The sequence below is a fragment of the Perca fluviatilis genome, chromosome 11 (genome assembly GCF_010015445.1).
Source record: "Perca fluviatilis chromosome 11, GENO_Pfluv_1.0, whole genome shotgun sequence".
Classification (NCBI taxonomy): domain Eukaryota; kingdom Metazoa; phylum Chordata; class Actinopteri; order Perciformes; family Percidae; genus Perca; species Perca fluviatilis.
This window is the reverse complement of record NC_053122.1, coordinates 18,146,898-18,288,311: the sequence shown is the minus strand read 5'-3', so window position 1 is coordinate 18,288,311 and position 141,414 is coordinate 18,146,898. Positions and strand designations below refer to the sequence as shown.

The window sequence follows — 141,414 nt, the reverse complement described above, 5'->3', positions numbered from 1 at the left end:
GCTGCTGCTGCCCAAAGATGAGGGGAAGTTGTCCATGGAAAAGGTATAAAAAGAAGAGTGACCATTTTGCCATGGCAATAAAACTAGACAAAAAAAATCCCTTCTGTAAGTCAAAGATAAATCAGAGACATGAATTGCGCTCACAGATGTTGCTTTGTGGAAAGTGGATGAAAAGCAGGAGTGCGCTCTCAGTTCCAGCTCTTACACAGAACAACATATCAGTTCTCAGGGGGACTGACAATTGGAGAGGAGAGGAGGGCTGGAGCTTTTTTTTCTGCTCATTTATCGAATTCAGCCCAGTTTCTTCAAACTTTCTAGCAAGAAAATGTAACCCATGCATCGCCGTGGCTGTTACACAAGACTTACACAAGGACGTTTGCTTAGTAAACTTTACGCACAGGTGTTAACTGAAGTCATCTACATTTTACCGTCCAGCCTGGTTATCAAGAACCAGTCCACAGAGTAGGGAAAAAACACAAGTTGTCTGTTTTTGATTTCACTTACACATCAGTTACTCCTCAAAAAATATTAATAACATATAGGTAGATAATTGTTGTATTAAAATGTCTTTAGAAAACTAAAACAAATAATATGAATATTTAGTTTCCATGTCATTCAAGTGCCACTCACGACCAGTTTATCAATAGTTTTTAACCAAATCTACAAACATTGTGCAACAACTTTGGAGAAGCTGCACGACATGGCTTCTGGCCTCATGCAGAACTAAACCTCCACCACACGGCGGCAGGATGCATCTACATGTGTCACCAGGTGACCATCCTGCACACACTGATGCTCTGAGAAACCTGATCTGCCTGAGACAAGCTGCAGCAGGTCCATAAAACTAATTGTTGATCATAACGTTCCTGAATTTCTTTTGGAATTTGAGCATATGCTGTTTTGTTTCGAAAGAGTTCAAACACTACTATATTATCAGCTTAATAAATACTTTGGCTACATTTCATATTAGCAAATACCATGATTAAGCCATGTTGTTATTATAATAATAATAATAATAATAATAATAATAATAAAAAAATAATTCAACCAAATATGCAAACAATTATTTCCTATGGAAGCAGTTAAACTTACACATGTATTTTACATCCTTAAGATCCTTTATTATTATTATTATTATTATTATTATTATTATTATTATTATTTATTTATTTATTTTTTAAATTTTGAGCAAGAAGTAGTCAGATCCTTTACTTAATACCACAGTCATGCATTTAAAATCTTACTTAATACCACAGTCATGCATTTAAAATCTTACTTAAGTAAAAGTGCATTAGATTCAAAATATACTTAACATACTAAAAGTAAACATACTCATTATGCAGTATGGCTCATTTCAGGAAAAAACATTATATTACTGAATTATAATTATTGATGCATTAATGTGTAAACATCACTTTAATGTTTCAGATAGTAAAGGAACTTATTCCGATTTCAATTACTTTACTGCAAGGCATCTTAATCTGTAATTATATATCATCATTTCTTAGTTGAAATATATTTTGAATTAATAATCTGATTCTGTAAAGTTTGTTTGTTTGTGTGTGTTTATTTATTGAGGAAGGGGCAATGCATATCAATACACATGTGAATGTCCAACATGTGAATGTGCCAGATTTAGCCATACAGACTAGTTTTCATCTGCAGTCTCACCCTGGCAGATTGATGGCATAACAACATACAAGAGTGCATAAACACATACGCATAGATACATAAACACATAAAAGCACATAACACAGATCCATAAGAACACAAACACATAAGCACAGACAAAATCACATAAGTAACTAATAACTAATTTTATCAAATACACATAGTGGAGTAGAAGGATAGAGCGGCATGACATGAAAATACCCAAGTAATGTACATGTACCTCATGTGTTAAAAAGGGAAGGGGCCCACTGAGGCTGCATATGTGTGGAGCCATTGAGTACTAAAATGAATGACGTTGCCTATGTTACTTTGTTGCCCATTGTGGCTTTAACATATAACTAAAGATTAATATTAACACCACTGTGTATTCTGTTCAGGTTGGGGACTTAGGTTGTTTGATACCCACTATGAGTCAGGCAGAGCTCAGTAGGCCTATGTTTCACCTCTTACATGAAGTGCCGTGGTGTGCATTTCCTCAGCCAAATAGGGCATCAGGATGGTGAGCCTATTCTAGTCAAAAGATATTCTTAGTCAAAGAAACCTTCCCCCTCGTCCGAAGTACAGCTCCGCCCCGCTCTCTGCTGCTGTCCAGATTTATAAGAGCCACAGATCCTCAGCACTGGTTTGGCACAAGACTTCCCGAGCAGGACATGTAAGCCACAATATTTGGCCAGTAAGTATAAACGTTGAATTTAGTCTTTCTTGTATGTCTGACCTGAAAGTAAACAAATCACAACAAATGTTGCCACAAAAACTAATCTTTACTGTAAACTAGGAGTGCTTGTAAATAAAATAAAGTTTCTGGTTGTTTTCATGGTACACCTACAGCAGCAGCAGCAGCTCTTTCCCCGAGTGAAAGACTAATTCTTTTACGCTTTGAATATATCTTATCCCATGAATCTAGGTATCCAGGGCTGCTCACAGCTTTGCTTCTTGTGAGATTTAACGAAGATGATGGTCTTAAAATGGTTTTACCACAAGAAAACTTCCCCACAAGGAATACACCTGTTGTCTTCCCCTGAGGCCTCACACTGCCAGTCTGAGGAGTTTACAACTAAATGATATATCCAGAGGGTTTACCACAGATCATGGGGAGACAATGCAGGTGAGATGCTGACAAAATGTGTGAGAAAAAAATTGAAAATGATTAAACTCTGTTGTCCCATTATGTGGACATTTAGTTCCTCCTGAAAGCAATAATTCTATGGAGCGATTCCTATAAAACTGAATAGATTCTACAGTGTAACCTGAGTTAAAATAGAAGTGTCTAATAAACGATGAATCGTATGTTATTTGACGACTGTAGGAGTGCAGATCATCAGGTTTCTTGTAACACGTGTTGCTTATCGTTGATTAACCTTTGCCAAAACCAGCGTGGTCAGCTCTCCTCACGTTTCAGCTTTGAGCATCGCGCTGCTGTATCTATCTTCACGTTTTAGTTGATCTACACTGAGAGCACTTATTATGTGAGCTATTAAAAACTGTCTAACCATTTGACCCTTAACCCAGACTCAAATGTTAATACCTTTTGATGTTAAGGGGTTATCTTGGCCTTAAAGCTTTGCTGGGTGTGACTGCTGGCTACTTCTGTTTGAACACTTTTTGAATATATGTTTCTTCGACCAAAGATCTCCACAGTCACAGAAAGGAAGACAAACATAAAGGATCAGGGCAACAAGAGTAATTTAATGTTTTTTTCTTTCTTTCTTGGAACTGGATAAGAATCTTATTTTAGGATTGAACAGCAAAATATAGCTGGAACAAGATAAACCTATATGTAGGCATTGGTTGCATATATTTCCTGACCCAATCTAAATCATAAGTAATTTGTGTATTTGTTTTTTTAGTATGGATTTTTTGACTAAACTTAATTATTTACGTTATTTATCAGAGACAGCACACATTATTAAAACCAATGTGATGTAAATGAGTCACATTTATCCAAAAGGCTGCTTTTTATTTACAGAAACCTAATGACAACATAGATCAGTGTTGCACATATAATTAGAAGTTTAAAAACTAGTGGTAGTTCTTAATGCTTATTATATGTGATATTTAGTTTAGTTTTATGTTTGTGAATGGTTACATGGGTTACCTGCTTCTTTCTTCAAATATGTTTTACAAATATTTCAATTAAAGAGGATATACAACACAGGAAAAAAAAGAACACCTTTAGGAACCGTTGCAACCTTAACAAAGCTAATTCTGGTAACAAAAAAAAAACAAGCAAATAAAAATGGTGGAAAAACAACAAGAACAAGATGACTTCTATTGATGTTTAATGTTGAGACTGCAGATAAAAGTAAATGTCTATCTCTTAGCAAAAAAAATCCCTCTCAAGATGCAGGGTGTTGGGACCTTCTTCTTCTTCTTACAGTGAATAAGAATATGTTTCCTGTATCTCTATTTAGTGTTCATAAACAGTGTACTCATATTTAATAAAAGGTTAATAACACACTATAATGTGGTTGTCAGCACATCTAAGTGTCCTGTGGGCACCCGTAAGTGGAGGCTGCTATAATAGTGTAAACAGAATGACGAAATAGTTAAACACTGACGTAAAATACAAAATATGTCTTAATAGGAGAAATTAGGATTTTTGACAAATACTGTACATTAATAAGCAGTTAAAATGTCTGTACTGTGTCATATGTGTCTTCACATTGATATTGTATTGCATTATAAACAAAAGCAAACAAACAAACAAACAAACAAACAAACAAATCAATAAATAAGCGTTAAAATGCCCTTAACTACATAATAGTGTTTATAATTTTTTTTTAAATGTTAATATACAGCTTATAAATGCTAAATAGGGGGACTTCAGTTGTTCACATATGTTTAGTCACGGCGAGGTCATTTCTTCACTGGCAAAACCACAACTGTTCACATGCATCAGGGGTCCTCACTTATTCACACAATGGGTCTGCACAGCATGTGACAGCCGCTCATCTCGTGTCTCTGCCTCTCCACCTAAATATGGACGCCCTGGCTGTTCTTTCAGGGTTGCCATGGCGGTGGGTGACGTGGGAGCACAAGGTTCTCACCTTACCCACCCGGTGGTGGCGCGTAGGGCCTGGCCCCTGAGTCAGATCAGGCGGTGGAGCGTCGAGTGGATGTGTGGCAATCAGCAATTGGCTGAACACTCAGTAAATATATTCCCCTGACAGCCCAGACTCCTAAATATAAACTGACAGACCAGCTACACTCTGCTCCAGACCAACTGTTGGCATGTAAAGACCTCCAGAAACGTATCACAAGACCCTACCCCCCCCCCAACACACCCTCTGTGGCTCTACCAGAGAAATGTACAGTGTGCATGAACAGAAGGAAAGATTCCGAAAAGCCTATATGACACTAAAGATTTAATAAATGCTTGGACTATAAATCCTTTGAATTGTTAATCATCGCTGCCGGTCAGACACAAGTCATTTGTTTTATGGTTCATGCTGTGTAGTCAGGTGCAGATAGGACTGACAACCCTCAAGGTGACTGTATAATTCAATGGCTTTTGACATTGAAATATCAATGAAAGTGAAAATGTACTGCTCCCCCTCATTTCTGTGCAGACAGTATCAGCTGAGGGTAAAGCCATGTGGGTGCCCTTTGAAAGGACGTTTGATCTTTTGGAGAAGTGGTAAAGCACTTTCAATCCATGTCTATAATGTTGATGCCAGTAATTGAAAAAAATATTGTTTACTAAGTGGTCGTCAAGACAGAGATATTGCTCATTTGTTCTGCAAAGCCATAGGCTAGAATATATAAAGTATGTTTTAATGTTATTGGGTGTGTTTTCAGCACAGCAAGGGAGCATAATAGGCCTTCAACCACTATGTGGCTAACTCTTAATGGATACAAGTGAAAAGAGAATTTCCCCAACAAAGTTTACAGAAATAGAACGCAGATATTTTTATTTAGTGCTTTGGAGGTGGACGTTGTGTCCTGATAAGTGTTCCCCATCAGTTGACAATGACCTTTTTTAACTTAGCTTATTCATTATTACACGCAATGCTTTATTGGAAAGATGACAGCTGGAATAGAATTAGGGATGTTGGGGTTATATGGCAGGTGCCCTGGGCACTCTGGAGATAATTAATCTTTATGTTAATTTTAGGTCAAGGTAATTATGTGTCATTTTCATATATATATATATATATATATATATATATATATATATATATATATATATATATATATATATATTAGTATAATATGTACGTTCAAAGTTATAGATGTAATGTTAAAGAGCCCTCATACATGGGTAGGGTTTGGCATTACAAACCATTTCCAGCCACTTACAGTAAGTGGAAGATTAAAACATGGGCCAGTAAAACACACAAATTCATACAATATAGGCACAGTTGCCTCCCTCAGGGTGTGTTGACACACATGCTCATTATGTTATTTGTATAATTTATATATCCTGTTTAAAATTACAGTTAAGTGGTGATTAAATCAAATCACCTTTATTTATTCTTCTTTCTTTTTCCTTCCTGTAAACTGCAACAGTTTATCTATTGTCTTTTAGGGGACAACATTCTCTAGGATTCAGTTTGCAGGCCACTTTTATTGAGTCTGTAAATCTAATGTAGGTGATAAGGAGTCTCATTTAAGAGCTGCAGGATGTTATCAGTTATCCTCAAACGTACTTAAATGTGCTGAGAAACGTGAGGTTTGTGATTCTGAACAGGACCTTAATGGGAGTTACATTGGTGTGTGTGCGTGTGCGTGTGTGTGTGCGTGTGTGTGTGTGTGTGTGTGTGTGTGTGTGTGTGTGCGTGTGCGTGTGTGTGTGTTAAATGAAAAACAGGAAACACAAATTGGATTCAGTCATTTCATTTAGTTGCGAGACACAGCTCCTTCCTCCCAGTGGGGATTTTATACAAGATCAGAGTTGAGATCTGTCCCTGATGGGACACTGGGCAATCCAGAGGTATCTTATCTTTAAAAAAAAGTTACACAGGACTATACAAAACACAGCACTTCTGCCATTAGTTCCTAATAAGGATTAACTATTTACAAATCAGGCTAGAAGTACAGAAGTGGTGTTACACATTTACTCAAAATAATATTTACAAGTCTATACACGAATCCACTGTTATCCCCTTCCTGCTGTAGAGAGAGAAAGGAGAGAAGTTACTCACACTGCCACTGTCACAGTCAGTGAAAATCTATAGGATGATATATATTACATTTTTTATGTACCTATAAGTTGTTCAGCAGGGAGTTCTGAACACTTTCATACACTTTGTTGTAGATATTTTCCTTTGATGTCATCCCATCAAGGTACTCTGTAGAGAAAAACACATATCAGAGGTGATGCCAACAGTTAGCAGTTAAATCTTTATTTTCAAAGGAGAGATTGAAATATTTAGCTTTTATTTTGTTGTTAGCGATGTGGAAAGGGAGACAGAGCAATTTGGGCACATGAAGGGTCATTTATATTTATTTCAGATGGGAAGAATTAGCTCAACATACCTATTTTGGCACAGTTGTTCTCCATCTCTTTCCTGTGTTTCAAGTACATGGGCCAGACATGGCCGTCGAACAGGCCAGGGGGGTCAGGGAGTGTGTATGTCCTTGTACTGTAGAAACATAACCAATCAAGTCATTTTATAGCCTGTCATTTGTCCAACACTTCAGTGGAATCACTGTGAGAGCTTGTTACCTTCTCCTCCTTTTGCACTCCTCATAAGGAATTGAAATGTAGAAACATTTGTCATAGATGTCAATTAGAGGCCTGCAGAGGGGGATCAAGGATCAGATTAGTGAAAAGCTTTAGAGGTCAAGAGGTCTATAGGTTATATTTGAGAGCATATGTAGGAAAAACGTTTAACATGGCCAGCGACTGACTTGTAATTGTAGATGAGGAACCCCTCCACAACGAGAATATGGATCCCCTCCTCCGAGTCGCATTCCTCAGCTTCAGGTGACAGGCTCACTCCGTGTGAGCGGGCAAACTTGATCGGGTTCTCCTGCCAGCCTTTCACAGTGTTGACCATAGCCTCCATGTCCATGGCGCTGATCACTGATACAGAACAAGGAGAGGGGAGAGAAGAGCAGGCTTCATCACACATTCAACGAACAGTCCTTACCATTAGTCAAAGTTAATGAATGTTTGTAGCATTTACAGAATAGATGACAGAATATCACAAAGTTTAGGTTTGATTGGTTACCAAACTACGGAAATGTGCAGGAAAGAAAAAGTACATTACTGCATGGTTTTCCTACGCAAAATCCATTCTTACCATCCCACTGTCTAAAGCCGTCCTTCCCGACTTCTATTTGATCGGGTTTCTGAAATAACAGTCACCAATAAAACATTGCTGCAACCTAGTAACCAGTCGGAGCTGATCACACCTGGACAGGACAGGCCAAGGACTCGTCTCCACCAAAAGTAGCGCATGGTGACATTTTTTGGTGCGGTTTTTAATGTTGCGCTTGCGAAATATCAGTTTCAATACCTTAGGACAAAGCTTTCTCTAAATAACTTCTTTTAAAATGTTTTAAATGCAGGAAGGTCGTAATACCTGCTGTTATATCACTTTGATGAAAGTGTTTTTAAAGATGGAAGCTAGCTTGTTTAGCAAACTGTCTCAGACTATCTGCAGGCTCTTGCGATTTCGGAAATTGCGTTTTCGATTTTTCGCAGTTGTGCGGCCCTCGAAGACACCCTCGATGTATTGCTATAGCATTATAACATGAGATATATCTGGACAAATGACATCAAGTCACTTTGATTTTAAAAACAATTTGTGATCAGTTGTCAATCAACCTTTACGGGCCCAGAATGCAGCACAAAATGATGGTGGTGGTGGTGGGAGAGATACAATCTTCTGGCTTCTTTTGGGCCAAATGAGGTTAATAATTAAGCAAAAGGTTGGTTGCAGAATGTGCAACATGATTGGACAAAGTCTGATTTTAAGTGGGGACGCTCAGCCCTTTGATTGGCTGTCCAGGAGGCAATCAGCCAGATGAATTACTAGGCTACTGTGATGACAGCACATCTGCAGGTCAGACTGGCGGTTTAATTGTGAGCACAAAATGTCAAAACAGTTACAATAACTCAACATTAATACAATAAAATAATTACTGCAGCTTTAAACTGAACATATAGTGACTTAAATTTGAAAATAATTGTGACTTTAATTCAGCTTACCCTAAAAAAGTCATCCTGATGCACCACACAACAGTTGGGTAATGTCTTTAGCAGTCTATTTGTCAAAGTGGTCTTCCCACCGTTGGTCACTCTGAAATTAAGATGAATTTCATTCCACAGATGTGAGTTACATTTTAAGTTTCATCAAAAGACAAGCAGAAGTAGGTAAATAAATTAAATGACACTTACCCTCCAATGCCAATGATGAACTTCATTTTCTACGATTTGTGTATCGGTCACCTATGGAATTCAGTAAATAAAAGAAGGGAACCCACCCAAAGCAAACAGTCTATAAAAGGCTTCTTGAAAAAAGCTTTTCCTTCTCTTCTGCCACAGACGTTCCCTCCTTTTACTACTTCATTGATAGACAATCTCCTTGTGAGACATATAAAGGATTTTGATGCAGCGTCACAGCCTCTCAAACCAATCGGCCTCCTTTTCCCTTAGCCAATAGGCCGTCACTTTACAACCGCACCACACAGAACCAATGGGAGGAGGACTTCGGAGCCTCACAGTTGCATGAAAGTAGATCCCAAATGTTAAACCTGCTGTCAGGGTCAGTGAACACTGGTCAACCAAATGCAGGACAAATCTCCATACCCAACAGATAGAAGGTAAAAAAATAATAAAGAAATGGTGATGGGGGCAAAGCTGTGAAACACAAAATGAAATCTCTCTTTGTAAAGAGTCACAGTCACATGTGGAGTCTTAGACAGAAAGCTACTGTAGACTGGTGATGCTGATATTTTAGAGCTTGTATCTTTATTCTTAATTTGAGATTAATTTGATTTGAAGAACTTTTTAGAAATTGTACAAATCTTAAATTGTTAGTAAGACATGTGTGCAGATGTATCATAAGAGTTTGTGTCTTAGAAAAGGCAATGCGTGGAGAGGAGGCAAGGGCTGCAAATTGCACACTCATTGACCTTTACTGTAATACATGACAAAGTATGAAAGTTACAACCTCTTACTGAAACATGTCTATCACAATTAAGAGAGAAACCTCATTATTTGGGATTTTTAGAGGAAAAGTTTTCCATTCTTAGACAGATCAGGGAGGGTGAAAACCAGAAGCCCTATATTTAGTCGGCTGTGTGTCTGCCTGTTGCGTCGCGCATATTTGTGATGCAACCAACTAAACTACATGGCCACCAGCCATATGCACACAGGGTCTCGAGTCACGGCTATAGGTCTGATAACGGATCTACTGTATGTCTTTGAACTTAAGCTTATCAGTCCTGTTTTTCACACACTTCCAGATGTGTGCAGTCTAACCTTGTGTTTATTATGTTCCTGCAGTATTTTGAACAAATCTTTTGAATCTATCTCTGTAATTTTAAGTGGGGAAGAGGTGGAGTCCCAGCTATATCAGAGCACATGGTCATGTTGAGGGCTTCATGTTTCACTGCGATGACTATCCCAATGCAGAAGAGATGCCTGTTGACACCTTGTGATAATATTTCTTTTACCTCTTCTATCAAAGTTATTGGCAGCTTTGACATGTTGAAGCAGTCTGTTAGTTAACAGAAATTGCTGCATTCTGGGTAAGAATGTAGGGTTTACAAAGCTGTCCCATATAGGCTCATACATTCTGTTGGGCACTAAGCCACAACATGGTCAAAACCATGTGAAGCATGTGGTGTACATACTTTTTCCTTCTTAGACTCAGACGACAGACAAACCTGATATCCCCTATTCAATTTATAACATCTTTTTAGGATTATGTCAAATTACCAACATTTTCAGGTTTAAAGGAATAGTTTGACGGTTTTGGGAAATACACTTGCAGATACTTAGATGAGAAGATCCATACCACCCTCAGACATGAAAGTGGTATGGATCTTCTCATGTAACTTTCAACAAGTAAGCAAATATGCCTAATACTTTCTTGTTTCATGCTGAAATATTTATTTTATATTACTATAGTCTAAGAGATAGAGAAGAAGCATTGTCATTTTACTGGACTAAGGTCTCTTTTTCACATCTGAAACAAAGATTTGTTAATTGTTTACATGACTGAATTTGCATAATAGACTATAAAAGTCAATGGTAAAAAGGTAAAGGAACATGCAGGACAAATTACAGTTTATTATGGGTTATGTAATGTGCTACCCTGTGATCACAGTATCCTAACATGTAAAAATGAAGGAGGGTAACCTCAGGAGAATTATGTCCAAATGACCCCTATAAAGAACAACAGTCAGGTGACGCAAAGAACATTGACACACTCATAAATCATAATTATGCCCCTTAATAACTCATCAGTAACTGCCTGTAAAAAACATTCTGGACCAAACTGGAATATATTTAGTGGCAATAAAAAAGATGAACCTATGAGCTGTAATGTTCATCTGTTCTGTATCAGAAGTCAAGGTTGGATACCAAAGTGACAAAGGCTTGCTTTAGTTCATTCATTTATTTTTTTTACAAACAATAAATGGCACAATTTCATAAATAACACTTTTAGCAATTCATGTCTTTCTCTTTAAATATATTTAATTTAATTTGTAACAATATATGTTTTCCATCTTGTAAAGTACCTTTTAAAACATGATGGCAAATGACAAAAACAAATGAGACAGAAGGATATAAACAAGCATGCCAACTGCATATCAACTCTGGAAAACTTAAAGCCTGTAACACATGTTTGCATCATACTGTAGGTCTAAACAGAACAATATCATTGCACATTATTTTTCAGTAAACGACCATTAAACCAAACAATACCCATGCCACTCATATCAAAAACCATATATCTGTGCAAACACCTCTCTCAAAAATATCTATACAAGTATGTACACGTTGAAATGGACAATATTCCCGACTTTTTGGAAGATGCTTGAGTGTTCATTCAAGTCCTTAATTTTTAATTTATGAAGCTGAAGTCATGCTGTAGATAAAGCTCAACTTGACATGCAGGGAACAAATGCGTTTTGATTTAGCTATATCTTGTAATACTTTGGCTTAAATTAACTTTTAGTTAGAAGCAAGCATGTCACTGAAAATAATGTTTTAGAGAAATGATTGTCTTGCAGCTAATGGATCCAGTCAGGTGATTTAATCCTGTGCAACAAGCGTGTGATGGTGGTCTCAGCTGGCTCTCGTTTTAATGAATGAATGTCCCCCATTGGTTCTTCCATTTTAAGCTCTGTAATGCAAATAAAGATAGTTTCAGATAGATTATCTTTCTTTCTCCATCACCTTTATCCTGACAGTCTGAAATATATCAACTGACTTTATTTTATCTCCACAAATACATTTCATATATAATCCTTAAATTTGGCAGTGTGTCAGTAAGCATGCACTACATCTAAACTAAATCTAATTGCAAACATTGCCTATTTATTTTCCCCTGCGTTATCCCTTGGCATTTGGTTAGGGGATGGTGCCTGTGTCCATTCCTGGGATGCCAGCCAGTCCTACAGCTGATAGCTCTTTTGATATATGAAGTATGAGAGGAACGGTCAGCAGGACAGCAGTTTCTCAAATAACCCTGCCACCCAACCTAAGCTACTGCGGTGGGAATTTCCCCCAATTTCAGGAGAGGCTGTGTGACGCGGATAATTTTCCCAGACCTCGGTCGTACAACCCATTAAAAATAGAATTGATCGGTTGTATGCAGGCAGGCTTAAAGATATTAGCAGCTGTGCTTTATGTAACACAGGGTCTGAAAGAAATATGAGGTTTGATGATCAGAGAGTCTGAATTTTAGGAACTGAAACATGACTTGGCAAAAGAGAAAGTTGTGTGGAATGAGCTGGACTGATCGACAGTAATCATACAGCTCTATATTTTGTGCTTCAGCCTTTAGTTCAGTGCTCACAGAGAAGGACTAACACGATTAATCAATTATCCAAAAAGTTGTCAATTAATCTACTTTTAATCATTGCAGGGTCTGTTAGTGATGGAAAAAGTAAATGAGATGTACATCTTTTTAAGACAAGATTTGAGTAACTGAGATCTGAGTAATCTTTTTCTGTCTGCTTGTGGTCTCACTTAACTCCGTATGGTTCTGTAAACTGGATCTTGAACTGAGAGCTGACCCTTTAGACCTTTGGTCAGTGAGTCAACACTCCAGACTGGCCATCGTCCAGCATTTAGGTGATTTATTGTATCGTGTCTCTCCTGCGCACATAAGCATGTGTGTGTGTGGGGAGACATGAACATTTCCCTGTATGTCAAAGATTAGTTACAGTGGTCTGACATTACAAACCAGCCTGGGGTAAGTTGGTTGGAAAGGCAGTTATGTCAATGACAGCCCTTACATTAATGTCAGATGTCACAACCTACCTCTGCTATCATCGACTTTGACCTGGAAATGACAGATTAAAGTTAAGCCATAAGTAAATATAAATATTTAGCTTGGTCATCTAGCCCATATTGTGCTTTCTGTTGCCAAAACCTATGTGACTGCACAAGTTGCTCACACTTAATTTAAAGAGAAGAAACGCACACGATTGGTTTTCTATTTAGCCTTTTACATGACTTTTTTTGACAAGTTTACATGACAAGTTTTCTTATTTCAGTTTCTTATCTGACTAAATGAAATGAAGTGTATGTAAGTGAGAGTGAAAATGTTTCAGACTCCTAGCATTCTCCTACCAGTTTTGAATAAAATAATTAAAATGTCTGAACATTTTTCATGTTGTAGTGCTGAAGTAGATAAAAACAAATAATCAAAAACTACTGGACTGCATGCATTGCAAAAGGAGGTCACCTTTCTTTAGGCAGTGTTGAGTTAGGCTGCTCTTCCTCAAGTCTGTAAGTAAGACAGGCAAATATTAAGAATGCTACTTAGATGCAGGAAAAAGAGCAGGCATTAAAACTCTTTTTAACATAAAATCACATGCATATCTATTGCTCACCTTTCCCTTTGTACTTGTATCTTCTCGTCGTCATACCTTTAACAAATGAGAAAAGAGATGTTGGACTAAAACTTTTGAATTCCAAGGTACAGCCACCTACAGTTTGATGAAAAAAACAATATGAATACCAATATGAGTTTTTACTTTTCAAAAATCCCGGTCTATTCCCAATTGTATGCTGTATAGAACGTGGCTGTCATGGCTTCTTTTAGTATAAGGTTTCAGATACATGGTGTTTGCCACAAAAGACAGAATGTCTACAGAGTGAATGCTGAAGTAGACTAGGTCTCTTTTTTCTGATTGCTAGTGTATTACACACTATCTTGGTTGTCTACTATTTCAGATGTTGAAGTGTAGTAAAATAAAAAGTGACAACTATATATTTAAATAAATTATACAAACTAAATATTAATGAATAAACACAGCTTGGCTCAGATTTAGTTCTATCACCGAACTGTGAGCATTCACCTCAAAATGTTATTACTGTAAGCATGCAATAAATAACAAAAGCAGTGATAGACATGTTTAGTGTCTCAACACTGACCCCTGGTGGCTCGGAGAACTTACTGCAACACACACTCGGGGATCTGCACGTGCTCCATGGGGATGATCTGGCTGAGCTCCTTCAGGGTGTGAACATAACGAATCTTGTCCATGAACTTCACGCTGAAGAAAGCATCAACACCATGCAATTATCACAAATGATCCAGTCTGAACACCTAATATCTGTATCGTGTCATCAAGGCCAGGCCTTGTAGCACAGCTCTTTATGTTTTGTGATGCAACTGGATTATTATGTCACAACTTTGTAATTTATCTTCTTTCTGTTTCTTGGATTTGTTTAGAGAAGAGCCAATATATAACTCGAAGGATAGACTGATGGACTACAAACCACACTAAATGTATCCTCACCTAATGAAAGGTCTTGAGATGGCCAGGACGGTCCGGATGAACCACGTTGGGTGAGCGATGATGAGACATTTTAGATTCTTCCTCAGTCTACAGGAGACATTCAATTGTTTGTGATGCTTTCCTCCTTCTAATAATAATTTCATTCATAATAAATTCGAATTGCATCATCATTTATCCTTAGCATCGACAATATTAGTTATATATTCTTAACAATATTCTCATTTCCATGACATTTTCCATAAACTGCTGTGATATTCTGTCTTACTTCCTGTCAATCATCTGGTAACATCTCTTCAGCCAGCTGATGCCGGGCATCTTCCTACGAGGAGTTGCTCCGTTCATGTAAACAATCATGTAATCTTCGGCCACCAGCAGCTCCAGGCTGCTCACAACATACCTGAGGACAGAGCAAACAAGCTCAGATCTGACTCGGAGGGTAGGTACAGTAACATAGAAGATGAAAACACTTTACTTGAAAGAATTCCTAGATATGTACTTCACAAAGTAAAATTCTTAATGCCAGTGAGTGTTGGTAAAGTTATTCAACCTTTGTTTCTAGCATTTAATGTAAATAATAATTTCAGATATGATTAGTCATGCATATATTTACTAAAAACATTTTCTCCAGTCATTTCCTTTGATCAATTATACAGTGAAAAATAATAACAAAGGTAGAAGAATAATGTTATAAAAGGGTCATAATACAGCACGCTACTGTAAAAGAGTCCATTAAGGGCCAGAATGGATCTTACAGAAAGAGATTCTCCATGATGTACGTGTAGTCCTCACAGCCGCTGTCAGGAAGGTAGCAGGCGGCAAACACGATAATGGCATTCAGACCCTCTCCATAATAACCTGAAAGAGGAGAGAGACACATTCAGTATGACGACAGCTGCATTGGCAGTGTTGTGACACTGACTGCATTATCACGGTCTGAAAAAATATGAAAACCGAGAAAAAAAGCTATCCGAAAGATCTTGTAGTTAGTCTTTTTTTCCTTGTTTGTTGTTTCTTGTCCCAGGGACATTAAATGCACAAAGATTGTTTATTATTATTTTGACCACTCCATTAATATCAATGAGGGTAGACAAAATAATAGAAACCCCTGTTAGTGTAATTCAATTCAGTTCAACAGCACCACAAACTACATCCTTTAAAATGATCCTAAAGTAGATTATTCATGAAGGTAAGATTTATTGCAACACTGTTGTATTAGACTGTCTTAGTTTAGGCCTAGTGTGCCTAATAAACTGCCAACCAAGTGTATGTCTCTATACAACTCTTTTTGTTGGACTTTGACTATAGTTACATGCACAGCAGTTCTATTTGGTCGGTCTTTGTTTGAGTGCAATGTTTCTTTCTTTCAACTAGGTTCATAATATTTGCATCAAAAACTATCATCAACTTTGATCTTAAACTGTCGTGTTAGAACTGGTCTTTCAAACCCAATGTTGGATGAACACACACTCACACACACACGCACACGCACGCACGCACGCACGCACACAAACACACACACACACACACACACACACACACACACACACACAAGCCCACACACATAGACACAAAGTAAACGCTCTTTCACTAACCTCCATGTGTGACCACCCTCAGGTATGGTCTGATGACCTGCATGTCAATCCGCTGCTCCTGGTCTCCGATGATCACTGTTCGCCATAGACGACCGGATGAGTCTCTCTCCTCTTCCCTTTCACCTGGAAGACGCTTGGCAGTGGCCACAGGAGTGTCATCTAGACACAAGGTGACACAAAGATGGTCAGATTGTTTAATCTTCCTCTTCCTAAAATTCACTTTGACTATGACTCTTGATAGTGGTATTGTTGTACTGTATCAGTGATGAAAATATTTTTTTTTAAGAATGAAAAACATTCAGTTGCTATAGACAGAATTTGGGGAGTTAAGAAAGTCAGCATTTACTCTCTAGCCATGCAATGATAACTGCATTAAGGGTTTGTTTTCATTTTTGCTGTATTTAACAGTTGGCTGCTAATTTGTGACTGGCCTGCCAAAAGGAGACAGCACCTGAGGCAGGACTCAGACCGAGGACACAGCAGGTAGCATGATTTGCTTCTCAAATGAATTCCAACACGCATCCCTTGACCTAAAAAAATGGTGCCATCTTTATATTGATCATCTAAAACCATCATCTGACCTTCCCACTCCAGCTCGTTGCCATTGTTGATGAACTCCAGCGAGTCTGTCTCATCAGGAGTCTCGATGTCATCTACGTCGATGTCCAGGTCGTCGGGCGTTTCCAGAAACTCATCAGAGAGCACCGACCCCTCGCTCTGATCCAGGGAGAGGTTCATGTCGGGGGCGACCAGAGTGCGACGCTTACGCTGGGCCATGGACACGCCCACATTCAGAGTGGTGGGAGGATCTGGACAGGCAGGCCAACAAAGTTCAGATACAGTATATCATAAAAGAATATAGTTAATGATGTGAATTTAATCCACTTACTGGTTCTGTGGTCAGTGAGGCCACATGAAGAATCAACATCTCCATCCTCTGGCAGTGGCCTGCAGAGAAAGACATAAAAATACAGAAATAAATACAATGGCATGGAAACAGCATAAATAAAACATAAAATGACATATATAGGAATTGTAGTTGGCCTATTATTTTTCTGCTACCAAGTTAATGATTGTGTTGAATAAGCTTTAACATTTAACAATACATTGCAATGATAAAAAAAACAAAAACTAAATGAAATGATGAAATAAACTATGAGCAGTCGTTCCTAGCATTTTCACTCGTAGTCTTTTGTTTTTGGAGTGGCCCTATTGTTATTTAACCACATTGTGTCCTTGGAAACAATATGTGTTGTTTGAGAAAGCAACACCAGTAATAATCACCAACTCCTCTCTGACATTATAATAAGACAGCTAAACCCTCAGCGCTGGGGCACACACACATACACACACACACACACACACACACACACGCACGCACCCACGCACCCACGCACGTACGTACGCATGAATAGACAAAGACGCCCTACAACCACAAGTACAGGCAAGCTGATGCAGCTGTAGGGATAATTGCTATTATTATGTAGCTTTAGGTAAGTTAAAGACAGCACCAACAGATACAGAACAATGGAGAAAAAAAAAATCAACATTGCAAAATCCTTCTACAACGTTCCTTTATAGGACTCATGTTTAAACTGTCGACATTGCCTTAGCCAACTGAGCTACAAGGATACCATTGATATATTACTATATATTACAAATACCTGCAGCAGATAGATATCAAACATGGACGATACTATGTAAAAAACTGTGTATAAATATGTTGTGAATACGGTGGATGTCCTTGAATAATAAAGTTTCCTCTGCTGTAGAAATGTTTCTTGCCAGTAGTTGGTCGACTATTTTTCCATTGCTGGACACCCTGATGTGTTTGACTTTTTTTCTCATTGCTAGCTGTGATTTTGTTCACTGAAATGATACAACATAATCACGTAACACATAACGACTACATCAAGGAAAGAACACACCTGCTGCCTTTCAGCATTTAAACAGCTCACACACACCGACACACACACCGACACACTGACACACACACACACACACACACACACACACACACACACACACACACACACACACACACACACACACACACACACACACACACACACACACACACACACACACACACACACACACACACACACACACACACACACACACACACACACACACACACACACACACACACACAGGAATACCTGGGGAAGTCTTCATCCTGCCACTCGTCCTTAACCTCCATGCTGTCCATGCGTAAAGTGGCCTCTGCTGTACCCATCCTCTGCCAGGGAGGACGGGCTTCAGCTCTCTGTGGTTGAAAAATTCAACAATGAATTGTTTTAAAGCATTGTTATGACAGAGAACTTGCAGCTGTCTTAAAGGGGCGCTTCATGATTTCATTAGGATTATCTGATTTTGGCTTGAGAATTATAATTGAGATAAACTTACAACAGATAGCCAGCGTTACAAACTGAAGGTGTGGCGTTTTAAAAAAGTGGGTGTTTACCAGGCAGGGAAGATGTAACGAAAGACACTATCCTGTTGCATTATGGGAAATGTAGGTACACTGTTTTGGAGCTTAAACCATACTAGGAACGAAACATTAGGATATCTCAGCCTCTTTTGCTTCAATTTTGACCATTCCTTTTTAAATTTGTCTCTCAATTTAAATAACCTTATGGAAGCAATGTACTTAATTGCTGGAGTACCCCTTAAATAGGCCAAGGAAAAGACAACTTAACCACAGTATATAGCTTTAAGGAGCTGTAATTAAGTGGTCTGGAGAGCAGCTAGAAAACAAAACATGGGTGTAATGAAGAATCCAACCAACAATCTTAAATATATAAATTAATACAAAGTTGTCAAAACTAAGTAACAGTTTCCCTACATCCCTAGGGAAGGAGACAAAAATATGGCTCATACAGCCCCCAGGGCAATACAAGCAAATCATGCGTGCCGCCAAAAAGCAGATAGTGATCTTAACTTCCATATTTTACATAACCAAATCAGAAAAGTCTCCATCCAACGCTGCATGTCCTTTTCTTGCTATGCAATGTAAAGCTTTACTGTGCCTAATGTTATGTTGGTTGTTGTAGGCTGTCATTCAAGGATCAGTAATGCACAGAGTGAACGTCATGTGTGAGTATTGTGTCAGAAATGTGCGTATGGGGGAGGAGTGTCCTTCCTACATTTCTGTCCCAGCCAGAGTTCATGCAGCAGACGTTACCACAGTCCATTTGCCCACTGGGATGGCACTGATGTGCTGTAGTGAGATATGTCAGAGCCTATGCTGAAAAAACCCACAAATGTGGTCTAAAAGGCACAGGCCCTCAGGCTACATGCTGATGGAGCTGCTGTGTTGTGATTGGACTCTAAACGATCGAGGAGAATGGTTAAGTGTTTACACTGTATTATCCCGTAAGAAAATTGAAGTGTTTGATATGAGCTTAGTAGGGAACTCCTTAAACGTCACTTTAATAAAGTTCCTTGTGGCCAAATCACACTTTGATTCCCTTTCCTCTGTTCTAACACTCTAATCTTTTGAAAAAAGCTTTGTGAAACAGATTGATCATTTCCCTGCTATATTAAGAATAAAAGAGGAGGGTGACTAGCTGAGAATAAAGTAGAAAATTCACACAGAAACCTCAGCTCAGTGTGTGTGGTGTGGTTTGTTGTCTGTGCAGATGTCTCTTGCCAAGGCTCAGCTGCTCATGCAGTCAACTGCTGATTGATGCACACAAAGTAATGTTGCAGTAGCACGTGTTTGGTCGGGATTTGAGTCCAGATGGCAGAGCAGCCTTCATTACCCAAACAATATCTCGTAAGCTATTCTCTGCATTGTGTCTATCAAACCAAATACCTAATAATCTGTCTCAGAGGTGGAAAGCAAATAAATAAAAATGCTCAAGATACATTTTAACCTTACTTCTTTTTTTACACTTTAACTAAATATCACATCAATAGAGCCACTGATGATAAAAGGCAAGGCAATACATCATGATCGAGTACAGCTTTCCTCAACTTGGTTGATTGCAATTTACAGGAAAAGCCCTGGATATTTGAATTCAAATCTTAAGTATTTCTTCTTAACATTAAATATGTATAACTAAATAAGTAGCAATCAAAGTTACAACATATTTAGATATAATTTAAACAGAGTTTAACACTTGAAAACTCAGCTAATCCTCTTTATCAGAACTGAAAGGCTGTGATTTGATTAAATCCTGATCGGTACACAAAAGTAAGTGACCACCTTTTCCAAATGAGCCCTGTCCACTTCAAGACAACGAGAAGAGCATGGACAAACACAAATATCTAATGTCAAATAACAAAAACATTTTGCAGAAAATACATGTTCATTTAGGTTACATAAAGACGCTGATTGAGAATTGACATTTTTAAGGCCTGAAAATGTGTGAAGAGAAAAGCTATCTTGTCACGACTGCCATCCTTTTCTTATCTGACAAATGAAATCAGACACTGTCTCAGTAATTTGAATCACAAACAGTAGCAGAATTAAAAACATTAAATACCATGTAATTGATTGAGAATCTGCCCCACTGAAGAAAAGCACTTTATCCAGCCAAAACCAGAAAAATGATGGCTCATGTAAAGGAAGGGTACTCACATACTGTGATTAGGATGACTTCCTCTTCGCCGTTTTGAAAGCTTCCCGGTTTTGCTTTCAGTTTCTCTTCTTAAATTTCTTCCTCCTCCTTAAATCTGCCTGAGCAGAGTGAGGGTCCTCTTTGTTTACATCTGCAAGTGGGACACTCGAGTGCTCAGGATCTGGGCTGCTGGATGATTCTTGCTGTTTACTGATGCTTCTAATGGAGGCTCAGAGAGAAAATGTGTCATCCTGTAGAGAGAACGGTTAGGAGAGTCAGGGTGATCACACAGCAAACACGATCCTGCTCTCATCTTTTCAGTCTCTTCTGCTTGCCAGATCCTGTGCTGCTTTTTGGTAAAAAGATAATCCTTGCCCTGCGCTTTTAGCTTGTCTCATGATGATCACGCTCTATCTCTCTTCCTCCCATTTACTTCTGCTCATCTCTGCTGAATCCCCCTCTACCCTCCTCCTCCCTCTACCAACACTAATGCTCCCACCCCAGGCTCTAATCCTGATGTGATGATGTCACCCGTATGTGCTATTGTGGTTATGTAATCACACCTGCCTACTGTACCTTCTCTTTGATTCTCTTAGGCTGCTGGGAGTCAGGATCCGCTGTTTTCCTTCTCCTTGCATTCAGTCCATTTTGCATCCATAATTTAACGTGTTTTGATCCTGCTGCAAGCTGGAAAAGATGGATGTTTCTACTTCACCGCTGTTCCCTGGCAACAGCATCTTCCTCCATCACACACACATATACAGTACATACAGTCTCTCACTTTCTTGCCTTTTCTCACCATCTCTTTTAACCTCTCTCACTCTTGATTAAAACCCCTCCTCCAAATGAATTCCCTTCCTTTTCTCTTGCTCCCTAGCTGTGATGCTCACACCCCCTCCCTCCGTCCCTTTCTGTCCTCACAGCTGCACTGAGCTCTGGGCGATGTCAGTGACACAGAGTGGCTTCTCTCTGGCATGGCACTCATCGCCCAGTGGGGGCAGCCACAGTTTCCTATTCTTCTCCTGCCATTGGCTGCTTGGCAGAAAAATGCATTTTGGGTGCGCTTACAGTATTCTATTAATAACGCTACTTTGCACAGCACTGAAACACTGCAACATGCCCATACTTGTGACTAAAGCATTTGTTTTTCCACAAATCAGGTAATGTTGAGAGATCCCGAAAGGTAGCTTCAGGTGTTTAAGAACATACCTTCTTGCCTAGCTTTAATTGTGGCTTACTGTATCTTGTTTTGAGAAATATCTAAAGATGTTTGAGTGTTTTTTTTTATTGTCAATAAGATGAAATTACAATGTTCTGTTGTATTTTCCTTAATAAACTGCACACTCCTGTAGCTTTTTGCAGAGAAAAAAAAAATCATGTTTCAGTTCTAGGCTCACAGTGTATTGTGTTTACTTTCACAGAGTGCTAAACAGTTCTATATGTATTCATATTCATCACCCATGTGTAACTGGGTCACTGGTGGTAGAGTGTTCCCTATGAAAGACATATCTACAATACAACAAGGAAGGAAATAGTGTGCTGGTCTAATCACATTTAAAGATTAGTGATAGTGATAGAATGATTGTATAGGGTATTTCACACTGTTCTTTAAGGTCTCCTAATAGGGTATGTAACATTGGTTGGGCTGAAAATTGCCCAAATGCTATTTTATGGGCCCATAACTACCCTGTGAATATGGCCCTATTTGTAACAAGAGCTTTTCTTCCAAATATGGTATGCTCATGAATATTTAGATGAGCTGCACACTGATTGGTTTGAGCAAATTTGGTAAGACGTGTCGGATTTCAGGAGGTCTGACGAGACAGCGGCAGCCTGCTGCACTCCATACCCAGGAGAAAGTCACCGTTTCTGGGTTAGCTACTGGACAACCGGGGCTCGGGGCTCTGCAGCGCTGTCCGGCTGTTGGCATAACTATAATATATTTACAGTTTGAATTTCGTCACGGCACTTATATAACAGCTACCCTAAGGTCTTACACAGCTAACGCTTGTGTCCGATTTAAATTTAATGCATTTTTGTGAATAGGAGGGGTTTCGTTAGCTGCTAGTGTCCATTCAATCCTATGGGTAGCTAAAGATCGAGGCAGGCTAGCTAGCTAGCTACACTTTCGGCATAAGTATAATATATTTACAGTTTGAATTTCATCACGTCACTTATATAACAGCTATCAAAAGGTCTTACAAAGCTAACGCTTGTGTCAGATTTAAATTTAATGCATTTTTGTGAATAGGAGGGGTTTCGTTAGCTGCTACTGTCCATTCAATCCTATGGGTAGCTAAAGATCGAGGCTAGCTAGCTAGCTACACTTTCAGCATAACTATAATATATTTGCAGTTGGAATTTTGCCAAGCCACTAATATAACATCTACCCTAAGGTCTTACAAATATTTCATATTTCACCTCTTTAGTTGATTTCTCGCATAAAAAAGTCTCAGAAGTGAATTTAGTAATTAAATAGCGGACCTCTGGAGATCTGCGTGACCTAGCTAGATTCAGAAGACTAAGCTGACCTCAGGTCAGTGGTGTAGCCTATGCAAATGTTGGGGCGTGACAAAGACTGCAGACTTTGTTGAGATTCGCCCGTTTTCAGCATCAGTTTCAAATTGTGAGATTTGCAGAGGAAAGGGTGTCAATGGGATTTTGAGGTTCTATGTATGTCCTATTTACCCTCCAAACTGTCGTTTTTCAACTATGACAGGGTAAAATCGGTTTTGCATTCTATCACCCCTTTAAGATACATGGGTTGGACTGACTTCTTGATAACATGTACATGTACAGTAAAGCCTGTGTTACATTTTGTAAAATATAACACCCTTAGCACCCTAACTTATGTGTATTATCTGTTTCTATAAAGTCCAGTATACTATTCAACATCAATCTAATTTTTCACAATCCACAAAGTACACTTTGCTGTTCTTCAAGAAAGGAATTCTATCAGTGGGAAATAATGGCAACCAAAGGTTTTATCATGAAATATAAGCATTATGGGGCCAAAATCAGACTAAAAACAAACCCAAGACAACAGCAGTTACAGTATACAGGCACAAACTGACTAATTTATTATAACATGTATACTCTCTGTCAAATCCTAAAGTTTAACATGTTACATCAAACATACTGTATATAGAACACCACTATTTCATGCATCAAGCTGAAACTACAAAGCTGCAGGGAGTGTGATGTTAATTCCTCCTGTTCCTCAAGTGCTGAGGGTTATGTCTCCAAAACGATTCACTCTTCCTAATATGAGCAGAAGCAGGGACAACTAATTCACAGAGGAGAAGACCTGCCCCTTTCTAATGTCTATTCAACTAACATCTGCAAGTCACAGTGTTTCTTTGACTGTTTCATTTTGAAGAGCTAAAATGTGTTCCTGGGGATAACTGTCCATATTGCAAGCTAAATTATTATCAACTACTACTGTATACTGGGTAGTAAAATGCACCTTGTCAATTTAACCAAGACAAAAAAGTATTTTGTTATCATTCTACAATAACATAGAAGATGGTGCAAAGCCTCATGGTACTCAGAACTGGGAGCTTTCTTCCAACAAGCTTTTTTCTGCAGGGCTGCAGCGCTGCAGCTCATGTCTGGAGAGATGCTGCACTACACTCACACCGATACAGTCACCCAGCACATTGGTGGCAGTCCGTAGCCGATCCCTATCAACAAACAAGAAGATCTGAGGTTATACTAGGAACTTGTCAGTGTTACTACACTTACTACTTACACAACTATACACACAAAAGTTAACAATGTTAAAGGCAAAATCAATAACATTATACCCTGGATTAATCATCGGAAATGTTCTCATAGTTTTTTTAGTTAATGGTTCAGTGTGTAGGATTTAGTGGCATCTAGCTGTGAGGTTGCAGATTGTAACCAACTGAAACTTCTCATGTGTGCTAAGCATAGACTGTATGGTGCCAAGTATGTAGGAGAACTATGGTGGCCAGCGCGAAAACACGAACGGCCCTCTCTAGAGCCATTGTTTGAATTGTCTGTTCACATGGCAGAATCGGTGGAAGAGGACCCACTCCATATGTTAATATAAACGGCTCATTCTAAGGTAACGAAAACACAACAATTCTTATTTTCAGGTGATTAAATACTAATGAAAACATAATTAATAATATTTTTTATTTCTGCCAATAGATCACTCAAATCCTACACAATAGACTTTTAAAACAGAAAGGAACAAAAAATGCAGTTTCTAAACTTTGGGAACTTTTCTACTTGTAAAGACCCTCATTGATATAATGTAATCACAATCACTAACCTCTTATTCTAACCGTTCATCACATACCTATCCCCAACCTTAACCTTAAGGGTTAAGGTTGAAGATGATAGAATGATTATACAGGGTATTTCACACTGTTCCTTAAGGTCTCCTAATAGGGTATGTAACATTGGTTGGGCTGAAAATGGCCCGGGTGCTGCTCTATGGGCCCTAATGCAACCCTGTGAAAAAACCCTGAATGAAACAAGAGGATTTCTCCCTTATATGGTCTGCTCATGAATATTTAGATGATCTGCGCACTGATTGGTTGGTTGAAGCGTGCGCGCACACACACACACACAAACACACACACACACACACAGCCCCTCCCCTCCATGCACACCACGTCACACACACTGCACAGAAATGTTATACATTGTTCGTCTGCTATTTCATTACTAAATTCACTTCTGAGACTTTTTTATGCGAGAAATCAACTATGTAGAGCTCAAATATATGTCAGATGTAGTTGATTTCTCGCATAAAAAAGTCTCAGAAGTGAATTTAGTAATGAAATAGCAAACGAACAATGTATAAAATTTCGGAGATCTGCACGACCTCATATTCAGAAGACCAGCTGGCCTCAGATCAGTGGTATGTATGTAAATGTTGGGGCATGACAAAGGTACAGACTAGAGCCAAATAAGGTACAGCCACCGAGTTGACGTCAACTTTTAGCTTTGTTGAGATTCGCCCGTTTTCAGCAGCAGTTTCAAATTGTGAGATTTGCATAGGAAAGGGGTTTCAATGGGACTCTGAGGTTCTATGTATGCCTATTTTACCCACCGAACATCATAATTCAACTATGACAAGGTAAACTATATTTTGCATTCTATCACAACATTAAACTCAAAAACCTCGAACAGACCTTTAAAGAAATAGATCAAATGATCAAAAGTTCTAAAAATGTTCCCACTCTCAAGATCTGAAACTAATGTTAGTTGCATGTGCACTTACAGTATCCAATCAACTATCATGAGCAGTGATATGTCTTCAGTGGGCAGTCCAACTGATTCCAACACAATTACCATGGATACCATGCCGGCCTGTGGGATGCCTGCTGCACCAGTGCTTGCAGCTGTGACAATCAAACTGAACAGCAGAAACAGGGATGGTTATGTAATGTAATCCTTGTTAGTGTATAATAAAACAGGCACAATCCATTAACAGTGCTCTTAGGTTTAAGACTCATGTTTGTGGATCCACACACCGAAAGTTATCATTTTTGTTTAAAGATATAGTGAGTAGTTTCTGTCACCCCCATGAGGAATTCTAAGTAATGACAACAAAACTCGATAGGTCCACATGACACAAGCCTTCCATGATTGCGCGCTGTGAAGAAACCCTCTCAACTCTATGGGAAATAGTCAGATGTAAAAACTAAATAGGATATAGTCCGATATAACTTCTTCTTCTTCTGAACGTCTTCAGTAACTAATGTAAATTAGTTAATGGATTAATTGAAACAAGTATTTGACCAGTCTGAGCTTAATGTGTGTTGAGCTTACCTAAGGACGATGATTTGACCCAGGTTAAAATCCATATTATTAACCTGGGCAATGAATAACGCAGCTACAGCTTCATAGAGTGCTGCACCATCCATGTTCATTGTGGCCCCAATAGGGAGCATGAAGCGTGTCACTCGTTTGTCCATGTTGTGATTTTCCTCCATACAGTAAAATGTCACAGGTAAGGTTGCAGAACTGTGTACGAACCCATATATTATATGAAGGAAGCTGCCATTCCACTGTTGTTCATGCATCTGTCATGTGTTATGTTCAATATCAAGACTCTGGCTCACCTGGATGAAGTACCAAAGGCAGTGGTGAGAGCCTGGAGTAGACCAACCATAAACATAAAGGGATTCTTACGTGTGACCATGAAATAGATGAGGGGAAGGGTGAGGAGGCTGTGGATTAGGAGGCCAGTAATCACAGTGAGAGTATACATGGCAACTTCATGACCTATCTCTCCAGTGTCTGTCATCTTCACAATCTGTCCTGCCAGCAGGAAGAAGATTCCTACTGGGGAATACCTGTGATATAGAGGTGAGACACAGCAGAGGAGAGGCAATTAAGAGAAGTTCAATGTTGGAGTCATTTGAATATGTTTTCACAAGATTTCATAGCTAACGTGATAGAGCACACAAGTTCACACAGATGATCACCTAGGCAGTAAATCACAAGCAATCAACCTCAGGCATGTAACAAACACACGGACAATTAATTGTTTATCCCGTGCCAAAAACTTATCACAAAAACAAATAAAACACAGCATTTAATCAGCACTATAATTAAGAGTAAGCACTAGAGATGACCACTGCTAAGCCCTAGTCTTTGGAGAGGCATCAGCGTACAATTGATAGCTCATACAGATCAATTAATTGCATTAATAATTAATAACAAGTAAACACATGGACAAGTCATCTTCATGCTATGCTCCTGTGCTTACCATATGACTATGTTGACCAGATGCATAATGGCTTTACTCAGGCAGTCAAATAAATCCCTCAGAGGTTTTCCCTCAGTGTCCATACTGCCCAAGATGAGGCCAAAGGCAACAGAGAAGCCCAATAGACCCAAAATATTGAATCCGTCTAAGGTGCCTGGCAGTGGTACTGTGTCATCTATAGGGATCCCAGGAAATATCTTTAAGACTAGGTGGTGTAGTAACAATAAGGCAGGCAGATTACATATTAAAGCAGCATAAGGGACACTGGGTTAGAAAAACATTTATTTCCAATCACAGAATTAGAACAAAAAAGGAATCTTACTTTTTTTACTGGTCTCTGTCATATTGATGACACCAAGACTCTTTCCTGTAGAAACACTCCTGGAATAAAGTGTTTTATACTAGATAAAAAGTATAAGAAAATGTTTTGGTAAGTATGAAACAGTGACAGTCTGATATAGAACAAATAATAGCCATTGCAGATCTTACCTTTCTGAAACAAGCTTCCACCAAATTTGAGGGAATCATGTTTCTATAAACCAAAAACATTAATTAGGTGTTTTAACTGCCAATTGTTTAATTGCGACGCATTACATTGTTTTCTGAAATTTACATTAAAAATGTTGTTGAGTTTCCTAGGAAGATACACACCTGATTAGATCTAGAAAGGAATCCACAGGCTGCGCAGCGTCTGCATTACCACTAGAGGACACTGAGGCTGCCTTGGAGGATTTCCCTGGTTGGATCATAACAGCTAAGGCAATGCCAGTGAATGCAGCAATAAGCGTGGTGACCATGTAATAGCTGAAGGCCCTTAGTCCAATTTTCCCATAAGCCTTCCTGTCCACAGATGACATTCCTGAAATAAAAATATGTGGCTGTAATTTATAATATATAACATGTAAAATAATATTACATATATTAATGGGACAATTTAAATACAAATATCTTGTACGTATGTACAGTTAAGAAATCATTGAGGCCCCACATACAGTATTTAAGAAAACATTAAAACATCTTGAATGATACTCAACTTGAACAGGGGAGGCCACAATATCAAACTAAAACTAAGGAGAAAAGCTAAATGTTAAAAAAAACACTGAAAATGTTAATGTGAACTAAACCTTATCTACTATGCAAACTCAAGATAAGATATATTTCAGGGTTGGTTACGTAAAAATAAATGAGCTGAAGTAGAGAATCATGTCAGGTGTTGAAAGCATTTTATACACTAGATATCCTTTCTGGGCGAACTAAACATAATTTTAGAACATCTCAGACTCAGTTTGTGAGCCCCAGGTCAACAAACAGACTGTGCTCCACTTTCATTTATCTTAAGTCTAAGTTACACTTGCACAGCCACTAGTGTGGCTATTGATGGCGTGTATCTACTGTGGATTATTATTACCAGGAAGCTATTACCATGAGTAAAGTCGGTCAAACCATTTCTTTACTGATCGATTAAAAAATCGTGCCTGAATATCCAGTTTGATCTAACCTGAAATCACACTGGAAACAAAGAGAGGAAGCACCAACATCTGCAGCATTCTCATCAACAGCTCTCCAGGAAAGGTTAAATATTTTACATCCCTGGCTGACATATTAACAAGTCGTAGAGCAAAGCCCAGGCCAATCCCTTGAAGAAACATTAAACACAAGTCAGCAAGCTGTCAAAGGATGAATTCAAAATACCAAATGCAGAAGAGCCAATACACAGAGCAGTGCTTGATAGGTAACATACGACAAGAAAGATTTCCCCAAGGGGACAAAAAAGTATAATTGTATTGAATATAATATTACAAAGCAAGTAAGCATCAGGTTGCAATTTGTCTTCACAATGGTAGATTAAAAGACAATTTTCAGGTTTTGTGGGAGAATAAATGACAGTGTTTGAAAACCACTTACCTAATGCAACAGCGACCATTGTAAGAACAACAAAAGCATTTCTCTTGAGAAAAGCCATAATAATAGATCCATTGTGGGATGAAGATACATGACCTGAGGGCTTCTTACATTTGCAGTATGCTTGGGTTTCCTGGGGTTCTGTAACCTCTACTGAGTCCAACTCAGACAGGTCATCAGGGCTTGGCAGCATCTCTTTCCTTATTAGTCCCTACAACCAGTATAGACTGAAAAAAAGCGCAGATCTCTTACTAGCATTAATAGAACAAGGACCATCTAGACATTAATCCTAATTAAGTTTGGCAAAAGACATACAAACTAGAATATACAACATGAAAGCAGAGTCATATTGTAAACATCAATAACATTACATAACAACCTGTCTATGGAAGTAACAAGCAAGTATTATGACAAGTAAATTCAAAAATCCTCACATTGTTCTCAGTGTCGTGGAACTGATGGAAAAACGATCACCTTTAAAATGCTATTCCGTGAACAGTCTTAACACATGAAGCCCAGTCACCACAGTAGTAGTGGATTAACAAATTTGTCAACACAATGACTCTACTACATCAATCATCAGCTTTGTGTCTGCACCTTTCCCTCAAGTCATATGCCAATGGTTAATGTTCAATTTAGAATAGACAGCAACTACAAAATGTATAATACCTGGAAGTATAGTAGTTTAATGGGCTATGATTTGATTTATTTTATAGCACATAAAAAACACTAACACTAATAAAAAAATATAAATAAAACAGAATATGCAAGGTAGGCCAAAAGCCTAAAAGCTTCATCACAGGTCTCTCCCAGTTTTGATTAAGACATTCAAATACAATTTTTAAATACAAATAATTACTGTAGTTTCAAAACATAAATTCATTATCCTGTAACAAAGGTATCATACAGATAACAAAAGTAATCTGAAACTGAATAATCATAATAGAATAATATTTTTTAAACACTGACAGGGACTGTCTGTGAGCTAATAAACATTGTTCCACATTATGGGTCCTATATATTTTACAGAAAACTGACTGTGGCGAGTTTTACCACGGGGAATGTGTATTCATTGTTATCACGGGGTGATGTATTCGTATTGTAATACGTATGTGAAATAGTCATATACAGTATGTAGTGTAGTTTCTGTGAAATCCATGCATTTGACTAATATCATGATTTTAGCACATATAAAATAAAGATTTACATCTTAGTTTGCATATTCATTTGAACAACAGCTGCATTCTCCTGAGCTTGTTTTAATAAAATTGTCAGTCAGCAATCAAAACCAGTGGACAGGATATAACGTTTGATTGGCTAAAGTGCACCAATCACAAAGTACCATTCCACTGCTTTGAAACCACTTAAGGTTAAGAGGAGAACTAGTTTACTGTACAAATACATCTTCTAAAGTAATTTTCACAGGCACTAATCATCACTTGTTGTAGGAAACACTGCAAACTGAAAATTACTTTTTACAAGTGAGACAAATAGGAAGTGAGAGGCACAAAGAGATTCAAAAAGGTAAAAAATCAGCCACTGCAGAAATTTTATTTTTATGCAAATCTACTCTGTTAAAAAGAAACCAATAGCTACACCTCCTGAACCAGCCTGCAATCATCTACCTTTCATGGGCCTGCAAAATAGAACACAACTGTCTCTATTACTCTATACAGGACCACAATGCAACTCCATGTGAATACAGTAGTCTCCCTCTCTCCACATCCACATAGACAAATCACATGTAGACTTGAATGGTGGTTGTCAAAAGTCGGTATTATATGCTACATCGGATGGATCTCCAGATCTTTGAGAAGGGGGGACAGTGTGACACAGATTTATGTAGGCACAATTTGGCAAAATGTTTTTTTGTGCTTTTGTGGTAAGCTTAACTGTTATTAAGTCTCAGGTGTGTATGAGTCTGAAGTCACTCAACCAGCCAGATATCAGATCTGGAATTACCGTTTTACAACAACCTCCCAAAGTTGGACAATTTGGCCTTAATCCGAAGGAATATTTAAAACAGATCTTCTGTAATTAGATGATCTTAAATCCTATGAGCCTGACTTCCAGAGCCTTATTAGTTCTTTGTTAGGTACAGAAGTTTTAGGTCACAGAGGTGTTAAGTCCAAAGCGCCCCTAAAATACTAAGTCTTTGGAGGACAATATATGGCAGCAGTAGTGGACAGTACAGATGATCAGGGAGATATTAAGTATCTTACAGCTTCTTGAATCCCCTTAAATCAAAAATCAACTAGCAACAGAGGCCCTGTTAGGACATGCCAATAATCCACAAAATATCCTATAACTAGTGTGAACTGTGCTTCATGTGTGACTGTTAATTATTATACTGAGATGGACATTATCAAATGTCAATGAATTCCCAAAGGTTTGGTCATATCTATTAAACTATATAGTTTTTGAACATAACAGTAACATATTGGTGTTTAGTAATATAATGGAGGTAGTCTGAGATGCTTTCAATATTAAAATGTTCAATAATGAGAATTTATTTTCGGTATTTAGTTATTGTGATGCTTTCTTGGCCAACTAGTAATTTCGGATTTTAAAATGTAGGTTTTTTTATGGTACTTCTGCTGAAATTTGAACTTTTAATATTAACAAATAAAGACATAAGATTAAAAATTTATTTTATTTGCTCAATGAATAGCACATCCTGGACTAATTATCATATTTGCAGGTTAATACCCCTTCTTATGTTCTTACTGCTCTTATATTCTTCCAATTTTTCAGATGATACATAAAGTTAGAAACTAGCTGGTGACCATATAATCAGGAATCTAAAATTCTAGATATTTCTTAGGAATCAGTGAAAATCAAAACAGATCTTGTGTCCACGTAACAGTATTATATAATTACTAATTACGGAACATTTGTATTTCCTTGCAGCAACGTGAACTGTAAAGTCTGTTTAAGTAACTTATAGATAAATCTGTAGTTACTATTGTTTCTACACAATTTAAAACTGTGTGATATTATTGCATTGATAAATCTGTACTTGCTTTAATCTGTGTTTATTACGACTAACCCCATTCTACTTAAGTAATTAGTACTGGCTAGTGTGGTGGACAGCAGTGGCCTACATCCTGAGGGTTTATCCTAATGTTTCTTGTTGAGAAGGTAAAGACTCTCAAATGTCTGCAGTCTTCCGAATATGAGCTAGGCTCTGAAGCGGTTTTACTCCAGCCAAAAGTTATTGATACAGTCTAATCATCTTGACACACAATAGCCAAGATTTCATTTTAGCAAGTTTGAACAGCAAGCAGCTCTTGTTGATAATTTGTTGTTGTTATAAGATTGGATTTTAGTGTTACACTTCTCCTTTCACTAGCCCTCGGCGTCTCTTTCCCCTTTCTTTGTAGGACTGAATAACATCTATTTAAACTGAGCAACTGTGTTCGTCGTGAATCAAATATTGGGGGACAAGTTGAAGAGTTTCACTGGAGGAGGTAATACAGTAAATACGACAGTAAAGCAGGAGCAGAAGAAAAGGAAACGAGTGCAAACGCATTTCCAGGGAGAAAAGTGTGTAAGCAGAGATGTTTATGTTATTTCTTCATAGCAAGACTGACTACAGTGCTAAAGAACATTGATGACTAGTGTAAAACAACAGGTAAACTGTGCTTTTTATATCGTACATACCAAGGATCTTAAATAACATATTAAAATGCCTAAATGTTTTAGTGTGTGTCACTGGACGCACTTTGCACAATAGATAACACAGCTGTATTATTTATGACAAAAGTAAGCATAATTATCGCAAGATTGTATCATACTGAATTGGTGAATAGAGTGGAAAACGCTGTAAAGAGAAAATATGACCTACATATCCATTAAGTGGGGATTAGCAGGTGTGATTAGTACTACTTAAAGTAGGCTCCCACTTCATGTTTGTCTCAGAGACACAGACACCAAAATAGACAAACAAAACAAAAAGCCTCCCTTCAGATAAAAAGGGAATAAAACAGTATTGGTATACAGCATTTTTACTCTAAATATTTGCATTTGAATGTGGATCAAGTAAACTCAATGACAGAGTGCTATTGTAATGTGGATCATGTTGGTAGCACACAAAGAAACAGGTGGGTTTGCATTTTAGACAGAAGCTGCCATTGATGTTGAGTTTACAGTCATTAACAAAAGAATTTGAGAAAACAATTCATGTCCATTTATATCAGCATATTATCAGAGATTTCTAAGTTATCATCACATTTGATATCTGGACAGTAACATATTGCTTTCAGCATGGACCAACAATTGCTAATATGATATATGTACCAAATAGGAGGAAAAAAGATAGGTCTTTTAAATTGCCACCTGCAGAAGGTGTAGCTTACTGAAATAGATGAAAGATTAGTTTAGATAGGGTAGGTTAGACACACCTTTCAATATAATGCATTAGCCACTAACTGCAGCCTTAAAAAGCCCACAGAGTTGACTCAACACATCTCTGGCACAATGTCAACAAAAGCTGACCATAATAAGTCTCACAAAGGTAGGTTCAATTACAAGGCTGATGTATGGGATGGTATTAGACTGTACAGGTGAACCTAATAAACAACAGTGTAGACTACATGACTGGTGGTTTCCTGACTCTGCATATTCAAATCCAATGAACAGTCATGAGTGATACTCAAGTTTATAATTAACTCTCAAATGACACACTACAAAGATTTGGTTTGGTCGTGCTTTTGGTCTCAAGCTGATATGAACTTGATCTTGAGTTTGACTTGACTGTGCACAGTCTTTGACTTATTTTGGACTCAGCTTAGGCCATTACTATGACTATGAATATTTTCCCAATTTATTTGTTACAATGGATGGATGGAGGTTTAGATAGAGTACCAGTCATATTTTTTGCAATCTTACATATTACAAACACCCCTGAAGGGATATGTTTGCCACAAATTACCATAAATAAAAAAAGTATTCTCAGTGTTTATTAGTCAATTTAGTGGACAAAACACCACTGTAATTGATAAAATAATATATGAATTTTCCTTATGCACAAATACTTGTGAATTCTATTACTGTAAACACAGGTCATATACAATAAATTACAATGCATTGTGTGATAATGATACAATGGCTAATCAGATACCAACACCATTTGGAATAAACACAAAAGATGAAGTGGATTTTAGTTTATTGTGTGTGGGTGTGGCTTAGGCAGTTTAAAGTTGCTTGCCTGTGTAGCTATGTGTGATGCATGTGTGACATCAACGGATGTGAGCAAGGCTTACAAGGTAGCTTTGGGTAGGGGTTTATTTCCTTGGGACTCAAATTAGCCAGAAAAGCAGATTAGGCTCTGTGTTTAATAAATCATCAGGGCTCGGTTTTCCTGAAGGTCAACATACAAAAGCATTTCAGAAAACACTTCAACATTTCAGAAAACACTTCAACATTTCAGAAAAGAAAACAATATTTCAGAAAACATTTCAGAAAACACCAACATTTGGACAGCACTTTGCTGTTTTGTTTTCTGAAATGTTTTGTTTTCTGAAATGTTGAAATGTTTTCTGAAATGTTGAATTGTTTTCTGAAATGTTAAAATATTTTCTGAAATGCTTTCGTGTTTTGACCTTCAGGGCCACCGTAAAGAAGCCACGGTTCAGCACATCTCTTAGCCAGTGTGCTTTAAAACAGTAATTATTTAATCACCTAAAAATCTCAGGTAATGCTGATGTGTTAGTTATCTCTAATTAAGTAAAAAGGCAAATTGTAATGAAATTAAGTTCTCATTGTCCAATTGAAAGTGTGGCAGCCTGATAAGACATGTCAGTTATTTCTTTAAATTCAGGTGGCATAGGGTGTTCATTATTCATTAAAAAATTGTATTTTAAGATTATTCAAGCTATTTTCTAAATCTAGCTAGAGTGTAAAGTTAAAAAAAGAGTCTGCTTCTTTAATATTTTAAAAGTTTTACATCCCATTTTTGATTTTTTTCTAGAACTAAATTAAATAGACATGTCAGAACTAGGGGTTGGCTGTTAAAACAACAAATTACTTGATTAAGCTATTAAGGATAAGCTACAAATCCTGATTGTGTTTTATCTACGTAAGAGACAGTATCTATATGTCTGTGGTTGAGTTACAGTTTGAGTAAATCTGAAGATCATCTTCGTGTATAGACAAGCGGCAGTGTAAGGGAATTAGGTGAAGGAGTGCAGCCCTGGCCAAGACATCAAGTAACCGTGGGTCTGTGCCAAGCTGCAGCTCTTGAAGCTAATCTTATTAAAAGAGGGTCAGGCCCTGAGCAGACCACCCTTAAATATAGACACGGTTTAAAAGTATCAATATGGATACTGTCCTTTAGTACTTATGACAACATTACTGCAGGTACACATAGTTTTAAGTGGGCTTACAACACAAATGGCACTAGTTCAGTTTTTCAAGGACAGTTAAATCTGGATTGAGGAGAGAAATAAGTAAGTCTTTTCTGCTTTAATGAAGTTAGCTTAATCTCACTTTTTTTTTAATTAAAGTGCCCATATTATGAAAAAAACACTTTTTCTGGGATTTGGGGTGTTCTTTTGTGTCTCTGGTGCTTCCACACACATACAAACTTTGAAAAAAATCCATCCATGCTGTTTTGAGTGAGATACAGGTTTCTGAATGTGTCCTGCTTTCAGTCTCCTAGTGAGCTGTTCAAAATCGGCCTCGGACTGTGACGTCACAGTCCGAAATGAGCTGGCTAACCACAACCGTTAGCTCGTAGCGTTAGCGTTAGCCGGCTAATGCTAGCGCTAGCCGGCTAACGCTAGCATGCTACGTCGTTCTCAATAGCAAAGCACTGCTACAACACACACAAGTTCACCATAATCTACAAAAGAACTACTTACATGTGCGCCCTCATTTAGAAGTCTCCCAGCTAATCCTGCCTTGTAACTGACCAAAGTTGGAGAAACAGCCTTTCTTTTACTGTCTCTAGAGTTAGCTAGCTGACATGCTCTACATCTGAGCTACTGCGCATGTGCGAGTGCAATCAAAGATAGTACAGAAGAAGAAGATGAAAAGAGGTCTCACTCTGTAGCTAAAACAGAAACCAGGTGAAAAGAGGATCTGCAGCAGTGAGAGAGAGCTGTGCAGTACAACAACAATATGGTGTTTTTTGAAAATTAAACCATGTAAACCTATTCTGGTAAAACCTTAAAATACAGTTATGAACCTGAAATAGAGCATAATATGGGCGCTTTAAAACAACTGTCTGGTATTCTGGGGAAAAAACGGATACAGCGACGGAGCCCATGCAAAATAGATAGCGGAGCAGGTGAAAGGAGAGGGACAAAAGGCAGCAATGTACATCTGGTGAGTCAGCCTAAACATAGTCTGGAGCAACGGAAGAACATTTCTAGGATAATTGCCTGACAACACACGCCAGATGTCCCTCACCTTCCGCTCTGTGTGTTCGATTCTCAAACTCCGTTCCCTTCAGAAAAAAACACACTTCAAACTAGCAACCTACACGCTATAAATGGCAAGTTTTAAAGGTCCCATGGCATGAAAATTTCACTTCATGAGGTTTTTTAACATTAATATGCGTTCCCCCAGCCTGCCTATGGTCCCCAATTGGCTTGAAATGGTGATAGGTGTAAACCGAGCCCTGGGTATCCTGCTCTGCCTTTGAGAAAATGAAAGCTCAGATGAGCCGTTCTGGAATCTTTCTTGTTATGAGGTCATAACAAGCAAGGTTACCTCCCCTTTCTCTGCTTTGCCCGCCCAGAGAATTTGACCAACCCATGAGAGAGAGAGACATCATGGCTTTCAAACGAGAAAAGTGGCAGTTGGTCAAGGCCACACCCCCACCCTCCACCTTGCCCCACCCTCTCTCCTCCTCAATAGCTACAGACACAAAAATGGCACATACTAAGGAAAGCTCATTGTAGGACTGGCTCTAGTGGCTGTAATTCTGCACCAAGGCTGAATTTCGGGAAAGAGACTTCAGATATAGTATTAGGGGACCACTAAGGTCTATATAAAAGCATCCAAAGAGCACCATGTCATGGGACCTTTAAAGAAAAGTCTGATCAAGCAATGAGACAGGCCTGCTTGGTTCTTTCAGGGAATGATGAAAAGATGAAAGATTTACAAAGAATATGTTTGCTATCTAACTGGGACATTTTGGGCCGATCGGTGGGGATTGCTATGGATGTACACACAGCAATACACTGGTTACGAGCAAATAACATTTAACCATGGCAATTTAAATAGTTTACGTAACTGTATTGTTTGAACAGTTAACATAATTTAATATTAAATGTGACATTTTCTTTTGCAGGGTGCAAATATTTCACCAAATCAAGTTCCTTCCCGATATATTTGAAATATCGGAATCAAATATATCGGGTGAGACCACATTCTCAACGATCCACAAGAGGTCATAGTAAAGTAGATGAGGACCAGTACAGTATACAGCTTTCTTAACCAAATCAAAACAGTGCAATGTGAGAAGGTGATTAGGTTAATAAGATAATGTTTCATTGCATGATCTCATGGACTCTGATCAGGCATTCCTGGTGTGAATTGTTGTCCCCTGCTAACAACATTACTGCAATATGGTAATGCTAAGACACCAAAGCTGTACTTAAAGCCACCTGCTTCTTCATCTGCCCTTTAATTTTTTAATACTCTGTCCTTATGCTAGGTCACATTGTTTGGGCTTAGGCGTCTTGGACTCAGGACAGAGCACACAGAGATACTGTATGGTACACATTCAAATGTACAATAAAGGGATCATCAAGATAAAAATAACCATTCACATTTTAATTTATCTTGTATTGATTGATATTAAATATAACATTTTACTAATGAATGGTACTTTGCAGTAATTTTAAGTAGCATTTTTGTTCCTATTTCTTATCCAAATATATATACAGTATATATGTGTGTATGTATGTATGTATATATATATATATATATATATATATATATATATATATATATATATATATATATATATATATATACATACACATACACATATACACACACACACAGTTTTTATTGAAATTTTAGCTTTTCAAGTCCAATGAATAGCTTGACATGGTACAAGGGTAAGTGGTGAACTGCCTGAGGTAAAAAAAAAAAAAAAGTAAGGTTACCCAAAACTGAAAAAATAATGTTCATTTTAGTATTTTACAAAAAGGTCTTTTTCATGGAACAAGAAATGGGTTAACAACGTAAAGCTGTTCTGCAGCAATGGAGGTTGATCAAGCTTTGATAGTTGGTGCTACCAATTCCCACAGGTGTTCCAACTTGTCTGGATTACTTACAACCCCCTCGGTTTGTATAAAAGTATTTTTGGAACACACTGTGGTACCATACCCTCGTGAGCATTATTTGAACAGTATTGTACTGCAGAAAGTAGTGTGTTGCTATAAAGTGCACGGGAAAAAAAGGCAATTAACAATGGAAGAGAGACAGACCATCATAACACTTAAGAATGTTGGTCTTTCCTACAGAGAAATTGCGAAGAAAGTCAAGGTGTCAGTGAGTACAGTATTCTTCACCATCAGAAGGCACTTAGAAACTGGGGGAAACTGACAGGAAGAGGTCTGGCAGACCCAAAGCCACAACCGAATCAGAAGACAAGTTTCTGAGAGTCAACATGCTTGCGTGATAGGCGGCTCACAGGACAACAGCTTCAAGCAAAGCTTAATAGTGGTCGTAATAAGCAAGTCTCAGTTTCAACTGTAAAGAGAAGACTTCGAGCTGCAGGTTTGATAGGTCGAGTTGCAGCAAGAAAGCCATTGCTAAGATGTCAGAATAAGAAAAAGAGGCGCCCGGGGCGAAAAAGTCCGTCAATGGACTACTGAAGACTGGAAGAAGGTGCTATGGACTGATGAATCAAAATTTGAACTCTTCGGTTCATCACGCAGGAATTTTGTACGCCGTCGAGTAGGCAAAAGGATGGTTCCTCAGTGTGTGACATCAACTGTCAAACATGGAGGAGGAAGTGTGATGGTCTGGGGCTGTTTTGCTGGATCCAGGGTCGGTGATTTGTACAGAGTGAAAGGCACCCTGAACTAAAACGGCTACCACAGCATTTTGCAGCGCCATGCAGTACCCTCTGGTATGCGCCTAGTTGGTCTGGGGTTCATCCTACAGAAAGATAATGACCCAAAACATAAGTCCAAGCTATGCCAGAACTACCTTAGCAAAAAAGAACAAGATGGCAAGCTTAAAAACATGGAGTGGCCAGCACAGTCACCAGACTTAAACCCCATTGAGCTGGTTTGGGATGAACTGGACAGAAAAGTGAAAGCAAAGCAACCTACAAGTGCCACACATTTATGGGAACTTCTGCAACAGAGTTGGGAAGAACTTTCTGAAGAATATTTGATTTCCATTGTAGAAAGAATGCCACGAGTGTGTTCAGCTGTTATATCTGCCAAAGGGGGCTACTTTGATGAGTCAAAAATTTTGAATACATTTTGGTTCATAAATTGATTCCATGATTTCTTTTTTAACTTAAATTGTTCATTTGTTCTATTCTTTCATTTCAGAGTACAATAAGACATTTAACTGCATGAATTTCAATAAAAACCTGGAAAAATTGGGGTGTTCTAAAACGTTTGACCGGTAGTGTATATAGTGACTACACTGCACAATTGGCTTCATAGTTTCTGCCATTGATTGTCTGATATATGCTGTAGTGTGTGTGTTCTGCAGGACTTAGCATGACAGGAACTTTGCTACAAGAAAGGCTGAGAGGGCTAATCTAAGAGTGGCACTGAGAGATAAACATTGGCTTCCAGATGTAAGGAGCCGTTCTGGTCACTACAATCTATCTACATATTTGTTGACACTCAATTCTACCACCATTTGTTTGTACTAAAATGATTAATCTTATCCCAACATGCTGCAATAATAATATTGTGCTCCTTTCATTATTGTATGAGACATTTTGTTTTTGTAAAAATGTCTTTTTCATGGGCGACATGTTGACATAGTAATTTTCAGGTTAGAACTGATTCACTTTGTTGACAGTATGACTATTTGTGAAAGCTGCATCTGTCAAAATATTAAATACCCAGTCTTTGAAGTACTCAGAAGTGATATTTTTGAGACATTTGATCAACAGCTTAATGCTTAAACGGTAAAAGAGGGCTTAAGATTTTAAGTGAGGGAAGCATTAATCAGTTCAAGGAAGGTCCGAATCTGGATGATTGGAGGTAGGATTACAGTAACTCCTTTGACTGTTATTACAGACCAAAAGATTATAAGATAAAGTACCTAAATGTTACAATTATGTATTTTCCCATAAACTAACTTTATCTGTATCAGTTAAAATAGCAAATAATAGGCTAGAGGCTAGTAAATGGCTAGTAATAGGACAAAAGCATTGGACTAAAAATAGGCAAATCCAGGAATTTACTGTACATCCATCAAGGATGCACTTCAACTACAGCCTGCTTCTCCCTGGATGCATATATGTGAACCTTGGTTTGGCAGGGATTTTAATTTTCTTGTACCTAGATAAACAACATAGATCAAATAGAACATATTACAGTATTGTTCGATTTGTTTCAACATTTCACCGTGACATTTGCCTGCCCCCTCTGTTACTTGACAGTCAGATTAGATTACTTGGTCTTGTTGAAAAAAATGTAAGCAACTATTTTTTTTACTTGTATAGCCATGTAAAATATCCTGTAACAGCATTTCAGAATTCTTAACAAAATTAACTTTTCAATTCCATTCTGGCAGTGAATAAAGGCTTGAAGTCCTTTAAAAGTAAATAAAAGATTATTTTACTGAAGGGCTAACACAAAATGATCATGAACCAGCATGTCTACGACTGTACAAGACGTGACAGAGTCAGCATTTACTTTACTTTTAGGCTCAAACTGATCACATGACCATGTCTCTCAGCTTTTTACCCTCCCTTTCCAACATCTCCCTCTCATCCCTCTGCTGCTCACCATCCCCCTTTTCCCCTGTAAGCTGACACAGCGCCTTGAAACATTAGCCGCTTTCTTGCTAATAGGCTCTCAAGGGCTTAAATTGTCATCTGATAAAACTAAAGAGCTTGATAGCTATGCTGCACCCTCTTAGCCAATTTGTACTCAATTAGGATAATAGGGAAACAAGCAAATGGGAACAGCTTTAATATATTAATGTGATAAAATGATTAGCAATTTTCCTCTCCTACGACTTGGGTGGTATTAGGAGCATCTTTCAAGTCTCATATAAATATTAGCCATTAATGAATTGGGCCAAGCAGTAAAGGAGATCATACGTAGCTATAATTATCTGTCCACAGTAGCATAGCATGTACAAACGTCCAAATACAAATGTAAGAGCAGACAGGTGTAATTAATAACTAATTTGTTATAGGCTGATTTTCATGTAGGTGTGTAATTTCAAGGCCCATGCATTATACATAATGGCGTACTCAAACATTTTTTTCCTGCTATGACATAACATAAAAAAAAGAATGGTCAAAAGCAAAACAGATGAGGCTGAGGCCCAGATTTCCAGAACTGAAAATAGCAGATGATCTTTTTATATTAATTATTACCTACTGATAAGATTGTTAATATTCAATTGTGGTCTACAAAATGAATGTGTTACCTCAAACGTTTCTCACAGGGAGCAAAATTAATTAAGTGTGTACTAAAACAACAGTGAAACAATGAACAACAATGAATCTTCTCACTTGCATCACTAAATAATGAGACTAATTAGCTTTTAAATCCATTGACCGTCTTATGTTATCAGCTTACTTCGGAAAATAATGCTCCTTTAATTGCCAGAATAATATTCTGAAATCCTGGTACAAAATATTTGACATGATAGAACACAACACAAAACAAAAACTACCACTCATTTAACAACTGCATAGATATAAGAGTACCTTATTAATCAATAAAAAGTGTGTATTTAAATTGAAGAAATTGCTCTGCAAAACATGCAACCTGGCCTGACTTCCTTTATAGTCACCAAATTGCAACAACCTACTTCATGGCAAATCCCTGCCACAGGGACATCTTTAAGTTCTTTATTTTATTCCTCTAGTGGCAAAGCTTGTTGCTCACGGACAAAAGTAATGGGCTTTGCACTATTTGCTTTCTAGCAAAACAACCTTGACAACCGAGAAAAGGTGTACAGGCAAAGCCACTTAACCCACCGTCATTCTGCTTATAGAAAGCATTGGCAATGTAGCCCAATGTTGCCAGGTGGCTTTAAACTTGTTAGAATTTAAAATTCCTCAGCTGCTTAGGCATGTGCCAAGTGCTACGTTTCTGTGTATCTCCCTGATTCCTAGGAGATGGTTTATCCATGGATGGAAGCCCTTTGCTAGGGTTTTTAATGTATCAAAAGGTATTTCAAAAACTGATAATCTTGTACCAAATGCTGTTCCGTGCAATGCTAGCAAAACTTTCTCTGACTGCTAGTACCATAAAAGTGATGTGAATATGAACATGCAAGATATGTAATTATCGGTAGATTTTCTGTCTATGCGGTCATTTACAAAATGATGCCCTGTCAAATAACCCAGGTACAATGCGCAAAATCACCTCAATTTACATTCCTGAAACATTGGTTTTCCCAGATTAAATACACACAACACACTGTCGGAAAAATATGTTTGGCACCAATTTCCATGTTGGATTTTTTTGTCATGAAAAGAACTCCTAAATATATCTTCAGATAGAAAGAGTGAGGTCAGAGGAAATCAAGTGAAGTCGTAAAGCTCATTAAGGATAGGATTTATCTGTGCAACACCTACTGTAGCTGCCAATGCTTTGGTTGTGCCAGCTGGCAGAGGAGAAACTTGCAGGCTGCAGGATAGAGGGCCCCTGATGCCCCCAACCCAATTCTACTGTGAACCATCAAAGGCTGAGCAACAATTTGTCAAACAGGCCATGTTATTTGTTATGTATTTATTTGACATATGTAATAGGGTTGTATGCCACACACTGAACTGAAAAAAAAAGTTAAAAGGGGTGATAAGGACTGGGTTCAACATTAGTCTTGTCCACTAATTACTTGTTCTTATTTATTAGGTTTAATAGAGGATGGTACCTTGTTACTTTGCTTCTCTGGACCTGTTCTTTAAACTCATTGCTTTTTTGACTTTTTGTAGGGCCCCCTGCTATAGACATGAAAAATAATCCATCCGACATCAGACTATTATTATTATTTATACAGTGCAAATTATTAGTTGTGTACTAACTCTTTCTATTTAGACAAAAAAGGTAACCATTATAATGTTTCTTTTTTACAAAATAATAGAATCAATATGCTTTGAACAAGTGATTCACTTCTTTGTTTTATTTTTATTTCATTAGTAAAGCCAGCTATTCCTAAGCGATGCTGCTCATAAAGAGTTAAGTGCCTGCTTGAATGAAACAATTTTTTGAATACAGTGTGTAGCCATTCAACTTAAAAGTCCATATCTGTGTCTTTTCTCCCTTACATTGTCTATAATGAAGGGATTAGCGAAAACTCTCAGTACGAGCTATTATCTTTCAGACAATAGATTTTTTGAAAGAAAGTTTTGTTGAGGCTTCATTAGCAATGGCCTCCCTCTGTGGTCTGAATGCAGGACACATTTGGAGCAATTACTTGACCAGAAAACAACTGTCAGTCATTCTTAAAGGGGAAGGATTCCAATTAATAAACCTCTTAAAACCTTTGGTTTACTACCATTCCCCCGCAAGCTTTGGTGTCTTGTGTGGTTAAGGAGAGTTTTGTCAGGACAGAAAGAGATTACATGTGCTTGTTGCACAGGACTCCAACGGTAGGTCCTTGCTCACTTGTGTGCAGGGGATTTCAAGGACTTAACTGAGAGTAACAAGTGCCTACAGTAGATATTGTCAGTGTTATTCGTCTTCTTATGGACTACAGAGAGACACCATGTAGTAGTAGGAATCTGTGGTAGGAATCTGAAAGAAGGTAAGATTAATTTACGTACTTCTTTACTGTGCAATTGTGTCAATTCTGTTTATTGATGCATGAGTTTCCATAATGCTCATTTGTATTCAAGGAAGAGATGGAAATATTATTCAAGTGCAGCTTGCTTTTTGGTGCCTATCAAGATGTTTTCAAATGTCATTGGGTAGACCTATGTAAAAATGTTTCAAATTCTGAAGTTTAAAATGTACAAGTAAAAACTGATTGGAATCAGACCTAAGAGAGAATTTGATTATTTTTTCCAGACACTACAAACTAAACACATTCTTCACGATTCACTTTTGAATTCTTCATTTCTTTGCATGCAGTCAACAACACATGACATGTTTATCCATCCAAACACAGTATAACTTGGTAAAGGTTATTGTGGTAGAAAAGGATATTCAGACTCACTATTTAAAGTATTTTATCTTAATAATCTAAACAAGGGAGCCTGCTTGCTAATGCTGATATCACCTTGACATGTCTAATATCCACTACAATTATTTGCACAGCTTTACTGTATTTGTTATGTCTTGTTTTTTTTCTCTCATTTAGATGTGACTTTGTTCTGCTTTAATGTAAACTATACATTGAGCCTCACTGAAGAGATCCTTGAAGGATACGGCCCTAACGCTTCACATAAATCTCCTCCATTGGACGTGAACCAGAACAACAGCTCTGTACAACAACTGTTTTGCCTTGTCTTACTTGGTAGCATTTTTTTTTTGCTTTTTCTGACAAAGAAGAGAGAAAGTGTCTCAAAAGGCTCGTATGCATTTGTCAATGGATACCCTGGGAATAGTGGACGATAGTTGTCTCAACAACTATGACATGGCAAAAGGTGCTGGGTCAAGCGGTGGAGGCAGGGTCCACAGTATTGATGTCATACTGGGATTCACTAAAGACCAGGACCCTTTACTCCATTCGATAGGCGAGGATGACAGGCAGCAAGCCAACGGAGAAAACCCACAATACCCTGACAAGCAGGTTCTGTCGGACCCCTATGGGCACCTTCCAGAATTGGGTGATAGTTCCCAACATTCTTCCTACCATGGTGAGTCTCTTCAGAAAGGAAACAATGCCACATAAACTGTAATACATTTCTGCAAGATGATAATGGGGATTATGGGGAACTGTACAACAAGTGGAAGTAGTGCTTGTTTGTCAGAACCTTCTATGTCTGGTTTAAAACCCAATACTCCCACACAGTTTTCCCAATGTATTGGACTAGCACCCTTCCATAAAGAAGTTCAATGTCAACTTTTAGCAACCACTCTCATGATGAGTTTTTTGGATGTCTTGAATGTATGTATGTATGTAAATATACCTTGTACTTGAGCCCCCAATTTGCAAAATTAACAATAATTGCAGTAGTGTGAGTGGAAAAGGGGGGCATTGTACTATATTTAATTTATATTTGTGTGCGTCATCTATTAAGATACAACCAGTAATTTTTCAGAAATGTCATTTTATGCAATCAGCCAAAGAAAGAGGAAATAACAACAACCGGCTCTTAGTGACCTAGATCATTTTAACATTGCTCATGAGTGTCCCAGCTTAGCTGCTGAATTTCCCCTTAAATGTAACCTTTGCTTTAAAGTTAGAGAAAACCCGCTCACAATATCTGACAATATCATAGTCTGCTTGCTCTAAAATTTTACTTAATCCATATGAAGTGTAATCTGAGTAATTTTATTATGGCTTCACCTTTACTATAAATCCAAAATAAATAAATGTCTTCTGCATCATATACACACATTTTCCTGTAATAGAACTTTCTTTTCTTTTGACTTGACACATGCAGCTACAAATCGGTTACATTACTTCAGGTGTTTTAGTGCCAGGGCCCTGGTATTTTGTCTGCTATCTTAATGAATCAATCAAATTTAGGCATATTTCATACTTGTTGGGATGTTAAGCAAATTTAAAATAATGTTCTGTGAATCAGAGCAATGCTTGTCTACACAGCAGGTTTCATACTGGTGGGCCTGGCTGGAAATAAGAGGTTAAGAAGCTAGTGAAATTAGCCTGTTGACAGCCATCACTACCTACTGTAAAGTTAATTAAAACCTACTGTAAAGTTAATTAAACTTGAATGTTGCTTGGTACATACTTCAGTTTTCATTCACTTCTGTTTTACAACTTGTACTGCTAAAATTCCTACTAAAGCCTGTGATAGACGTGACCTTTCAAAGCTTATGAACATTTTAACCTGCTGTATGCAGTTATCTAATGCAATATTCTTTGAAATAATTTATAGACACAAAGCCGTTTTAGTATTTTAAAAAATCAACAAAATGACCACTTAACAGATCTTGCAAAAAGCTAAAAACAAAATTGTTGGAGTACTGTAAAATCAGTAGCCAGCTGTTACTCTGTCAACATAAAAGATTTATGTGTCCTGTGTACACCTGAAAACTGTTTTTTTTTTTTATAATCAAGAGACACAATAATTCTGTGTCTATGCTTGATAGTTGAAAATACGAATGCTATACTGACATAGCTACAACGTATGTGAACATACAGTAGCATACATACTAAAGCCAGTGGGTGAGCTATGACAGAGGTCTGACCAATGGAGGAGTATGAACGAATGGATACAGATTGAAAATGTTGATACGCTTTTTTAAACCCTAAGATCTATCTGCAAGATTTGCACTTCAATTTAGATATTAATATATATTTTTTTATTTAAATGGATTTCTCCATGACAGATATGGCAAACTATAGAGTGCTTAATGCCTGTAATTTGTACGGATATAATTGTATGCCAAAGCCACAAAGTCTGTCCTAAAGAGTGGTTCCAGACCACTTTGAAACTTTGTGGCAAAAAATCATCAAGAGTTACATCTAGATTTAATCTAGAGTTCACCACATTACGGTCAATAATAACACAGTTTAAATGGGATGGTTGAAATATGGAAAAACATAATGGCAGTAACCATAATCCCACTCATTCCCTATTCATGGTGTACACTATCAATCATGTGTTCAAGTTTTCACTAACTACCTTGAACACAAAGCTTTTGTTGCCTGGCATCATTATTTCAACCAATGATCTGTTGACCACATTGCCTTAAAACGATTTAGTATGATTAGCAAGCTTTGGTGCATCACACAAACATGGCTCACTTGCTCTACATGCGTTTGGAAGACACAATCTGGACTATGACTGTTTACTTGGCTTGTGCAGAAGCCAACTAAAGTCCATTGTTAGATTAGAGGAGGCGGGGACTCGCTGGTAGCATCTGTTCCTATGGGATTACTGCAAGGGATGACTTCAGTGAAAGATGTGATGTCATTTGGACTTCACATGGTGTTTAAGCCCTCAACTCAATAAAGGGCATCAGTCATTAAGCTGTTTTATCATGAGTAGAAGGGTTGCGATTTTCACTTTTTGAGCCTTTAGGTTAAAATGTTACATGTATTTGAATGATCAACAATCACATATTTAAAGGCGTTTTCTTCTGGTGACATCTTTGATGTAATAAAAATAAGAGACTGGAGGAATGTGAGCTATGTTCATGCAACAAAGTTTGGATGGCCAGATATAGCTAACGCTGGTTACTACATTTCTGGTTGAAAAAGGGTGACATGGTGAGTAAGTAATGTGGGGAGTGACTTTTGGAAAGTCAAACACATACATGTTACTTTGCCTTGGTTTGTTCATAAAAAAAACACTTACTGTAAGGTTTTACTTTGTAAATCGCTGCTCTGAGAAATGCTTTACTTATTATCTTGAGGTGTCAAAACTTTTGAATTTTTTACTATAAATAAATAATGCAACAAGTTCTCTTTGGAAAACCAAAAGAAGCTTTGATGTGTAAACTCCCAAAGATTCCCTCAAACGGCATGTTATTATTACTCAACTTTAAAGTTATAGTGCACAAAACTGATTATCCCTAAAATGGTAGATTCCTTGCCTGAGAAGTTTCTTTCGTGGGTTTAAATGTACAGTAGTCATACCCATCCTTTATTGCTCTTTTATCTCCAACTTGCTCTATCCTTACGTCCTTGGCTTTAATAAGATTTGATACAAATAAGATTTTTCAAAATGGTCGGCTGCCAAACTAACGACTGTTTACTGCATGATACCAGTTAACCACAGTTGGTTGTTACAACTATCAACTCAGCAAATCAATTCTGAAAGGTGATAAATGGATATACATTTTCTTGCATCTTACAATTCTTACTATAAGTTTCCTGTCCTTCATTTTAGAATCGGACCTTTTCTCTGGTGACAAGTGTGATGAAGAAATGAGCAACCCGCAGAAAGAAATGGATGTTGCAGAGGGGTCTCCGGAGGCCATTACAGAGGAAGAGCACACCAAAAAAAAACACAGAAGAAATCGTACCACGTTCACCACCTATCAGCTTCATGAGCTGGAACGAGCCTTCGAGAAGTCCCACTACCCAGACGTCTACAGCCGTGAGGAGTTGGCAATGAAGGTTAACTTGCCTGAGGTTCGAGTTCAGGTAAGGAATATGTGATATCCTAATGGTATACTATGGTGTACTATGTATTGGTACACAGACATGGTAATGCTATTAGTTACACGGCCCGCGCTGTACTGAGCAGACAACTGCGCCATTAACATAAATTTATGGCTAATGAGGCCTAAACTGCTGAATTATTTATAATTCAATGAACCACAATTTATTCATCACTTTATTATCAAATTCCCCATACTTCATTTTTCACACAGCAGCAGAAACAGTTAAACTACAAATAATTACTTCTCTTAAAACCACTTTTTTTTTGTTATCTAAATGTCTGTGGATGCCAAATTTGTATGTATCCAGCTCCTACATCACCTAGTGGTAGAATTAGAAGGTATATAACACAATCTGTGAAAGCGCTTGTATTTTTCTGATTTTTGCTATTGTGTCTTAGTGCCTCGCTGCACCATCTCTTCTTATTTCATTTTCTTTGTCCAGGTGTGGTTCCAAAACCGAAGGGCCAAGTGGAGACGACAAGAAAAGATGGACACCAGCACCATGAAGCTCCATGATTCCCCCATGCTATCCTTCAATCGTCCTCCGATGCCAGCTAGCGTGGGGCCGGTGGGCAACCCGATGCCACTAGATCCCTGGCTGACCTCGCCCATCTCCAATGCCACAGCCATGCATACCATCCCAGGGTTTATGGGTTCACCACAGGGCCTGCAGCCTGCCTATCCAAGCCACAGCTTCCTCAACACCCCAGCTGGCATGGTCCAAGGTATGCAGCCAATGGGCCCTCCTCCCTACCAGTGCCCACTCAGCTTCAACGATAAATACCCGATGGAGGAAGACAGAAGTTCAAGCATCGCAGCACTTAGGATGAAGGCCAAAGAGCACATTCAGTCAATGGATAAAACCTGGCAGCACATGTGATGTGGCACTGTAGAAGGACTTTTGAGCTGCTCCCGTGAATGTTTACAAACTGCTTTTCCACTGTTTGTTTCATGTACCCATGGCGAGGATACATGACACCAAACGAGTCAGACATTTTTTTTCCACTGACACCATTATGCAACTCTGAAAATAAACTTCTTGTGATGAAAAAAAAAAAAGATAAAAATGTTAAAATTAGCAAAACTCTGGGGGTCATTTATTTTGGTTTAGCTCCAAAGGTTTGTGAATAGACTTGTTTAGAGAACATCCTCAACATAAATTTAGCAAATTTCTGATAAATTGTGCAGACCGTGCTGACAAACTGTATTACATGAGAGGCTAAGCAGAGCCACGTGGTCAGTAGTAGCAACATTGAGGGGTTTCCTTTTTTGTGGAAATAAAATATTTACAAAAAATGAAATATTGACCCTAACTCTCTCTACACGTATCTGGGTGTATGTTTTTCCTGCTACCCTAAAGTCAGAATATCTTTATGAGGTTTAACAAACACTGTGCTGTGCTTTGGGCATTTGCTGGTATCTAGATCTTTAGAAACAGACAATTTTTGTATAAATTGTACAAATTTGTTTAAGGAGGTTTTTCTTCTTGTGTGTTTGGTTGGGTTTTCTCTTGGTATTTGTACATACTGTCAAACATTTTCTAGTATATTTTCAGGTCCTTTGTAAGTGGGCACAAATGTGTATTTTAAAGCCCACTTAAATTTAAGTTTGATTAGGTTTAAAAGTGATAAGTGTGTGTCTTATTTTAATCATTAAACCGGCCTTTTGGAGAGCATTGAGCCCTGATGGGAGAGGTTATCGGAAGTCACAGAGCGTAATCTGGCTCAGAGGCTAATTTAAACAGACAAGCATACCTCTTAACACCTAATTACTGCTTTTAAAGCGATTAACCCCAGATTCTCAGCCAGAGACAGAATACCCTCAGATGCCCCTGAAATACGCTTTCAAGACCTGATTAACTTTACCACTCCCCTCAAACTTGACCATTTATATTATTTCCAATTTACAGATAAGGCACAACATATCAGTTTTTTATTTTTCATTATGCCCTGTCTTAATCTTAACCTTATTGGTAAAGATTGCTCTTCATTGCGTTTTTGACAAAGCATTCACTAAAGACAGGTGTGTCAAGAGTGAGAAAGTTAAAGGGTGCTGGCAGCCTCTTACCCCTGGAAGAAGCAGTTTGATGTAACTGTTGGACAATAACTAGAAGGAAATTACGTTACACTGACCATTGCCATGATAAAATTGCTTGTGTGTTTTATACTGTATGCTATTTGGTGTGTGTGTGCATTCAAATTATGCAAAAGGACACTGGGCTAGCAGAGTACATTTTCCTATAATAATTTTCTCTCTGGCTCTTGAAAGACAACAAAATAACAAAAATAATGTGTTCTTAAGTTGGTGTTGTAATTACCGACCTAAAGTGATACTGTGGCAATGCTTTGAGGGAAATGGACACTAAGATGAAGTGTAAGGAAGAGTTATCATTTACATCACTAAAACATTATCTTTATATCATGGCCTTTAGAAATGACAGCATACACACTGTCAGTTTTATAGGTTGTAATCCCTGTTAACAGTGGACTAAAAAGCCAAAGAAATAAAAAATATTTTTGTATTACTAGACGACACATTTATACATGTGTTAGGGATGTTTATTAGTTTTTAAAATTATTATAACTCATTTCTAGTCCTTTACATTTTTTAGAATGTGACTTTCATTTTCCATGTGCAAAACAGAATAAAGTTACAGTAGCACCACTGTAGAAGCACTTTGATTGTGGATTTTGTTTTTCTTTCTACACATGCATTAGTGTGCCACCAACATGACTTAGTGCCATTAATGAGTGCTGGTGTACAATAGACCATGTAAGCTGTGACAGAGCAAGCCGGCCTGATGGAGGCCTGTGGAGCTTTGCCAGGCCGTTAGGCAGATGAAGCTCCACTCCATCAGGCCCAACAAGGGGTGTCAGGAGGCCCCGCCTGCTAGACTGCAGAGGCCACAAGGGCTCAAGTTCTATTTGCCCTCCAGTAGCCTGTTTGGTTTAGGGGCTCCAATTTATTTTTGGATGGAGGATTGTAAGGGAGGTCTTTTTTGCATCCGAGAACATTGCAACAATATCAATAGGCACAACTTAAACTCAATACCCACTTTTTTTGTGACATGACTTTTTTTTATGTTGAAATCAATAATATGCTTTTGTCAGATGCTTCACAGCTTCTATCTATAGTAAACTAGATATGAGAGTTTGGACTATAACATTGTTAGATACTAAAACAGAGGTGTTCAAGGTCCATTATATTTCAAAGGAACAATGGTGTGCAAAGGGGAAGAGGTTGAAATGAAAAACTATTGTGTGTGAAGGGTTAGGTTTATTTGATTTGATTACGTATGCATCAGAGCACAAATAGCGCTACTAGAGAGGCAGGAGGGACAATAAGAGAAACTGTTGGGAAAATAGTACCTTTAGAAAAAAAGAATCATATTTTTGTTATTAAGTCTCAGTGAGTAGGGAAACTTGCTTCCTGTCCATACATATCCATTGTGTAAGACTTGTCAGCAAGATAGGATCATAATAAAAATTAAATGATACCAAGGTTTACCAAATAATATGTAGGCCTCGGGACCTCTGCACTAGGAAAATAATTGCCCAGGATAGGACATAATTTATCAGACAAAGTTATTTCTCTCACTGCCTAGCTCCTAATTGCTACCCTTTAGTTTAGGTAAAGCAATTGCTAAATATTCATACCATTTATATGCCTCGCAGTTTCGCATAAATCACAAATCAGGGGAAAGGATGTAGATTAAAAGTGTTAGACTGTGCTATATTTAGTGATAACCTTTCTCACCACACCTTTGTCAGAAAGACTTTGCTTGAGACACACTCAGAACTAGTGATTAATTACGCACATTATTATGTTATTTTGCTTGGCCAAGCGTGACCTTCGCTGGGGCCCAGGCTCTAGTTAACAGGCTGAGTAGCGGGACGTGGTCTATGGTGGAAATAATAAGGGAAAAGAGCGGAATTAATTGGGTTTGATTAAGAACACTTTTCAAAGGGACACCATTTTCCCCCATTGACATAATTGGGATCACTTAGAGGGTGGGGGGGATTTTGATGGCTGGCGCCAGTTGCTCGTCTTCGTCCCAGTGTTCACTTTGGGATAAAGGACGTCACTCAAAAAGCACTCCCTTTCTTGCCTTACACACACGCATGACATGCACCGGCACACGTTAAAAGTTTAGTTTTGCATTCACTGCAACATTCACTTCCTGTTACTCATCTTAACCTCAACTGACTAATACATGCTTAACTCTAACGCTGACCTAAAGAAACCATATTAGTGAGTCTCTTCCTCTTTGCCATGTTATATTTGTAAAAAGGGTTTTTCAAAGACTACAGACTGCAGTGCAGACCTCCCATTTCTGTTATCTTATTGCTTTTTAGAACTCCCCTTTACTAAAGGGGAGATTGTGAACAGTTTTAAAGTCGATATCTTTAGTAATAATCTTTCTTTGATGTGCAACAGTATCAGTACCAGTCCGTAGGGACTTCCCAGATAGCAATGAGTCGGCGGACCACCGGCGGTGCTCCAGAGGCAGTAGAAGCGTCAGAATGGCGTAATCGCAAACACGTTTGCCGGCGGTGCGCCGGCGGCAGCCGCTTTTTAAAAGCGGCTGCCGCCTTCCTACCGCCTTCGTTCCGAGGCCGGCCCGCGGGACAACCGCCGTTCCGCCGCCGTTATACCAAAGGTGGCCATTCTGCTGCCCGTCGGAGGCAAACGCTATTTTCGAGCGATCTGCCGCCGGTTATTGTGTGTATATATATATATTCATTTATTTATATTTAATATTTATAGCATGCAGTTTATCAAGAATAATGATTGATCAAACCAGACAAATTTCCATTTGGCGTTTTAATTCCACATTTCAAAGTACAGTAACTGTCATTGAAACAAGACGTGTCAGATCACTTAACACACAATAACACATATATATTATATATTTACACATACATACATACTGAGGTAAAAACAGTAGTAGAACAGACATACATAACTGCAATGCTGACTTGTGACACAAGGATTTACAAGTTCTATTTAACAACAGAATAAAAGTTAAGCACTGTAAGTAGAATATTTGGTGAAATAGGATTTCCAAGCTATTTTTAATATAATAACAGTTAAGCACACTGATGGAATGAAAGTAGAATTTTGGTACTAGTTAATGTGCAATATCAACTAACAGGTATGAAATAGGATTTACAAACTATAATACCATTGTTAAGCACTGACTGAATGAAATAAGCCAATTCTTAAGTTACGTTAAGTAAAATATTTGGTACCAGAACAGATAATGAGCAGATATCAAGTATTAGAGGTATAATCTAGGATTTACAAGATATATTTATAAATAGAATAGTTAAGCACTGTAACAATGAAATAAGCAGCAAATTGTATAGGAAGTAATTGAGATCTTTGGTATCAAAGAATGTGCAGGATACCAGGTAATATACATTTTGACATTAAATTTACACATGACAACAAGTGGGAACAAACACAATTAACAGCAGGAAATCTGGCTGTAGAGAACACAGCCAATCAGAACGTGTGGAGTGGTTGGGGTCTGCGTGGGGTAGTGGGCTAAGAATTGCGAGACAGTCTAAGTAATGATAATCAGTCTTTCAAGCCTGACTACGGGATCTCCAGAATGAGGCAGCGCAAAATGGGCATATCTTCAGTGATCCCTCGTGCGCCTGTATAAAGGACAAACAACCTCACCATCCCATATCCATCCAAGGCGCTGCCCTCAAGGCAGGGTCATGGGGAAATAAAAAAAAAAAAGAAGAAGAAAAATAATTTCCACAGAGAATAGTGTGGATTGGGTGAGTGTAGTCTGGCACTTCTGGCTTCTTGATGTTACTGACTGCAGGATAAAGAAAGTGTTCCAGTTGTCAGTGATGCGGGGGTGTCAGTAGTCAGCCTAGGTTTAAGGGGTCGGCTGTGGGTCCCTCTCAGCTGTGCGGCGCCTTTTTCCGCCTTCACGGTCAGATGCTTTCAGGTAACGCGTAACGTTAACCTGGACCGCCTCATCAGTGGCTCTCCAACAGACACATTGGCACTGAAATGTTGCTGCATAGTTTCCATTTTGTTGTCCATGCTACACACAACATCGCCAAACTCTCCAAGACGTCGCAGCATTAGGGTCTGATCTGCACCTACAGGGGTTCCCAGAATAAAAGAATAAAGTAGTCAGTCCTGGTCCCACAACTACTAAACTATGACATTTATATCTAGGTCTACTACATGTTCAGGTGGCCCCAGTGGGAATTAAACCAACAACCACAGGTGTTTGCAAGTTTACCTGATTGCCAAGTGCAAGCAAACGTCTTCAACATTGTCCCAACTTGCTTCACCTGCTCTTGAAGTGAGCCGCTGTCATCCGAAGCTACAAAATGAAAAGGCATATGGTAATTTTGAACCTAAATTACACACAAAAAAAGTAAAATTTAAGAAAGAGTGCATATTCTCACCTGCTCGTGCATTGCTTTCCCTCAGGGTGTGGTTCTCCTCCCTCAGAGCTTGGTTTTCATTCTGGAGTCTCTGGAAATCTACATAAAATAAATAAATAAATACCATATTTCCTGGAAGAAAAGTTTAGCAGTAGAGATAACACACATCAGGTACTGATAAGAGAATTAAGGGTTAAAAGCAAAATTAAAGAAAATGATACATGTACACATACACTATATTATGTCTCGTATGACCGCTTCATCTCATTAGACACCATTGCTTATTATAGTGCATTCACATCTTTGTGTGTAAAAAAAAAAAAAAGAAAGAAAAATAAACTCACAGCCAATTTCTGATCCATCATTCAGGGAATGTCTGAACCAATGACAGCGCCTCTTTTATGTTTGTGGATGGCCTGTAAATGTAAAAAAAAAAAAACACTTTCAGTAAAAAAAGGGAAAAATTAAATCCCATATTAATTCCCAAAAGTAATTTTATCTAAAAAAACAAGTGACATTGAGATTTATAATAATATAAATTTAAATGTCCAGAATGGGATGTATGTTAAACTATAAGGTTATAATGTATAATGCTCGTAGTTAGACATGGTAGAGTTAGTTATCAGTGAACAAAGCATGTCATTCAAACTGACGTACGTCAATATATAGACACTGTTTAATATGATAAGCCGCAGCACAGCTGGTAAACATTAGCTAGTCAATTATTGTGTTTACGTCCAGCGTGCGCATGGCCAACCACAGAATTAGCTACCACGGCTAACGCTAGTCTCAACGTAGCAACTAGCTAAGCCATGGTCATTTATTTCAGCAAATGGTGCTAAACTAGCAACGGGGACATGGACACAGAAAAGTTTACGTTACATCAACAGTGAAAATAATCGCGCCACCTTGAATACGACGAAGTTTCACCAAGAAGCACAGGCCAAAACGGATGAAGCGGCGGCAACGGTTATTTCCAACGACTGTTGTGAGAAAATTCAAAATTCCAACAACTGCGGGGGAGGGGGCGTTCTTCTTCTACGGGGTAGAGAGGGGCAGGTGTTTTCTTCTTCCTCTTCTTCTGAATTTCTGGCAGACTGATGTGTATGTTATAGGAGCAAGGGTTTAATATATGAACTTATTTCTTCTATTTCTTAGTTAATATATCCATGTTTAGAGGGTGTGTCAATTTATTTCTCCTACAAATGGTGATACTGTTTTATCATAATGTACACAACACACAAGTGTGATTGTTCATATTATAAATGTTGACATGACAATATAATAATTAAAAATACATTGAGAGAGAGAGAGAGAGAGTGAGAAAGCCAACCCTATAACCCAGAAATGGTTACTCTCTGAAAAAAATAACCCACGATTTTAACCCAAAAAACCATAAATACAAAAACTGGGTTGAAGAAATAAACCAGGAGTTTATATAAATAATTCGATATATTTTACATATATTACTGTATAATCGATTCAGAGTTTCAAAGTAATTTAAATGTCATTTCCTAAATCATACCTTATCATGGAATCAAAAGTCAAGAATCTGTTATAAACCCTAATGGCTTTGGAGCAAAAAAACTATTTGATGTAATTCACATATAGGCTATTATGATTTTATAATCGCTTCAAATGTGAAAATTAGTTAAAACGCTGTCAGTTCCACTCTAACTCCCAACATGCCAAACCAACATGGCCGGTCGATTCTGAGAGTAGCCTTGTATTTCAAAGCTGCTTGCCACCAGCCGGCCGCGGTCCATTAGACAGAGGCAACCGCCAGAGAAAGTGAAGCAGTCGGCCCGCCAGCTGTTCGCCGGCGGCATCTCGCAAGAAATGGGAGTGACGTATTCGGCGGCAAACGTTTCATCCCCGCCAGCGGGACGCACCTATAGCCGACAGTTTAGGGCCGGCGGCAAAAAGAAGCCCTGCGGATATTTTTTGCTATCTGGGTTAGCTTGGTAACCGGAGGGTTGCATGTTCAATCCATCCAGTCAAACATTTGTACTTTTAAGCAGTTTTAACAGTTCTTTACCTTGCTGGACAAGTAACAGACCGTTTTGTGTTCTTTGCAACACATTCTGGATCCTGAGAAATTGCTGTGCAACCAGCCATTTCATCTAACCTGCAGAAGGGAGAGACGACTGCAGTCTTCTCCATGGAAGAGAAGGATAACTCCTGAGACCTGCGCTCTTCTTCACTAAGTCGACTTAGCAGTTTCCTTTGCAGGGTCCCATTTTATAGTGTTGAGAGCTCACTTTTTAGTCATACCTGTCCAATACCTTCCAATACCGTCAAGCCTTTTATGTCAGATAGAAAATAACTCAATAGAAAATGTATAAATGACTAGATGTACCAAGAGCATTCATACTTTCTTAAGTATTCCAGCAGTGTGGTTGTGATCAGTTATTCAATAAACATGTAATTTAACTGCAACATTTGATAGGTCACTCATGCTACCTGACCAATACACTGATGGCACTTTGAATTAAATGAGCAAAAGAAAACCTTATTATTTACAACTGGAATGTCAACTACTAGAACATACATTCTAAATGGTATGCCATTTGTTTATCACTGCATTATAACTAGTAGATATCTTAAGTATAAGTATTGACATCCATTTGACATTAAAAATACATTTATTTGCCCTTTAAGCAAAATGACATAATAATAAAGACATGCAGCTATCTTTCATTTGATGTCGCAGAGCAGGGCAACCCCTCGCATGATCCAGTGGTCTGGTGACTGAACGGTAGGCAACACCACTGCTGTGATGTAATTCAGGTCTGTGCGCCTTGGTTTCTTGTAGACGGGGCAGACGTAGAGCTTAGGATCCATGGGGGCAGTTGAGTTGACGGCAAACATGTGGATGACAGGCAAGGGTGTGAACAGCACTTTGGGTGAGGACTCAATGAGACAAGTGTTCTTCCTGTCCCAGCCAGCTCCATCCAGGTACAGACCATAAACATAAACTCCCTCCTGTTGAGGAAAGGAAGTCAGTGAAAGAAAAATGCATGTTTCCTAAAAGAATAAACATCAATTGCTCAGCAGAAAATACTGTCATGGTTATTGTAACGTCCAACCAAGTTTATCATAAATGTCAGTGTAAGCTGAATTTGAGATCAGATGTATTGCTAGTATCTCCATGCTTTTTGACTGACTGTAGGTGAGGCTGTGATCTCCTCCTGTGCCTGCTTCAGTACTTTGTTGGTCAGGGTAACGGTGTCCAGAGCCCAGCCTTTGTTTGCCCTTGTTACTTCTTGTCTCATAGCTGTTAGGAACCCTGGAAACATACCCCAGGAAAGACATTATTAGCATAAGTCCGATATCAATTTAACCCCAGATGACCTTGTGTCATTGGCATGAAGGTCTTCATTTAGCACAATTTACCACACCGTCAAACTCAGTATGTCTCAATCAACCGGATTTAATCTGTTGGGATTCATTTATATTCCTTTAATACAACAAGTCTTGTGTTAATTAAATTTATTGGTGTGAGACAACTCTAATAATGCCTTACTTTACAAAAACCGGTTACTCACCCTGGGGGTTGAAGAAGCCTGTCATCCAAAAGGTTTTGGGTCTTCCTTCAAACACCCAACTGTGGAACTGTTTGTTTCTCTCCAGAAGCTCTGTGAACCAAAAGCCCAGTGTGGATGACTCCCAGGAGATTTTCTTCCACAGGTTTGGCACACGGGCATCAAAAATATTGTCCAGGGCATCACGGAGGTTCTAGGAGTCAAGTACAGATCAGAGGTGTCACAGGACTTTACACCCTCATGATAATTAAAAACAATTCAATCAGCATATGGGATTTCAGAAATTAAAAATATTTTTCAGTTTCTGTATTGCAATATGCAAATATTCAGTGAATATTAATTGTGGAAAGAAACGTTAGAATGGAATTACAAACATGTAATTCACGTGCGAGTATTTTGAGAAAAACAGTAAAGCGCTGGTGTTTCAGAATGAGCAATGGGTGAATTAGTGATCTGACCTCACTCATTATGATAGTACCATCAATGGCCAAATTTAGGTCAGTCAGACTAGTGCGCACCACACTGATTATCCTTTGCATCCGATCCACCTCCTGACGTAGGAATATGTTCATTGGGTTCAGAGGTCCCATCTTCAACAACTTGGCTTTGACCTTAAACCCACAAAAATTGCAGAATTTAGATTTTAGTTGTTGCAAAAAGTGGTGACTAAAATCTAATTTACCAGACAACCTAACCTCATGTGGCACGTAATTAGGAGGCAGTTTCCCCAACATGTCACACGCCATGTTGTGAACAATAGACTCCCGAGTCACTCCTGATCCCCCTGCGCTTTCCTTGGGCTGGATATTCGTGATTGTGTCGAGAACTTCAGCAGATGTGTTCGTCTGATACCTGGTCAACATTTAAAATGTAAGCATAAAAGCTATGTTAGCAATTCAATTTCACATTATAATAACACAATATAAGCACAGTATCTCTGTCACTAATTGTTTAAGAGACTCCGTAGTAAGAGTGGCTTCGATAACAGCTTTTGGATAACGTTTCCTTACGTGATATCAGCATTAGGATGCAGCCCCAACGCCTGGGGCGAATCCATAGTGGGCAAGCTCTGAATACATTCCATGTACTCCTCTACTGTCTTGCACACTGGAATTTTGTAACCCGTGTAGAAGCAGAATGAGGGGTCAAACATCTTTTTACTGAACCACACCTGCAATGAAAAACACCCATTATCATGTATTGTAACAGATTAAATTATTGATCAAGGAGATGAATGAACAAAAAAATTGTATTATTACACGCGAGAAACACTTGAGTAGGCGTTTGTCATAGTCATCTGTAACCCTTCCTCCATATTGCACCTCAGCTAGCATGTATCGCACAGTTACCCAGGACACATCCTGTGGGAAAGCACAAAATTATGTTAGGTAAGAAGTAAAAAAAAAAGAAGAAAAAAGAGTTAGACCGCTGTTGCAAAATTCTAACCTTCCTGGGGCCGCAATCATCCAAGTGTCTCTCAACGAATTCAACACTTGCAGTGAAATCAGCAGAGTTGAACTCATATGGTATGTTCCAACCCAATGGTCCAAATTTGCGTCGTTCCTCAAAAGAAAGCAATAAAACACGATTATAAATAAAATCAAGTGAATGAGCTTCAAATCGTACAAATGAAAAACATACATAAAGAACATACATCCCTAACTGCCTTGGAAAAAATAATCAAAAAATACAATAAGAACACAAGTACATTCTATAATATGTTTTTTGGGAATGTGTGCAATATTGAATAACATTTTTCATATGACACTAAATTTATATAACATGAAAAACTAAAATTCATCAAATGAAGTCTAGGTCAGGATTATTTTTATATTTTGCTTTGCTTCTAGTCTGAACTGTACTACTTTTTTTTTTTCCATCGACTCCTCTAAATAAAGTTCCTCTACCTAATCCATGACCTTGGAATGGACAGTACCTGCACAGCCGTGTGGAGAAAGGCCACACTGTACAGCATGGGCTTCCACATGGGCAGGTTGCTGACTTCCAACTGGTTCTGTGAAATTCCTGCAAATGTTCGTTTCAAGCCAGCACGCACTCCCTGGGGTGGATCGTTGGTAAACTTGATGGAGGACTAGAGGAAAAGGGGTGATTTAAGCTTGTGTACTGTATATACATTCACCTCAGTATTCTGAGTCTAGGTCAGGAAGTAAAGTTATAAATGAACTAATCATTTTATAATGCTTTACATAATAGCTTTTGAAAGGGTCACCTGTAGAAGTGTGATGGAGAATTGATCGTGTGGTTCTGTGGTGATCCACACCCTGAAAGTATCATGCATGGTCTCTGTAGTTGTGATAGTGTCTAGCAACTCATCCATAAACTCCAGGCCCAGATGACAATTTTGCAGAAGGACCCAGCCTCCCTATACATATCCAGATACAGAGGCCACAGATCAGGTGAAATGGTAGGTCATCACTTTAATGTACTTATTCATACAACGTACCGTACTACTGTACTTCCTTATCTTATACATATATACATACATGCATCACTGATGTCTGAATAAGCTTCCTTGCATGCACCTCCTGCCCTTGCCCCATGGATATAGCTCTACATTCTATAAGACACAGCACATTATAGTGAGATCATGAAATGCAGCAGGTGTACAATTCATTAAGGTTAAGATGAGAAGCTTATACAAGTTCTAAGTTTAATAGGGCAGTAAAGCTCACCAAGTTCAAGTTTCTTAGAAAGTGCTTCAATTTGGTCGGTAGGATCTGAGCCCATAGAAAGGAAGCAAATTAGTGGGGTGCGAGGGTCACTCTCCTCCCATGTGCTTTGAAGGTTCAAGATGATCGGCTCAGCAAACCTCATGCCCAAGGATTCTCCTACATACTTCCTGGCCTGAGACAAGGTACGGTCTGGGCACCAAGACCTGTGAAAGAAATAGCGTGTAAGAATACTGTATTAAACATCATATTGTGTATTTGACCACATAAGCAACATGACTGGCAGCAGGATCCAACCTTATTAGCAAAAGTTTAAGGAAGACATCAAGGGAGTTGTATCCATCAGGGACGATACCTTCCTCTGGGGCATCAAGATTGAGCCATGCTTTCCAGAGTTTTCCATTTTGAGATACCTACAAAATATATCAATAGCAAGTAAGTAAAATTTATTTATACAGCGCTTTTCACAGACAGGGTCACAAAAGTGCTTTACAATGTGCATAGACAATAAAATACAATATATATAATACAATAAATAGCAACTTTAAGGACCCATTTTTCCTGCCATTATACGCATCAATATAAAAACAATGTAGAGAGCATGTGACTGGAAGGTACTGCCTGTAAGCTGCAGCACTGTTAAAAAAAAAGACTTGAACCCTCTCGATAAGTAAACTTTTGTCAACTAGCCATAAAAAAACTAGCTTTAATCGATCACTGTAAGCACTGGTAAAATGGGTAAAATCTCACTGAATGGGAAACAAATTGGTTGACTAGATATAGTCCTACAAGTAGAAAACAGTACATAGTATAGCCGATGACAGCGGTTCACACTACCAGACATGCTGGCTGGATCGGAACTGGTTTTTAACTAATGCTCGATGATGAATACTCAAACAATTTTCATCACACTAAGTGAGTGCAAAATAGCTAGGTAAATATCTACGAGAATACTTACTTACTTAAGAGCTTAAGTACTATGTCTGTGTTATAAATGTTTATTTCCTGTACATGTGAATCCATAACATCATGGTATCCCATCTGCTGTAACTTTACCATATGCACTGCTGTCATCAGCATCAGTTTATTGGCCCCCAGCAGTGAAAAAAAAAATTCAATAACACAACAAAAAGAGTTAGTAACATACTCATCGTGTTATGAACACACCTCATCAGCCCTTACTGTTTGATCAGGGCTTAAGAATCAGCTGATTCAGGTGTGCTAGAGCAGAGGAAACTGGAAAATTGGCATGTAGGTGCCTGGCTCTAAGCCCTCTAATAACATAGGGAAAACCTGTTTTATGGAGGATTCAGATGTATGATCCAAGAAACCTTTTCTCACCTGGGTTACGATGTTAGTGAACTGTGGCAATTTGCCGAGTTCCACTACATTTAGCCATATCATATCCAGGATCCAACTAAATGGCTTTGTGGGGCAGGTCTTCAGGTCAAGAGCTGCGCCACCTATTTGCATATTTAGAGAAGTCATCATCTTAGAAGATGCCATAATAAAAAAAAAAAAGGTGGATCCCATTTTCCCCAACAGTGAAGATTATCTTACCTTTGATAAGTATCTGAAATTTGTCATGCTCTATTTTGTTATTCTGTAAGTCAATCTTAAGAGCCATCAAGAGTGTGAAGATGAACTTGTGGTTTTCATATAGGCCTCTCACTGTGTACCTGAACACCTCATAGGACAGACATTCAATGATGTTTGCAATTCGCTTCTGAGTTTTAGAAGACTTCTCAGACCTGCAGATAGTAACAATAGTGAACAGGAGAGAGAGATTATTTTCTACATCAGCACACCTTGAAGAGCATTATAGCACCTATAGCCTGTCCTCTTGTAGGCTTCAGGTTCAAAACAAGCACAAAGATTGTTCAGACATATTTTAAACCAGTTTTGGTAAAACCATACCTTTCTAGTGACAGGTCAAAGACTTTGAGGAACTGACCCAGGGAGGTCTGGTACATGACATTAACCATGCTCATCTCTGTGATAAGGAAGTAAAGGGTGCTGCCTCGCGAGGCAACAGGACGATATTCTGCTTGAGCTATATTGATCTTCAACTCTGCGTCTGCTGCAACACTGAGCTTTGCACTAACTTCAGCGGCAGTTTGCTTGGTTGTAATCAGAATGCCGATCATAGAGTCATCATCAACCAAGGAACCTTTAATCACACAAACAGAAACACTTTTGTGTGAAATATATAAATACATTACCAGTATGGCTTCAAAGAAACTGACATTAACCAACACCAGTAACTGTCTGTACTCTAACCTTTTGTGCTGCTGAGTTTGTACAGCAAGTTGTCTTCCAACTCCTGCATCTTTCTCTTATTGGCAGTTACATCCTCAATTAGCTTCAATCTTTCTGCCTCTAGTTCCTGTTAAAATAATTGTTATAAGTGCAACTTAAATTCATGAGTATCCCAAGACACGATCAATATACCGGTACACGCTTTATACTGTAATAACAAGGTTATATAAGAGAAAACATTGATTCAGCTAGCCTAGCACAACTGACCCGTTTAGAGACTCCCACATGATGCTCCTAAAACACTTTGCTGCTGGCCTGAAGTTGTTACCATTTAATGTAATATTATTTACCGCTAATACAAAATATTTTTATACAACATGGAAAAAATAGACACTGACATTTTTCTCTCTGAGGATGACACGACCAAGTAGCTGGTTCTCCAGGCCCTTCATGTTTACAGTGAAATCAATGATGGATGTCTTGGCACTGACTTCTGGGGTGTATGCTGGATTTGGCAGTTTGGTGGTTATATAGAGCTGGAAGCCATCCATCACATTTACCTCTTTGTCTCCCACTTTAACCTACACAAGACAAATCCAAGAATTTAGAAGAGGAAACATTTCAGTTGTATTGTTGATTTCAAGTGGGAATGGTGACTACATTACCTTGAAACTGGTCCCAGATTTAATAAAGTTTTTCTCAAGGACATTGTCGAGGGCAGGATCTAGCTCCTCACATACATTTTCAATAAGCAGTGGGCGTCCCAAAGAAAGACAGTCTTCCAAATGAGAGCGAAAGAACTTGTGGTTGAGTGATGTCACCTGAAATAGAGATCACTGATAATTTCCATACCATAAATTACCAAAACAACTAATTTGGGTTGAACTTTACTTGTACTGTACTTGGAGTGCATTAGCCTTTTCTTTTTGCTTAATCCAAGCCTTTCCCTGAGTCTGGGGATCGATGAGGAGGGGATATCTTGTTGCTTTTGTGACAATGATGCCATTCTGCACAGACAAGTCATCTCCTGGGAGTCCTTGAAGGTTCCACTCGCTTATCTTAAACAAAAACAGAAGCATGTGCTTTATTACATTAATAACGTATAGTGATGTAAAATGTAATATTAGGTTTATGTTGTTCTTACAGTGGGAGGGTCCACTAGGGCAGTAATTAGGTTGAGGTTTTCTGTGAAAGGGATTTTATGTCTTCTGAGCTCTTTCTCCCAGATGTCCTTCAACAACATTTCACGGAAACTCTGGTTGAAGGGCCCACAGTAAGACAAGAAGCCAGTGAGCTGCAGCACGTCCCCCACAAGTCTGCCAAGAAGAAAAGAAGCACATTACCTTATTCAAATGCTTGTATAATCAGAAATTATAAATCTCCACTTAAAAAGCCAGACCCAATTATAATAAAGAACCATGTCCCCATTTTCTTTGTAATCCTACCTGTTGATCTGTGATTTAAATTCTTTGCTTTGCTCTATCCAGCGAATTTTCTCTCCACTAAGTCCGTCAATAAGTGCAGATGCAGCCTGCATTTTATTCCTACACATTTTAGCATCATCCAACAAGTCCTAAAAAACAAAAAAAATTAAGTGATCCACAATTTCAATCTCTGTCTTAAAGTAAATGCAATATTAAAAATATTTTTAGTTTTATAAGGTTAAAACACACCTGTTTCTCTTTCATAGCAAGATCACATTTGGCCTTGACTTTGTCAAACTCTGCTTGCTTCTCAGCCAGCTGAGCCTCAGCCCCGCCTAGCTCATTATTAGCCACTCTTAGCCGGTTTGCCTGAATGGCCAGGTTAGCCTGCAGACAAAGGACATTGAAATTCACAAAACACCAATCAAAGCAGTACTTTATCATATTATAATATTACACCACTACAATGCAGTCCCAGTTACTGTATATATGTATATGTATATGTATATATATATATATATATATATATATATATATATATATATATATATATATATATATAATATACCTAAAATGTATGTGAACACCCTTTAGCTGCTTACACACCAACCAGACGGCCGACCCTCGGCAGAAAAGCCAGTGGAAATGATCAGTCACGTCCCCGAGGTCCAAAAAACTGCCTCGGAACACACTGAGGCGACACCGACTTGAGAAACGTAATACGTAATACGCAGCAGGCGGCGCTACTCTGTATTGTTGCCCAAGAAATGAAAACCGGCAGCTGATTGGACGAACGCGTCACATGGGTTTGTTTTCTCCAGAAATTCAAAGCCAGACTGTCATGGCGGCCATTCAGAATACGAGTTCATATTGTACTAAAATAGTTTACTGAAACATGTTTCTGAAAACATTTTAAGCGAGAAATAGACCATGCAGTTGCTGAATCTGTCTTCATTTCAGCTCAACAAAGGTCAGTTTAAAAGATTTTGAGAGACTCTAGTCACCTCATTCCGCTTGCCATTTCCGGGTGAGTCCCGACTGCCCTGCCGCCGACTGAACATGTCAGGTCGGCCAAAATAAACGCCGACAGCCCCCCAGACTGATGACGGCACGGGACACACTGAACAGATTTGAGACACTGACCTCGCCAGACTGTCCAACGGCCGATAATCTCCTTGGTGTGTCAGCACCTTACAAGGCTTGCAGCAGAACATTGTGAACCCGATATTCAAGTACAATAGTCAACTATAAAATTTCTAAATGATTAGCTGCAATGATGAAGATCAACTTTACCTTGAGTGGGAGTACTTCTTTGTTGATGCCAAAGAATGTGGACATAGCCTTGGTCCATCCTAGCAAACCAGCTACATTACCACACACTTTCTTGGCATTTTCCATTGTGTAATCCTCCATATCAAAGTAAGGCTGCAGCAGTTCTACTGTTTCCCCATTAATTTTGTCCTTTTGGAACTGCTGGAGGTTTGTCAGAAAACCTGTAGCACTAATGAGCTAAAAAGTAGAGAAGTAAAATGTGACAAAAGGGAGCCATAAGTAACTTAACAATGTTGATTTTTTTATGTTATTATTATTATTATTAACAATACAAAACACATTCAGGAACTTACATACAGACAACGGTTATCTCTCTCTATGTGAAATTACAGAAAGGGCATACAATGTACAGGTTATGAGTAATTAGAGCAGAATCCCAACAACTAAAATTTAACTGAAATTATTTTAGTTACCTTCAGTGCATCTGACCATGATGGCTTAAGACACTGTCGTTCTGGATCAATAGAGACAGTGTCCAACTTCCTTTGGAATAACAGCAGGCAGGCGTCCATAATCCGCATGATCAGATGTGGAGGCTTGGCTAATTTTCTCACGGTGGCAATGTCAGCAGGCTTGATGGTCTGTAAGATTTTTTTATTATATTATGTAATGCACTAAATATAGTGTATATACACAAATATGAAAACAAATTACACAAATCTCACATTTAGTGCAGCTTTAGCCTCTTCTAAAGCTGGCTTGGCAGCCTCCAGTTTTTCCATTGCAAAAGCTTTCTCTTTCTCAATTCCATCCACAATTTTCTGGGCTCTATCCTTCACAACCTGGACCTCATTCTTTATAATGGTAGCAGCTTCAGCACTGACTGTCACCTCTGCCACCACCTATGTGAACGCAACAAGAAATGTCTTGTGTAATAAATTGTATCACATAAACACCAACAAGCTATTGACCTTTCATACAGTTTTCAAAACCTGGGGGTTAAATATTGATTCAGGAAAAGAAGCAGAAGGCTGAAGAAGATGTCGGTGGAGGATGGTGAGGGGGGGGATCAGTCTTTCCAGTCTTTCTTGATAGTGCGGCACCAATCCCAGGAGAGATGATAGTGTTTATCGTCATCAAAACTCACTTTGACCAAATAATGAACGTTCTGTTGTGCAAGTCTTTTCCCCCTCATAATCAATGTGTGTCACACTTGCTCCAACCCTGTTATGCTTGTTTTCATGCAATTTAATAAATTATGATTTTAGAAAAGTCATCATCATGTACACAGGCTGGAGCCTGTATTATAATTTACCTTGTCAGCTTTGACAGATGCTATAGCCAGCTCTTTTTCCTTGACCACAAGAACTTTGGATAGTTGAGCCACAGACTTACTTGCCTCCACCAGTTTGTTCAACCCTGGAAATGAGTAACATCTTTTAAAATCCCTGCCCTGAGTAGACCTTGCAAAGTTGTCCATACATATCTTTGTAGCGTATCATAATCTTGCCGCTGAAAACTTACCAACATTCATGCGCTCTGCTAGTGTGTTGATATAGTTGTACTTTTCAGTGTATAGTGTTTTGTAACCATTCACAAAAGAGAGGTATGACTTAGGGGTGACATGAGTTCTTCTTCGAAACCTGAAAGATGAACAGCATAAAACGTCATGTAATATATCTGGACTAAAAACATGAGAGTATCTGAATATCAATACTATCAATGTAACAGTGTAAACCTAGATGTGTGTTATACCTTTCGAAGTAGCTGTCACAGGCAATGGATACTTTGTCATGATATGTACCCATGGTGGTCACCACAGAAGCCTTGACATCAGCAGAGCAAACTATTAGAAACTCTGACAAGAAACAGTTAGATACAGCCACCAAAGCATCACTGGGCCAAGGGGTGAACCAGTCCATGGTGCAGCCAGAAATTAACCCTGGAAACTTCAGGGATCTGGAGCCAAACTTCTGCCCCACCTGTCAAAAGTGTAGATAATGTAATTCAAATAAGAATATTCACTTATACAGGGGGTAGATTAGCAAGTACATGTTTAATGCAATAGTTTAGAATTGGCATGCATTATACCAAACAAATACAGAGAAATATAAAGTAAACAAAGCATGTAAATACCTTTGGTTATTGCTTATGGGTAACGAAAATACTAAGTTTTAACCTACCGGTGAAAAGCAAAGAACTACATGCAGATTCTTTCTGGACCGGGATATGAAGTAGTCATAAAGATTGTCAAAGGTTGGTGGTACACGAGGAAACTCCTTTTTCATTACAGAGAGCAGGTTCTGGGTTATCTCTTGAATCTCATCTTTAGCAAAAAGGTTGGAGACCTGCACACATAATTTACAGTGAAGTAATCAGGATCAGTAAAGGGTTTCTTTGAGTTCGATTTTGTCTGACCCCTGTTTTTCTGTGATATGGGAATGATTATGGTTTCAATAAGAATAAACCGTAAAGTTCTCAGCTATATTGTCTAAATGTAGACTTAGCTGGTATGGGGCTTCAAAGACATCAAACGTTTTACTGTTGAAATGAAGTCCTCACCTCTCCAGAAGAAAGAACATTGTTGAGGTACTCGAGAAAGGCTTCATCTTTTACTTCATTGTCCGTAAAGATGAAGGTGATGCCTTTTCCCTGAGCCCCAGCTGTTTTATATAATAGTTTCAGGTCATCCATGAAATTACTTATGCTATATGTTCTGATGAAAAAACAAAGATAGCAGTGTAAGAAGTGTATCCTGTAAATCGTCCTGCAAGTGTGAATGCGTGAAAACCAACACAAGTGCACAATTTTGGATAGATACCAACAGGACATGGGTTCATGGGATACTTACTGTACATTCTATTGCTTTCTACAAAAAAATAAAAATAAAAGTGGTCTAGTGCTTCTTTAAACATATTCTGTTTCTAAATGGTCCCATGACATGGTCCTCTTTGGATGCTTTTATATAGACCTTAGTGGTCCCCTAATACTGTATCTGAAGTCTCTTTCCCAAAATTCAGCCTTGGTGCAGAATTACAGCCACTAGAGCCAGTCCCACAATAAGTTTTCCTTAGTATGTGTAGCCGTCTGTAGCTATTGATGAGGAGAGAGGGGGGGCAAGGTGGAGGGTGGGGGTGTGGCCTTGACCAACTGCCACTTTGCTCGTTTGAAAGCCATGATGTCTCTCTCTCTCTCTCTCATGGGCGGGCCAAATTCTCTGGGCGGGCAAAGCAGAGAAAGGGGAGGTAACCCAGGGCTTGGTTTACACCTATCGCCATTTCTAGCCACTGGGTGACCATAGGCAGGCTGGGGGAATGCATATTAATGTTAAAAAACCTCATAAAGTGACATTTTCATGCCATGGGACCTTAATGAAAATGGTCTTGCCATGAACAACAGTTTGGTCTAGTCCAAAATATCACATACAATGCAAGTACAGTGTGTATAATAGGGTTGCTACTATTGCACAATATAGGCCTTAAATGATGAATTAATTTGTTCATTGCTACTAAGTAGTAGAAAACATGATCAATTTCCAACCTTTAACATTTTATCAAATTAATTAAAAACACAAAAGTGAACAAGTGTTCGCAAACTAACATTTAACAATACATCAATTTACTTGTAAAGATTTAAGTCGATGGGAATTAGGTGATATTGTTATAGCAATGTTTTGTAGTGCATTTTAAACAGTGAGAATTCTCTTTAAAAAGTATAGACTTCTTTGTTTTTATGTAAGTTAGTTAATAATGATTTGAGAAAAGTTGCAAAACAACTAAATACAAAACTACAAAAGAGACTTTATCGAGTTTTCACCTTATCTTGTCTTCTTCCAAATTGCCATGCTGACAGAAGTTTTTTCTTTTTTTTTTCTGCTTTTACCTTGTCAATGTGATCTGGAAGATGCTGTATCCAGCTATGTATGAGGCCAGGCGAGTCAGGCTCTGTTTCCCTGATCCTCCCACTCCAACAAGCAGGGCATTACCATTGTCAGTTCGAATGATTCGGGAGATCTATACAAAGGAAAATCTAAAAAAAATCAGAATTATCTATAGCTTACCCTACAGAATATGCATCAGCTACATTGGCTTTTAGTCTGACCTTGACTAGATGAGTCATGGCATCCGTGAAGAATACGAGATCTAGGCTGTAGCCTCTTACGATCTCATTGTGCTGGGTCTGATACATCATCAGCTTTTCTGATAAGAACTCAAAATTTGGCACCTGGAAGAACGTTAGGTTGCTTAGGTTTTGGTGACCATTTTCTAAATCGATATTACAGATATCAAATAATGGTCTAAATACCAAGTATACCAGTTCATAGATTTTGGGGGCATCAAAACAGGCATTTTCATCTTCTTCTCCAGTGGGCTCGGGAGCATCTCGCAGGAAGTCCACAAAGTAGGGTTCAGGATGAAGTTCTGCGACAAGGCTGGGGTCAACATGCTCTTGAATCACACGAGACACAGCCTTCTCAAACCACTCTCGGTCCTCAGAGCAAATAAACCTAAAGCAAAACAAAGTTTCAGTTTGCATCTTTGCCATTTTGTTGTACTTTAAGGGGTGATAGAACGCAAAACCGATTTTACCTTGTCATACTTGAAAAATGACAGTTTGATGGGTAAATAAGACCTACATAGAACCTCAAAATCCCATTGACACCTCTTTCCTCTGCAAATCTCACAATTTGAAACTGCTGCTGAAAACAGGCAAATCTGAACAAAGCTAAAAGTTGACGTCAACTTCTCAATTCCTCCTCATTTGGCTCTACCTTCTATCTTTGTAACGCCCCAAAATTTACATAAGCCACTAACTGATCTGAGGTCAGTTAGTCTTCTAAATCTAGGTCGTGCAGATCTCTGCTATTCCATTACAAAATTCCCTTCTGAGACTTTTTTATGCGAGAAATCAACTATGTTAAGCTCAAATATGGGCCGTTTTATGAAAATTGATGGCTAATTGCAAATTTGGTAAGACAGTGTCGGACTTTACGAGCTCCACAATCTGCCGGGACAGGTGGCAGCTGCTCGCCGGGTTTGCTGCCTTCCCAGTCAGCCTCTCCCCCTTCACAGACCCGCTGAGCTGGAGCTCTGTCAGGATCTCACACACGAGCTGCGCAGTGTACTTAAGAAAAGAAGAAAGTTTGGAGGTTTTGCAAGGATATTGAAAATGAACCACGGTCGTAAATGCAGTGTTCCAGACTGTACCTACTGGTCCAGAGAAAAGTGTTTAGAACGAGTATATCGGACAATGGAGAGGGAGTTGTTGATCTAACGCAGCGCTGCAGAGGACAGGCTTGCAGGGGTTCACTCTCCTCTCCCCGCGCTTACTAGCTAAAAAGGTGAGTTGTGATTCTTTGGTGGTTTTTTATGTGCAAGAGTAACGTTAGAACAACACTAGTTATAATGAAAGTGTTGAAACTTTTTTATTTTGTCTCTGCTAGCCGCTGCGGCTCGCGCCTGGGCATGTCTGGGCATGTAACAGACAGTGTGTCTGTGTTTGTGTGTGCGCGCTGTGCAGCGGTGTGTGTGTGTCAGTGTGTATGTGCGCTGCGCACAGGGCAGCAGTGTGTGTGTGTGTGTGTGTCTGAAATATGAGACCTGCTGTATCGTCTCCAATGTATTGTGTGAGTGGTTCCTCAACTAGGGCTGGGCGTATCAATCTAAATATCGATAGTATCGATACCAAGATGAGTATTGTATCGGATCGATACTTTTGTTGCAGTTTCACGAGTTCATGCGAGCACAGCGTCTCTCCAATTCTGTGCGCAGTGTGCAAACAGCGCCTCTCTCTCTCTCTCTTCCCCCCCCCCCCTCCCCCTCCCTGCTCTGCCGGAGGCGGAGAGCGGAGAGTCAGAACAGTTATATTCATATTTATACATTGTGGCTTTTGTTTACTTATTTTGCACAACTGACTTTGTTACTTTACTACTGACTTTATTTTTCACAAATATCTGTGTCCAGTGTATTTATTTTGTGTTTTTTATATTGTTACATTCATATTTATACATTGTGGCTTTTGTTAACTTATTTTGCACAACTGACTTTATTTTTCACAGATAACTGTGTGTAATGGAAGGTATTTTTGGTTGAGTTGTTGACTTTGTTATATTTATATTTTGTTGTATATTTTACTGTATATTATTTCATTATTTCTATACCATTACATTGTTTTATATTGTTCTAGTTAGTAAATAAAAACATTTAGATTTGCCTGTGTTTTATCATAATCAACTAACTAATAAAAAGGTATCCGCGATACTAGCCCTGTATTTACTTGGTATCGGATCGATACCAAAATTCACAGTATCGCCCACCCCTATCCTCAACCACTCAGAGCGCAGCTCATCTAAATATTCATGAGCATACCATATTTGGAAGAAAAGCTGTTCTTCCAAATAGAGCTATTACACAGGGATGCATAAGGGCCAAAAATAAAATAGCACCTGGGCCATTTTCAGCCCAACCAATGTTAAATACCCTGTTAGGAGACCTTAAAGAACAGTGTGAAATACCCTATATGATCATTCTATCACCCCTTTAAAGATAATTTAATGTATGTAAGCACTGTACCTGTCAGCAATGACCCGCATACATTCACTCTTGAAAAGAGCCAAGAGAGTGGAGATATCATTACATTCTTCGGCCTTAATGTTTAACATTCCTTGCCAGATCCTGGACAAGTCTCTCAAATTGAAGATGTAGTGGAACTTGGCTGGTGTAGGAAGCATTTTTGCCTTCAATGAAAAATCATTAAATCATGTAATGTCTTCATTAACAAATATTATCCCTGTAATCAATTAATGTCAATTAAGTGATTACCTTTGTCCACTGCCATACAATCCTTCCAGCAGACACAAGACACTTCACCATGTCTGAAATCTCAAACTTGAATTTCCTGCATGTATGAAAATATCCACAGCCAATGACACCTACAGAGAAAACGCATGACATTTTTTTTAATTGTCTGATACACCCTACAGTAAGCAGAAAAATGTATCATTTTAGAGACAGCTACCAAAGATCTTATCAATGGAGGTGTTGGACGGCAGAGTACAGTTGAAGACTGTAAACTGTCTTTTCAGTCTTTGTGGGATGTCGTTTCTGCCACCACCAGGATGAATCATGGCAGCCAGAACTTGTACGTCCACAATAGTGGTGAAGTCTCCTGGTTTGTCTAGGTTGTACATCCCGTTCATTTCCATCATCTGGCGTACTATCTCATTAGTGATCTGGTTGGACAGTCATACAGTAGTTACTTAGACTCAACACAAATAGTCAATATATAAGAAAAAACCCTGCTATATAAATACCTGATCTCCCCATTCATTGACAATAGGCATGTTGATATCATCAATGAAGACTGTCATCCTGCGTCCCCCTGGGGGTCCATAGGTGCTGCCAATCCTTTTCTCAATGTAGCTCTCCACTGTTCGCTGTAATGAAGAAGAAAAAAGGTTTTGCAATAAAATCAATTCACAAGTGTACAAAGCCATGCATAGAGAACATGATAAATATACTACCTGAAACATGATGGGTTCTGTTGCAGATGAGAAGTTTAGGGACTTGGACAGGTCTGTTTCAGGATCATATTTTTTTGTGTAGCTTTTTATCATCACAGTCTTTGCTGTCCCTTGTTCACCAATGAGCACTACGGCCTATACAAATACAATATTCATCTTTCACAGATAAACCGTAATGCAAAAAAAGTAATTACGTTTTCTAAGTAAACATACTTCTGTTATTTTTAAAGAGACAAGATCACCTTGCGTTGTTTTGCAATAGTCTCCAGCAGGAAAGAGGTTCTTGTGTTATCAACATTTGGAACAAGAATGGAGGCGTAGTCTGGCACATGATCAGTAGGATAGACATACTCCCCCACATGGTTATTCCAATGACACCATTCACCTGAAACAGAAGGTGCCATACATATAGTTGTAGGCCCAGGATAAAACAGTCCTTCAAACACTTACTTAAAAGTCAGATAAAGATGGCAAAGAGGTGGTATTTAATGTATGAAATGAATGTACCGTTTGGGTTGACCATGTACTCAAACATTGTCTCTCCTGGCTTTGTTTGAGGCACATCAATGCCACTGCCATGAGCTCTGATGTAATGCTCCAGTTTTTCTCTATCCCCTAACTCCAAAATGGCTCCCAGGCTCCACATCAGGCAGAAGACAAAGAGGCGTTCAAGGTGTTTGTTTCCAGCCAAGCCCGCTGTCTCCTTGGTTGGGATTAGGCCCTCCAGCAGATTCACAGACTGTGGGTGGATTATATTCAGATAATTCAGTGTTTCACAAAAGAAGTTTAGAGCCATCTTCTAATTCCGTATGTCTTCAGCATTTTGTTTTTTGCATACATACCTGCATTATGTAGTTGCATTCCAAAAGTTCCATTTTGGGTTTAAGGGTTTGCTTCATATTTAAGTAAGCGTCTTCAAATATCTTGTCGTATAAATTCAAAATGCTTTCTGCCTCTTTTGCTTTGCGTTTGTTAGCCCATCCCTACAACATCAAGCCCATGTTCCACATAAGCACTTTATTGTAAAAGAAGCATTGTTTATTTTCTGCAAACATTCTCTCCTTTAATAATTTAACAAAACAACTGTACCTGGAGTATGGGTTGCCAGCTAAGAGCTGAGGAGCTCATGAAGACCATACCCACCCTGGACACAGTAGCAGGGGAAGCATTATCCATGTTGTGCACCTCAAACACCAGCTTGCAGGATGGAGACATGGTGATGCGGTCACCATTAGCCAGGGTCAGTGTTTTGTTATCATCCAGCACAGAGTTGAGGTTCTCAATCCATATGGCGTCCACAGGTCCATCCAGCACAATCCATATGAACTCCCCTGAAGTGTATACATTTCAAAGCCATCACAATCCAATCCTTAAATTCTCAAACAGCTCTTCCACATTAAAGACAGACCATAATTACAGGGGTTACATCACTTTATGGCTGCTGTTTAAGCAAAATGTTAACAGTAGAGGTCGACCGATTCATTGGTTTTGCCGATTAATCGGCGCCGATAGTTGATTGGTGGAACTATCGTTATCGGCAAAAATCCATACCAATAGTTTTTTCTGGTTGCGTCCGTTGCTGGAGCGGCTGAGAAGCATTCATTACACAGTACGCGAGAGCTGAGAAGGGTCTGCTGGCATCATGCATTACAATAGCGGCCTCTAGAGGCGAAATAAAAACTATCACTGATGCCTCGTGTTGTCTCATGTCGACATGTGTTACTGCGCGCTGCACGGAGAGCACATGCTGTGCGGAGAAGGCTGACATCAGATGCGCGTTTAAAGCATTGACAGCAAAAAGGTATGTATACAGTACATTTTGTCATATCATTATAAAGTTATTAATTTGTTGAATAGATGCTGCATTAGTAGAGAAAGAACAGCACAGTATGTTTGTTTGCTTTCGAGGCGGAGATGACGCTAAACATTAGTAGTAGGCTAACTTACCTCAAGCGGTTAAAACACTGACAAAAATAAATGCAAGTCCGACCCAAATGGATCGTCCACGATCCCAAACGGCACCTCTGATTCATATTTAGATAATTTAATAACAGTTAAAACGTAGAGACTTACTGATTGCTCCAGCTAAGAGCTAACGAATTAGCCATCACGGGGGTGTCTTTGGTGTCTTTCTAGCCTTTACAGGTGATTTTCTATCCAGCCTGGAACTTGTGCCTTTTTTCGGGGTTGTTGAGCATTAAATCCAAACGGTTACATCCAAGATTTATCCACTTGATGTCCATAATTCATCACGTTTTCGGTCATTTCTGCCGCTAACTCCGTGCTACCGACAAGGGAATCTCCCATGATGCCTTTGTTTATGTTTTCAACCAATGGGAAGGCAGGTCCGTCACACATTACGCCTTATATGGGCATCCAAGCGAGAACAGAGAGTATATAGTGGGAAAGATATCCCTCCAGGTCAGAGATTGTCTGTTACCGTTCTAAACCGTTCTACAGAGAAGAATGGCGTCACTGTTTTGAGATTTGGCATACATTTGGGCCTTTTTTGAAGAAATGTAAATAGTTTGTCTTTTATATGAATTATAATGCTCATTATGTTTATTTTTGCACTGGATGACTCAAAATATGTAGGAAAACTGTTTTAGACAACACACATGCTTGTGTAGCATTGCTGTGGGTGTATCAATTCTAAATACTATTGATCAATTAATCGGTTATCGGCAAATATGGCCCAACCTAGCTATCGGTAAAATCCACTATCGGTCGACCTCTAGTTAACAGAAGCTGCCTTCATCAGACAAAGCAACTAATCCATATTAACCTTGCTTCATGTTGTTATACTTGATGGTTCAAATAATATTTAGTTATTGATATGTGTATTTAATGTGTTTTGGGTGGTTTAAGATTTTATCAGCAATTTGTGAAATAAATTAAGAAATATTATTTTGAATGTGTACATACCTTTCTTGGCTTTAAGTGTCCTTCTCCACAGAGTGGAAAAGATCCCATCAGTCCAATCACTGGTGGCTGCATCAAGACGACCAAACATCTGTGGTGCAGTGATCGCTTTGGGGTTCATGCGCAACTCCCTGGTTGGGGCTCCACATTCACTCAAAGATCGCATGAGCAGGTTGATAACTGTGGTCTTCCCAGCTCCACTTGGGCCCAAAGTCATCAGGCCATGGCGTACTCGTGAAGACTCATAGAGCTGATAGTAACAGTAACATATCATTGACGTATAATCCAAATAATCATTTTATAACACACAAAACACAACAGAAGCTTAACTCAGGTCAAATAGTACCTGAACCAGCTTGAGGTTCCATGGTGGGTGGTTGACAATACCAGCAAGCTCAACTTGATGGGCAACCGCTGCTTGAAGTTCAACATATGTGCTCCCATCCAGTTGGATACCAGGGAATAGGTCATTGATCAGGCTAAGGAAGAGGGGCTCATCCTCATCCACCTGAAACATACAGAAAGATTCACATACACAGTATCTGCTGAAACTCCAGAATATATTATACTATCCCTGGTGGCTAACACTGAGTTCCTGTCATACCAGTTTGGAAAGATTCATGTCACGCAGCACTCTCATGACAGTGCTCGACTCTGTGTCATCAGGCCGTGCTCTTTTATTGGCCCCCAGTGTTCTTAACACAGACAGGATGTTCCTCAGGCCAAAGTCATAGTGGACCTGACGAATAGCAGAGGCTGTGCATCAGTAGGTCAATAATGATACAAAAATAATAATTGAGCACTGGCCACAAGATTCTCACCTGTTTTGTAAGTTGTTCTTCACACAGTTTATAAAGGACAAAGAACTTCTGGGCTAAAACAACATTGTCGTTGAACCCACAACTGGCTAGTTTGACTCTCATGATGATCTGCCAAAAACAACAACAATGGAGAAGTGACCGCGTGTTAAGACTAGAGCAGAAAGTAAAATATAACTTTGCAGCAAAAGTAGCCTTGACCAACCTGCCGGTCTGGTACCATCATTGACACTGTTCTGAATTGCACTTTTAGGTTTTCAGGAAGTTCCTGACGACCTGCATACCCAGGGTTCTAGACATGGAATGGTGACTCATTATTTAGCGTATATTTAGTTTTTCTTATAAGATTCCTGTGCATTTGTTTATCCTACCATAGTGATAAACAGGCCAAACTCTGGATTCAAATTAACACTGTCTCCATCAGTAAAGATGAAACTGCTTTTATGTTTCTTGCGTGCCATCAGAACAATGTAGATCTGCTGAGCAGCAACAGAAAGCACTGGCAGGTCGATTCTGTTGAACTCATCAAAGCAGCCCCATGACCCTGACTGTGCAAGGCCTGAAAAATAATACATAATGAGATAACTAAAATTGTACACCACACTGCTGGATGAATTGTTTCATTGATTGGGATACCTTTGTATATCCTGCCAAGTCCTCTAAAGTCCATCTGGTCCGAGCAGTTGAACACCACCACATACTTGCCGAGGCAGCGACCCATGTCTTTAGTCGTTTCAGTCTTCCCAGTGCCGGCTGGCCCTGCAGGGGCTCCTCCCATGCTCATGCCCAGAGCCTGGGACAGTGTGATATAACACCTGTTGATAATAATAGTTTTCCAATTCAACTTAGAAATTAAACATTATATGAAAATTCAATTCAATGATTAAGATACAAAATCAAATTCCTCTTCTCTTGCCTGTCAGTTAGAGGGGTGATGACCAGACGGTCGGTACAGCCTAGGAACTCATTCTGATAAATGAAGTCCACATTAGTAATAGACACAAGGACCTTATCCAGGTCCTCCTTGAAGTAAAATCTGCTCTGCTTCAGCCATTCAAAGTCACTGATAGATTTTATACGCTTTTTTACCTGAGGAAAAAGAAGGATATCAATCTGAACGTGATAAATAAATGACAATAACAGTCAGTTAATAATATAATAGGATCCATGACCAAGTAAGACTTTTTAAAGAACCTACTAGGTCATTAAATATATCACTCTGGTGCACATGGATTGTGACAAGCGTCTCATATTTGACTCTGTCAAATTTGCTCAGGTCACAGGTGGTTTGTTTAATAAGTGCACTGAGTAGATTTAGGAATTTCTTTTTGGTAAGCGGCATTATCTCCCTGTCATCCTCAGCATTTTGCAGTGCCTCTTCTGAATCTCTTGTCCAAAGCATCTGGATTCCCAACAAGCCCACCTAAAAAAGTAAAAGAAAAATATTGCATGAAAAGATGCAACTCCTTAAGTGAATTATCTGAATGCAACCTAAAAGTATGAGCTAAAATACTGTACATAAGTTGTATTAAAAACAAACAAAAAAACTACTGATGTCACTGCAGAGATGGGGACTCAAGTCTGAGACTCTCACTCGAGTCGCACTTAAGTCGCACAAACAGCTGACTTCAGACTTGACTCGGACTTGAGTTTCGAGACTTGTCAACAACCTGTTTTCATGCAATTATTGCTTTTTAAATCTAAATTTATTCATGTACAGTATTTCTATTTTCTTTTATTGGCGTATATACGTTGGGGAACGTATGACGAGCTGCATGTCCTCTGCCCTTTGTGATAATGTGCAATGTAACGCATGCGTTATGCCTTATGTGCGTGCACTCACATATAAAAAAATGCATTGACGATGGCGACATCAAGTCCTCCCGGAGTTGTGCCTTTTTATCATTAGTTTTGCTTTCAATAACTTCATAAACAGTGGCAGTAAGCTAACAGCTACATGCAAGGTGTATGGCACCAAGATAAATGATGCCGGATCAACAACCTCTAACTTCATCAGGCATCTCCAAACGCATCCAGATAGGTCAGTCACTTGCTAATGTGAAAGAGACGTTACATTTAGCATATATTGTCACAGGTAACAAGCTAACCATCGCAAAGTGTTGTGCTAATGCTGGGAACAGGCAAATTGTATCTTTATAGTTAGTAGTTGCTGAGGCTCAGACATCCATGGCACACAGGAGGCGGGACGCATGGATCCATCTTCCCATGAACAAATGCTGTGTCAGGTGGGCAAACTCATGATGCGTAATTGATCCTGTGGATGATTTGTATGCTAATAAGTAAACAAGGTGTAACCGGCCCACCAAACACTGGACCGTCTTGACGGTCTTAATTCTGCACATATTTCTGTTACTGTAGTCCTATTCACTATTTCATTATTTCATCCATGCGTGGCGCAGCGGATCCGTGCACACTGTCACCTGCTGTGGAGACACTATTCTCTTGATTTCCACTTCGACATTAGACATTTTTGTTGAGTGAAAGGGACGTTACATTTAGCATATATCATCACAGGTAACAAGCTAACCATCGCAACGTGTTGTGCTAATGATGGGATTGCCTGGGAACAAGAAAATTGTATCTTTATAGTTGTATCCATATGATGGGACAAACTTAGGTTAATATTTCACCAAGTCCGAGGGCTAGAGGGATGTGTTAAGTAGACCCCATAAAGTTATCCTACAACTGATTTTGATACTGTATGGATGGTAGCTACAGGACATGCTTTGAATTCATAAGATTTAACAATACAGTGTTAGAGACAGATCAGATGGCCAGAGACTTGACTTGGACTCGTGGCAAAAGACTTGAGACTTGACTTGAACTTGAGCGCTCGACTTGGACTTCCAAAAAATGACTTATGAACATTTCTGTGTCACTGTCACAACTGTAAGTTTCTGTTGTAGTTTTTCCTGTTTTATTTTGTAGTCTGTTTCTCCCTTGTCATGTTTTGTTTTACTTCCTGCCTTGTGTTTTCCCTCCTGTCTGATTGTCTGCCCTGCCCTGATGTGTTTCACCAGTTCCTGAGCCCTTGTGTCACTTGTCCCTTGTTTCAACCTTGTTACCTTATCAAGTGATTACCACGTAGTAGTTTGATCAGAATAAATTGAGAAGAAAATTAGGATTTTTCTAGGAACACCTTCAAGAGTACAGTATAAAACCTCCAACCAATTTAGACATTCTACCACAATTATACCTTGTACAAGCCTAGAGTTGACCTGATATCTAATACAAAGGAATTAGGGTGCCACTAGCATGACAACTGTCAACATAATATAAAAAAAATCACTTCCGTCTTCTGACCTGTGCTTGAAACTTGTTGAGGAAAGAGAGGAGATCAAAGTCTTCATCGTTGATCTCTAGATCTGAAGCCTTGATAACAGAGTGTAATGAAGCCTGCTGTTGTAACAACAGCTCCCCGAGCCAGAGCTCTACTGGTCCCTGTGCCATGATAGGACTGTCCAGCTGAAACCACAAATACACATTTACTATGATATACTATACTTCTGAGGAGTACAGAAAAGCAACAAAGTGCATTTACTCTAGTACAATTTTAAGGTAGTTTCCCTCCAAATTGTCTCCTACACTGCAGTTACAAATTATTTTTTGTATTAAGATTTCACAAACAAAACACAAGACACACACTGCTATATAATGCATTGTTAGATTCCCAACAATAAATAATGAAATTAAAATCAGCTCCATTTAGACCAGCTGCAAAAAAGTGCTTGACATGAAAGGAACACGCCAACTTATTGGAAATTTAGCTTATTCACCGTAACCCCCAGAGTTAGACAAGTCGATACATACCCTTCTCATCTCCGTGCGTGCTGTAAAGCTGTCTGATGGCTCCAGCGGCATCAGCCCATAACAGACAGGCAGGTGAATGGTTCCAGTAATCCTACTGCTCCCAATAAGTGACAAAATAACGCCAACATGTTCCTATTTACATGTTGCGATTTGTAGAGTCACAGCGTGTACAAAAAACAACGTAACATGAGACACAGCCATCTTCTAACCGTAAACAAACCGGGAACTATATTCTCAGGCGGAAGAATATAGTACTTGGGCGGAGTGATATGCTCGCAGCAAGCCTGTCTGAGAATATAGTTCCCGGTTTGTTTATGGATAGAAGATGGTGTCTCGTTTTGTTACGTTGTTTTTTTACAATGCTATGACTCTAAAAATCACACCATGTAAATAGGAACATGTTGGTGATCTTGTCACAATTCGAGCAGTAGGCTAGTTGGAACCAGTTACCTGCAGGATCTGTGCTGGGCTAAGCTAATGCTGGAGCCGGTCGGATAGCGTTACGCACGCATGAAGATGAGATGGTACGTATCACGTTGTGTCTTACTGATAAGTTTCATAAGTCGGCGTTCTTTAATATATACATTTCTACATTATATTTATATTCTGCAAATGCAATTAGCATTACATACCAGTAGTTTCTCTCCCTCTTGTGAACTAACAGCCACCATCTTGTCATACTCAGTTGAATGAAACTCCACTTCATTAACATTGTCAAACACTCCAAGAAGATGTGACTGAAAAAAAAAAAATTAGCCTTTCTACATTTATACTAAACAAGTTCAAGAAATCCATTAACATATGACAGATTACAATTTTAACATTTTGTTGTGTATATTCTGTCACTATGAAAGGACAATCGTAGAAATGATTGAGTGCCAGAAAGTTTGTTGTTTAAAAAGTGTAGCAGTTCATAAGCAAAGTTAGGAAATCCTTTAACCTTTTTTTCTGATATGTATTTGTACTTGGGTTACATCCTAATACTATCTTCCACTGTCTTATTTTTATACAAAGTTTTTGAGGAACTGTGATTCTTTTTTACACTTTACTTGTTATTTAAAAACTTTTTTTTATAGCGAAAATCAATGTTCTAACCTGAATTGTGTGAGAATCACTTGCTTGCCCGAGGATTTCCAAAAGGGCCGGATCAGACACAAAGAAGAACCGTGGAAAGAGGAGCCTCTTTTTCTCCAGGTACCTGTTGAGTCAGATTACATCTCCAGTTTAAGGTGAAGGTTAATATATTGTCTCCCATGGGAGAGACTGACTTGGAGAAAGGGAAATTGCTGACTCAAGACAGACATCACAATAAAACACATTAAATACACATCACCTCCCTCAACTTTAGCAAAGCATTTGCAAGGCATGAGTAACCAAATGAAATGAAAAAAAATAAATCAATAGTAATTAAGTCGGATGACGACACTTGAATGGACAATGGACAAAAACATGTGAAGAACCATCAAATACAAGTGATTCGATAAAAACAACTTTGCAGATACATTGCAATGAGGCTTTTGCAAAACAAGCACACTTCTATATGGCTTGAATCTCTCATACATTAGTGTTTTGTTTTACAGAATTTTGGCAGTAGCAATTTGTAGAAAAACTAGGGGAGGTCAACGAAATTGAAGACAATACACTAACAAGGTAGCACTATGTAGAAGAGTTTTCAGTAAAATATTTTTATCCCTACTGATCTCTATAACAAAAAGCAATAAACTACAAAAACAGCTTTACAAAAGGTTTACCCTGCGAGAGATTTTTGACAGAACTCCAACTGTTTTTGAAGATCTGGTAGGAGCTGTGCCAGAATTGGATCACCCACACAGCATTCCACCACATTTGGGAATTTTTGGGCTCGCTGCATGATCGTAATCCAGGACTTGTCAATGTTCTGAAAACGCTTTGCTTCCTACATTGGGAAAGTATTTTTGCACATTACTAAGGAAGAGCGCAACATTGTGATTTTCATAATATAAAGATACAAATTTAGAACTATACCTGTGGCAGGTCTTTGGCGATGTCACCCCCAACAAACACAGCCTCCAAATAGATCCACAGATTTTGCACAATAACCCACTGTTCAATGACATCTGTTGATGTTGAAAGCTTTGTTACCCAGTCTTGGATCTCTGCTTTATAGAAAGCACTGTACCTATAAAAAGGCAGACAAAGACACACGTTCCTTAAGACAGCACAATACAGTGTGTGGGCATCTGAAATGATACTTTGAATAAATAGAACCAAAATTGTCTGCATCAATACTTTGAAACATCTGACGGGTCACATCAGTCTAGTAGCAGTCTTTTCTTTTTATGGCCTCAATCAATTTTCTTACTTTGTGTTAAATATTAATTGTGGTCAATGTTTTAAAATTGTATTAGTTGATAATCATAAGTCAGTGTTTCCTTTGTTATACCTGTTGCTCAGCAGTGACCCCAACACCATCATACTATCCTCCAGCATGGTGAGGATCTCTACTGTATCTGTCCCTTTCAGCATCAGTTCTCCTCTATCCTTAAATGTCATCAAGCTCAGGATCTGGCCAGACCACACTTCTTTCACTTGAGACAACTTGGCCTCAATATCCTTCTCCTTCACAGATGATATGCAGATGTCCTACATATGCAAAAAGCCAAGCTTAGGAGGTTGAACAACACAATAAGATAAAATATTGTAACTAGAGTTTAGGGCAGGTTGCAACCCCAATATCCAAACTGCCAGCAAACCTCAATATCGTCCTTGTACTTCAACAGAGGTGCTTCCATGATGTTCTGCAGTGTAAAGGTATTGGATTCCACCTCAAATTGGTGCCCAGTCAGATCTGTAATCCGGTCCCAGTGTCTCCTCATCATAGACTTGTTTGCCATCATCTCAAGCAGAGGGCATGACTCACTGAAATCATCAATTGTCTTCTTCAGGTCTTGGAAGGCTTGCCAGTCCTTCAATCCTTTGGGTAGCTTTCGGCACCTAGAAATAGGAATACGTGTTAATGTATTTGTCTGAATAACTATACATACAGTTTAGATTTGAACTACCTATATTTGAAAATGTTCACCTTCTTACAGCAATTTTAGAGATAATATTGTATTAATTTGGAAAGTTTTTCATGTTGGCACATGCCTAACCAAAAGCCAAGTTGATGTTCATCATATTAAAAAAAATCACAGCACATAGCAAATTGTAGTATTGATGAGCAGAAATACTTGTATTACCTGTTCTGAAATTCCAAAAGTTCTGCATTGATCTTCTCAATATCCACATCTGTCCACAGGATGCCAAAGTACCCTCTAATCTTACTCATCACTGCATCATATAGGCCATAGAGTTTCTGTAGCAGATCAAGCTCTTTTCTAAGGTAACCACAGGAAATCATATATTTATTAGTCTAAATACATTATAAATTACCACAAAGATTAACACTATAGCTAAGTATTAAATCAAATTTCCATTGCTTTGGTAACGTAGGGTAAGCTTTGTAGAGTGGTCACACACTTTTTCTTTTGCAGACAGTCATAATCTGTAACTGGCAAGCCAAGAAGCTGCTCTCCAGAGTTATATGTCGTGAAATTTCTCCACAGCTCTTCAAATCGAGTCTAAATAAAATAAAAATATAAAAGGTCTGTATTAAATATGGAAGATAAACTTATCTGGGAGAAGATCCTGATATATTTTTGTATTTTAGTTTGCAGAAAAACAACTATTTAAAACATTCAAATACAATTAAACATTGCAAAACAAAAAGACTGTGTGTGGATATATGGATAAATGTTTGTGTTTATAAAACAAATTCACATGCATTTTTATACCCTGCTCATTTATCACCTGATACTTTTGCATTGAACTCCTTGGTTTGGGGTATTATGAGCGGATACACTGTACACTTATAAAGAGCAAGGACATGTCAACCACACAGTAAGTAAGTAAGACATTTTTTTTCTTATTGCATTTAAGTGACTTGGTCTAAACATTGAAGTCTGTATTAACGTGGATGATCTAAAGAAATTACAGTTTTTACATTTTCAACAAATCTTAAACTCAACCTGAAATGTCAGTAGTGTCAACATTCTGTATGCAGTATTGCTTTCCTACTTGTTTAAATACTTTACATGCATCCAACATTGACCAATATAGGATGTTATTAAATCCATCAACAATGTTACCTGACAGATCTGGAGCCTGCGGCTGGCTTCTTGGGGGGCGATTCCATCAGCCATAGGGCCTTCCTAAAACAGACCATGTAATTAATTTATTCATTTAAATTGATTGATTGAAAACTTACAAACAATGAGGAGACTTGCAGATTACTTACTGAATCATATTGTTTCACAAAGGTGCCAACATTATTTTGGAAAATGGCCACACACTCTAGAAGGTTTTGTTTGAACTTGGGCTGCATACGAACAAGATCTTCTTGCACTGATCTCTGCGAGTCAGGAAAAACCAAGATCACATCTGAGTTACAAAAGAACACATAAGATTCCAAAGCAAAAAAAAGGCATGAATATAATAATACTAACCGCTTTAGACTGAAGCTTTGTAAAGAAATGCCTAAGATTGTAGACCCCTTCTGCTTCTCTTGTAGTCACTTCTGCTTCATATTTAGTCAAAATTTCAAACGCTTCCTGTAAAATACGTATAACATGATCATTTGATAGTTATTTGACTACTACATAAATCAAACTGCAGGACTAACTTATCAAGGGAAATCATGTATAACTTCAAACTGATAATTTTGCATAGATCATGCAAAGCCAGCAATTTACTCAGTTCATTGTGTATTTCTTGTCCCTTACAATGCGTAACTCCAAATTGCTCTTGTCATTTTTATTTCTTTCAATAATCACACGTTTTCACCATGATTTGTTCATATTCTAAGTCTGGAAAGCTAGCCCTCAGCCTTTTTTGAAGCAGTTCTATTATTGGTCAGTACACGATCATATAAACATTGCAGGTATAGACTAGAATTAAGATACTATGTCCTTGAAAACAAATATGATATGTGATATTCACACCTCAATGGAAATCAATGTCATATCAGTTTGTATTTCAGCATCCCGAAGCTTAGACAGGGCACCCATGGCACGACGCACATCTTCCAGATTATCCACAGGATGAGATAGTTGTATGAGGTATTTATTAGTATGTATGCTGGTGTCAATCATTTTCTTTTTGTACTTCTCCTTTAGGTACTTGCACAACAGTTTCTTCCAGGCTTTGGTCTCAGCTATCAAGGCCTTCTTCAATGGCTCTGTTTACAAGAGATACAATTTACAGTGCAGAATACAGTTCTCAAACCAGGCATTACTTACAAGTGATGTCATAACCAACTAAAACATTTTGCTATAAAATGAAATGTTTCCTATGACAAATAGGATGTTGCTTCTTGGGCCAGAAGGTTTCTTGTTGGTAAAAAAAAATATGATGTGGAAGATACAACAATGTTGGTCAGTCCAGACAGAAATAACTTGACCAATGATTATATGCATTGCCATTATATTTTGTACAAATATTTGTGGTACATTCGGTTATGTTTTCCTCTCCGAGCACCACCACAAGATTAACATTTTTAGTTTTGAGTAAATGTCTCATCATTGAATGGATTGAAATGACATGTACAGGCAATCATGCTCCACGTAGCCACTGCTAACTGCAATAGTGGGAAAACTCTAAAGCTTTAGCTCCTTCCTCTGGCGGTGTGCTGTAAAGCTTTGACCATCTCTCTATTTGTGAGTGGAATTTGATCCAGCAGCACACATTAAAATATGTAGTAAAAAAAGTATTATTTATAAATAATATAAATTCATCTGGTTGCTGTCTAGAACACATTACGGCTACCTTACCTGTTGACAATTCAGTAGACCCCAAAACAATGATGGGTTTAATATCACCAACTTCTTGTTCAACTGAGTCGTAGTGCTGGATTTCAGATTTGATCTGGATCAAGGATGGATTGCTGTCCATGAATTCCTTTATGAAAGTTAAGATAAACATGACATGGTTGTTATTATTATCATTATTGGAAAACATACATGTATGTTCTCTCAAAAGTCAAAACAAGAACATGGTATGTTTCAAGGAAAACAAACCTTGACTTTGAGGTTCCTGTCCTCATCCCAGATCCCTCTGAAAGGATTAAACTGCTTCAGAACATCAGCTGCTTGTCCTCTCTGGGAGCTGACCTCATATTTAAGAATGACCAGAGCTTTTTTGATGTCCTTGTGTTCAACAACTCTGTGATAGAAATTCTCTTTTTCTCCGCCTATGAGATCATCACAAACAAATGAAAACAAAAACGATATACACAAAAATGAGTAAGTAATAAGATTAATAAAACTAATCATGTCCACACAACAAATAAAAAGGGCGTTCTTAAGAGTGGTACACAACTTAGATTGATATTGGCCATATCAGAAGACAGATTTTATTATATACTGTCAGACAAAAAGAATTCTTTCATATTATATCAACTAACAGCATATACTTGGTTTAAATTTAAGAAGATTAATTGTTATTTACTTAGGGCAAGATGGCGGCGCACACGTATGCAGTGGCTTTGCTCTCCCCCTTGTGGTTATGTTTGTCTGTTTTGTTCATCTTTATGTTGACCAGCGCCTCGACATACAACTGTCAAGATCTTTTAAGAATGGGGTAACTGTGTGAGGAATTAGATCTCACCAGTAACTTCCACAGCAACTATATTCCACCGGAGATCATCCGACCATCGGGGTCCCAGTGGATTACCATACTGGACTCACGGCGCAGGAGGCGGCGCAGAGAAAGGAGGCAGAAGTGCCGGCTGTTGAGCCAGCATTCATGCCAGGTTAAAGAAAGGTCCTCACATACCGGCGCTCTTCAGCATCTTTCTGGCGAACGCCCGATTGCTCAGCAACAAAATGGACGAACTGGAACTGATCAACACGGAACACAAAACTGTGCAAACCTGTTCGATTATGGTGATAACTGAGACTTGGCTGCATGCAGGGATCCTGGCGGAGGCTATCAGCCTAACTGGCCGCACAACGCACCAGGCCAACAGGAGCAGCGACTAAGAGCAGAGGAGGGGGATTATGCATATACTCCTATAATGAGTGGTGCACTAACTCAACCGTCACTGAGAGGCATTGTTCACCAGACTTGGAGTTCATAACATTGAAATGTCGTCCTTTTTATCTGCCACGGGAGTTCACGGTCATTATCATTATGGCTGTTTACATTCCACCAAGCGCTAATGTCAAGCTAGCACCATTGGCTGTAAATATTAATGGACAAACCATCCTGTTCGGCGAAGTGCTGCAAATGCGGAAGTGCCTTAAATCTGCATTCTATCTGAATTCCAGCAGAGGGCGACACGTGCAAAAGGAGGTCGGTTTCTGTAGAAGTCTATGAGAAAGTGACCCACTTCTCACTTGACTTATTACCTCAGTAAACATTTTCATAATGAGTTTATGGTCTCAATTGCTAGTTGAAAGTCTTCTGCAACACAGAATGATGTTCATTTTTTTTTAATTATGGTCGTGAATTAAAAAATTTAGGGCATGGCTATGATGTGATTGCCATTGAAAGTGTGCAATGTAATGTAGAGTGTAATCAGCTCCTCCCTCACTCTTCCCTCTCGTCTAAAATAGTCACATCCGCAACCAGGATGGCTGCACCCGTAACGGTAAACTCGACGACTCAATACCTCCACAAACCAATGGGTGACATCACACATGGTTGGCACCTGGCTAGCACTGAACACTCTGCTAACAACCATCTGTAAATAGCAGACCCAGCATACTAGCGGGATTTTCATCGTGGCTGGGGACTTCAACCAGGCAAATCTAAAAACGGTCCTCCCTAAATTCTACCAGCATGTTATATGTCGGACAAGAGGTCAAAACACATTGGATTATGTATATAGCAACATCAGGGATGGATACAAAGCCTCCCCCCTCCCTCACCTTGGCCAGTCTGACCACCTATCCCTGTTTCTCTCTTTTGAGTGCACCCAGTGGGATCTTTTTGCAAATCAGGATATTACAGACTACACAGCCACAGTCTGTGTAGTCTGTCATGCTCTACATACACAACTGTATCAACAATGTCACTGTCGATAGAGAGGTCAGGTGTTATCCAAACAGCAAACCATGGATGAACAGTGATGCCAAAAAACTGCTGAGGGAACGTAACTCAGCCTTCAGATCCAGCAATGAAGACATGTACAGCACGGCCAGATCCAACATCAATAGAGCCATCAAAGAGGAAAAGGGAGCCTATGGGAAAAACAGCAGCAACTCCTTAGCTGAGGAGCTCAACCACTTTTTCGCCCGCTTTGAGTTGACTGAAGTGGAGCCTGCATCTGCACTCAGAGCGAACACCAACGACCTGGCACCCACTGTGAGCACAGAGGATGTCAGGAGTGTACTCCGCAGTGTCAACCCCAGGAAAGCTGCTGGCCCAGATGGCATCCCAGGAAGAGTGCTGCGGGACAGTGCAGATTAGCTGGCGGAGGTATTACGTGTAGGGCTGCAGCTATCGATTATTTTAGTAATCGAATATTCTACAGATTATTCCATCGATTAATCGAGTAATCGGATAAGAAATACTTAGTAAGAAATACTTAGTAAACAGCAATAGTAAATATTTATTATTGCTGTTTACTAAAAAAAAGGAAACCTGTCGCTTGTTATATAAAAAAGACAGGTTTCCTTTTTTAGAAAAAGCAACATTTTTTATTGCCATATTCCAAGACCCTTAAATAATTCACGTGCATATTAAGTAGCCATGCTGGGGGGAGGAGCCGGTTTATCTCCGGCAGCAGCTAAATTTCCAAAGATTAGAAGCAAACTAATAAACAGTTAGACTACAAACCGACAGCTTTCGTTTTAGCTTGTTGGTAAAACATCGCTATTAGCAGAGTAGCTACATGCTGTAGGCTAGTTGTGTAAAACAGCGCGGTGGACGACAGCAGCAGACGTTAGCTACCTTGTGTCAAGTTGGCTCCGTGGAATGGATGAGTAGACTGGAGGTTTGTTACGGAGATGATGTAGCAGCATTTTTGCAGCCTAAAGTGATCCCGAACTTTCTGTCGTTTTCTCTCGCCTGTCTCTTCTCTTAGACCCTTGCTATTTTCGTCTTCCTTCATTTGTAATCTGGGCCGTCAGTCTTGTGTTTATATACTGTCTGTGCTTGTGTTGTGTCCGTAGAAGCGCAAACCTCTTGTGCGCTAGTAATAATGCTCCGTGCGGAGACAGTGAGCTGTACAACCTTTGATTTAACGAAGCTTCAAGGCAAAGAATTTTGCTTCGAGGATTTTTTGTAATCGAATTATTCAAGTTATTCGAGGAATCGTTTCAGCCCTAATTACGCGATATCTTTAATTTCTCTCTGTCAAAATGCACTGTCCCAAGATGCTTCAAGACTGCCACCATCATGCCCGTTCCCAAAAAAAACATCCATCACCAGCATGAACGACTACAGACTGTAAGGTTAGGGTCCTATCACTCCCCAGTCCTGACGCTCAACACTGGACTCGGCACCTCAAGGCCGGTGCCGAGACCCATCCTGTACATACTGTACGCCTACTGCACACCGACCCATAGCACAAACCGGATCATCAAGTTTGACGATGAGTTTTGACACGACTGTGGTGGGGCTGATACAGAACAACGACGAGGGATGAAGTTCAAAAACTGGCTGTGTGGTGAACTGACCATAAACTGGCACTTAACTCCACCAAAACAAAAGAATGGATTATTGCCTTCAGGAGGAGGAGAGAGGAACCTGCTCCTCTTTACATCAAAGGAAACATGGTAGAGAGAGTCACTGACTTCTAGTTCCTGGACCCAGGACCTGACATGGACTGCGAACATCACCTCTCTTGTCAAGAAGGCTCAGCAGCGTTTATATTTCCTGAGGACCCTGGACGAGCAAATCTTGCAAAGTAGCTGCTACAGCGCTTCGTGGGTTTGTTCAGCGCTGCAGAGAAGTGTAAAAGACCGGTCCACAGTCTGCGCTTCTTTTCCTAGAACTCGTATTTCTTTCAGAGGACTTTGTGCAATAAATCCATATTCTTACATCTAATATTGATAGTCTTTTTTCCATATCTTATTCAATTTAGGTCCTTTAATTGTCGTTAGCTGTGATGCTTAAGCAGTTTTAGCTTTCCCATGATGCTTTTGAAAGTTTTTGACCAGAGGAGTTGCTTTCAGGGCCCTTGAAATAAAGTCGGAAAAATACATATTTGACCTACCCACAATGCTGCAATATATAGTATTGATTTTGGCTTTCTGAATTGATAGACATTTTGAATTGAGAAAGTTTGAATATAGTGCTCACTGCTCATATGCCTACATGTATGTATCTGGATAGGTTAGTAAATTACATTTGAGAAATCCCCTTGATTATGTCTGATATTTTTGGCAGGGGGAAAGCAAGTGTTGGTTTCTCTTTGTATAATGAAAATGCTTTGTTTTTTGTTAGTTTTTTTTGGCTTGTCTGCTGGGCTGATGTACTGATGTGTATTGATTTTGACATTTTGAATTGAGTGCTGTGCTTTTTGAATTCGACATTTTGAATTGAGACATTTGAATATAGTGCTCACTGCTCATATGCCATATATGTAGTTGGACAAGTTAGTAAATAATATTTGAGAAATCCCCTTGATTATGTCTGATATTTTTGCCAGGAGGACAGCACGAGTAAAGGGGGTAGTGGACGGGGGCTTTTAAGTATAGTTTATTATCGAGTTAATAAGCGAGTGTGCTCGTGTCAGCCGCTGTCCATTTTCTAAGGTTTAAGGACTATTTTTTGCGCCTGTGAGCACCCACGGAGGAAAACATCAATCAGCGCCTATGACACCATTTACAACAACCTGACCACCTCCCCTGCTCTTTCAACCACCACACCTGCCGGTACCTCCACCCTCTCAGTCACTCTCTCATTTCTCGGGGGCGACTGGCATTGGAGGTGACTGGCATCGGAGGCTTGGGCCCCATCATAACTGCTTGCAGTTCTAGTTATTATTGTATTTACTATATTTATTGTTTTTATTCTGTATCTTTTTCCTTTATAAGGGTACTGTCATTTTATTTGTGTACCACTGATGGTGAGGTGCGGAAAAATGTCATTGGACAGCAGCTGTGTCCACTGGCAGCGTCATTTCCACGCTTCCCATTCAATGTCAATGTAAGCAGCCGGCAATGCATTGATGTAGTATTGCGGCGACTTTTGGGAGACGGGGCGACTTTTAGTCAGTTAAAAAGTATTTCTAGATTTTCGAGAGGAGACGAGTTGAGTTGCCCGCCCCTTATTTGAAAAAGGTTTAAACCAGGCTACTTTATGCAAATCAGGGGCGTCCAGCTCAACTGGCTGCCTCACGAATATCTTTTAAATGTGACCTATTATATAGCATTTTAAGGTTCATACTTATATTGTTGGCAGATAACAGCAATTACCTCAAAACTAATGTCAGTGATTGGCCAAATGACTCGCGTGACGTATCACCAAAGATGTTTTATTGTGAGGAAGACCACAGTAGGTTTTTGAAACTCCCGTTTATGGGAAATTTGACACCCCCCCGCCCCATCCAAATAAAAACTCTTCGGATCTACACGATTCACGTGGATGACATTTTCTCCATTCAAAACGGCGATTTGCGCCGAAAAGCAACTACTTTGCAGGTATGCATAATAGGTTCCCTTTAAACTGATCGTTGTCAATCTAAAATAAAGACAGATTTAGCAACTGCATTGCTTTTCACTTGCAGAATTTTTTTTCAGAAACACATTTCGGTGAACTATTTTTGTAAAATAAGGTAAAGTTTATCCCGCTTTGAAATACGGGACCAGACAGCTCATAAGTGAAGCATTCGTCCAAACGCGGTTGTAGGAGGGTGTAGCCTGATTTCTTTCTTGTCAATGGTCATTGAAGAGAAATTGATAACTGCTAGTGGCAAGCCCATCAAGACTCAAATGCTAGTAAATGGGGCGATCCCTTCCGTCCAAAAACATCCCATGTGGACACGTACCGCCAAGTTTAGTTTTTTTTAATTCATGTGCATGTTGATAATGACTTACCTTTGTTCTTTGTGCCATTTTGACTGTACTCCCACTGCCATGCAATGCCCTTGCTAATTTCCAACACCAAGTCAATTAGTCGATTTATGGCCTGTTGGATCTCATCTTCGGTGGGAATCATTACCTGATGACAAATACAAGACAGAGAAACATTTTCTGTTTAACAATACTGGCAAGGAATTCTAAATTATCCATCTCCCCTAAGGTAACAAGTGTGAAGTGGAATCAGTCAACAATGAGTAGTAGAAACTCACCACGTTGGGTATAACCAGCTGGACTTCACATTTTATAAGCGAGACCATCTTAGTTTCAGACTTTGACTTCTGGTAGGTACTAAAATTCCCATTTATTGATGTCGAGCTGTAAGAGATCATATTGTTTCTCTTAGATTTTGGCCTTTTTTAAAAAAAATTTTACATAGTGAATAACACAGACATACTTACATAATGCCAGAAATTCTCCTTTTCAGGGTCTCCAGAGATAGCTTGGTTGTTTTGACCAGTGCATCTAATACCCTTGCACTGAAGTATTCATAAAGCTTCTTAAACTCCTGAAATTAAGATTTTTATTTGAAACATTTACATATTTGTTGATATAGCAATACAGTCTGACGGCAGTTCGTGAAATTGTCACATTATTTTTAATCTATTGATTTGTGTACAACAAGAGCTATGTTTTTTTGTTGGTAAGCATACATACCTTCTCAAATTTGATTGCTTTATCTCTATTTGGACCTTCTAAATTCATTCCCTCCTCCTCATTAAGGGTCTTCTGGCTCTCTCCTGAAAAAGTCACACTCCTCCATCCTAAAATGTTCCAAGGGTGAAAAAAAAGCACATACATCTAACATTTTTCAATTTTGGGTGAGTATGACTGTTCTTTTTTATATTATTTCCACTTGTGTGCAAGACTTAAAACTGGGACTTAAGAGCACCTGAAACTGGTTCCTCAACAGTCTTCTTGGTGCCTTTTGATTCATAAATGGCACTGAAGACATTACCCAGCTCCTTCACTGCTTCTCTAACACGACTACATTTGTAATCCAATGTGTTTGCCCACTCCTTACATTGATTCTAAAAAATATATATATAAATTGAGTGGATTAGTGAACAAGACAATTCATAATTTCTTTGAAATAAACAGTTGCTTATTTACACATCCAGTAGTTACAGAGCAATATTATAATTCATTTGTAGTCATGCCTCTGGCCACCTGATTAATGTAAGTCCAATATTCACTCCCTTTGCTCGGTTTTTGGTCTCTATCATCTATCAATGGTTTTTAACTGCTAAATGCTCCACTATGTTTACAAGCTAGTCGCTAACTTGGTCTGCATGATGTTCCTGTCCAGTGAGTTTTTGGGGTTATTTCAGCTGAAAACAGCTGCCTGCTGTAGCTGAAAACAATACAGTGAGAGCAGTGAGAGTGAACCAAAACAGTAATGTTGCTGGCGGAACAGCTAAACAATGCCCTGAAACTCTGTATAGAGCTCCATAAAGCAGAGGGGAGCTGCAGATTTGGGTGATGATGAATTTCTATAGGTTCATCACTACAAAGCCATTTCACATTGCCACATTGTTTTCACAATGTAATTTCATACATTATAAAAACGATTGATTATAGACACTTTAAGAACTCATTCAATGGAAAAACATTAGCAATTCAATTTTACTTTGTGTCTTAATTTGGAGGATGAAAAGGGTTCAGAAAAAGTATGCATCCATACCTCATTGCGATCAATCAGGTCCTGCACTGAAGACGCATCACTTTCGGGGAGCTCAATCAGCACAATTTCTGAGATGTCTTTAAGGACATCATCAATGTGTATCTTACAGATATCCTGCAACTGGAAAAAAAGGCACCTAAAAACATGGCTCTTGAGCAATAGTATTTTTGGGGTGTTTACTGGATATTACCAAGCTGTCATTTTTTTACATTGCAAATCCACAATAGCAGTATTCATATCATTATCTGAGAAGGAATGAGAGCTAACATTTTGGTCAGTGCTTTTATTCAGTAATATACCTTCTTTACAAGATGTTTGAGCTCAAACAAAGCAGTGTCAACATTTTGGAAGAACTTGTCCAGGAGGAAGGATGACCAGGTGAGCAGCACCGACCCATGGCGAAGCGCAGATTCCACCTTGTAATTGACCAAAAACATAATAGCTGAAAACATTAGCAACTCTGGAAGCATTGGTGAATTAAGCAATAGTTAACTCTTTAAAACACAAAAGCCATACAAATAAAATCTGATTAAGCTAGTTCCACTCTTAGTCACACTGCTTCATATTTGCAGGTTTATACATTTCCCACAGAAAGGACAAGTGTTTTTGTTGAATAAAAACTAAGCAAGAAACACTTGAAGAAACTTGTGTTTGTTTACACTGACTTGTGGCTCATATCAGGAGTTGAACTATATGCTTACATTCATGAGAACATGATATGAGTTGCTCTTCACCGTTTTTATATTTTATGATTTAAATAAATGTTCTACATTAAATGTACCGTTTAAAAACCGCTTACATTTTTTATTTTTGAAGCCATCAGGCTGGCAAAGTCGGCAGGAATGTTCTCACAAGTAGACTCATAATCTGCCAAAATGGTCTACAAAAAAAAAAAAGACATACAAGTCATTTTACATTAAGCTAACTATCCATCTGTGAAAGACTATGTTTCAAATGTACCTGTAGTCGGAGGTGATTGGTGTTTATTTTGCTTTCCAAGTTGACCAGACGCAAAGCCTGCTTTGGAACCTCCAGACCCATCTTTAACAAACACTTAGCCTCCCGAATGACCTCAGTTACTTTAGGATCAAAGTTGACAACAAATTTTCCAGTCTTTGGGTGACGAACCAGCAGAGTAATGTTCAAGACTGTTATGAAGCAGAATTGGGGAGAAAGTATTTTAAATTGATTGACAAGGGGCATTGTGTGTCATTTAAGGCATCAGATTGTCAGGATGTCAGAGCCAGAAAACCAACCATATTCTAGTTTCGACACTTCAATCATCCACGCTGTGTGGTTAACAGATTCAAACTTGACAAACGCAGCTGCAGTTTGATTGTACATTTTGACCACATCTTGTCCCTCAGGGCTGCACAAGATGTCAGAGTTTTTCTGTTATTGACAACAGATACATTAAATCAACGTTAAAACATCAGTACAATAATAAAGTATTTTGGTTGTTTTGGTGGGAGAAATGTAGGCTTACCTTTATGTATGAGATGGGTTCCTCTATTTTTTGGTAGAGGTGCTTTACCCAACCAATCCTTCCTGCCACAGGAGGCATGTTTCTTGCTAATGGGGGGTTGTCTCTTTGTTCGTCAAATAGCTGCAGAGAAAATTAACATAAGTAGATCTGTTAATTTCATAAAAACACCTTCTGTTATCTACTCAAGCATGAAAATGGGATACCTGTTTCACAAGCTCTACTTCTGAGGCATAATGTTGAAGAATTACACCCAAAAGGTTGGAAATTTCTGTGTCAAGACAGGGAATGTTCAGCCTCTGAAAACTAGAGATAAAGAATTTTCTGATTATGTCAAATCATCCAGTTTAAATACATAATTGTACAGTACAATCTTTATATTATAATATATTATATTACTATACTATCTTATACTGACCGCTGTATTAAGGACAGAGCTTGCTGAGATGAGATGATATTTGAGAAGCATGAACTCATAAAGGTCCGGAGCTGGTTCTGTAGATAATGATAGCCAAAATTTGAAAATGACCATCTATATTGAAAACAATACTTAACATATAAAAGAGAGGGAGAAGATAGAAGCTACCTACACCACATATTGTAAACTGGAAACTATACATACCTCAATGTGGCCGATTTGAGCCATAAACTTAGCAAAATCTGTTTCGAATTCAACTGTCCTTGGAGCCAACATATCATACTGCTTCCTTTTCAGATTCATGGATACAGTGTGGAATTGTCTGGCCAGAATCTCAATGCCCTCAATATTTGATTTTCCAAGAGATCCGAACATCTTGAACACTGTAATTATTTGTTTGATCTAAAATAGATAATGCTTATTGTTACTTGGCAATGCTTATGGTAACAGTGGGATTCAAATATAAAAAGTTAGCGAGCGTGAATTGCACCTTTACTACTTGCTTGCAGAAGGCCTCAAACTTGCAAAAAATCTGCATCTCTGAAACCTCAAAGGACCTCTTTCCAGGCCTTTCCATTGTTTGTTTCTTTGTTTTCTGGAAGCAAGACTGATACTCTTGATATAAGCAGATACAGTCCTGCCAAAAATAAAAGATGAATTAAAACACTTGCATGCTAATGTCAACATGTGCTATATTAAAGACTAACAAATGACACCACAGACGTTATTCATATAGGTAGGTGTAATCATCACCTGCATTTTCTTGAGAATGGTATCAGCATCTTGGTCCCATATTAGACATGTGCCATTGTCAGTAATATATGATCTGCACGCAGTAACCATCTGATTTGTCACCTGAAATTTTTTTATTTGCAAAGTTTCACAAAGTAAATTGGGTCCTTAGATTTCCTGAATACAACTTATAACTAAACACTAAATACACTTACTTTGATGAACAGTGAAGATATCTTTTCACTGGTATTGTAGCACAGTGAAACATTGTAAATCATTTGAATGGCATTGATGACATTCTGCACGCTTTTCATCATGGTGACCTGAAATCACACATCCATGTTTATCTATATTATTAAACTTCTACTGAACAAGTACTTTGAAAAATGCAACAAACTTGCCTTAATATATGACGTACTTTACTTTTTAGGAAAAGAACACTGGGAAAGGCTTTAGTAACACAAAAAATGACAAAAACACGATGGTGACCAACGTCACATGCTTAGGAAAACAAACGGTTGGGTTTAGGAAAGAAACATTGGGGAAGGTTTAAAAATAAAAAACGATTGAAAAACGGCACATGCGGGACGCAATCCTGGCTCTCCTGGGTGAAAGCCCTGTGTTTTACCCATCCACGGACTTACGTCCTTTCATACTACTTGCTACGGCAAAAATTCACACATAATGTAGGTCAATGGCAGCCCCACGGCATTGATCACTAAAAAGCGATTATGCGTCTTGATAACACGCAAAAATGGCATACGAATTGCCGTATCATACATACGCCACTTTATGAGATCAGTCTGCTTATACCACTATCACACCGAGAACTCATCCAGGGTTGACTTTGTGTTTGAAAGGGATAACCCGCGTTGAAGTGGGCCAATTTCAATGTGAATGGCACACAACTAGGGTCCCTAAGTACCGGGGTGGGACAAGTTATCTGTCGATTGCAAATGGGTGCACACAGTCATGATGCAATTGTCACAGGTCGCTGTAGCTCAGAAACAAACAGTGCGAAAAATATCAGGGTACCCCCAGGATCCTCCAACTTAAATTCAAGGCTTTTTAAGACCTTTTTAATACCATTTCAAATGAAATTCAATGCCAACTTCGTACCCATTCCGACAGAAGTATGAGGAGAAAATGTCAAATCTGTATAAATTTCAAAACCTAAAAAAATAATTATGTACAAGTAGGCTACTTGAATTAAATAACACATTGTATTTAAAGTATCAGTCATTTAATACAATTTATTGGGTTATAATATAATCCAATAAAATAAGATAATTGCACTGCATAAGAGCACTTTTACTTTTGGTACTTTAAGTACAGTATATTTTGATAATATTTAGATAATTTTTTTTACTATTATTTAAGGACAATGTTGAATGCAGGACTTGTAACTGAAATGTAATTTGTAACTCTACAACATTGTTTTTTCTACTTTTAATACACGATCTGAGTAAGTCTTCCACCTCTGTATCACCAACAACAGTCGTGCATGAATACCTGCATCTGTGTTTAACACTGAAAACACACAGCTCAGTTCAGTGTTTACTCAGGGCTGTTAAGTTTTAAGGACAGGACAACCTCCTTACATGTGCATATAACAATTATTCACCTCAATGATAAATTCATTTTAATGAATTAATACACCCCTGGACTGTAATATTTCAGATGGGTTTTGAGCAAGATTTCTGCTCATGTTCAAAACTTTGTGCGCATTCAAAATATATCTGTGTTCTCTGAGATTTGGAGGAGTCATGATATCTTGAGAAAAATAAAGTACCTAAAAAAAAAACTAGGCTATTACGAGAATAAAGTCACTATATTTCAGAAAATAATCTACCTGCACCATAGTCTGCTGTGCATTACGTGATTGCTCTGCTGATACGGTAAATATCAGAACGTCTGACAGACACAGAGCCCCGTTTGGGTCTCTGGTCTCTGAATGAGTGAACGTTTAGGGAAGTGTCTGTACGCTGCTCCATGCTTTTTTCTCATTGGTTGTTGCGTTAAATCTTACCCAGATACAATAGTGCTATTTTCTGATTGGCTATTGTGTAGCCCCTTTCTTTTGATTGGCCGATAAGTGGCAGGCTCGACTAATGCTGCGTTCATGCCACCTCGGAATAACAGGCACCGCCCTGGTTACGTTGTTTTTCCGACTGGCAGCGTTCACATGGTCGGGATGCGTGTTCTTCTTCTTCTGTTATATTGGCGTTTGGCATAACAACTTTTTGCATGACTGCCACCAACGGTTGGCCATTGCCGAGAGCATCAGGTGTGTGAAAACATGGAGGCCACAATAACAAAAGATTTGCTGCTGTTTTCTTATATGAGCATCCAAACAGCACATGGACAGGTGTTTGTTTGTGTTATCTGGAGGACAACGAACGGGAAAAGACACGGATAATGTGTTGTTTTTTATACATAGGCCTATTTATGAATAATTTGAAACAAATTATGTCTGTATATTTCTTGCCAGAGGCATTTGTCCACAATAAACAGTTTGTCATTAAAATATGTTCAGTGAACCAAAGTCGCCTCCATCAAACGTCAGTTGTCAACAACGCGTCACCAACTGGGAAACTCGGTTATGTAAAATCCAGCCCGAGTTTTCCACCTTTGATTCCCACAGGACGTTACATGAATGGTGACGTTTTCACTCGGAAAAATGTTTTTCCGATGTTGCTGCTCGCTCCGTTTGTTATAAAACGCACCTAGCTGATTAATGGAGCCACTCGGTGTTTGGCTAGCTAATAAGCCGTTAGCCTGTTACCTTGAGCTTTGTCTGAAGGCGCTGAGTGGCCAGCCAGGCTCGACACACCCGAAACATTCCGCACATCCGCCGATCAGTTTAACCAGTTAATCAGTTTAATGCTTTGTGATTGGTCAAAATAAGCCTACACGTACAGTAAGTTTTCTTTTACTGTATATAGTTTTCAGCGGACATTTTTAAACACCGCTAGCGATCCGTCATGGCTGACTCAAGTGAAGGAAGTGATATTGATGAAGTTACGGAAAATGACACAGGACCAGATTCAAACGATAACCCCGATGATTTAGATGTACCAGTCGATCGCGTAGTTAGAGAGCAGTGGATCTTAGCGATGTTTCGAGAGGAAGAGGAGGATATGCGCGATTTTGCTGGCTTCCAAGAAGAATGGAAGACCGACAACTTTCACTCTCATGAGAAGATCCAGTATAACCGCGAACCAGGAATCAAGATAGAGCTTCCAGAGCTTGTTACACCAATACAGGTCTTCTCACATGTTTTCACGGAGGAGCTGTGGATGCAACTTGTAAAAGAAACAAATCTTTATGCTGAACAATCACAGAGCGCAACTCCATCAAACAGCAAGTGGGTACCGGTCACAGTTATTGAAATGAAGACTGTTATTGGACTGTGTCTTGCCATGGGGATCCTTGACCTGCCATCACGTAGAGATTTCTGGCGACAGAAAAAGTGGCTTTTTCGAACGATTTGCCATCATCTGGAGGTAGGCTAATAATAATAATAATAACAACAACAATACACACATACTGTGTGTGTGTGTCTGTGTGTGTGAGGGTGTGTGTGTCTCGTCATGTTTGTGTGTGGGTGTGTGTCTCTCTGTGTGTGAGGGTGTGTGTGTATATATATATATATATATATATCTGTGTGAGTGTGTGTCTGTGTGAGTGAAAGTGTGTGTCTGTGTGCGAGTTTGAGTGTGTGTGTGTAATGATTTGATGCTGATACTAATGATAATAAATGTCTAAAGATGATAGATAATAATAATAAAATTATAATTATTATAATACAAAATAAATAGGATGCAATAGACAATGCTAGCTTATGATGGATGATGATAATTGTGATGTCTGATGACTGATAATACATAAAACATACATAAATAGAAATGAAAATGATAGCTCATGATGGATGACAGTAATAATTATGATGTCTGATGATTACTGATAAAGTGTAATTATACAAACACATGACAATGAAAGCTCATGATAATAACAATAATGTGCCATTCACTGTCCAACTTGCTATGTGCATTTTCAGGTATCTCCACTTGCAAGACAACAGCAAAGATGTGAACTGCTCTGACAAGCTCTGGAAAGTCAGATGGTACCTTGACAACCTGAAAGATCGATTCCAGGAACTGTACGAAGTGGACGGCTTTGTCAGCGTAGATGAAAGTATGGTGAAATTCAAGGGGAGACTCGCTTTCCGGCAATATCTTCCTCTCAAACCCACCAAGGGCATCAAGGTGTGGGTCATGGCTGAAAGCTCCACCGGGTATGTATCAAACTTCCAGGTCTACACCGGACGTGAGGGGGGGTGGGGGGGGGGTGGGAGTAGCGAGAAGGGCCTTGCGCACCGCGTTGTGACTGATCTGGCTAGACCATACGTTGGGTCCAAAGATCCAAAGAGTGCTCCTCAGTGCACCGCAGCACCTGTGGCAGCCTCAGCCGAGCACGACTGTGAAAAAATCTTCGACAAGAGAAAGATCTGCCGGGAATGTTCACTGTCGAAGAGTGAGGCCCGTCCTGGTGCAACAGTGTATGGCTGCAGACAGTGCAATGTGCCACTACACATTCAGTGCTTCGGAAAGCATTACCGCAGCACTCGACAGTGAATGATGAGTTGTGTTGAGTTGAATGTTTGAGTTGAGACTGTACTGTTCTGTTGATCTGTACACTCACCACAAAGTTTATGATTATGGTTTCTTAGTGCTATGGTTTCTCAGACGCTGTCATCCAAGGCGACATCCAAATAATACAAGAAACTAAATTAATATTGAAATTGTTATGTAAAGAAGAAGTAACCCTCTGCGTTTTTTTTTACTATAACTTTGAATCAGTGATGTTCACTTGTCACTTTGGTACCTCATAATGGCAGCAGACAGTGCAATGTGCCACTGTGCTTCGGAAAGCATTACTGCAGCATTTGACAGTAAATGATGAGTTGAGTTGAATGTATGAGTTGAGACTATACTGTTCTGTTGATCTGTACACTCACCACCAAGTTATGGTTACTCAGACGCTTTTATCCAAAGTTACATCCAAATAATACAAGAAACAAAATTAACATAAATTAATATGAAATTGTTATGTAAAGAAGTAACCCTCTGTTTTGTTTTGGGTTTTTTTCTATAACTTTGTATCAGTGATGTTCACTTGTCACTTTGGTACCTCAAAAGTATGAAATAATGAAATAAAAACGGATCTTTAATGATTTTCAAAATATTCTTGATATTTTTGTTGTTTATAGATTTTTTTTTTTTAAATGCAGTTGAAGATTATGGCCAAGCAAGTCAGTCAAGTTGAAAGCCAGAAGTAAGCTCTCAAATGCTTTTTATTCCATGTTTTTATCTGCTATAGAGCCTGAGAAATTAAGATTTTAGTAGGCTTTGACAAATTTTGACAAATATTTTTGGAAACCCTTAGGTTTTGGAAGGGGGTTTACAGAAAAGTACTTAGGCATAAAAAGGCCTTTTTTAACAGGCGTTTTAGGCCTAAATGGGTTAAGACCCCGCGGGTACCCTGAATATGAAAGAAAGAAAAAAAAAAAAAAAAAGTGCCATGGCAGCATGTTTTTAGCTACATTGGAGGTGATTGACTATTTGAACCACATGGATATGTAGCAAGACCTTGAGAAGCGGGAGCTCCTGGCAGTCTACGGTGAGGAAGAAATTAAGCAGCAGATGACCTGGACAGCGAGAGACAACGTAGTGGATGATAGCATAACAAGACTAACGATACTACTCTCGCTAATCTGGCCCGCTTTCCTCCAGCTCCGGTTGGACAGGGAAGCGAAGAAACGCCATCGCAAGCAGAAATGATGACACGTTACATGTGATGGGGTCGTGCATATCATGTCAAATGATTTGCATAAATCATAACTGTTATGTCACGTAGAGATGCTCCGATACCAGTATCGGTATCGGCTCCGATACTGCCTAAAACGCTGGTATCGGTATTGGGAAGTACTGGAGTTTATGCACCGATCCGATCCCACGTAATAAAGCCCAAAGAAAATCTACATTAAAGTAGTTTATTTTTGTTCTTTTCCCGTTATAACTGACTGTCAAGCTGCATAATAAAAGAAAGTTCTGTGGCATTCATTGTTTATGTTTCACAAAGAGTTTTACCTGAGCCAGACTGACAACAAAGATAGAAATCATATCACATCTAGAGGTCGACCGATATGGGTTTTCTCAGGCCGATGCCGATCTTTTGAAATCAGGGTCGGCCGATGGCCGATATATGCTACCGATTATTTTTGGCCGATATTTGCTTGTTTTTAACCTATTTGAAAGACAAAATTTAACACTAATAAGTACTTAAGATACACAAAATTTCTTAACAAAAACATTTATTGAACACTTGAACACCAATCTGCACTTATATACTTACATTAAACATGTATAATGTAAAAACATATATTGTATAAATAAACAAAACGGATAAGAAGAATGAAAGAAAATAAATTTTACTTTGTCGAATAAACTTTTCAATTAAAAAATAAAGTTTAGTGCACTTAGCAGCATTTATCCAACAGCTGAGAACAATAAAATAAATTGACCATTTTAACAATAGTAGTGCTGACACACAGTAGCAACCAGCAGCATTTCTTTGTTTTGGTGTTGGCTGGGTGAAGCGCTGCCATAAGGGGGTGGTTTTCTTTTCAGCCATCAGACTTAATGACTAAAAAAAGGGGGAAAATACAAGGTTAAGTTAGTATTTTTGTATAGTATCTTCTTCAAGTCATTTTATAGATGGGTATAGATATAAAATCTAACATTTGTTTTATAAATCAGCTAATAATTCAGTGCATTGTAAGTGATACAAGGCTAAAAAGTTTCTATCATCTTCCCAAAAACTGTCCTGAAACATGTATTTTTGGTTTGTTTTGTTTGTTGACAGACAAAGCCAAATGGACAAAACCTAATTAAGGGGGGGAAACAACTTTAGGCCATATGGTCAAAATTAAATGATTTAATAATAATGTAATAACTATAACTTATAACAATAACGTATTTCACTAGTAAATTGCTGTTGAACGACAAAAACAACCACCATGGCAAAAGGGTATTTTACAACAACTTTGAATGCACCGCGACGCACCGTCTGTGTTGTTCTTCAGACAAGTAGCTAAACAACGGCAGCAGCACACTGCTTAACATACTGCTGTTGGATCCTATACAGTGAAATAAATCACACTTTACACCGTTTAGCTGTCACCATTTTATCATGTTTAATCCATCTGCTAGCTAATGGTAGGCTAACGTTAGCTGCTGACGAGTGTAATGTTAACTAGCGTCACATGCTGCGATGTTTCTGTTATTCTAACATTCGTTTTCGGAGCATCAGAGAGCAACGCAGGCATATCAGTGGTGCCGAAATGAGGTACAGAAATCCGCGTTGCTATTCGGTCTGGTAGATACGGGTCGTTAAGGCACAGGTGCCATATTAGCACCGGGTCTACTCTGTACCAACCCTAGCAACGACGCTAGCAAAGCAAAGCCAGTCCTTCACTAGCCTATGGTGCGGTGGTCTCTTTTAACTACAACTTCTTTCTCTGCATTGAGTTGACAACCCTCTCAAATATAGACACACAAACAGAACAAATAATAAAAGTCTCAGATCCACTGTCTGTGATTGCAAAATTCTAGCTTAATTATTGTGACATGACAGCTATCAATATCCAAAGTAGCCGAACGTCATGTCGCCTGTTCATGTTTTTTCTCGAAGTTGGCAGTAACATGTCATATGTTTTTCATTAAATATATACGACTTATAAGAATTTAATCCTTACCGTTTTCTCCGAGGAACAGCTCCTTCCTTAGGCACTGGATGAGGTCTGCTCACTCTGCTGGTAATTGACTCTAGGGGCAGCGTGCGTCGAACACGTGTTCCACAACAACAACAACAACACCAGACTGCCCGCAGATGCGCCTGCCTATTAATCGGCTTGATATTGGCCGATGCCGATTATGTAAAAAAAGCCCAAAAATCGGCCGATTAATCGGTCGACCTCTAATCACATCCATGCAGGGATAGTAGTATACAGTTAGTAAACATAATAAAATATATGACACACTGGTATCGGATCGGTACTTGGAATCGGCCGATACACAAATTCAGGTATCAGAATCGGTATCGGGAAGCTAAAAATGGTATCGGGCCATCTCTAATGTCATGTTTTTGTCTTTTACTTTCTATCTAATTTTAATGCTGCTATCAAAATTACAGTTACAACCACAGTCCAGCAGTACAATAAAATGCATTCTACTCTATGCTTAAAAATTGGGGTAAGAAAGCCACTTAATATACATGTGACAACATTGCATAATTAAACCCCCTGAACCCATCAAGTCTGGGGTTGTGTTTTGATGTTGAAATGTTGCTTGAAATGAATTAATCAAAATATTGCTCAGTATTTTTTTAATATTAAAGTTAACTGTGGTCGTTATTTTTATCTTTTAATATATACTGTACAATGAGGAATTTAAGTATGCTACAAAACACTATTACAGCTCGACTGGATTATGCCACTGAATAGAACATGTAAACCCCCCGCCTGAGGTAAATGGTATGCACTGCTCCCGGGTTGACCAGGGATCAACCCGTGTTGACTGGCTCGGTTTGAATTGACAAAAGAAGGGTTGAACACAGGTCGGATAACCCGGTCCGACCATGTCATTGGTGTGAAAGAGGTATAACTATACTGTGTCTTTAATTTTAACCTGATATCCACTAGAGGTCACTGTATCTAAGGTTTAACCTACACCTGCTACACACATGGTCTGCATCTGAAATAGTTCAATTACACACTATACAGGGAATTCTACATCAACAGTATGTTGTCAGTTATCAAAAACTCATTTGGATTGATGTCATGCGCAATGCATGATGGTAGTTGTTGGTTGGTGACCACACATGTTCAATCCGTTTTATCTTGCTTCATGTAAATATTTCAATCGAGGGTGTAATTAATCCTTACTGTAGAATGTAAAAAGCACTACAAAATGACACATTTCTAAAATGAACGGAAATGCATTTACAACCTGGGTCCTTAATAACACTTTGGGCATTATTTTTTGAAATACTTCTTTAAATCTGCTATTTCATACACTGTTGCTGAATTGTGTTTCTACATATTACTGTATGTATAGAATTACGTAGACATGACTAGCTATTTATCACATCCAATTATTGCCTATACATACCGGGTCGCTGTTGTAAAGAGGTTGACAGACTTTCTCCAGTGTGTAAAGGAATTTTACATTGTCTTTTGCTTCATTGGCGCGATCTGTTATTGTGGCATCCAGCACCCTCCACATCTACATGCATGAAAAGGTTAAATGTTGAAAAGACAAGTTTAAGAACAAGTTTTTGGATTTTATTAACACACACATTTTATATATATATATATATATATATATATATAAACATTTTTAGGAAATCCTCTTGTCCGTTAAATGCCCTTCACAAATGTGTTCAGATTGCAGAAAAAAACTAAGGTAGCAAATGGTAAAATGTCTTAAAGGAACACGCCGACTTATTGGGAATTTAGCTTATTCACCGTAACCCCCAGAGTAAGAGAAGTCGATACATACCCTTCTCATCTCCGTGCGTGCTATAACGCTGTCTGACGGCTCCAGCATTAGCTTAGCCCAGCACAGATCTGCAGGTAACTGGTTCCAACTAGCCTACCGCTCCGAATTGTGACAAAAGTGACAAAATAACGCCAACATGTTCCTATTTACATGTTGGCGTTATTTTGTCACTTATTCGGAGCAGTAGGATTACTGGAACCATTCACCTGCCTGGTCTGTGATGGGCTGATGCCGCTGGAGCCGTCAGACAGCTTTACAGCACGCACGGAGATGAGAAGGGTATGTATCAACTTGTCTAACTCTGGGGGTTACGGTGAATAAGCTAAATTCCCAATAAGTCGGCATGTTCCTTTAAGAGTTATCGATGATCAATTTGCATGCTTCTTCCATTCATTACTATAGCTCATGCAACAATAACATTTTCTATCATATAATTTGCACAGACATTTACTTTTTATTTTATAGGGAATCAGTTAGTCACATTGCGTCTTTACACACATCAAACTGCAGTCAGATCCATCAAAACCTGTTAAAATGCTGAAAAATAACTTCTTTAGCTATTACTTTGTTGAAGTTTAACACTCAAGCTTCCTTACCTTCATAATCTTGGAATGGCTGATATGGAGCACCATTACCACTGCCTTACACTCTGGGCCTTTGATGTGATTGATGATGGAGTTGAACCGTAAAGACATTTTTTTCCAGTGTTCTAACTCACTTAATGGCCCTGCAGAATCAACCCCTTTCCTTAACTGATCACTTTCTATCAGGACCTGATGATTATGGATGCAGAGAAAGGTTACAATTTCCTTTATAGAGCAGCAATTTAATCAATTAATCTACAATAAGATTAATTTAGGAAGTAATCAGCTTTAACATTTCAAAATATGGATTCATTAACTATGGAAAATGTTTAGTGTCTAACGCTATCTGTAGTTTCCATTTATATTTTGGACCAACTGCATAGACCATAAATATGCTCTTAATGACATTGTATTGTTTGAGTCTTAGTTCTCTAAACTTTGACACTGGGAGAGATCCTTTTACTGTTTGAAATGGGACTGCCTTTTAGTTAATAATAACAAATATAAAAGTTACCAACCTGCTCGATTTGCTTATACCATTGCATCAGAATTTCTTCCAGCCGATGTACCATGTCAAAGTTGGCAGCTGCAACTTTCATATCTTCAAGGGAGGCCAATTTAGAAAAGTCAATATCTGTGACTGCATTCAGATGAACTATACTCTCATTGCTCATCTGTATGTCTGGGGTACAAACAAGAAACAGAGTACAAGATTATAAAATGTACTTAATGATCATCATTTGGTTACAACAATATCATTGTTGACAGATAATGGAACAAATGCCAAATTTAAAGCAATTAAGTATGACTTGCCAAATAATGTTGAAGACATGTTACGGTTATGTCTTCTAAACATAAAAACTTGACAGATTAAAAAATTATGCAACTGGCAACTTAATAAAAATAATGACTAACCATCTAAAGAGCTAAGGAAACGTTTCATTGTGTACTTGAAGTTCTTTTTAAATTTTCCTCCATGTCTAGATTTATCTAAGACACCCCAGTTTTGTGCAGCATCAAGAGCTGGTAGCAGGAAGTTGTAGGCATTCCTTGTTCCTTTCAGGAGGCCCTCTCTGGCATCGACCATTGAAAAGAAGATCTCCTACAAAGCATCAAGACAATATCATGCATTACTTCACAAAATTTAAAAATAAATAAATGGTTTTAAAGAAGAATATTTTGGTCAATTTAGTCAGCTTTTTCATTGAATCAAGAGAAACACTGAAAAGAAGGATAATAGTACAGTCTCCATGCTACACTAATGATAGTATAAAGGCTTTTTATACTAGCCACTAGCCTTATTAACAAGGCCCGGAAACCACCCTGACTCTCCACCTGGCTCTTCATGCCACTGTTCTCTCTCTGCTGTAATGCTCTTTGCTCTTTATTTATTTAATTTTATTTTATTTCTATCTTTATTTTTAATTTAATACATACTGTGTACATATACTTATATTGTTTATACCTATACTTATATTGTTTAATATTACATTTAGAGAATGTGTGATGTGCACCAACAACACCAAAACAAATTCCTTGTATGTGTTAAAAACGTACTTGGCAATAAAAACCCTTTCTGATTCTGATTCTGAATTTCCTCTGTGTACACATATCCTCTACAAGTAAAATTGTGGCTGTATTATTTGTGTCCCCTTCAAAAGTTGCTCAGAAATGTTATGTTGATTGACCCCCCCAACTGTTAGATGAGATTTACGCCCATGTTGTTAACTGTTACATATTGCTATTTTAGCACACAATTCATGATGATTAGTTTATCCTCTAAAAAAGAAGAGGTACAGGTGAAATCAGTATATTTTAAAGGCAAGCAACAACCTCCTTTAGCACATTAATAATAATTCTGACTGATATGCACATTCAACAGTGATTTTGACTATTTAAATACAATCACTCAACGAAAACATGTGCTTATCACACAAAACAAAGCAATTACACAAACACACCGCTTTACCGATAAAGACATGTCTTACCTCATGTATGTTTTCAAAATTCACAGGAATGTCCACTCTAGTCCGTGTGAAAGAGCAGCAAATGCCTGTAAGACATGTCTCAGACAGATTGGCTAAAAACAGCCTCAATATTTTTTCCCCTTTGGTAGTCCCAGGATATGAGCGTCCACATTCTGAAATTAAATCCATATGGTTTTTGATGAGATAAAAAACTGTAATGGACCTGTACAACAGATAGATAATATATACTAGATTTTGAATATTTACCATTATGGGGACAAATACAATCTATTCCTACCTATTCTTGGGACTTCACACTCTTGATAGACAAAGGAAATGGTTTTACAACCTCCTTTGGCGAAGAAATTATCAAAAGCAGCCAGCTATTGAGCAAGAAAACAAATAAAGAAATAATAAAGTAACATAGGCATGAAAGACATTCAACCACAAATACAATGTTCCTGTCATCTCTGATAGAAACATTTATGAAAATGAAAACCTCTCCTTAAATGCAAGAGCGAAGAGTGCCACAACAGTAATGTGCTACAGTATGTCATGAATTGACACCAGAAAAACAGAGTGCACATTTTTATCCACACCCTGTGTAAGGTTGCTTTTACATTACAACTGAGCAGTTTGGTCCATTTGAACCAAACCCTAAAGCGCTCCGTCGGATAATCAGGTGTGTTTTGGGTGGTCTGAAAGCTCATTCAAATTCAATATTGAAATCATAAGCCATCCAACCATGCATATTATGTTCAAACAGAGTGAAATCAAAACGTGAACTTGCTCGTGCTGATAATAAAAAAAACGCTCAGAGTTTCCATCTGGAAGGTAAAATGAGAAGGTACAACTGACACATTTTTTCCAGATGCAAAAAGGATCTTTTTATATCAATTTGGGGTCTTGGCTTTCTCATTTATTTTGTTCAGAGACCTGATTGTGGCCCGAATGGAAGACCAAACTGTCCACTGTCCAAAACCACTGGGACCCCATTTTTTTGCACACTGATTGTCAAAACTCATGAGGAAAAACTCACAGATGAAGAATCTAAAATAAATTCCTCTACTGCTGTTGGCTCCAAGGACAGCCTGTCAGCCAGGATGTCAATCATGTAGTTGTGTGCAGTGGTGAGGAGCATCTTTCGCTCTTCTCTTGCCTGCTTGTATTTGGCCTGAGGAACATACACGTAAAACAGCTTTACCATAAGGTAAATGGATTTGTTTACTTGTATTCTGTAAGCAAGCATGTAAGGGTGTCAAATTAATTTAACGTTACCTGAGATTCATGCTTGTTTGCATTTGAATCATGTGAATCCATCATAAAGAGCTCTGGCAATATCACCACCTTCGCTGTTGAAAAACTCAGTTCTTCTGCTTATTCTCTGTTTGATTAAACAAATAAAAAAGTAAAAAAACATAATTAGCCAGTCACTAGCTAGTGCTGGAGCCTCATGAATAAAACGCCGGTTATTAAGTTTAGTAGACCAAGCAAGCAAATGCACACAGTGACACTTTGATGAAGCACCAAAAGAGTTGGATATATCAATAAGATGATAAATTTGTGTATTTTTTGACTAAAATATGGCAGTTTTTCAGCTGACATTTGTGATGACAGTTGACGGGATTGAAGTTACATTTAACGGGTGGTTAACGTACAGCCGTTGCGAAGGCATATTTGTGTTGAAAACGTAGCTAGCTAGCTAGCTAACGTTCACCTGAGCTAACTTAGCTAAAGTTAAATACAAGTAAAAGCTAACGTAAGTTACTTTGTTGTAAAAGTTGCTTAATTAGTTTCGGTTATTACCGAAAGTTTAGCGTTAACTAACATTAATTAGCTAATTAACTCGATGCTAGCATTGACATTGTGATAACTAGCTAGCTAGCTAGCATTAACCGTTAGCAAACAATCTCAGTCAGTTTGCTGTTAGCTTATATCTTACCTCTTGTCAACTTTGCAATATCATTTTTATGACCTCACCAAAACCTCCGATACAATTAAAGATGCCCGTCAGCGTACTGTTAGTGCGGTTTGTTTTCCAAGTAACGTTAAGTTAGCTAGCTAGTAGAAAAGACTGGTTGGTGTTTCTTGACCGCTGACAATTAAGTTTTAAAAATCCAGCCGTTATCAACTGTTGCCGTTGAAAACATTGATGCCACGCGCTTTGGCCGTTTGCGCGACAGGTTACATGCGAAAGATAAACGTTGGTTGGTCATACACGTTGGTTGGTCAACGTTCGTAGCTAATTTTCAGTTTGCTTATGGCATTTATATAAGTGTTTTTCAAAATGGGTGTACTTTAGAGTACTGCAGGGGGTAGAGTTCTTTCAACAATGTTTATTTTAAAAATCAGTCATGCATAATTCCTAAAATATGTATACACTATAATAATGAATGCATTTAATGACTGCAAACATTTGAAATGTAGTCCGGCCAGTAACAAACTTCCAGCATCTATAAGGCTCACTAAATAATGTGTCATATATTGTTGTTTAATCTGCACATAAATTAGCATTTAGGTGTTTTTCAGTTACAGTACAATATTGTTATTTAGGAAATCAGACGCCTCTTTAAATAGCTAGGATTTTTTTTTACTTCTACCGAAAATGTTTTGGTCTGGTCTGGGGTACTTGGCTAAAATATTTCTAAGGGGGTAACTTTACATTATTAAAAACAGTTTTATGACCACTACCTGCTCAACAAGACTGTCGAGAAGATGACAAAATCTAAAAGAACCACTGACCCTGGATCAGACTGTAGAGGGGACATATGTTTCGTGGTTTACTCTTATTGGTCCAGACACACAATCTTATTGTCCAATAGCAGGCAGACATCTGTTCGCTGGAGCGACTCTAAAATACACTCTTCTCTTCCTTATCCACAAGGTATTCAATAATCAGCAAGGACGTTGTCAGAAGTGGAAAGTTGAGTTGTGAAGGGAAAAATGCAAGTCCTGGGTGTAGTTTCGGTAATATTAGCAGTGTACTGCGTGCATGCAAAGGTTTACTTTCGGGAGGAGTTTCTGGACGGTGGTAAGTTTGGCATAGAAATGTATAACACTAACGTTAACTGGAGGAAGTTTTGCATGTTAGCTTGACTGTTAGCCATCATCATGTCACAATTATCATCGTCAGATTCTCTTGAAAGCCTGTTCTCTTCACGATTACTTTTCAATCGGTGATTCTGTGTAAATACGTCCCGTCTCAGTTTCCTAACTTTAACTGGTTGGCAACTGGCTAACTTTAGCAAGGCCCAAAAGCTACAGACGTTTTAGTTAGCTGTGGCCTAATTTGCAGTATACATTTGTAACGGTAACGTTAGCTAATCAAACGAATTTCGCCGTTTTGACAATTTCAAAGAGTAACGCCAATAGACGTTGACCGTAGTAACGTTGGCTTGATATATTTGACAGCGGTGCCCCGAGTATTTAAAACTCAGAAAACTAACTGGTCTTTTTTCTGTTCAGATGAATGGAGAAGTCGCTGGGTGAACTCCAAACACAAATCTGATTATGGAGAGTGGAAACTAACGGCTGGCAACTTCTATGGAGATGCTGAGAAAGACAAAGGTAAACGTTTTGTGTTCTAATCCACTTTTTATAAAACAAGAATCACGGGCTTGATTAAGAGTAACTCTTCACTGGTGTTGATCAATTCTTATATTCAGTCTGTGTTTAATTACCTTGGTGTCCCTATTTTGTAGTACAGTTCCCCACACTTTTAGCTAAAGATAACCTATTTTGTTTTTATCTTGCTGAAAATGTCTTTTTTTTTTTTACACTTTCTTTTTCAGGTCTGCAAACAAGCCAGGATGCTCGTTTCTATGCTGTCTCTGCCCGTTTTGAGCCTTTCAGCAACGAGGACAAGCCTTTGGTCATTCAGTTTACAGTTAAGCATGAGCAAAAGATTGACTGCGGTGGTGGCTATGTGAAGGTCTTCCCTTCTGACTTGGATCAGGCTGACATGCATGGAGATTCCTCATACTACATCATGTTTGGTAAGTGATAATGTTTCATGGTAATGACCAGTTATAAATTGAATGGTTACAATAACAGGATTTGAAACATCTATTAATTACATTTATGTCACACAGGCCCTGATATCTGTGGCTACAGCACCAAGAAAGTCCATGTCATCTTCAATTACAAGGGCAAGAATCACCTCATCAAGAAAGAGATTAAGTGCAAGGTAATTCTGGCATTTAAATTTTTTTTTAAAGTTCTTGTAATATACAAACAAACATGTGTTGCCTCTGCACCAGTGGCTTAATTCAAACACTTCTGTTTCATCTAGGATGATGAGCTGACCCACATGTACACGCTAATCCTGAATCCAGATCAGACCTATGAGGTGAAGATTGATAACGAGAAGGTAGAATCTGGCAGTCTGGAGGATGACTGGGACTTCCTGCCTCCTAAGAAAATTAAGGACCCCGAAGCCAAGAAGCCAGAGGACTGGGATGATCGTGCCAAGATTGATGATGCTGATGACACCAAGCCTGAGGTGAATAAGCATACTAATATTATTAAATAATGACTTTAATCAACCTCAACCAGCATGAAAATTGACCTTTGTTCTGTTGTGCACTTACTGAAAGTGCTGTTACATCCATGGTAAAAAGGCAGACTGGAGGAGTGTTTTTCAATTTCTCTCCTAGAATTCCACAGCAGTCTTGCACTTTTAAAGAGCTTAATGTTAATTTAGCTAGTTCGCAGTTCTGTTAGTTCAACTTAAATCTTTTTTGTTCTTATTTAGGGCTGGGACAAACCTGAAAACATTCCAGACCCTGACGCTAAAAAGCCTGAAGACTGGGATGAGGATATGGATGGAGAGTGGGAGCCACCCATGATCCCAAACCCAGAGTACAAGGTAGACTGAAGTTGGATTGTCATGTCCACAGCTTATGCTTTGTGTGATCTCCTCTGCCTGAGAAATGGTTAACATTACTCTGCTAAAGCCATTGCAGCCCAATTAATATTTTCTGTATTGCAGGGAGAATGGAAGCCCAAACAGATCGACAACCCTAACTACAAAGGACCCTGGGTGCATCCTGAGATTGACAATCCTGAATACAGTCCTGATTCAAACATCTACAAGTTTGACAAAGTATCTGTTTTAGGACTTGATCTTTGGCAGGTGAGAGAGAAAGCGATCATATTTGAATAGTAATGTTGTTGCAATAGTGATGCTTAAACTACAGTGTGCCTTATGTTACTGTTTATTTTAGGTGAAATCTGGTACCATCTTTGACAACTTCCTCATCACAGACGATGTCAAGGAAGCAGAAGACATTACAATGGAGACATGGGGTGTGACAAAGGTATGCTGGGGCTGGTATTCTTTTTAAACCACAGGTTGTCATTTGTACAACACATGAAGCTATTTAGTGAGCTACAGAATAGATTAGGTGACATGGTTTGTCTAAATATAAACTTTTCCCACAGGAACCAGAGAGTAAAATGAAACAGGAGCAAGATGACCTGAAACGGAAAGAAGAGGAGGAAAAGAACAAAGAACAAGACACCGAAGTTGATGATGATGATAATGATGATGATGATGATGGTGTTGATGATGGCGAAGACATTGATGATGAAGAAACAATGGATGACATGGAGGAGGCACTTTCAGAAATGGATGATGAGGAAGCAAAGCTTAAAGATGAGCTTTGAGGAGGTGTGGCCAGAGATTTTGTCTGTCCCTCCTTTAGAAACTCTGTCCTGTATTTCCCAGGGGTATTGTGGCTGCTGTGCATCCTTTCCCTGAGATTTGGACACAACCCAATGTTGGGGGGTCCATTAACAAGTGTTTGTTATTGGACTTAGTTTCTCTTTGGTTTTAGTCATGATATTACTCTGTTGCCCCTGAACTGCTGGGTTGATTCTAAGGTTTTCCAACAAGTCTATTCCTCATTTTGTAATAAGGGAGGCACTGACATCCACTGTTTTGATGATTTTCTTGATCTACACATCTACTTTATCTGCAGATTCTCTGGCACAGGTTGCACCATTAACCAGAAGCTGTGATTAAAAATGACATAGAGATTTGCAGAGAATAAGAATTAGCCCTTCAGATTTTTTACTTCCCAGGATGAAAATTCCTCTTCCAACCCAGTGAAACAAAAAATGCACATAACTGAACATATAATGCATAAACCTTAAGACTTACTGCATAAAATAATCACAAAATACAGACAAAAGTCAAGATTGTAATGTAACGAATTTTGGTCTGTGGCACTGACTTTATTTTCCTTTCCACACTCTAAAATTAATAATTGAATGAAGTGTAGACATACATTAATGACGCAAACAAATTAATCTTCATCCAAGTGCACAATGAAGTTGTTTATCTACAGTGAAATGGCATGAATGTCTTCATGGTAATGTGATGGAACCTGCATTATATCCTGAAAGTCTGGAAAAACAGATGGTGAGCCCCTGGTGACTCATGACATCAAGTAGGGTCACACATATTTTTATTGGACAGAATGTTATTGATACTAACATTTTTATTAAAAAGATATAAACTTATGGCCTGGTCATATTTGTACTACATTTGCACATTTTACAACTATATAGTTAAAACTATACTATGATTATTATGAATATGCCCACATTCTCCATGTTTTACAGTGTTGCACAGAATGGAAAACAAAAACTTATATTACAGTTTTTAAATCTAAATTAGTCTGACTGGCAAAGAATTTATGCACAATAGACTTTTGCGTTCCGATTAAAATAAAGGAAGTCAGAGTTGTTTTAATATATTTAACTTTTTGTAAAAAAAATTAAAAATGATGAGAAGTGTCCCCCCTCCCCCCCCAAAAAAAAATGTCTGTGCACGTCCATGTATGGGTTCACAAATTAAGTTCCATTTTCTCTAGCTCTATATAATAAACTTTTTTTTAAATTAGAAATTTGAATTTAACATTTTTTTAACAATGACGTAAGTGGAGAGGTTTTCCTAGATATTTCTTACACTCCAAACAGTTTTTACTTGTTGACTGATTTACATAACAGAAATTGCTGAAAGTGATATATTTGATATAGTAACAGTTCAATTTTTGCAGAGGGAATACTCAAAACCCAAATAAAGTGCTGTGTCCAGTCAATGCTAAAAAGTGTAAATGATTAAGAAATGCTACCATTTCTGAAATCTGTAGATGCTGTTTCTCTGAGCCAGATTAACCTGCTACAGGGCCCTGGGGCAAAGTTTAGATGTGGGCATATCATAGTGGGGGGTCAGGGTGTCCTCCCCTAGGAAATTTGTTAGCGTCAAAGACTTCATTTCCTGCATTCTGATACACTTTCTTGCACCAATTTACGGTGGAAATACCTTTAGCCTATGCGAAGAAGAAAAAAGACAACGACTTCAAAATATATCAAAATGATGATGGAAAGTATTTTGTTTCATGTCATGCGCATTTTTAAGTTGGTACATGGAAATCCTGGAGCTTTCTTAGTGCGTATCATGTAGACTACACCACTACCTTAAAATCAGGTTAGCAGCTGTGCCTGTCGTGTGGTGTTTTCCAACAAGGACTGTCCAGTCAGAGCTTATGACTGGGACAATATCATTTTCCCATCTCTACCATGATCTCTACTCCCTCTCAGCGTCAGGTCCATTGACATATATAGTTGGTGGGTTCAGTGTTTGGCATGGCGACCGAGAGGTTACACCCACCGGAAGGGAACCAGGGCCCCTCCGATCGGTCGCCGCTCGTGCCCGCTCGATTAAGGGACGTTTGCGCACTCCCGAGACACCAGGAAATATGGCGGCGCTCATGACTCTGAGTCAGGTAACAACTCTCAATAGCTCAAGAAAAGTCGCAATTTCCATTAATAATTACTATCAAGTGACAGCGACAGTCGCTGTATGTTCTAACGTCATTAATCGTTTATACGCTATATTGAATATTGGCCAGTGGAACCGTATTACCACCCTTTCGCTGTCAACTAAGTGACATGGTTAGCCTACGTTAGGGAAAACGTTAAGTAATAAGGATAGCAAAGTTAATGTAACGTTTTAATTGAAAAGGGAAGTTACTTTTGCAAGTAAAGTAGTTACGCAAGTGTCGATGACGGTACTGATGAAATCAATAACAAACGGATAACTAGTTGCTAAAACTGAACAAAAAAAACCTTTACATAGTTAGCTAACGTTAGCGATCAGCGTTGTGTTTATTTACTTTTACCTCATAAGGACAATATTGAATGATGTAACGTTAGCTACAGTCTGCTAACGTTATAGCTAAGCTTTCTAACAACTTAATGTAGTGTATGTGCGAGCTAACATTCTCATCTGTCTGCATCATGTCTGCTTCTCCAGTTATCAAGTGGAAACCCAGCCTATGACAGTTATTACAGACAGGTAAGGTCGGGGTTACCGCTGTTTCCTTTCCAGGTCTTCTAGTGTTCATTCAGCTGAATAATATCTGTCATATAAAATCAATTGATAAATAACAGTTATGACTGCTGTATCCATTAAGTGTTTTGTTATTGGTTGTTTGTAGCTGGACCCAGGAAACACAGGCAAAATATCGGCTGGAGATGCAGCTCAGTTCCTTAAGAAGTCAGGGCTGTCAGATAGTACATTGGGGAAGGTGGGTCACAAACTTGCTTACATGCACACACAAAAACTCACTCATATATTTGATCAATAGCATAGCATCTTTCTTGCTATTTTTTTTTTTTTTAGATTTGGGATTTGGCAGATTCAGAAGGAAAAGGCTATTTGGACAGACGGGTAACTACATTTTTCTGTAAATTTGCTGTGATTGATGATGCTGATGTGTGCATTAAACACTGGATTTGACTTGGTTTCTCCCTCTTTCGTAGGGTTTCTTCATTGCTCTGAGACTTGTGGCCTCAGCACAGGGTGGAAATGATATCAGCCTTAACAACCTCAACCAAAACTTAGCTGCTCCCAAATTTGTAAGTGATGAAATGACTCTCCTGACAATTGCAATATCCAGTGATGTGGTAGAGAACACACTGGGCAGAGAAAAGCTAACTCTGTTGCTCATATGAGAAATTAATGAACATTGAATATCTCAGAAAGGGATGTTGTAATGGGAAATTGCATCCCTAACTGTATTTTCCCCAGATGTTACTGTGCTTGCCTGCTCTGTTTGTTGGTATCCTTATCCTCGCTTCATTTTTTACAGAAAGACACTAACAGCCCATTATTAAGTGTTTCAACGACAGGACCTGACTCCCAGTGGGCAATTAGGGTGAGTTGATATCATTTGTCTAGAACATTCCTGAGAAACTCAAGCTTGTCACCTAAACATCATTTTTTTTCCTTTCCAGTCTGATGAAAAAGGGAAGTTTGAGGGCATTTTTGAGAGTCTGTCCCCTGTGAATGGTCTCCTCTCCGGTGATAAAGTCAGGCCAGTTTTGATAAACTCCAAACTACCTCTGGATGCGTTAGGAAAGGTGATATTACATGTTGGAGTGATGTAACACATAACACTGTTGTGGTCTTTCCTGACATTGCAGTGTAAACAATTCAAAAGAGCTAAAGCTTGTTCATATTTGCATTAACTTTATCGTTTTGTAGATTTGGGACCTAAGTGATGTGGACAAAGATGGACACTTGGACAAAGATGAATTCACAGTGGTAAGCTGGTGTCTTTTGTTAACTTAGCGTTTTGTAGCTTTGCTTATTTAAAGCTAATGCTCTTGCACTTACTACTTGTTGTCTGGAGTTTGAACCTTCACAGTTGAAAGCACTTAATTGTAATTCACTTTGGATAAAAGCGTCAGCTAAATGACATGTAATGTAATGTTTTACTGTCACTCCAGAGTAATTCTGGGAAGCTAATACATTTTATCTTTTAGATATGAATACATTATTTGATTTGCCATTTTCTAGGCCTTGCATCTTGTGTATCGCGCCATGGAGAAGGAGCCTGTCCCAACTACCTTACCCGCTTCCCTCATCCCCCCATCTAAAAGGAAGAAGTCTGCAGGAACCCTGCCAGGTGCTGTGGCTGTGCTGCCTACTCTGTCTGGGCTTATGGCTGGCCCAGCCCCTCTAAAAGAATCCCTGCGAAGCACTCCTCCTCTGGCCAGTGCTACTCCCTTCAGCAGCAGTACTGTCAACCTCTCTCCTAAACACTCCTTTAAATCCAGCTCACCGGTATGTTGCCTCACTTGCGTTTCTCTTGAGGTGTTGATGTAGGCGTAGTGACCTCGTCATTGCACTGTGGGGGAGGAAGTGCTTTTTCCAAGGTTAAAATGAATATCATAACATTATTAGGAATACATTTCCTACACTGATGATCATGTTTATTTTCACATATCATTTTAGTAAAAGTGGAGACATTATAACAGACTTAGTGTCCTACCCTACTTTCTCGTTTAAAAATAATAATTCACTCTAGTAAAAAAAAGTTTGTTTCTATTTTCCTTCATGGGGGAGGAAACATGACTCACATGATGCTATGCCTGCAAGCTTGGGTAGTTTCACACAGCTGCCTCATGGAATTTGGGAATCTTGGGATAACGTAGGATGTCACTTTCTGAATGTGGCTTGTTATTTTCAAGTAGTATAAGGTGAAAAACACACAAAATAACATTCCGTCCTCTTGGACAAATGAATACATTTTGTCTTTCTTGCTCCTCACTAATTAAGCGTTATGAGGACAGAGCCTGGAAACCAGCATTTCATGTATCAATTATTTTCTGTTGCTAATGGGTGGACCTGTTTTTCCACATTGTTTTGAGCATTGTGCACAGGCCAGTGTGTTCCTCTCTATTTTTCACCCATGACTTAACATGACATAACAGGTTTCCTTGAAAATGAAGAGAAGCAAGACTCTGTTCACACTTGAACCATGATCTGCTGACATGGCTATCATGACACTTGATGTTGTCTTTTTTTTCCCCTGTTAGACCACTTCTCAATCCTGTTCTTTTCTCCTTGCCAGCTTAATTGCCATTTTCTCAGTTTGTTGAAAAGTTGATACCAGATTTCTTAGAATGCAATTTTCTTACATGTACTAGCACTACAGTAGCTTGAATTTAAACTTTTTTCACCTTTTATTTGAATATATGTGATAGGTCGGTGACAAATCATCATGCAATTTGTGGTAAACCGTTAATAAAGGAGTAGGCACTGAAAACAGATGGAGGGAAATTTCGGTTACAATACCAAATTTTCTTGGATATAATAATAATAATAATAATAATATTCCTAGTGAACTTATGCTGTAAATTGTACAAGCAAGAAGCAACCCTAAAGTTTGAAGCAAATTGAACATAGTGGCCAAACAGTGGAATTGCAACTCCTGGCCCTTCATGTGAGGCCCTTATATATTCATGTTGAAAGGGCACATATTAAAAGATAGATTTGGGGATGTTATTAATCGATATCAGATCACTCAAACAAAGATACATTTTATTTCGAGATAACTCTGAGTAGAGCTGCTGCTCCTTTGCTTTGAAAGGAGCCAGTTGAGGTGGTTTAGGCATCTGATAAGGATGCCCCCTGGGTGCCTCCCTAGGGAGGTGTTCCAGGCACATTCAGCTGGAAGGAGGCCTCAGGGAAGACCCAGGACTAGGTGGAGAGATTATATCTCCTCACTGGTCTGGGAATGCCTCGGGATCCCCCAGTCAGAGCTGGGTAATGTGGCTCAGGAAAGGGAAGTTTGGGGTCACGAAGTTAATAAAGAAACTAGTACATCTTCATCCAGGGGAAGACTCTAAGCTATGTTTGGCAAGATTGTTGTTATTTATGGTAAATATTTTCCTCATTGGTCACTAAATTCAGTTCATGTTTTACTTCTAACCAACATAATACATAATTAAATACCACCCATTATTTACTGAATTATTGCTCTTAGGAGATGTTCTCCCTAATCTAAAATCACACAAATGTTGTGTTTTGTTCATTACAGCCAGTGGTGAACTGGGTGGTACCGGTGGCTGACAGAGAGCACTATGATGAGATCTTCAAGAAAACAGACAGCGACAATGACGGCCTTGTTAATGGAACTGAGGTCATAGAGATCTTCATGCAGTCCAGTCTCTCCCAGACTATGCTGGCACAGATATGGTGAGGCACAAAGAAGGTCTTCACACGGTTAGGCTCCAAGTAAATAGTTTACTTCCACTTTTCTCTTTTCACGGCAATGTTTCGATCTACAAGATCCTTCTCAGGCAAGTGTAAATAGAAAAACAGGTATTTCTTGTTGAGCCAGTAATCAACTCAAATCACCTGCTGATCATCAAACAGAGGGTATTTTTGCCTGGATGTGCGCACGCTTGGTCCCTCAACAGATATGATGAGACCACAGCTCAGTTTAGATAATATTTATTTGCAGAGTTTTTATCATTACATTTATCACAACAGGTCCCATGGCATGAAAATTTCACTTTATGAGGTTTTTTTAACATTAATATGCGTTCCCCCAGCCTGCCTATGGTCCCCCAGTGGCTAGAAATGGTGATAGGTGTAAACCGAGCCCTGGGTATCCTGCTCTGCCTTTGAGAAAATGAAAGCTCAGATGAGCCGATCTGGAATCTTGCTCCTTATTGAAGTCATACGGGGCAAGGTTACCTCCCCTTTCTCTGCTTTGTCCGCCCAGAGAATTTGGCCCGCCCATGAGAGAGAGGCATCATGGCTTTCAAACGAGCAAAGTGGCAGTTGGTCAATGCCCAATCACTTATTGAGGATTTTTAAATGGGGATGTGGGCAAGGTGTTTTTAGGCAGTTGAGAAAAGTGCTGTCCTTGGGAGAGAAAGCTCTATTTGGAGTTAAATGTTTTTTTTTGTGTACTTTACACATTTATTACATACACAAAAGACTATATAACACACTAAAAGATGGGAAAAATCCAAAAAAGCATAATATGGGCTCTTTAAAGTACAGGAACCTTCGGGGTGGGGTTTCAGGGATGACTGTCGCTGATCGGTCAAACACACACAGCACGGCTGCTTCAACTTGCTGACCGCTTTATTCATAAGACAAGTAAGTACTCGCATTGATTTATGACCATTTTAGGATGAGGGTTGAAAATGTTCTCTTTGTTTGATAACATTAAAAGTAAGTTTAGGCTTTGCTGATGGCTTGTCGACTCATTTAGCTAGCTGTGAATGAGAGAAATAAATAGTAATTTGAGGTTACGTTCTAAAGCACAAATAAATAACTATCAAACACTCAACAGATGATTTTGTGGAGACAGACGCTCTTATAGTTTCATTTTCCTCTGCATTTTATTCATACATGTACAGCAGTAATCAAGGAAGTACAAATTTCTGTTTCTTTGATAACATTAAAAGTAAATTTAGGCTTTGCTAATGGCTTGTCAACTAATTTTAAAAAGCCACAGGGGGTGGTGACTGGATAGCTCATCTGGTAGAGCGCACGCCCACATATATAGAGGTTCACTCCTCGACGCAGCGGCCTCAGATTTGACTCCCACCTGCGGCCCTTTGCTGCATGTCGTTTCATGACACACTGAGCTGCAGGGTGCAGAGTGTGTTTACTCCTGCAACCAACAGCAGCCCTCATGCTGTCATGTAGCTTTATATGGCAGCGGACTCAGCAGCGGCCTAATCTTCACGGGTCTTAAGACTATGGTGAGAACGCAGATAACAATGGGCAGAAGGAACCTTGTAGTTCCTTCAAAAATAGTTTTGTGTCGAAACGCGGCTTAAATCACCCACACATATATACTAGCTAGTCTCACCAGGTTTACCTCTATAGCTCTATCTGCTGGACAGTTTAAAACATAACATTTTCTCCGGAAGATGGGTGCAATATAAGAAGGAAAAATTATTTAAGTGTGCTATACCAAGATGGTAGAAACGACCATCAGAAAGAAAAATACAGTATCTTTTGTTTTGAGTGAAGTTTCTCCTCTCCACAGGGGACTCGCTGACACTAAACAGACGGGCAAGCTGACCCGGGAGCAGTTCTCTCTGGCCATGTACCTAATCCAGCAGAAGGTCATTAAAGGCGCTGACCCTCCCTCCACTCTAACCCCAGACATGATTCCACCATCAGAAAGGACTGCAGCCACATTGGCGGGCCCTGTGAGTCCTGACTTTAGCCCACTGTAACCGCGGCTTCATCTTTCAGTTACCCTATTTATTTAAAAATTCTTCCTATTTTCCAAAGCCACTTGCATCTGTGCCTCATGTTTTCCTGCTACCATATGCATTTTAAATGCTGAGTTCTGCTTTCTTCCTTTTGCCTTGCAAAACACTTTTTTTATGCGTTTGCTTTTTTGAGCTCTCTTCTATCCTGTCTAACAGTGCTATGTGGGGCTTATGCCAGCTGTGAGACCTGAACTTGCTGCAGTCGCTAATATGCGCAGAGTGAGTAGTTAAGCTTTATGTCACAAGGTGGCGCTTTTGTTCTGTCATATTCTCTGTCTCTGTCTGAAGCACTAGGTGCAAACAGGACCATGTTCCTTGTAATATGTACAATATTAATTTCCCCAAATTATTTATCCAACAATGGGCAAAACAGAATTTATTAGCTCTTGTTTACTCTTTGCAACATATTTGTCATGCCTTGGAGTTTCCCCAAATTCTAAACCTCAACTGTGCTAAAGGCAAACACTGCCACCTGCTGCAGTTTCATCACCAATGGTCTGTCGAAGCAACCAATGTAAACTAATGTCCATTATAGTTACTTAATAATGTATCCATTCTAGTAAAACAAGTAGTGTAACTTACTTTCCTAGTTGTTTACGAAAATATACAATATCCAGGTGTACATATCTTTGGCCAACCAGTGGTTGAACAGGCCTTCTATCTTTAAAGCTGTTTGTGAAGGCAACTTAAATTTTGTTGTCAGACCATGAAAACAGACAATAAGTTGCAGCTTTCCATTTTGTATTAAGAATATTAAAAAGGGCTGCTTGCTTATACAAGTACTGTCTTACAAACAAATAGCTATTTTACAATAACACTTGAGGTTGAACATGAAAATAAAGGCTTTAGGGAGGGCAACAGCTAGCATATGTCTGACCAATGCTTTGAGTGCTCGTAAAAGAAGAGGATTCTGGGACACTGATTTGTCAAAGGCTTGATATGTTAAACACTGATATATATATAAACAAGATTTAATCGTAGCGTTACATTCTTTTGTATTCTCTTGTCTGTTTGCATTTCTCCTCATTCATGTATTGTCTGGAACTCTTGCTCCCCTCTCTAGCTGTGCGAGGTGTATTTCCTTCCTGTGTCTTTAGTTTTGTTAGACGTTTCAGCAGGAAGCTCCAACCCCCACCCCCACCCCGCGTACCATTCATGTCCCTTCTGTCAACTCTCTTTCTCCCTCCTTTTTGTCCCCTTTTCCTATTTGAACATTCTCTTCCTTGTCCCCTCTTTTTCCCGTCCATTTTGTCCATTTTCTTGTCCAACCTGCCTTCTGTCTCCATCACTTCATCCATCGTCCATTCGTACCCAACTCTCCTTTTCTCTTGCCTCTCTCACTCGTCTGTCTCGGTCTCTCGCACTCAGGACAGCAGCAGTTCCACGGGGTCCGCCAAGCTGACGGGCATCAAAGAGCTGGATGACCTCAGCCAGGAAATAGCTCAGCTGCAGAGGTGAGCCGCTAAGTAGCAGGAGGATAGCTTTGTTTCTCTTTCTCTGAGAAAATGGAGGGTCGGTTGTACTGGGTTGGTGTTCAGGTTTAAAGCTCTTTTAAACTCTTAGATATATATTCTTCTTTTTTTTTTTTTATCAAATAATGTTATCCTTTATTTTACCAGGTGCTATTATTAGATAGTTTTCATCCTAAGAGATACTTAGCAGAGAAAGCAGTGTCAATATGGAGTATATTTTACAGTCGTTAATATTCTGACTTCTTTTAGTGCTTCAACTCTAGTCACAAATGTCATGGAAAGAATACTGAGCAAATGGTTGCAACAGACACCCCATGTTTCTTTTAATATTTTTTCTTTGAAAATCCCTCCACATCACATTTAAAGCCGTATTAACAGACAACTTCACTTATCAAATTGTTATGTGGGAAACACCATTAGTCGAGCGTGTTAAACATTTTTTTTCCCCGAAATATCACAGTTCCAAACTGACACAGTTTTGTCTCTTTAAGCTCTATGTTTTGCCAATAAAGGCTTCGGTGGGAAGTAGTAATACCTTTTTTTACTTCACTTGTCCCGTGTTGTTCACCTACAGAGATAAATTCATTTTGGAGCAAGAAATCAGGGAAAAGGAGGAAACCATCAGACAGCAAAATAGTGAAGTTCAGGTAAGGCTGAGCCAAAAATAATTTTCAAGTTTCAAGGTTAAATATCTGTGAAATAGTGACTCATGAGTGACTACAAGTCCATCTGAGAAGCCTGGAAACAATACAAAGTTCAGGGGTGCAGATAAATAGGTTTGTTGTTGTTGTTGTTGTTGTATATGACTGAAATTACATAGTACAAATGTTTAAACAAAGTAAACTTATAAATCCATTTGGACCATTTTTTAAGTGTTATACGTTTTGAGATCCACTCAAGAAGATTGTCAAGTTAATCACTATCATGTATAGCTTCTGGTTTGAGAGTTGATAAAGCTGTACCATGCAAACACCTGTGTGTGTGTGTGTGTGTGTGTGTGTGTGTGTGTGTGTGTGTGTGTGTGTGTGTGTGTGTGTGTGTGTGTGTGTGTGTGTGTGTGTGTGTGTGTGTGTGTGTGTGTGTGTGTGTGTGTGTGTGTGTCTGTGTGTCTGTGTCTGTGTGTGTGTTGTGTTTGGCGACCCTCAGGACATGCAGAATGGATTGGACAGGGAGAGCTGCAGCCTGCAGGACCTAGAGTCGCAGAAGCAGGATGCCCAGGAACGTCTGGAGGAGATGGACCAGCAGCGCTCCAAGCTGGAGGGAATGCTCAACGACGTCAAGCAGAAGTGCCAGGAAGAGTCCCAGAGGGTTAGAGACTTGACTTCTTATTGAAACATGAAATGCTGTCATATTTTGTATTGTGCTTCTGGTAATATGGTAATGCACTTGCAGTTGTTATCTGGTTGTGGTGTAATGTTTTTTTTTGGCAAGCAGATAATGCTTTGGTATTTTTTGGAGTGCGATACCAGATATCAATCAGATGTCAATCAAACAGTGAAGTCAGTTGAGGTCAAGGTTTGTTTCAAGGAAAATGCGTATTATTTTAACAAAGTAATTGAGTGTTTTGAGTACTAATACTATATACTATACTATACTATACTATACTTAATACCGATTCCCTTTTTTTTAACGCTTTTCACCCTCCAGATCTCGTCTCTGCAGAGCCAGATCCGCTCTCAGGAGACGGACCTCCAGAGCCAGGAGGAAGAGCTGAGCCGCACCAAGACGGACCTGAGCCGGCTGCAGGAGGAGGAGGCCCTGCTCGAGCAAAGTCTGCTCTCTGGTCGGGTCCAGCTGGACAGCATCACCAAGTCGCTCAAAACCACTCAGGAAGAGATCAACCAGGTCAGTGCAGACAACGTAACTACAGGTTACATAAGGATGTTCTGTCACTTTTGCACCAATAAGCTCTCTGATCAACTTAGTATTGAAATTAAAAGGGTTTTAGAGGAAAATGAACAAATTAAGCTCTGGATATCCAATCATAATACTGACTTCCCTGTGGGCGTAGAAACATTTGTATGTTTATGTTCTACCATCTGTGGAATTTGGACTTTTTAGTTTTACTTTTACTTCCATCACTGGTATGCTAAAGTATTTAGCCTGCTCTGAGCCACACATATTTGAAGCATTTTATTGATTATATCATCTTACTGGTAACCACTATTCACCACTTATGTAATTAGCTAAAAATCAGGTGCATTCCTCAATCTGCTGAAGGAGCCTGTTTTTTACTCTTAGCCAAGGTAAATCAGTGACGAATTAGACTTACCACTATTAATAAAAAAATAAACCACTACTTTTGCTTTGAAAATACTTTTTTATTTGAAAATGTGACTTGAACTCATAGTGGCTTATCCATTTCTGCCAGGTGGGACATTTTACAGTGTTGAGCAGCTCTGACACCTATTTAAAAAGAGACTGTAAAGGAAATCCAATCTGTATGTTTTATGGAATCATATATGGTCTTTTTTGTGTTTTAAGGCACGCAGTAAGCTGTCGCTGATCCAGGACAGCCAAAAGGAGATGACCAAGACCATTGAGCAGTACAACAGCGCTTTGAACGACATCAACGGAGGAAACTTCAGCAACCTGCCGGACTTAAGTGAAGGGTTTGCTGAGAAGGAGAACGGAGGTTTCAGAAGTGCGGTGAGGAGATCATTAATATATCCTTCCTTTCACCACAAGAATTTAGCCTGGAACTCAGAAACTTGATTTGCATTTCCTTATAATGAGGAGCACTTTTGTTATTACCAACTCTTAATGTGCCTGTTTAATGGCTATTAGATGCCAGAGGAGTACAAACACAAATATGCTCACGAAACCAGTTTTGTCATCCCAAACATTTTAAGTTGCTATACTTCCTTGCCTTATGCCATACTCTACCATGTTTTTTGTCTGTGTTCTGCTGCAACATAGTTAGTGATGACTTAAAAACCATCAGTTTATTGCTGAATTATACTGTATGTAAGTGCATAGTCAAGACTTAAAGTGCTCATATTATTCTCCTTTTCAGTTTCATAACTGTATTTAGAGGTTGTACCAGAATAAGTTTATGTGGTTAAATTTTCAAAAACACCATATTTTTGTTGTACTACACATTGCTGCAGCTCCTCTTTTCACATTGTGTGTTGAGCTCTCGGTTTTAGCTACAGAGTGAGGCATCTCACTTCTGTTCCATCTTTGTTGGGAGTCACACATGCGCAGTAGATACATGCTTAGTCAGTGTTTGGGCACAGACATTAGTAACAGGGAGAGTGTAGACTAACGTGACTAGATAGAACTATGTGTGAAAGTTACGGACATGGCAGCAGTAGTTCAACCATACATGTTCGAACCAGAATCGGATCCTGAAAAAGGAGGGGAGTCTCCTGCAGAACCTGAGATGTTGAACCTGAAATGTTTTGGCCGATGACGTAGACAGCCCTGCCGATTTTGAACAGCTCACCTGGAGACTGAAGGCAGGATACATTCAGAAACCTGTATCTCACTCAAAACAGCATGGATGGGTTTTTTCCAAGTTTGTATGCGTGTGGCAGCAACAGAGACACAAAATAACACCTCAAATCCCAGAAAAAGTGATTTTTTTTTTTCAGAATATGGGCACTTTAACTATTGGCAAATGTATTGATATGTTTGTTTTCTGAATTCATTCTTTAGGATGACTCTTTCAAGTCAAAGATAGCCATGTTCAACAACAGCAGTGCTAAGGAGCCTCCAGCAGACCCCTTCCAGACAGAGGACCCCTTCAAGTCCGATCCATTCCTAGGTCTGAATACCTTGTCGTATCTTTTTTATCTACTCCTGTATTTCTGAGGGTCAAGGTTATTCCCTGCTCTGCCAGTTGTTCACCTGCAGTAATTTCACACCCCTGTTGTTATGACCTATAACATTAAGTGGCCACAACAAAATGAAGACACACCATGATAAAGAATGAGCAAAAGTTATCAAACCAAATTAAGTTAATTAAAGTGCCAGTTAAGGATTATTAACTTACAAAGCATAAATTACAAATCATAAGAATAATCTTAAGGCAGCAGATTTAACCAAACAATGGGTGCCTGTAGGGAGAAGGGAGAGAAAGCTGCGACAGCAAAAATGTTTAAATAACCTAGGAACAAACCGGTGTTCCAGGTTACACTAATGCCATGTTTCCACTGTGTGGCATGGCTCTGCTCGACTCAACTCACTTTTTCGGTAGCAGTACTTTTTTCTTTTTTTGTTTTCCACTGCGAATAGTGTACAGCGTAGTTTTATGGGCTGCCTTTAAAAATAAAAATAAAAAATCTGGGTCGAGTTCATAAAAATTGCAGTTGCTATTGACGGTGGCTCGGCTATTTGAAAATTGCATTATAGATGCAGAGTTTTTTTTTTATATTTGTTGTATATTCCAGTCTGATTGAATGCATGCTGTGGAAAACATAAAGAAAGCAAAGAGATTATTTTTTCTCAGAGGCTGCAGATGATTGAAGCCCGTACCCAGCCATGCTAGTTGCTCTCTTCTAACGGTCTTGTCCTTTTTCTAGATCCATTTGGAGGAGATCCTTTCAAAGAAAGCGACCCCTTCAAAGGCAACTTAACTGAAGATTTTTTTCAGAGAACGGACAAGTCTAACCTGTTTGGATCGTCAGACCCCTTCAGTAGAAAACCCACACCACCAGCCAAGGTATCAGACACCTCTTCTTTTACCTCCCAAATGATGTTTGTTGGAAGTCTTGTATGCAATATGACTTGAGAAAACCAATGCTCAAAATAAAATGTCCTCCTCTGTGTACTGTATAATGACTTGCTACAGTTGTCAGTGCTGATAGAAACAAGCTCTGACGTGTCTTCACTGTTGTAGATTCATGGAAAAGCAAACCAGCATGACAAAGAGATTTCTTGTGGTTATACTGACGTGGTCCTTTTGTATGTGTTTTAATCAATTTCTTTAAAATCGGTTACTTACTGTACTTGTGTTTTACTTATTTGTTTTTCTCAGCCAAGTGCCCTGACATCTAACAGCCCAAAACCAGGTACGTTGCTGGTCTCAAGTAACCAAGGATCTCAGTTTTAAATGTTAAGATTAACCTGGTGTAGTATTTCTTTGTGCCAAAACACTTAGTTGTTTCTGGACTTCTTGCCTTTGTAAAGTCATAAGGTTTCTCAGGTTAGCTTTTATTGTGTTTCCAGTTTTCTATATTGCAGTAGATACTTTGCTTACAAAATTAAAACAGGTTGTCAAATATTCAATGCTTTTATTTGTTCTTCTCAGTCATTTTGAAGATGCAGGTTGTATATTTTCCTCAGTAGACCATACTGTATGTTGGCTTTTTATCACTTTGTCAAAAAAATGGTCATCTCTGTACTATATACTGTATACGTGCAGATTTTCCAGAATGTGACTCTATTAACTGATATCCGAATGTGAAAGAACGTTCTAGTTGTGAAACAAGTCTCAATGGTTCATTCTTTGCCATTCTGGGTGACGTGTTAGATTTAGATTTTATTTTTGGTGGCATCAGGGGCAAACAATTTTTACTCACTTGTGGCTTCAATTTTTCCTGTGGTTTAGGGCTATTTTTAGTTGAGTACCTACGCATTTAACTACTGGCCAACTAAAAATACTCCCCTACCCTGGAAAAACAGGAGGCTTGCAGGAGCCAAACATAACAGAAACTCTGTAACTGCTGGTCCTGCTCTACTAGAATACACTGCCACTCCTTTAACCAGTTCTCTACTGCCTCTGTCCTGTCTTTATATCTGCTGCTATTGAACTGCTCTGCCTCATTCGGTACGGAAGTTGTTTTAAGTTAGTGGCTACCTCTGGTCGATGCTCTGCCATGCTACACACCTTCAGAAGAACACAGAGGCAACTGTAGACCTGAGCTGAGTTACTGTGCGTAAAAGAAAACACTGCGTACTTCACATGAATGGGGTCTCTTGTGGTTGCACACTCACAACAAACATATTCTATTACAATGTTTTGTTTTTTCACTGTAACCATCTGCAGTTTGCTGTTTTTTTTCATTAAGCGGCATACCACTGAGCTTCAAAACAACACAGGCACAGTTCTGGTTAACAGTACACCAACTGACACCTTTAATTAGCTGATCAGATTCATACGTCAGGTTAAACAAATCTCTGCTTTCTAGGTTTTTGCGAAATGTCATGGAAAATGAAACGGTCATGCCACATTCCCCTCTCTGAAAATAGCATGCAGGCCCTTTCAGAATAAGCAAGATGCTGAGGTGATTTTTGAATGTGTGGTCTGGGGCTGAACTTCATTATAGTTTCTGGCTCTTTCCATAAACTTATTCAAATGTTCCAAATGCATTTCAATGTACTCTTGTCACAGATGTGTTTGGGACAGTGAGCCCCTTTGGAAGCAACTCTTTTGGAAGCAAGGGGGGTGGATTTGCCGACTTTAGTCAGATGTCAAAGGTAAGCTCTGGAGACTCTTGGAGTTATGAATCAGTGCACCATAAAGCATCATTTTCCACTTGGGCTGTAGAACGTTGTGTTGATGTTACCGTCAACATGAATGATTTCAAATTTTTCTGGCAATTTATCACATTTAGGAAGTCTCTCTAGTATAAGTCCAGAGGCTTTAGATTTTGGCTGCCATTTCAGTTAGTCATCATTATTTTGTCTTTTCCCTTGTGTGTGTGAACAGAAGTCAGACAACCCAGTCCTCCCATCAAAGAAAAATGTGCCTAACCGGCCTGCACCTCCCTATGGTAAGCTGTGTGTGTGTTTGTGTTGACATTAATGGTTCAGTGATGATGTTCATAATGAGCATGTTACGTTAAAATCAATAGAGCTTATCATGCCAGTGTTGTCAGTACTAGATTTTTGCAGCAACATTTTTGCAGTGTTCATTGTGATTGAGTGTTGTCCTACTAGAAAGGCATTTTTGTGCCCTGATGGCTTGTGAAAAAAAAACAAAAAACTTCCCTGTTTAGAGTATGCAGAGAGTTTATTCTTTTGAAGTTGCAAACCCGGAAAGCTGTAGAGGTACGTTAGTACTATGGGTTTACAGAGTGACGTGCACTTGTTAGTGTTATTAAGACAGCAACAGTTGAAAAAGCCAATGTTAAGTTATACTTATATAATAGTTTGATTAGATTAACTTTTCATTGCCTTGGATGCATTCAGTCTCATGTTTTATCTTGGTTTATAACGTGTAAGTCACACGCTACTCACAGGCCATGCCCAGCACTTGCCCTTCCGCTGTGATCTTGCACTTATTCCTTTAGCAGAAGCCACAGCGTGAGAAAGTTGGTGTTCCCCTTTACTTTACCACACACAGAAGGGTAGAGATAAGTAGCCATGGTTAGCCAGCAAGCTTGCCCCAGAGATGTACCTCATACGATGTGGGGAAGTGAGAAATCCACATTTAGATTGGTTATTTAAAGCTGAAATTTCTACTGTTTGCTCTTTATCAGATAGTGGAGCTTTTATTAGCATGAAGCCCTTCAATCCACAGATGCAGCCAATGTGACACTGGTGCACAAATTTCGAGAAATTAATAATTATGGCCACATTATAAAACCATCATTATAGGCAATGTGTTCAAAGCTTACAGAAGACAAGGGTGTGTCCATCTTTTACAATTATTTGTTCTAAAAAGCTGTGACACTGTGCTTGTTAAGCTTCAATGCATCAGTGAGCTGTACTAAAAAAAAATGCGGTTAACACCTTTTTTTGAACCAATAGCTTTCTCCCCTGGGTGACTACTCTGCATACCATGAGCTTAAAGTTTGCTTCCTGTAAAATTTTGCAACACAATATTACACGTGTCTTTAAGGTGTGAGCTGATTTTCCCAAGCGGCTACCTGTTGTTGGCTTCTGAAGAAAAGAAAAGTGTTGTCTTACATGGCTTTCGTATTTATTAAAATGTCTTCCTTCTCCAGGAGGTCTGCTCAGTTTGACTGCCTCAGAGCCGTCCCAGAGCGTTTGCTCCACAGCAGACAGTAAAGACTCTTTTGTTACTACACGCTCGAGTAAAGCGTCCAAAGACTGTCCTGTGGGTTTTGCAGTTTTGGGCTCTGTAAGTGTAGTCGACTTACAGTTTTCTGTTGTGTCAAGTATCTTTGTCTGCATGAGCTGCTGATCTCATGATCTCACTCTTTAGATTGTAGGGCTGAGGGCTCAAGAGGTGTCAGCTCTCTGCCACTGGGCCTCATTCTGTTAATTTTCCCTCACACAGTGATATTAGCGATTGACCTCCGTGCTTACCGGCTGATAACTAACAACTGACAGAACATCAGAGAGCAAGCAAAGGCTTGGTGTGGAAAGAAATTAAATGTTTGTATGAGTGACTTGGACCGTCCTCGTATTTGTGTCTGTCAATATTGTTGCCTCCGTCTGCCTGGTAAAGGGGCTTTTGCATGCTTGCTGTCGTCTCTGGCTTCAGCCTTTGGCAGGAAGTCAGGTTTTATACAGTTTTAGTGAGCAAGTTGGTGAACCTGCCTGGTCAGGTAGCACTCGAGGAGCCCTTTTCAAGTTTTGAAGAACAAGCTAAAGGCTTATGTGCTGTCAAAGCATGATATGCCTTCAAGCAGAGCACAACAGAGTAAATCTGCCTCTTTGTCCTCCATCCGCTTCTTCGCCATGCTGTATAGCCTGATGGCTGAGCGTGCTCTCAAGTGGAGAGAAGGTGCATGGCCGGTTTTCGTGTCTTGTTTGTATCATTTTGACATCACATGAATTTATTGCATCTTTAATGCCAGCACGACAGTTGAAAAGGATTTGTGTGTGTTTTTATATCGAGCTCTGTGTTGTAATTTTTGTTTTTCTGCCAGGATCTGAATGTGTCAAGGTAAGACTGTACAAGGGCGTGGTGGTCAATCCTTTGCATGTGAAAAACCTGTCCGCACTGCATAATCGGAGTACAGTGATTAATGAGCAGCACAATTATTTTTATATCCCCAGTCACATTTATCCAAGCACACAAATTTATGGCACTAGAATGTCACTGTGTATGGTGTAGGAAGCTTCTAGTGTTGCTGTCTTGGCTTTTTTTTTTTTTTATGTCCGAGTGAAATATAAACGTCTGTATTTCTGCAGTTATTTTTCTCTTACTGCTATATATCAATTCATTTCAGTTATGTTTGACATAGCTTTTGACCTCCTGCCTAATTAGAAACATTTGATTTTGAAATTGCATCCACCCTTCATTTTTACATCTTGCTTTCGCTCAATGACTTCTGTCTATTCATGCTGGCAATTTAGCCTGCGTATTTGTCCACATCTAATGTTTGTTTCTCTGCTCTAGTTTGGAAGTGAGAGCCAGACGCTGGAGTGGGTCAAGCAGGAGAGCGAGCGTGAGGAGCAGGAGAGGCTGAGGAGGCTGCGGCTCCAGGAGCAGCAGGACCTGGAACTGGCCATCGCTCTCAGCAGGGCCGATATGCCCAGCGTCTGATCAGCCATGCCCCACCACATCTTTTTGTCTTCTTGCTTCTGCCTTACAGTCCTCTGTCCGCAGGCACATGACAACAGCACCAACACTGACTAGCAGCCCCTGTTACCAATTTGTGTAAGGGACCAGTGTTTCTCTAGCCATGACTGGACTCGAGTCAAACAACTCCACATTTAGCAACCAGTTATGGTTCATTGCTCCCAAACTACGTGGCAACTATAATCAAGGACAATACGGAGCCACTTGATTTAAGCCTGGCTTCATCCTGCAAGAACATAGCGATTTAACGCAACCCGAACCAGCAGGGTACTCCACTACAACCTACATCTAGCTCCATATCTTGTTATGGCTAATCACCCTGCCTTATCCAAAAGCCTTTCTGTTGCAAGTAAAAAAAATAACTTGTTTTATTTATATACAAATGCAATGAGTCTGTGGTGTATGAAGTATGTGTTCAATGCACTGTATAAACGGTTTTATATAACCTTTAATATTTGAAAAGAAATTTGTATGGAAAGTCAAACCAGATACGCCAACTACTCTGCTGGCCTATGATTGAGTTTGTCCAATTTCAAATGTGTTTTTTTTTTTTTCTTTTCTTTTTTTGTAAAGAAACTTCTTCATCTACTGTAAATATTAGTTAGATGATGGTTTTATGTACAAGCACTGGAACAAAAAAACAAGCCTTTCTTAAAGGACCGGAGCTTAGTGATCAGATCGTCCATGGCATGCTTTAGGTTTTTATTTAAAATATTACAGCTGTTTCTTACCATTTATGCCTGCATATGGAATATTTATGGCCTTGAAGTACAAGGATTATTGAAGACAGGTTTGAATATAATCAAACCCTCAAATGGGATCTATATGTCAAAGTAGAAATATGAAGTTTGGGAATCCCTGCCAAGCATTTTAGACCTAACATAGCTTTGGTTAAATATGATTAAGCCCCATGTTATCGGTCACCTCTTGTATTTAAAATATTTAAGATGCTAATGATAATCATTCAGGTCTTCCTTTTTTTTTGTTTTTTTTTAAACACAATTCAGTCCACCTACAGCACTGTTGAACCATCCCTCTGATGTCATCAGTCATATTGTTTATCATTGGTTGCCTTGTTGTTTCGCCAAAACAACTTGCACTCCCACACAACTTTAAGCCTCTATAAAATGGAAGTAGTATAAACCTGCACTGTTTATACTGGTGCTGTTAATTGTATCCTTTTTACTTCTTCACACTACCACTGATGCACAATGACATCTGCTTCCAATGTTTAGTTTTTCTCTCAAAATTCAAATCAACCGATTGATCTCTTTCTTTTTCTGGGATTTTTTTTTCTTCTGTTCATTAATGTCTTATGATCCATTTTGGGGACATTTGTTTAAATGACTTAAAATATTGCATCCTTGTAATTATATTACACTAATCAGGTTTATTTGGCACATAATGTATGCACTGTATATTTCAGAGCTTACTGAACATGTACAGAGGGACAGCGCCTTTTTATCAACATGTAACATTGCACAGTGTACGTGATTATAAAAAAAAAAACTGTAAAAAAATAATTACTTTTAATTAAATAAAAGTGATTTTTAACATTCCTGGAACAAGGTAAGTCTTGCCTTTTAAGTTAGATATTTTAACTGCAAAAAAGAAGTAAGCCAGTTACCTGTCACAGCAGGTCATAAATAGTTCATAAATGTATCAGCGATAAATATAGATGTTATATACTGTAGGTGGACTCAAGGAACAGTGCACAGATATGACGTGTTATGAAGGAAGGCAATAGTCAACTCTATTCTTAGGTCTTAAACTGATGCTTTGATAAAAAGTACAGTACAGAGGTTTTCTAACATGGATCTAAGGTGTTTTGTTTTTGATATTGGAACCAAAAAAAGTGAAATGAGAGTGATACATTTGCATCTCCCACTGCAGATATTTTTGACCTAATCTGTACTTCCTCTTTTCCTTCAGTGAAGTCATGATCTGGTTCACAGGTTCAAGTCACATTCTGTGTGTACATTTTATTCTGGGGGAATTGGAGATATAAAATGACTGTGGAAGTGCGTGACAGCACTTTTGATGAAGGGTGTGGTTTTATCAAGTTGTTTTTAAAGGTTTAAAATGGTTACAATGAAACAAAAGTACTGCGTCAATCACCAACCACATATTTGAGGAATAATGTTTAATATTTATCTACTTTATAAATTGCCATCTGGCTTTGAGACATCTAGTCAATGCAGTCTTTGATGCGGGAGAAACAAATACTGACACCATGCAGCCATAATATGCATGAACTCAGATACTTTGAAACTGTAGTGCAGAGTGACTCTGTGTAATTGTAGTATTAAGGCACTTTGATGTCCTACTATAATTTCTACCCATCAGAAAGGGAGTCTAAGGGCTCCCTGATGAGGGTTTGCTGTGCCCCTCTGTCCAGACGGCTGCTGGCTCACTCTGTAATTATGGAAATGGAGTGTTTGTATTTATAGGCTAAGCCCACAAACGGCTGCCCTTCTCTGTCTTGCAGCTGCAAAACATCACAGTGGAAATCAAGTGCCTATGTTTTAAAATTAAAGTGGGTATACAATGGCAACATGTAAAACCTATTTAGTGTAACTGATCTGATGGTCTGCAGGCCTGCTGCACTTAGTCTGGTTGTAAGCACAGTATGAAACCTGTTGTTGAGTGGGTGGATGTGGTTTATTAAACTACATGTGTGAACAAGGTATCAATCATGACAGACATGCATGAAAAGTAAAGAGTTCCCCAGTCAAAAGTTCAATTTCATTGTTTTTAATATTTACAATAAATATACATTTTACAGTATAAAACCATGTACATATTTATATAAATCTAAGTGAAAAATAATGCACAGGACATCAAGCCCTGATAGTGAACAGAGGGGTTGGATCCAAGAGTTTCACACAAGAGGAGACAACATCAACTCCAAAAGAAAGAAAAAAACTAAAATAAAGCAGTTTAGGCCATTCAGACATTGAGGCAGTTTAAATAAAACGTTGTCTCTGCACACTCAGGCCACTTTATGTGCATTTCACCCCTGTCAATAAGAACATGGTCTATTTTTTTGGCCATATCGTTCTGTCACTAAGAGTTTTACAGTAGCACAGTCATAGAAAGGCACTTTTGTGTCAAACACAGCGTTCCAGTTCTGTCAAAGAAGAGTAGTATATACAGGGCCAGCCCCTTCTTGGTCTGCCTGCTCTAAAGCAAACAAAGCTTTTCTAAAGCTTGTATTGAACCAAAGTAGTACCAGCTACGTTATTAGAAAATAATAACAAACTTTTTAATTCAATATTATATATATAAAAAAGACTTTGGTCATGTGAGCAATTTAAATAAAAAATACATCAATTTAATCACAATAAAAATAACACAACCCCCTCCGTGAACCCCAAGTCCTTATGTGGGCTCGTTCACATGTGTCTCTTCATGTGAAGTGCCAGGTGGTCAGACCTGGAAAAGGCGCGTTCACACAGGTGGCACTGGAAGGGCCTGTGTCCGGTGTGTTTGCGGAAATGACGTGTCAGCTCATCGGAGCGGGCGAATTTCCATCCACAGCCTTCCCAGTTGCAGTGATACGGCTTCTCACCTGCGTGGACAAAGAAATTGTGGATTATTAGTCTGTGCAAAAAAAGGGGAAACATTGCTTTGAGCTATGTGTGTCTGTGCGTAATTGCGCACAGATGTAGTCGTATTTATCATGATGAATATGAGCTCAAACTTACCGGTGTGAGTTCGGAGATGTGCCTTCAGGTGTGAGCTCTTGGTGTAGGTTTTTCCGCAGCCAGCGTAGCTGCAGGTGTGCGTCGCTGTGCGCTTCCGCGGCCATGTGCGCCGTCCTCTCTTGGGTTTGGACTCCAGCAGCTCGAGGGGAGAGGAGGGCGGTGTGAGTATCACCCTCTGCGCGCCTGGCTGCAGGCTGAGACCCTCATCGTACATGCCAAAGGCAGTATGCGGAGCGTGGTAGGGCATCTGCATCTGGGGAGCCTGAGGGTGATGCGGGAAAGCCGCGGGTGTGTGATACTTGTGTGAGAAGTTCATAGGCTGGCACATCTGTGCCTGGCAGTCCGAAGCTCCCTGCTCATCGGGGCTGAGAGGCGGGGTCATGTTGCTGGCTGCCCGCGGGGAGATGGCCACCCGGGGCTGCTCGAAGGACATCATGCACGAAACGTTCCCTTCTTGCTTGATTTTGCTGCAGCTTTGGGGCACCATGCCCATAACGGGGCCATAGCCGTCCATGGGTGGCTCCACTTTGATGTCCTGGCGGGGAAAATGTGCCGTATTGACATAAAATCTCCCCTGAACGCAGGGGTTGCGCGTAATGCCATAGTTGTTGGTTCCGTCGGAGCGGAGCAACTCTGTCATGAGGCTGGCGCCGTACGGGGGCGGTGGGGAGCGGTGGTCGTCTGCTGGATAGGATGGCACGGAGTTTCCCGTCGTGTACATACTGGGGTCAGTTGTGCCCACAAATTCCGCCGTGCTGTCTGAGCCAGTCGTGTTGGCGAGAATAAAATCCAGATCCAAATAATTACTCAGATCCTCGTCGTCCCTTTTGCTGTGATTGTCAAGGCTGTGTACCATTTCAAGCATGGAGCAGCTGGTGGAGACTAGTTTGTCCACATCTCCTTTCCACCTCTGAAAGAATAAAATATATACAATTAGATATGATCAATTCGATGTTGCTGTAAAAAAATACAGTATGTGAAATTGCAGGTGATATCCAACTGGACACGTAATTCAGCCTAATATTGAGCTTTATTTTCTTAAAATAAGGAAATAAGTTATTTGTTTTTGTTTTCCCAAAGCAAATAAATAAGTTCAAACTGCTTTTTAAGATATTAGTATTAGCATTATAATTAAAACAGGTGAAACAAAGTGACACATAGGCTATCTATGCCAACTCAAACATATCCACAGATTTAAAACATATTACAAGATCGTTTTTAACTTACGTTTTCCCAGTTTTTTTCTCTTTGGTTTGAGAAGGTAGAAAATGACGGTAGCATCACTCCGGATAAGGCCATCGTTTGGTGAAATAATAACTATCTCTTGTCAAAGAATGTTGCGGCAGCCGCACCAGAATCTGTGCGTCTATTTTACTGTCGCTCTCCACAGCTGCGCTCTAAAGACATGAACAAGTTTAAAAGTGGAAGGAGGTCCTCCAAACCTTATAACTCTCTAGCCCGAGTACGCCTGGCCAATTGTGAGAGCTCAGGAAACAACGTAAAGTTTGGTAAATTTAGCTCTTTATAAAGCGGCTCGTGCAGGCAGCTGGGCTCAGTGCGCTCTATGACAGGCAAGGCAGCGCAGAGGAGCCTATAAAGTGTAGGACCTCCCCCACAGGCTGACGCAGATACAGACCCACCCACCTGAGAAATGGGTGGCTGGACTCGGAAAAAAGTTGCAGGCAAATTGCAAACACACGAGCAATAGCAATAGCAACCATAGATACTTACGTAATATGCTGAAAAGAACAAGCCTAATGACAGAAACTGCTGGAGGCCAGGCTGCACCATCAAATTAATATAAGGCTGTCAGTACGTCAGTTAATCACCACAACAAAAAACGAGATATGGCTTTTTTGATGAACACTAATACAAATATAATTACATTCAGAGTAGTAGGATAAAACTCATGAAAGACACAGAACTAAGATATATATTCTAATAAAAGGCAATCGGGATCATGGCACAGGCATCTAATAGAACTTGAAACACAGCACACACAAATGTCCCAAAACATCAAAAAAAATATGCATTGGATTCGATTTTGGTCAAGTCTTCCTTGTGATTGTATAATTTAATTTCAGGCTTAAAAATACATTTAATGTCTTTCTTTTTTTCTGTCCATTAAATCACAATAGCAATTCTGCACTCCCTTCAAACTTTCAAATTAGTTTGTATGTGCATCTGCCTCCACCTGTTTGGCGCGTCTCGCTCTCGGCTCATTATCATTATTAATGGTAGATGGTTTTGTTCTCTCACAGCAGGCTTGTCCAAACAGGCGCCAGGGTCGTCTGAAACGGTTTTCACGGCTTTTTAACGCTCTAACACACTCGCGATGTAAACATGATGTCCCATTCAGCTGTTAATGACGGACGAGGGGGCTTGGAGGTCGATTGGAGTGAAATTTGCATCACAACTCTGGCCTGAGTTTTCTGACGCGACGACCGGATTGTTGTTCTCAGCAGGAGCCCTGTGTCTCCGGAGGTCATTAGGCCAACTTTAACTCTGCACTTTGTATCATTTTTGAACAGATTGTTTCTTGATGTAAAATC

At 39.0% G+C, this 141,414-nt stretch overlaps 9 protein-coding genes and 2 long non-coding RNA genes across 23 annotated transcripts in view; 4 read left to right on the top strand and 7 right to left on the bottom strand.

Moving 5' to 3' along the window:
• The window catches only part of loxl5b (lysyl oxidase-like 5b), a 4,958-nt gene extending 4,729 nt beyond the window's left edge, over positions 1 to 229 (bottom strand). The window contains exon 1 of the mRNA XM_039815697.1: positions 1 to 229. This exon is cut by the window's left edge and continues 741 nt beyond it. Coding sequence (XP_039671631.1) covers positions 1 to 73 — 73 coding nt within the window. The 5' untranslated portion in view covers positions 74 to 229.
• Positions 230 to 2,256: 2,027 nt separating this feature from the next.
• LOC120568297 lies at positions 2,257 to 17,978 on the top strand. The gene is made up of 7 exons (XR_005640696.1): positions 2,257 to 2,344; positions 2,576 to 2,776; positions 14,541 to 14,657; positions 14,905 to 15,043; positions 16,222 to 16,369; positions 16,608 to 16,682; positions 16,794 to 17,978. It is a non-coding gene; the product is annotated as an uncharacterized LOC120568297 (long non-coding RNA).
• Positions 6,492 to 9,210, bottom strand: LOC120568295 (nicotinamide riboside kinase 2-like). Of its 3 annotated transcripts, none has more exons than XM_039815704.1 (8): positions 9,020 to 9,210; positions 8,831 to 8,921; positions 7,920 to 7,968; positions 7,525 to 7,699; positions 7,340 to 7,411; positions 7,150 to 7,256; positions 6,877 to 6,962; positions 6,492 to 6,780 (listed from the first exon to the last, which is right to left on the bottom strand). In XM_039815704.1, the coding sequence occupies exons 1-7, from the start codon at positions 9,043 to 9,045 to the stop codon at positions 6,877 to 6,879; spliced, it is 606 nt and encodes a 201-aa protein (XP_039671638.1). In that variant the 5' UTR covers positions 9,046 to 9,210; the 3' UTR covers positions 6,492 to 6,780. The 3 variants fall into 3 exon arrangements, with proteins under 3 accessions (XP_039671638.1, XP_039671637.1, XP_039671639.1); XM_039815703.1 differs by having other exon boundaries at positions 6,492 to 6,783; positions 9,020 to 9,209; XM_039815705.1 differs by lacking the exons at positions 7,920 to 7,968; positions 9,020 to 9,210 and having other exon boundaries at positions 6,492 to 6,783.
• On the bottom strand, positions 11,309 to 22,395 carry LOC120568293 (caytaxin-like). 4 transcript variants are annotated; one of them, XM_039815700.1, is made up of 13 exons: positions 21,344 to 22,394; positions 20,792 to 21,018; positions 18,362 to 18,468; positions 17,089 to 17,147; positions 16,781 to 17,008; positions 16,200 to 16,358; positions 15,360 to 15,462; positions 14,873 to 15,004; positions 14,608 to 14,694; positions 14,263 to 14,361; positions 13,696 to 13,731; positions 13,548 to 13,589; positions 11,309 to 11,978 (listed from the first exon to the last, which is right to left on the bottom strand). In XM_039815700.1, the coding sequence occupies exons 3-13, from the start codon at positions 18,436 to 18,438 to the stop codon at positions 11,972 to 11,974; spliced, it is 1,029 nt and encodes a 342-aa protein (XP_039671634.1). In that variant the 5' UTR covers positions 18,439 to 18,468; positions 20,792 to 21,018; positions 21,344 to 22,394; the 3' UTR covers positions 11,309 to 11,971. The 4 variants fall into 4 exon arrangements, with proteins under 4 accessions (XP_039671634.1, XP_039671632.1, XP_039671633.1 ...); XM_039815698.1 differs by having other exon boundaries at positions 20,788 to 21,018; positions 21,344 to 22,393; XM_039815699.1 differs by lacking the exon at positions 21,344 to 22,394 and having other exon boundaries at positions 20,788 to 21,242.
• Positions 22,396 to 23,452: 1,057 nt separating this feature from the next.
• On the bottom strand, positions 23,453 to 30,182 carry LOC120568291 (excitatory amino acid transporter 1-like). The gene is made up of 11 exons (XM_039815695.1): positions 29,855 to 30,182; positions 29,424 to 29,647; positions 29,017 to 29,154; positions 28,170 to 28,377; positions 28,008 to 28,050; positions 27,841 to 27,919; positions 27,519 to 27,723; positions 26,869 to 27,102; positions 26,576 to 26,770; positions 26,025 to 26,159; positions 23,453 to 24,450 (listed from the first exon to the last, which is right to left on the bottom strand). Exons 2-11 carry the CDS (start codon positions 29,611 to 29,613, stop codon positions 24,315 to 24,317), a joined length of 1,563 nt encoding a protein of 520 aa, XP_039671629.1. The 5' UTR covers positions 29,614 to 29,647; positions 29,855 to 30,182; the 3' UTR covers positions 23,453 to 24,314.
• A 13,871-nt stretch (positions 30,183 to 44,053) lies between these two features.
• On the top strand, positions 44,054 to 51,522 carry LOC120568294 (retinal homeobox protein Rx2-like). Its single transcript, XM_039815702.1, has 4 exons — positions 44,054 to 44,345; positions 44,901 to 45,399; positions 48,565 to 48,821; positions 49,284 to 51,522. The coding sequence occupies exons 2-4, from the start codon at positions 45,117 to 45,119 to the stop codon at positions 49,719 to 49,721; spliced, it is 978 nt and encodes a 325-aa protein (XP_039671636.1). The 5' UTR covers positions 44,054 to 44,345; positions 44,901 to 45,116; the 3' UTR covers positions 49,722 to 51,522.
• A 3,083-nt stretch (positions 51,523 to 54,605) lies between these two features.
• On the bottom strand, positions 54,606 to 55,695 carry LOC120568296. Its single transcript, XR_005640695.1, has 4 exons — positions 55,605 to 55,695; positions 55,282 to 55,359; positions 55,113 to 55,196; positions 54,606 to 54,966 (listed from the first exon to the last, which is right to left on the bottom strand). It is a non-coding gene; the product is annotated as an uncharacterized LOC120568296 (long non-coding RNA).
• Positions 55,696 to 57,311: 1,616 nt separating this feature from the next.
• Positions 57,312 to 112,329, bottom strand: LOC120568290 (dynein heavy chain 8, axonemal-like). 3 transcript variants are annotated; one of them, XM_039815692.1, is made up of 93 exons: positions 112,081 to 112,329; positions 111,417 to 111,522; positions 111,178 to 111,312; positions 110,437 to 110,521; positions 110,160 to 110,311; positions 109,087 to 109,273; positions 108,690 to 108,853; positions 108,184 to 108,360; positions 107,198 to 107,311; positions 98,180 to 98,287; positions 97,986 to 98,087; positions 97,723 to 97,869; positions 97,437 to 97,634; positions 97,233 to 97,309; positions 97,021 to 97,120; positions 96,818 to 96,937; positions 96,588 to 96,723; positions 96,292 to 96,479; positions 96,131 to 96,211; positions 95,631 to 95,747; positions 95,332 to 95,451; positions 94,540 to 94,678; positions 94,305 to 94,411; positions 94,049 to 94,155; positions 93,860 to 93,965; positions 93,606 to 93,729; positions 87,636 to 87,808; positions 87,390 to 87,516; positions 86,562 to 86,797; positions 86,067 to 86,171; positions 85,859 to 85,972; positions 85,710 to 85,772; positions 85,042 to 85,142; positions 84,762 to 84,899; positions 84,276 to 84,516; positions 83,966 to 84,165; positions 83,548 to 83,701; positions 83,295 to 83,458; positions 82,639 to 82,741; positions 82,176 to 82,280; positions 81,037 to 81,198; positions 78,911 to 79,135; positions 78,629 to 78,801; positions 78,349 to 78,527; positions 78,084 to 78,271; positions 77,918 to 78,004; positions 77,716 to 77,823; positions 77,499 to 77,633; positions 77,241 to 77,402; positions 76,898 to 77,144; positions 75,062 to 75,303; positions 74,815 to 74,955; positions 74,480 to 74,711; positions 74,215 to 74,357; positions 73,973 to 74,107; positions 73,763 to 73,885; positions 73,468 to 73,681; positions 73,272 to 73,381; positions 73,023 to 73,186; positions 70,765 to 70,957; positions 70,552 to 70,674; positions 70,333 to 70,463; positions 69,013 to 69,166; positions 68,634 to 68,798; positions 68,206 to 68,432; positions 67,975 to 68,093; positions 67,766 to 67,869; positions 67,176 to 67,352; positions 66,924 to 67,091; positions 66,472 to 66,687; positions 65,428 to 65,565; positions 65,200 to 65,327; positions 64,899 to 65,070; positions 64,657 to 64,812; positions 64,420 to 64,575; positions 64,153 to 64,335; positions 63,776 to 63,881; positions 63,413 to 63,665; positions 63,056 to 63,246; positions 62,837 to 62,958; positions 61,793 to 61,908; positions 61,499 to 61,701; positions 61,310 to 61,383; positions 61,036 to 61,188; positions 60,742 to 60,897; positions 60,252 to 60,368; positions 60,065 to 60,166; positions 59,816 to 59,976; positions 59,501 to 59,657; positions 59,264 to 59,416; positions 58,809 to 58,998; positions 58,428 to 58,549; positions 57,312 to 58,245 (listed from the first exon to the last, which is right to left on the bottom strand). In XM_039815692.1, the coding sequence occupies exons 2-93, from the start codon at positions 111,459 to 111,461 to the stop codon at positions 57,958 to 57,960; spliced, it is 13,704 nt and encodes a 4,567-aa protein (XP_039671626.1). In that variant the 5' UTR covers positions 111,462 to 111,522; positions 112,081 to 112,329; the 3' UTR covers positions 57,312 to 57,957. The 3 variants fall into 3 exon arrangements, with proteins under 3 accessions (XP_039671626.1, XP_039671627.1, XP_039671628.1); XM_039815693.1 differs by lacking the exons at positions 97,986 to 98,087; positions 98,180 to 98,287; XM_039815694.1 differs by lacking the exons at positions 97,021 to 97,120; positions 97,233 to 97,309; positions 97,437 to 97,634; ... (10 more) ...; positions 111,417 to 111,522; positions 112,081 to 112,329 and having other exon boundaries at positions 57,320 to 58,245; positions 96,588 to 96,700; positions 96,818 to 96,887.
• Positions 112,330 to 112,985: 656 nt separating this feature from the next.
• On the top strand, positions 112,986 to 116,663 carry LOC120568289 (calreticulin-like). Its single transcript, XM_039815691.1, has 9 exons — positions 112,986 to 113,169; positions 113,604 to 113,705; positions 113,930 to 114,133; positions 114,230 to 114,324; positions 114,430 to 114,639; positions 114,892 to 115,005; positions 115,129 to 115,272; positions 115,364 to 115,456; positions 115,581 to 116,663. Exons 1-9 carry the CDS (start codon positions 113,082 to 113,084, stop codon positions 115,803 to 115,805), a joined length of 1,275 nt encoding a protein of 424 aa, XP_039671625.1. The 5' UTR covers positions 112,986 to 113,081; the 3' UTR covers positions 115,806 to 116,663.
• Positions 116,664 to 117,822: 1,159 nt separating this feature from the next.
• LOC120568287 (epidermal growth factor receptor substrate 15-like 1) lies at positions 117,823 to 137,196 on the top strand. Of its 6 annotated transcripts, XM_039815683.1 has the most exons (25): positions 117,823 to 117,931; positions 118,462 to 118,503; positions 118,646 to 118,735; positions 118,831 to 118,878; positions 118,971 to 119,066; positions 119,300 to 119,365; positions 119,445 to 119,570; positions 119,695 to 119,754; positions 120,010 to 120,276; positions 122,036 to 122,193; positions 124,010 to 124,175; positions 124,398 to 124,460; positions 125,610 to 125,695; positions 126,288 to 126,360; positions 126,860 to 127,021; positions 127,361 to 127,558; positions 128,198 to 128,362; positions 129,374 to 129,482; positions 130,240 to 130,379; positions 130,695 to 130,728; positions 132,051 to 132,136; positions 132,369 to 132,432; positions 133,609 to 133,745; positions 134,500 to 134,516; positions 134,973 to 137,196. In XM_039815683.1, exons 1-25 carry the CDS (start codon positions 117,905 to 117,907, stop codon positions 135,040 to 135,042), a joined length of 2,550 nt encoding a protein of 849 aa, XP_039671617.1. In that variant the 5' UTR covers positions 117,823 to 117,904; the 3' UTR covers positions 135,043 to 137,196. The 6 variants fall into 6 exon arrangements, with proteins under 6 accessions (XP_039671617.1, XP_039671622.1, XP_039671616.1 ...); XM_039815688.1 differs by lacking the exon at positions 133,609 to 133,745; XM_039815682.1 differs by lacking the exon at positions 134,500 to 134,516.
• A 1,271-nt stretch (positions 137,197 to 138,467) lies between these two features.
• On the bottom strand, positions 138,468 to 140,414 carry LOC120568288 (Krueppel-like factor 2). Its single transcript, XM_039815690.1, has 3 exons — positions 140,090 to 140,414; positions 138,863 to 139,772; positions 138,468 to 138,726 (listed from the first exon to the last, which is right to left on the bottom strand). The coding sequence occupies exons 1-3, from the start codon at positions 140,159 to 140,161 to the stop codon at positions 138,551 to 138,553; spliced, it is 1,158 nt and encodes a 385-aa protein (XP_039671624.1). The 5' UTR covers positions 140,162 to 140,414; the 3' UTR covers positions 138,468 to 138,550.
• Positions 140,415 to 141,414: the final 1,000 nt, after the last annotated feature.

What these genes read in the sequence shown, in the direction of transcription:
- LOC120568288 (XM_039815690.1), bottom strand. Translation starts at nt 140,161, where the DNA reads ATGGCCTTATCCGGAGTGATGCTACCGTCATTTTCTACCTTCTCAAAC. An exon ending in GAGAAAAAAACTGGGAAAAC is followed by an intron (nt 139,773 to 140,089) that starts GTAAGTTAAAAA and finishes TTATTCTTTCAG; the next exon opens with AGGTGGAAAGGAGATGTGGA. An exon ending in ACATCTCCGAACTCACACCG is followed by an intron (nt 138,727 to 138,862) that starts GTAAGTTTGAGC and finishes TTGTCCACGCAG; the next exon opens with GTGAGAAGCCGTATCACTGC.
- LOC120568295 (XM_039815704.1), bottom strand. Translation starts at nt 9,045, where the DNA reads ATGAAGTTCATCATTGGCATTGGAGG. An exon ending in CGGCTTTAGACAGTGGGATG is followed by an intron (nt 7,700 to 7,919) that starts GTAAGAATGGAT and finishes GTTCTGTATCAG; the next exon opens with TGATCAGCGCCATGGACATG. An exon ending in TTCCTCATCTACAATTACAA is followed by an intron (nt 7,412 to 7,524) that starts GTCAGTCGCTGG and finishes CCCCCTCTGCAG; the next exon opens with GCCTCTAATTGACATCTATG.
- LOC120568294 (XM_039815702.1), top strand. Translation starts at nt 45,117, where the DNA reads ATGCATTTGTCAATGGATACCCTGGGAATAGTGGACGATAGTTGTCTC. An exon ending in CCAACATTCTTCCTACCATG is followed by an intron (nt 45,400 to 48,564) that starts GTGAGTCTCTTC and finishes CCTTCATTTTAG; the next exon opens with AATCGGACCTTTTCTCTGGT. An exon ending in TGCCTGAGGTTCGAGTTCAG is followed by an intron (nt 48,822 to 49,283) that starts GTAAGGAATATG and finishes TTCTTTGTCCAG; the next exon opens with GTGTGGTTCCAAAACCGAAG.
- LOC120568289 (XM_039815691.1), top strand. Translation starts at nt 113,082, where the DNA reads ATGCAAGTCCTGGGTGTAGTTTCGGTAATATTAGCAGTGTACTGCGTG. An exon ending in CTGATGACACCAAGCCTGAG is followed by an intron (nt 114,640 to 114,891) that starts GTGAATAAGCAT and finishes GTTCTTATTTAG; the next exon opens with GGCTGGGACAAACCTGAAAA. An exon ending in TAGGACTTGATCTTTGGCAG is followed by an intron (nt 115,273 to 115,363) that starts GTGAGAGAGAAA and finishes TGTTTATTTTAG; the next exon opens with GTGAAATCTGGTACCATCTT.
- LOC120568290 (XM_039815692.1), bottom strand. Translation starts at nt 111,461, where the DNA reads ATGATGGATTCACATGATTCAAATGCAAACAAGCATGAATCTCAG. An exon ending in TACTCAAGTGTTTCTCGCGT is followed by an intron (nt 59,977 to 60,064) that starts GTAATAATACAA and finishes TTTTCATTGCAG; the next exon opens with GTGTGGTTCAGTAAAAAGAT. An exon ending in GTACTATCATAATGAGTGAG is followed by an intron (nt 58,999 to 59,263) that starts GTCAGATCACTA and finishes CTTGACTCCTAG; the next exon opens with AACCTCCGTGATGCCCTGGA.
- LOC120568293 (XM_039815700.1), bottom strand. Translation starts at nt 18,438, where the DNA reads ATGGGTACAGCAGAGGCCACTTTACGCATGGACAGCATGGAGGTTAAG. An exon ending in TACCAGATGATTGACAGGAA is followed by an intron (nt 14,695 to 14,872) that starts GTAAGACAGAAT and finishes TGTCTCCTGTAG; the next exon opens with ACTGAGGAAGAATCTAAAAT. An exon ending in ATCTCAAGACCTTTCATTAG is followed by an intron (nt 14,362 to 14,607) that starts GTGAGGATACAT and finishes TGCTTTCTTCAG; the next exon opens with CGTGAAGTTCATGGACAAGA.
- LOC120568287 (XM_039815682.1), top strand. Translation starts at nt 117,905, where the DNA reads ATGGCGGCGCTCATGACTCTGAGTCAG. An exon ending in CAGATAGTACATTGGGGAAG is followed by an intron (nt 118,736 to 118,830) that starts GTGGGTCACAAA and finishes TTTTTTTTTTAG; the next exon opens with ATTTGGGATTTGGCAGATTC. An exon ending in CCTTTAAATCCAGCTCACCG is followed by an intron (nt 120,277 to 122,035) that starts GTATGTTGCCTC and finishes TGTTCATTACAG; the next exon opens with CCAGTGGTGAACTGGGTGGT.
- LOC120568291 (XM_039815695.1), bottom strand. Translation starts at nt 29,613, where the DNA reads ATGCTGCCAAGCCCTGATGACCTGTCTGAGTTGGACTCAGTAGAGGTT. An exon ending in GACAGAGACCAGTAAAAAAA is followed by an intron (nt 27,724 to 27,840) that starts GTAAGATTCCTT and finishes TACACCACCTAG; the next exon opens with TCTTAAAGATATTTCCTGGG. An exon ending in CTGGTCAACATAGTCATATG is followed by an intron (nt 27,103 to 27,518) that starts GTAAGCACAGGA and finishes TCTATATCACAG; the next exon opens with GTATTCCCCAGTAGGAATCT.